This window comes from Engraulis encrasicolus, chromosome 20 (assembly GCF_034702125.1).
Source record: "Engraulis encrasicolus isolate BLACKSEA-1 chromosome 20, IST_EnEncr_1.0, whole genome shotgun sequence".
Lineage (NCBI taxonomy): Eukaryota > Metazoa > Chordata > Actinopteri > Clupeiformes > Engraulidae > Engraulis > Engraulis encrasicolus.
In genome coordinates, this window is record NC_085876.1 from 25,879,981 (window position 1) to 25,999,980 (window position 120,000).

Genomic DNA, 120,000 nt, shown 5'->3' on the forward strand with positions numbered 1-120,000 from the left:
CTTTGAAAAGCAACAAAGCCCAAAATTGTGCAGCTGAGCATTAGAGCAATGGATTAATTGGATAGTTTTCTGCATCAGCCAGCATCAGCAATAAGCGGGTTAGATTACGCCATTAGTGAAGTAAAACACCCTGGCAGCACCAGGGCTTGACATTGGAGCATGCACACCAGCCAAATAAAGCTGGACTGTAGCTAGTAGGCTATCTAACCCAAACATACACACACTGACACACACACACACACACACACACACACACACACACACACACACACACACACACATACACACACACACACACACAAACACACACACAAGACGCACACCGCACCTTCTACCTGCACTAAACACATACACACACATACATACACACACACACACACACACACACACACACACACACACACACACACACACACACACACACACACTGCTGCTGGTGTACTTGACAGACCTTTTTTAATATTTATTTATTTTCTTCAAAATGCTACTATTACCATGTCAGAACGCTATAAAGGAGTTTTTTTTTAGGAAAAGCACAAAAGCACAACAAATACCTCTTAATGTATGTCCTCTACAAGTCTTCTGTTGTCCAGTCTTGCACTTTAAATGTCTGTATGAGCACTGTCTATGTCCATACTGTCTTAAGTCCATGTATAAGTACTGTCTATGTCTATACTGTCTATGTCCTTACCTAGATTAGTCTATGTCTGTATGGGAAAGCAAGAAATGTAATTTCAAATTCTTTGTATGACCAGTGCATGTAAAGAAATTGACAATAAAACCTACTTGACTTGACTTGACTTGACTTGATCTATGTCAGTCTCACTTTGGCAGGTATAGCATAGTCTTGGGTATGACAAGTCACGGTAACCCATTCTGTTTGTTTGCCCCTTGTGCATCAATTGTTTGTAACATGTTGGCACATACATTTGTTCGTCGTTTTTTTTTTTGGAGCAGCAGATACTATTGAGCACATACTACGTCATCAGACAGGTAGGTACATTAGCAATGTCACAAATTAACAACAAGAAGTAGATGGCAGGGAGTACATGGTAGGTCATTTACATATGAATGGGTTAAACTTTTTAAACTTTTTGTCGATCCATTGTCTTTGCTTTGCCCTGATGAAGACCTAGATGGTCGAAACATGTTGGCATTTTAATTTCAATTATGAGTAGCCACAGATAATAAAGGCTTTCCTATTTACATATGAACTTTAAAGATGGGATTGACATCTATGGCATGAACCAGTGATGGGCAGCCTGGCCTTGTATCGTAGCTTCTTAGTGCAGATGGGGTTGTCGGCGGGCTAATTCAGTATTTGCTGAAAATACTCAATTACATCATAACTACATCATAACAACATTGCTACGGCATTACAGAGAGCCTTAAGTGACAGATTAAGACATAGCCATTAACAAATTTGGTGACCGTAAGGTTATAACATAGGCTCTGCGCTAAGGGGTTAAGGTCTAGTCCAGTAGCAGTCAATGTGTTCCAGCCATTTAGTTAAATAAGTCGATTTGAATCAGCACAATTCTTCAGGCAGTCCATTAATGAAATCACCTGTTGTTTGCATAGAGAGACGCAAGTCATTCAGGGTATTTGTTTAGAGTAGGTCATAGGTTTTGCAGTTCTTATGAGCAGGCTTCACAATTCTACATTCTTTTGGAGTACCAATCGTATACACAATAGAGATGACCATCTCTTCCTCTCTTCCGTTACTTACTCCAAACCATGAAATCAACTGGTGTACTCTTGGAAGTACGGCACAGCATTTTATCCTATCTGACAATGAAAAATATCTGAAAAATTATACCCATACGAAGAAGAATTTTACTTTCTGTTGAACAGTAGCCTACATTGACGCAAACAAAAAATGAGAACAAATAAATTGTGTTCCTCACAGGTAACAAAGAATGAAAACGTCACACACGGAGATCTGATTTTGCACACTGTTGTATGGTTCGCGTTGCCTCTTTATTTGTCACACAGGCGTGGAGACACACCAAAAAAAATGCACTCCATGAAGATAAAGGGCTTTGAAAGTACGTATAAGTATAGAGTCACTGATTGGTTTGATTGTTCTTCAGTCTGCATAATATTGCTTAGCATACATTTAGAAACAACACGACAGGCCTTCACATGGCGCACAGGAACAGGCATCACAAACTGATAAAGAAGAGAGAGGGAGAGAAGAAGAGAGGGAGAGATGGAGGGGGAGAGGCAGAGAGGGAGGGAGGGAGGGAGGGAGAGGAGCGATCAAGGAAAAGACAACATGAAACAGACATGGGAGAAAAGGTGATGACAGGCGCAGGTGAAAGGCGATGGTAAGAGAAGGAGGTGGAGAGGGAGAGGGAGAGAATGGGAGCAACACTAAAGAGAAGAAGGGAGACAAAAGAAACAGACATGGAAAGAGATGAAAAGGAAAGACAGACGGGAGAAGAATTGAGTAAAGAGAGAGGGGTCTGACTGAAAAACAGAAGGGTACAGACTGTCATGGTTTTTGTAAACACTGTTGAGAGCGATCGATCCCCACTAGACAGTGTGTGGTTTGGCCCTGGGAATGTCATGATCGCAAATACCTGCTTCACTGCATGCAATAACACTGATGACCACGGCTATTACACCCAAGAGCAGTCAACCCACACCCAACACCCCTGGCGACACGACACAACACACACACACACACACACACACACACACACACACAGTCACACACAAACACACGCACTCTCTCTCTCTCTCTCTCTCTCTCTCTCTCTCTCTCTCGTTCTCTCTCTCTCTCACACACACACACCACACACACACATTCAGACTCGCTCTCTCTCTCTCTGAGACACACTAGTCTCGCACACTCAGCCGTTCTCTTGCACACATATCCACCCAAATACAGACACATTAGATTTTGTCTGCGTACAACAAATAGACATCATCATGGGAATAGAGAGAGTTATAAGGAAGAGCCTCTCCACTGCTTCATGACCATCACGGACATCTTGACACATAAATCCAAATAATCCTCTCCTCAGAGCTAGTGGGAATAATAATCTGCTCTGTGGGGCTAGTAGTGGCATCCCTTTCTCTGCATGATCTGGTGAGAATACGTTCTTTCTTACAGTAATTACCCAGACCAATCTCCTCATTGTGAACTTCCTGTTATTAAAAATAATAATAAGAAAAAAAAACAATAAAATCTATCAGCACCTTTGGGCTTACTTGCATTTATTGTTTGTGTCGATTGCACAGTGACAAGTCATCCATTTTGTAATCCCTTTTTCCGTCAAATGTCATAGCATATTGTGAAACATGCGTGTTGCGCCGCGTCTCTGGGCACAGGACGTTCGGGAAATCGGCCTCTCTGTTTGGCAAGGAGTGAGGCCGTTCCGGCACTTTCCAGCACACTCGCATAGCGAACCAACAACAGTCTCCTCTCTCTTGTACACAAATCGGCAAATCGCTCCTCTCATCTTCCATCGCCTGGGCTCTGCATTCTCTCAAATTAATCCGACCTCGACACCAGCCCTGCTCTCTGTTTACATATCCCATGCCACTGAAAATCGCAGCCATGCCTTTCGGAAAATGTTACAAGCCTTTGGAATGGTCCTTCCATGGTATTTTGCATCCCTTAATAATAACTTAAGTCCATAACAATACCATCATTTTTTGGGGGGGGGAAGACTGCAAAGTTGTTTTTGTTCGTTTGCTAAACCTCTCCTTTGTTTGGAAGACGACAACCAATGGGGAGAGCCTGTAGAACTCCCGACACAATGCTGTTAGCCACATTTCCACTGTTTCCATGGATATATATCCACTTCCCACTGCAAAAAGGGGGAGATCCAACATGGCCGTCATGGAGAATTCAGGAAGTGATGTCATTTTTGCAGGAAGTAGTGTGCCAAACCTGGAAGTCACTGAAAGGGCCCGGAGCCGAAACTCTTGTCCCACTGCGTGCACTGCTGCTCCAGCTGATCCAGCAGTTTATCCACCGAGTCTTCCTTGTTCTCCAGCTTCAAGTACCGCCGTGCATAGCCCAGATCCAGACGTGGCCAGCTCCGATGCCTCTGCTCCTCGATCAGAGGAACCTCAATGGTCTCGTCCATGAGTCCCAAGTTAACATGCACCTCCGAAGAAGCTTGCTTTGGCTGGTCACGTTCAGCCGAATGTCCACCACCACCGCCGCCATCACCACCATCATAGTCATTATCATCAGGCAGCTCCGTTTCCATTCGCACCGCCACAGATTGGGGCGGCGCCCTGCTGCTGCTGCGGGGGTTAGTCCTACAGCTGAGGCTCTGGGATCGCCTGGTGGGAAGCGCCGACACCCGCCCCCTGTCCCTGTCCCAGTCGTCCCCCTCCAGCGTGGACAAGGAGGAGGCCGTCAGGCAGTCGCTAAGCTTGTGACCTACTACTATGCCTTCCAGCCTGGGGTGGTGTCTGTGGTGCTGCTGGTGCTGATGCTGCTCCACCCAAGAGGACACCTGGCTCTGCGACCCATCACCAGCAGCAGCAGCCAGCGAGTCCGTATCGCCTGTGTCCACCTCCACCACCTCTGTGTGGGGCTCCTTAAGGTCCTCCGCCTTGCTGGAGGAGGTGGAGGAGTTGGAGGACAGGGTGGGGATGGAGGGGGTGGAGGCTGACTCCTGGTGGTGCACCACCTCCGTCCTCAACACCGAGCCGCCCTGCTGCCCTCCTTTCACCTTCCCCTTCCCTGCTGAGGGCCTCCTCCTCCGACGCTGTCGCTCCTGGTTCTCCACGGCGTCCCCGTCCCCGTCGTCGTCGCTGTCGTCCACCAGCCCGGCGCTCTTGCGGTACAGCAGCGGCTCGGAGCTGGTGAGCTCCTGCATGCAGAGGATGTTGAGGTGGGCGGCGGGCAGGCTGCTGACCCACTGGTAGTGCCGGGCGGTCAGCGAGCTCACCGCCAGCTCCGCCAGGTCGGCCGAGGGCACGGCGGCCGACACCGAGCAGATGACGTTGCGCATCTGCGCCAGCAGCATCTGGGTCTCGCGGTCGCGGTTCTCGTACAGCACCGTGTTGGCGCAGATGAGGATGAACAGGCCCACCCCCATGATGACCGGGCCCAGGAGCTTCATCCGCTCGCTGTGGATCAGGCCCGCCGTCGACAGCAAGCCCTTGGCACTGAGGCCCCATCCAGACGACTGGGCCTCCAGCTGACTACCTGCAGCACCTCCTCCAGATGCAGCAGAGTGGCCTGGAGGGGGGCTGCTTACAGAGCGGCTGGTCCTGTAGGGCCAATACCCGGCCACAGCCAGAGCCGTGCCCACCACCACCACCACCACGCCCAGCATGAGGAAGGCTCCGGGCAGGGACTTGATGCGCAGCTTGCCCTGGATGACCCCTTCCTTCTTCTTCCGGGAGCGAAGGCGGAAGCGGGCCAGCCGCTGGCGGGTGGGCGTGGGGGTCGGTTGGCCGTCTGGGTCGGTGGCGGTGGTCGTCGTCTGGGTCTTCATGGCCGTGGGAGACAGTGGTCAGACCCGGGCAGGATGCTGAGAGGGGGAAATGAGGAAAGGTCAAGAATCACATTAGATTTAGGGGTGAGTGGTAGATTACTTGTACAATCACTTATTACATGTAATTGGTGCAGTGGTAAATTACAATGACTCATTACAGTACATGATGACATTATTAAATGACAAAGTAAATTCATGGTGTAAGTACAACACTAGCACATGTTATATTACATAGCTGTTACAACATCTATTCCATTGTTCCTAATGAGATAGATAGACTGTGTTGTTAATGAAAAAAAAACACAACACAAACTTGATCCAACCAGTGCAGTGTCAGCTGATCGGAAGACACTCAGATACGTAAGTTCCCAGTGATGGAAGGAAACTGTTTCTCTTTTTTTCACTTTTCCTTTTACTTTTGAAACCTCTGATTCTATTCTAGTAGCAGTTGGTGGCTTGTGCCACTAAGGAGCTGCTATGATGGAAACGCTTCAACCGAGACAGGCTTGTGTGAAGCAGGGGCAAAAGATCTTGATCGTTTAATCTAAGAACGCTCGCAAACCCTTTGACTCTGTAAATGGGTTTCCAGGATTTTCGGCTCCAAAGCCAGACAAAGTGTTTTTTTTTAGTTGACATCCACCACATGCTAGATGAGTAACTAAGAAGAATGAGAGAAAAAAATATTCTTCTCTTTTGTGACTCCAACAACAAAAAAACGGATTGGAATATATATCAAGGAGAGCACCTCTACTCAGAACCCCATAACCTCCAGGCAACAGAATCTCGGTTGTCTCTGAAAACAGCACAGAGAATATAGGAAGAATATAATCTAAAATATATTTGGTAAACAGCATATAAGGCTATATCTTTTCACAATACCTTCAGAAGAAGCCGTCTTTCTTTTTAAGAAAGCAAACATGCTAATTCTTAGCCGCAGGTTATTTTTGGGCGACTGAGCAAAAGCGACTGTCTGAGTAGCTGTCATAACAGCTTCTATATTGATACTTCATTTAATGAGAAAGGAGTCCGCATGGATCATACGGCAAAGCAGCCCCTGCCAGAGCCATTTCGACAAACACCTCATCGCTGTCGCGTTACTGGGGGGTGCCCAGACGTCTGGGGTGCATTTCTCAAAAGAGAAGCTGTTAGCCTGCTAGCAACTTCGGTAGTTGCCAATGGGAAAATGGATTGAAAACCACAAATTAGCTAATGTCGTAAGCAACTTTGGTTTTGAGAAATGCATCCCAGGTGTGTGCGGGGTAGATTTTGAGGGTTGGGGGTGTGTGGAAAGAAATGGAGGAACTACTCATAAATTACTCATTTATGTTTATGGCGGCTGTCATATTTAATGCCTTGTGTAAGCATTTGTCTCTGTGACATTGTTATATTTCATTGGTGAGATTAAAGACAGAAGTCATTCCCCATCCAAACTGGATGTCTGTGTCTGGGCAAAGCCTAAGAGTTGGACGGGAAAACCTCAGGACTCAGCATTCAATTTGTTTGTATTTAATACCTTGAGTGCACATTTGTGTATGACACATAACATATTTCACACATAAGAGAAAATGTCACCCTCTGCATTCAATTTGACACAATTCTAATGAATCATTAATGGACAACTGAACTCATTTACTGATTCATAATTTATTAATTTCTGTCAAATGTAATGTGTTGAGTGTACAAAATGCATTGGTGAGACAATCTTCAGGCTGGGAGTGGTACTAAAGTCAATTCAGTTGGAGTGCTCATGACAAGACTAAGTTTGGCGTATTTAATGAATACATGTGACTTTGATTAATCATTTTATTGGTGATATCAAACACAATTTTCATGGGGGCGATGCCAATAACGTGTCCTCAACACAAGTCATACTGCCTCTGCCTTAGTATAGCGATAACAATGAGTACAAGTTTGTCATTTAATTATTGAGACAGAATACTATCTTTGATCATTTTTACTCATTCATATTAACCATTCCTGTTTGTCTGTCATACCTAAATGAGCACTTCAGCCAATTTCAATATGCTGTTGTATTGCTCACGCTACCCTTGACTTGTCAGTGGTGGTGATGCTGCATTTTTTGGCACAGCCCTTTCCGAGATATGAGCTATTTTATTGGGGGCAGCATTTGTTTCCTTTTTTTTAAATTAACATAGGCCTACACCAAATATTTTCCCAAAAGGTAGCGCTGTTCGCTAGTTGTCTGCTGATGTTGCATAACCTTTTGGATGTTTTTGGGAATAAATACAAAGTTTTTTTCCAGAAATGTAAACAAACACCTGCCCCCATTACAACGACCAGGATCTTGGAAAAGGCTGAAGAAGAAAAAAACCTCAGGTACTGCTGTGGTGCACACTTGATGTGGGTGTGACGCATTTTATCGGTGAGAAGCCAAAGACAACCTTCATGGTGGCTGTGGTAATAACATGTACTACAAGTACTCAACCCAATTCTTGCAGTTGCATGACTCATGAAAAGACTCATTTACTCATTCGTGTCCACTGTTCCTGTTTGCTTTCTGTTGTACATACACTATCTAATGCCTTGAGTACACGTTTGTGTCTGTGACACGTTGCCATTTTTATGATCCAATCTCCCCGCTGAGCACGGCAATAAAGTCCATTCGATTCATTTCAGTCAGATTACTCATGGCAAAGGGCTGCTCCTGCAAAGCTGCTGTTCTAATGACTGGCTGCGAACACAGAGAGGCATGTTGAGAGATGAGACATGGCTGGAAAACAACAGCATCAAAAACACCCCCAAGTTTATGTCCTCTGCTAGTGCTACAGCAATTGCACAGAGGACCCCAGGACAAAACACTGACAGAGCCCCCCACCCACACAGCCTTCCAAGGTCTTGATTGGGTCCCCACCCAGGGCCGCTTTTGCTGGGCCCTGGACAAAGGTATCTGAAAGGGCCCCCCATCCAATATATACAATGTAATGAAAACTCAATGTTGGGCCCCCAGTCTCCCAGTCTCCCTGGGCCCAGGATAACTGACCCCTTTGTCCCCCTGGCTTCTCTGCCCCCACCACCAATACAAGGGGGCCCTGGGCCAAGGGGCAAATGCCCTGCTTGCTCCCACCCACCACCTATAGCTCTGCCCCATGCACTCTGCTGTTTGTGCAGCACACATTAAGTCTAACACACCTTGTAAAAACACAAAGGCCTCCACAAATTAAAAACACATCAAAAGGAGCCCAAACAACCTGTAAAAACCTCCCTTTCCCCTCCCCTTCCCTTCCCAGGGTGCATCATCTGACCATTAAGTGTTCCCTGTTCTGGCCCGTGACGTCATCCACGCAGACCACAGGTCTGAGAACAGCCGTAGCCAAGAGATAAATAGCGAAACAAACACCACCGCTGGGGTCTTTTGGGAGGAGAGGGTTTTTTGGCACTCCACAAGCAACCATCTCTTTCACAGTTTGGTAAATATTGATATGTGGACCGATGCCAATTCATCCCCCCCCCCCCAATCGCATGCGTGGTCTAATTTCAGCAATTGTGATTCTGATGGTCCGACTCCAAACCCCCCCCTCATCATGGTCTGTCGGTTTGTCTGTCTGCCACAACAGAGAGAGCTGTGAGCATTCCTCCGAGCCACAAATATTTCAACAGCTATTTTTAATAACTAACCAAGTGTGCGAGACTGCCAGGCCGCATTTAACAATTAAATGCAGTTTTAGGTTAGTGCAGCAGTTTTGGAGAAAAAAATCCTCTTGCGGATGCAGAACAGGCTTTCATTATTATAGACCTCAGCCTACTACACCACAATACGGTTACAAAAAAAAGCAATAACAACGTTGCTTCTTGTTCTTCAAAAACTGCTGATTGAGAAAAGACATGTTCTGCTAAATGGACAACTAGCATAACAACACAAAATCCAAAGTTGTGTGGTAACTGGCAGGCTTCTCTTGGTGAGCATTGATTTCAACAGTACACTTACATTTTCATCCAAAGCTATTTGCATTTGCTTTCAGTGCAGGGTATAGTCCCTGGACCAAGGTGGTAGATTGCTTTGCTCAAGGGCATTTCAGACATGGATAGATAGGGATGTGTACAATGGAGTAAAGATACTTAATTGATTCAGAAGGACTACACATGTACACTAGATTCTACACATGACCTCACTACTGGCAACTGAAACTGGTTTTGAACCTACCAGCCTCTATTCCTATGATCAACTCCATACAGGCCAGAGTAAAGGTGGGTTGCAGACACAGATGCCATAGGCTACTACGCACATTCCCTTTATAATCTTCTTTTTTAGTCACAAGTATGAGTTTCACTTGACAGGTATGTTGACTAATGTATAGCCATACAGACTAACTTCTTGCAATAAGCCGAGGCATATACCACTGAATCATACTGTATGGATGCTCCTGCTATTTAAATGTGGACCTCCTCTACAGTCTCTAGGCCACATTAAATGACCAGACTGAGGAAGATGTCACACAAACCACTTGGTTGGGGGAGGGGGTGTATTTTACAAAATGGGAATAACTTGGGACAAGGCTTTGCTTCCCCATCCTTACTAAAGACATCATATAGGCCTACATTCCATTCCACCCACGTGATGTACTTCTGTTTTTTATAAAGTCATTACAAGCTAATTCTCGAGGGGAGTCGTGCAAGCACTCCAGGCAACATTTTGCAGTTGCCCGTGTGCGCGAGCGCTGGATAGGCTTTTACGACGCATGGTGAACGTTCCGTCCGAGTTCTGGCAAGCTTCCTCGCAAGACAAAGCCAGACGACTCGGTTGCCGATAACCACCGCATTCCGGGTCTCACCCACAAGGCAACAGCGTCACTGATAGCGCAGATAACAAACTCTTTGTCTGCGCTAAATGAGAGACCATTGCCGAAATATTTCATTCATTTTCATTTTACGCATGGAAAGAACACGATCTTTCCCTAAATATTGCGCATACCCACCCCAACCTGTGCACTACCATGTGTTGAATGTAAGCCTAGAGGGGGTAGATATGGAATGTCCAAGCACAACCATAAACACAACGCAATCCATAACATATTTGGGAATTGCGCACAGATTGAAATGCACTGTGTAGGCTAACTTCCCAACCTTATATATAAGCACAAATGAGCATGGGTAAAATTGCCTTTCGTTTTTTTCCTTTAAGTATTAGGGTAGACAGCCTAAATGTCTTACTAAGTGAATTCCCTACTCCATTGTAGAGCTTATTGCATGTACATGGATAGACTGAGTAGGTTCAAGTTTGAACATTTAAAATCCAATCAGCGTCCTTGCAATCACCTCTCACCAGCTCAAATCAGGATCGCCCTTTTAGACAACCCATCACATGCAACTACTTTGTCAATCGCCCACTACCCGGCAACAGTAATATTTTAAGGTAACCACAGTAGTCTGAACTGAAGTTAGGGTATACTTGCCTTCCGAACGGTGCGTAATGCCTTGGTCTTCATCGTCTCGACGCACAGGTTCTGTGGAACCCTCTTCTCATGAGACCGCGTACACCCGTTCCCATGAACGTGTTGACAGTTTGACTTCCAGTTACGGAGTGTATCCAAAACCGAGCTTGTACCATGATCCGATAGCCATCACCCCGTGACAATCCCCAGATCATTAAAAGTGCACGGATATAACAATGGTGTGGAAAACGAAGCCTGACATACTTCAAAACCACGGCAACCAGCGATGCATCGCCAGGAGTCTCAGGACTTCCACATATCTGCTACTCCCGCCCAGCCCGATGTAGCGAGTTTTAGACCACCTCTCTCCCCTCGGTGCAACGAGAGGACTTATAGCGCCTCCCTCATGCTTGACACCACGCATTTCCAAGAGTGCCCCAAAACGATATTTTGTCGTATTGCAAGAAAAAAAGTACTCCAGTCATCACATTTTAATCATTTCTTCTGTTGGTCACAAGTCAATACCTGAGTGTACTATTTGAAGTATTTACTTAAATTCTAAGGTATATCCAAAGAACACTTAAAAGTGATTTCTTCTAAACCCCACATTATAGCACATCTTTCAGGAACTCAACCTGAGAGGAAAGGGGGAGGGGGGTTTTCTGGTCATCAACCCACCCATTTTTACATAAGCATAGGTTTCGCTTTTTTTAACGGTCATACTCTCTCAATGAACCATGCATCAACATTTGGGTGCCCGTTTGAGATCCAGACTTAAATCTGAATTTGGCGACGCCTTGTGGGCGTTGTGCTCCATGACTGCAAAGGCGTCCATGTGAGGGGAATCCTAAAATACCACCAGTCAATTAAAAATCACACAAGCTCAAATTGAAGAAAGAACACACACTCAAAATGTGAAACACATCAGGTAAATTTTAATAATTCTCTTGAATTGGTAAAATATTTTGTTCCACCATGGTGGACAGCAACATAAAAACAATCCCAAATTTCCTAAACACTGTATGCGCCAAATGAGCAGTACAGAGGTTAAGACTGCAATATACAACCTTTTCAGACGCGTCACCTTAATAATAATAAAAAAAATCCCTCCCAGCCATTATACCAAAAATCACTGAATAGTTTACAGACACTGATCAAGACATTACTACAGGGAAGACAGACATCAGATTAATGATACAAAAAAATAAAATAAAATTGAAATAAAATGTGAAGGTAGTAGCATGTAATGTACTGAATGTAATGCGTGTGAAAACAGACAAAATGCTGAGCAGACGACTCCACTCTTCCTACGGCTATTTATAAAAAATAAAAAAAAAGTTAAAACACGACTCCTGAGAGGGAGCCCAGGGTCAATGGGGTAGGTTGGGGCATGTATGTGTGAGTGGGGGGGGGGGAAGAGAGAGAGAGAGAGAGAGAGAGAGAGAGAGAGAGAGAGAGAGAGAGAGAGAGAGAGAGAGAGAGAGAGAGAGAGAGAGAATGTGTGTGAGAGAGAAAGTGTGTTTGTGTGGCATGTCAGATTCAGGATTGCGACCTTGATCGGGACCTGGAACGTGAGCGGGACTTTGAACGAGACTCGGATCTGGACCGGGAGCGGGCCTTGGCCGGGGCCGGAGATTTGGACTTGTCTCGGCCGTTCTTTGCCGACGCCGAGCGAGACCGCGACCTCGATCGGGATCGTGACCTTGACCTGGAGCGGGAGGCTCTGGCCGCCGGCGCTCCGTCCTCGCTCTTGGGACGCTCGTCGCCGCCCTTGGAGCCGGACTTCTTGGAGGAGCGCTCCTTGTTGTCGCCGGAGCGGGAACGGGAGCGCGAGGCGGAGCGCTGTCTGGAGCGGGAGCGCGATCGGGATGCCGAGCGGGAGCGGGAGCGCGACTTGTCCTTGTCCTTGCGGCTCTTCTTGCTCTCCTTCTTGCTGCTGTGCTTGCTGCTCTTGGGACTGCGGCTGCGGCTCTTGTGGGCCCCGTTGCTGCGATCCTCCTCCTCGTGGCGGCTCTTGCTCTTCGTCTTCTTGCTTGCCGAGCGACTGCGGGAGCGTGAGGCTTGTCTAGAGCGGGAAAGAAAAAAAAAGACATAATTACAATTCAATAACAATAAATTATTATTGCAGTAATAGCAATGCAAAATTGTAACATATGGTAATGTGCATTTCATTGCAAAGAAGCCCAAAAACAATTTGACAGGAATGTGGGGCTAATCTAGGTTAAAGCAACTTCTGGATGTTGGCTTACCGCTCTAACAATGGTTAAGTTCATAGTAGGGCTGGGCGATTCACCCTGAAAAAAAAATCTAGATTTTTTCATTACCAAACTCGATTCACGATTCGATTCAATACCCCCCCCCCCCCCCCCCAAAAAAAAAAACTTGTTGAGCTCTCTAGGCCCCAACGTGGTGTGTGTGTGTGAGTGTGAGAGAGAGAGAGAGATTGACAGAGAGATTGAGAAGTAGGCTCTGTTTGTGTGGCGGTGCCTCTGGTGTGTGTGAGTGAAGCCTACTCGGATTGGACCAATATGGACATGGGGTAGCCTATAGCAGGGGTTTTCAAAGTGGGGCCTGGGGACGCCTGGGGGGGCGTGAGAGGATGCCAGGGGGGCCGTGGCAGATTGGCAGGGAAAATATAGCAAAATTAATTGAATGACCTAAGTAGCCAAAATAAACCAAAAATAGGCTTAAATCCCAAAGGAATATTTTTTTTTCTTTACAATATTTATGTATTGTGCTCTCTGTAGTACCTGAATGGTCTTCGGAATACACAAACTTGATCATGGTGTGAGACTGGGTGCACAGAAAAAAATAGTGTGGCACGTCCCATGTCAGGGGGGGGGGCTTGGCTGTATCTACCTGTATGTGGAGGGCTCATAGTAAAGTTTGGGAACTCCAGGCCAAAATAGCCTGATGTAATTTATCTCAGAACATTGCTAATAGAAATTACCAATTGGGATTACATTGAAACATCTCAGAGAAAGAACAAAAAAGTTGAGGGGTAAACCCTCAGGCACTGTTGAGATTTGTCGTCACGTGCCATCCATCCCCACAATATATTAATGATGCATTATAGTACAGATGTATGGAGGCTCTTGTCCTAGATGAACAAATTTAGCAATTGCCTGCTGGTTTCCCATCAGAGCCCATAGTAATGCGTCTGAATACATGTCGATGCATCTGAACACTGCTGCGTTAACACAGCGAAAACATTTTGGAGCAACACCCTAAAACAATGCTTACTTCAAGACGGTAACGTTTGCAAGCCTGCGTAGATTAGATATCGCGTTTCATGCATTTAATCAGACATCATCGCATTCGCACAGGATTAGAACTAGTTTTACAGCCGGTAATTTCTCCAGACTGCAACAGGTGGTAATACTCTCGGCGAAGTTTACCGATATCGCCGCTATCTTTACTGACATGGCGCATTCAGACGCGGTTACTTTACCACAAGTCTCCTAACTAGTCCCGTCCGAGTAGGGCTTTAGAGAGAGGGGGAGAGAGAGCGCGCGAGAGACAGTGCTCCGGTTGCTTGCTTGTGTGTGTGTGTGTGTGTGTGTGTGTGTGTGTGTGTGTGTGTGTGTGTGTGTGTGTGTGTGAGCGAGAGAGGGAGGGAGAGAGATTCCTTTCAACTCACATATGTTGGTTAAGATCATACAGGCGAGGAAGTAGCGCATCCAAAACTTTAAGCATTATGTTGAAAACCTCTCTTCTCTGCCGAATAAATTGGAAGCATATCGTAGTAGGTAGTTCTAGGCTAATTGCATCCGTGATTGCTTTCCACCTTGCGCCACTCTTGTGGTAGGGGTAGAGTAGTTTGTTTAGCATTTTCTCCGCGAGATGTTTTCGTTTCAAATATTGAAACATGCCTGTAGTCCGGCTGCTACGACGTACAGCTTAGGCTACGTTACGACAACACTGTCATTCACAATTTAAAGTGGTAGGTTGTTTAATTCATCATTGGCAAAACGATAGGAGGTAGTGTCACCTTTTTTGAACAGGAGCCCGTATTCCTCACCCGTTTCACTATATTTCTGTCAAACCATTTCACTCACCACGTTTGTTTGTGCATGTAATGGGGGAGGAGACACAGAGAATGCACTAGGTAGGCTAGACCTACGTCTTCGCCAAGTGGCGAACGTAATGCAATGCGCTGTGCGCTTGGATACACAAACTGAAAAAAAAAATCGTATAACGCGATTTCTCAAAAAACAAATCGATTTGACGTTCAAACTCGATTTTAAAATCACATCGATTTTTTGCCCAGGCCTAGTTCATAGACTTTCAGATGTGTGGGTTCTGTACACACAATGGAGCAGTGAGCAGTCCTAAAATCAAGCGCATAGTACAGACAGCAAAGGACTGCTGTGCCTGGGCTTTTTTCGACTCTCCAACCAGAGACCAATAGACGGCTACACATTATTGACCAATAGACAACAGCCAGGTAAATTTGGGTTTGATTGCATCTGACAAGCCAATTCAAATCTTCATTGAACAATGTGCCTTGTTCTCACAAACAAGGCTGTTTAACATTCTGGCCAATATAGTAACAAATTGATGATCCATTATTAAAACTGAGAGTGCTTATAAATCTTGAGTGTTCCCTTTCCCAATCACTATGATTTACCACCGTCTCTCACAGCCAAGCAAGTAAGTCTTCCCCTTTACAAGACTGCCCATTTCAGTGACAAGGGAAGTGTAAAGCTGTGTGTACGCCAAAAGTGACCTACGGTCAAGCAACCTGGGCGACCAGAGCGAATTTCAGCGATTAATAGTCAGTGTGTCTACAGCTTACAATTATGAGGTCAATATTCTGAATCTCTGTCAACAGTTCAACCATGAACCAATGCCACAAGTCACTAAATGTCCACCTACATTCATCCTTTAGCCATTTGACTTTGAATCGAACGCCGATTCTTTTGTAAAACGACAACTCTATACTGTAGGCATCAAAGCAGCCAGCGACAGCAAACCAGCATTGCTCAGGTGACACACAGAGGATCTAGAAGGGAAAGGGTGTCGTGTGGTGACTGACTAGAGGATGTAGATAGACGCTCCCTCCTTTAGCACGCGTCTCAATTAGTGAACCATTAAGTCACGTTTCGACACGCTGCACAGATCCAACGCTACAGTCACCCTGGTCAGAGGGTGTATGTATGCTACACTCAGCCTGTGTTTGTTGTATGTATATTTAGTATGCGGCGGGAGCTTCTCTGCGGTGCTGCGGGCGTGGGTGGGATTGGCACGCTGTGCAGGACCACTGGGACACACGCACCAGTAAGAGGCTAATCAGTCAAGGCAGCCAGGGCTGCATATGGAGCAGACAGTGATGATGGGGACTGGACCAGACAAGCCACCTCAAATGGGCTGTGTGTGTGTGTGTGTGTGTGTGTGTGTGTGTGTGTGTGTGTGTGTGTGTGTGTGTGTGTGTATGTGTGTGTGTGTGTGCATGAGCTATGTTTTAGTCACCATGTCACGTAGTAGCCGGAGGCCTTGAGTACTCTTTCTTTACTACAAACGGCCTTTGAAGAAATCTTCTACACAAGATAACTAAATCCAATCTTCGTTGAAGAGGCAATCGTTCAATGACAAGTCTTGGCATGCTTAATAGATAATGCCACAGAGACCTCAGTGGTACGGTGGCATGAAAATAATAAAATGGCTTTTATATGCCTTGAAGCAATGCATCCAGGTAAGCTGTGTTCTGAATACTTAATTAGGCACTTTGCAATGACTAGATGGCTTTTCAACCATGTAAATGAAAAAAGTGCCATTCAAGACTTCTCCTGTTCAAACTTGGCAGAGATAAGGGGTTGTAGTAGTTGAAGAGGTCACATAAATACAGGGTTGGACAAGCTGTTATTTACATAATGAAATGAATAGAACACCTGGAACTCGTGGAGGTGGTAAATATTCATGAAAAAGTTTGTGACTAGGTAGCAAAATTTTCACTGATGTTCATGTTTCACCTCGGGACATTTAACACCACTCTAAACACTTAACTGGGTCAATGATGTTTTTAGAAGCAGATATCAGGGTGGCACAACCACAGCTGATGCAAACATTTTTAATTAACCGTACAACACATTTCATTTACATCCCTCCCAACAATAAAAATCATGCAATAGTAGCATTAACTGTGGATTGAACTCCGACTTCTGCTACTACATAAGTACCAATAAGCCAACTGTCACCATTAGAATCCTAGAATGCACAGCTTAAAGCCAGCAAGAGATTGCAGTACTGTACGAAGCATTTCAGTACAAAGGGGCCATGCGGCGTGTTACCTGGAGCGAGAGCGACTGCGGCTGCTGCTGCCACTGCGGCTACGGCTCTTGCGGGACCTCCTGCTTCGGGAGCGAGACCTGCACACAACAAAAACACATGCAAACGCTTTAGTTCAGCAGCAGGAGAGATCAACAGTTGCCATGAATAGCTTGCACAAAGCATGCTCAAATTAACCAGCACCAATATGAAGTATAGGCCAAAATTTGGACAAGCATTCTCGTTCAATGCATTCTGTGCTGCATGTGTGAGCATTAGGGATGGGCATAGGAACCAAACCTGATATACAGCCATCCATCCAAATAAATAGCCATCCCGTGTGTGTTCATGCAAGCACAGGTATTCAAAACTAAAAAAAATTTATGTCCCCTACTGTTCAATTTCAACTGGTGAAATGGGCTACAAAAATTGTGTGGGTGAGTATGAATAAATAAAATCCAATTTTCTATTTAGCCTTGGGTTAAGCCTATACAAGTCATCAGGAAAATCTGAGGAAAATTGAGATGGTGTGCGCAACAGACAAGTCACCAAAACAGGCGTGAAAAAGTGTAATGTGCTGACATCACTGTAAACATCCCTGATGAATGTAAGACAGAACTAAAAAAAGACAAAGAAAAGAAGAGACAAGAATGGAAAGCAAAGGCAGATCAACACTGCTTGCTTGGAGTGGCAATGGCTGCATGAATAGGGTAGAAAGTATAGGGAAGGGAAAACGTTGCGAAAGAAAGCAAGAAAGGAAAAAAAACAAGTAATCCAGTGCTGCATTTCCCAAAAGTCTAGTTGCTAACTAAGTTAGCTACTTAATTAGCTGCAATGCAATTTCCCATTGGCATCTACTTAAGTTGCTAAATAGCTTGCAACTACGCTTTCAAGAAACAGAATGGAGTGTATAATCCCACTGACCTGGAGCGGCTGTGACTGCGCGAGTAGGAGCGCCGGCTGCGGCGTGCACCGGGACGGTCCTCGATGAGGCGGATCTTGCGGCCGTTCACCATGGTGCCGTCCAGCTTCTCCAGGGCACGCTTCATGTCCGCGTACAGACGGAACTCGATCACGCCCTCGTTACGCCGCCCCCGGTTGGTGTCGGCATACGTCACCTCGCCCGCCTGGCGCATGTAATCCTGAAACAAGGGGGCACAAGAACATGTTAGTCGTTCAGCGTTCAAGACAAAAGCCCAACAATAATGCAAACTATCAAAAAACAATAAAAGTATCCTGCATGAATACTTAAGGAAATAATAAAAGTATCTTTCTGCCAATAATAATGGGGGGGGGGGGGGGCTGTTTATGGATCCCGGAAAAAACAGCTTACGAATTGTCTCTACCTTATCAATCTTTTCTGCACATACCTTGAGGTCTTGCCAGCTGCAGCGGCTGGAGAGGTTCTCCACAATAAGCCGGTAGTCGGTACGGACCGGCGGCCCGTACCTGTCTCTCCCTCCACGGCCGTAGAAGCTGCTTCCACCGCCGCCGCCGCCGCCACTACCACCACCACCACCGCCTTCAATACCATGAGGAGAGCAAAGACCAAAGTTAGAGACCAGCAGACAGCAGAAGTTACAGTAAAAAAAATGAACACATACACACACACACCCACACTGAACTGTATACTACTCAGACCTCAAAATATCTAAAACCAAACAAAACAAAAAAAACTGATATATTAAGGAAAAGTAAAATGACTTAGTTTCAATGATAAAAAAATGAGCAACAAAATATAATCAAACCTTGATATAATTAGTAATAATTCAGGTCTGATAGACATTTCTAGAAGACAACTGTACATATCTATGTTTGCATTACCCACCCGTATGTGATCTACTGTACTATGCAGCCTCAACAATATTTTTAAAAACTCAGTTACTTAAAGCCACAGCCTTTTGACTTAACTAAAGCCATACACTTAAGTACTAACAGTGCACTACCATTAAATGTAATAGCAAAAGAACACAAAACAGCCACAAATTAAAAAAAATCCAAAGCCAACCAAAAACAAACAAAAGAAATCATGTAACTATATTATTAAAAAAACAGGTAACATATATAATAATAATAATGTGTGTATAATATACATTTCAGGCACCTAAACAGAGCTCAACCCACATCTGTCTAAACCCATGGCACCATCCTCACCACCCGGCCTAATGGGGAAAAGCAGTCTTCACAATGGCTCCCATTAATGGAATGGTCAGCCCCCGGGCCGGGACCCACTTTGGTCAAAGAGCCACACTCTTGGAAAGGGGAATGGTGGACACCCATGGCCAGGCAATGGGGGGGGCTTGCAGTCAGACTCTTTCAATTAAAACATTGAGGTTCTTTGTTAAAACTTCTAGCTTTAATAATTTGCACAAGTCAAAAAAGTTTATATAATGTGTATATATGATAATATATATATATATATATAATCAAATTAAGATAGATTATAGAAACAGGAAATTAAAAAGTTAAAAAGAAGAATGCCTGCATATCGGTTAGATTTAAGATTAGATCAAAAGCTAATACACACAATTACTGCAAAACTGTTAACGATTGAAATGTTTCAGTATTTCATTAACACTTAAAAAAAATAATTTCCCTCATTGTTCCAATAAATTAGCACAAGGTTCACACAAGGTTTAAGAAAGCTCAATTCACAATGAGGGCTCTCGTCTGTTACTGGAGACTCAAATGTGCACTTCCCCTGTCGACAGGTGGTTTTGCCTGTTGAATATGAATATTTGGACACTTCATAAGCCAATACTACTAAGGACGCACTGATACGAGTACATTCATTTCTATTCTTGCCGATGCCGAGTACCGATACAGACACTTTTACCACCAATAAAAATAAATGCCAGTATGCATATTTAATTTGAGCATTGCATCAGATATACAGGTTACACAACCTTAAATACTATTTCTGTGCCGCTTCCAGTTTTATGGGATATGACGTAATGCATCGTTTCGTGAAATGGTAGTATCGACACCTGGTATCGGCAAGTGTTTCAAGTACGAGTGAAATTAACAAGTATCGGGTCGATATCTGAATACCAGTGTTGGTGCAGTGCATACCTCAACACTACCAAAGATTGATGGACATCACTAAAGCTTTAGCCAAGTATTACAAAAAACTTGTGTCTACAGCCCAAATTACTCACTCCTTTCTCTTTTCTGCACCCTGGAGAGATGGGCCAATAACAAATGCAATACCTCGCTTTCACTGCTGCAGTCACTTTGTCTACTAAGTGCACTAAACATAAGCTGTACTTTTGTCACTGTTCACAAAGCATCAGCCACTTTCTAACATGTAAACTTCTTGCCATTTCTTTCATACTACAGGAACCAAACTGTGATCCCAACTAGCCAACTCAATCTGCTCACACCTCTACAGCAACAAGAATCTGTCCTATCTTGTCCTGAGCGCAATGCATTGTTGTTGGCGTGAAGGAGTTATTATCTGAATGTAGTATTTTCATTCCCTGCTTCAGTGAACTGTACGCTGTTGAATTAATCGTCAATGCATTATCAGTAGCGCTGCATGATTATGATCAAAATGAAGTACTTGCGGAAAAAGTAACACATTGTTGCCACCAGTGACAAACGAGAGAGCTATAAACTCCTGCTGGAGAATACTTTGTATCTGAAACTGGGAATTTAAATCACTAATTCCGATATTGACATTGGTCTGGTGAAACTTACTTCGACCGGAACCGCCGTAACTGCCATCACGGCGGGGTCCTCTGGTATGTTCTACGATGACTCTCTCTCCACAGAGGTCTTTACCATTCAGGTCGTACACAGCATCATCAGCATCCCGCGGGTCATCAAATTCAACAAACCCATACCTTCATGTGGGAGAAAACACTTCATCAGAACCAATGTGACTTAAAAGGTGCACTGTGTAGGATTGTGGCCGGAGTAGGTATTGCAACTACTATGCTGCTCATTGAAACTGTACTGCCCATTGCCAAATTTGATATTTTCATGAAGATTTGCAAGGTAATAACCTCATGTTTATTACTATGACCAAAGTACATCAAGTTTTGTAGCTAAAATGACAATTTCTAAACGTTCAAAATGGCAGACCAAGGACGAAATCTCTCTTCATGTATGAAAAGTGCGATTGTTCCAAGTCATTATGAATACTAGGTTTTGATGGTGGTGGTGGTGATAGGTAGGTATTCGTGAAAAGGTTACAGTTCTGAATGTGCAGCAAGAATTCTGGAAATAAATTACTAAACAAATACACAGTGTACATTTAACACTGACCCAATGCTTGGAGAAACAAAGCGTGTATGATTACAGAATTGAACTGTTATAGTGTTGACAAACACCAGCTAATGCACTCTGATTCCCTGATTGACGCTCCCAACTCAGGACGCTCCCATTTCATCTCGCTCCCACTAGCCAGACTATCGGTACCACCGCCATATGACGGAGCCAGTTATCTTGTTGATGTTAGTTTTTTGTTTCTAACCCTAACCTTAACCCTAAACCTAACCCTAAACCTAACCCTAAACCTAACCCTAAATTGCTTGTATGTGGCAGTATATGATAATACGTGAAATATAATCGGGTGGGACCGCACGTCCGGGAGTGATAGAAACACCTGGGACCGCACGTCCGGGAGCGATCTCAGTTGGGAGTCTCCATCCCCTTACCTGTACTCTAACTTCCACGAATATCTCTGGTTTGACATGGAAACAATACAATTGGCTAGCAACATGAACATTGACTTAGTAAAAAAAACAATGGCAGTGCAAACGTGACAGTGACCTAAAACTATGTTTTTTCAATCATGCTGGAAATGCAGAAAGCAGGCCTCAAATCCATGATGACCGCATTTAGTGTTGGTTCTCGATATAAGATGTCAGAATCGAATTGTGCGGCACTCAGGTCAGCATAATGTTACTTGGACATGGTGCAACATCCAGACGCGTGTTTTCTCCAAAACAGCTTGTCTACCTGGAGCAATGGCCGTCGTAGCATTGGCGCTTCGTGGTGATTACAGATAACCATCTTGTTGTAAAGTCAGCTTGGTACATGCTAAAACAAACTAGCATGCTAGCGGCACGCGGCATTCACCCGCACATTGCAGGCCGCATTGTGGGCACCAGGCACTGCAATATCAAATTATTTGCCTAGTCCTACACTTAAAGATTTAGCAGCTGTTACTGTACGCAATGCAGCCACACCACAAGGCCAGACAGCTTATATATGATTATTATCGTTATATTGTGCTTCCATAACCTAGATAACTTAATTTAGCTAAGCTACGTGGCCAGGCTAGCAACCTCCAAACATTAGCTATCCGTTGTCCATTGACCAGGACAAAGGCCTTGGTTTGTATGAGTGCCTCAAATTAGCTGTATATCGTTAAACGTATTGTGGGAATAGTCGTCGTCGGCTGTGTGTAACTCGTGGACGGGTGATTTAAACTATGGATCAAACGAATTTTAATGTTTAAAACGGCCTCCTGCCTAGCCTGAATCACATTTGCACCGTTGACGTTAGCCAACACAAGTAACCGATTTTTGTAGCTTCCTTCGAACAACTTACCCATTTTTCAAATCTACTTCCAGTATTTTCCCATAACCTTTGAAAAACTTCTCCACGTCCTTTTCTCTCGCACGATAGCTCAATCTACCTATGTAAATCCTAGACATCTTTTCTGCTTTGTGTCCGTTGTTTTACGCGCTTGTTCTGAACACACTTACGGACGTGGAAGGTTTGCCCAGCAGCATCACTTAAAAATGGGCGTGTCTTTCATGCTGCGTGGAAGGCTGGCCCTTTTCCAAAGCACACAACAAAGTTAGCCATTGAAGTTTTGAACTACACTAAAGTAATCTGTTGGATTTAACGTAACTTTTGGATTTGGTATTTTCAGAACATTCAATGTAGCCGCACTTATGTTACCAACTGTGTTACCTTCAGCCAATTGTGTTACACACAGGTGTTCATCGAACAGAATAAAGATTTTTCTTCATTAAAAAAAGTGTGAGTTTATTCCCATCTGCGAGTTATACTGTAGTTCTATGTTGTATTAGATACTTTTCTGAGTGCACAGGCAGGCATGTCTTATCTCAAATTGTGTTCTTTTCAGGGGCCCAGAACCCCTGGGCCAATCACATGCATAGAGCTCTAGATGGGTGTGGTTAATTTATGCGCTCCACAAAAAGTTTCAGAGAAAACTACACACGGCTAAAAACAGAGGGTGGGAGGCGACGCATCGGTCGGTATATCACGTACAATGGGTTTGTTTGACATTTGAATAACAAAAGGTAGATTTGATACACCACTTAAACATTTCTTCCGCTACAGTCATTGATCTGTGCGACGAAGTGGGATATGTTTTGGGGAAGGATACGTGCAAATGCCTATGCAAAAGTGGAAGGCAAAGGTAGTTAGCTAGCTAACTAGCTGCCGCATAGTGTTCAAGCAATGAATCACTACACGCTTTGAGTAGCGGGAACCGTTATTCGACCATGGAAGGTTCACCTTTCTCGAGATATTCGTGGCTAGACTTCTTGTTTAGTGTTGTTGGTGTCTGCACCTACATGTTCGACGTGGGTTCTGATATGTGGGTGGCGAAAGAGTTCTACTGCCACGGAGACTTCGTGTGGTTTGGAGTTTTAGTTGGCCTCATGATCCTGTCCTCTGTTGTCATCCAGATGTTCAGCTGGTTTTGGTTCAAGTATGATAGAGACTTGGAAAACTTCGATGCCAAAACAGCCGATGACAACATTTTGTTTTGTGGCCAAAGACGTGTTAAAGTCTCATGCTTTTTGCATGTCTTCCAACTTGGATTCTTCTTCAGGTAAGCCGGTTTTTACGCTGACCCCTTTGAGTGGAACGTAGGTGCCACCCAATGTGTGTTTGACATGCCAATTTCTTCACATTTTAATTAGTAGGACATTGTAGTCACAGCATGAGATCTATGGCATGAAATCGCCTTTGGGCGGTAATAAGTTTTCTTATCCAAGTAAATAGGCTTATCACGGAAAGGTTGGCAATCCAGTCCGTCTGTGTCCCACTGCTATGTTCAGGCAGTGCTATTTTGCTTTGTTTGGTTCCCTGGTCTTGGGTCCAAAACACAGGCAGTAATTACTGCGGGACCTAGTGTTGTGTCTGTTTACAATCTTTTGCCATGAGTACTCATTTGAAAACAACTGCATCCTGCTGACTGGTTTAAACAAAATGATGCAGCTGCATAGCCAGATTTGTACCATCATATATTCAGATCATATAGACACACTCACACATAAGCAGAAAGTGGGTAGCCTATGCTTTTGGGTTGTTGGGTATGCCACAACAAAATCTTATCAACTATCAACGTGGCAAATAAACTCTTGAACTTGAACTTTTGAACTGGAACTTTAAACAAGTGCAGCACCAACAACCCTTGCTTGTTGGTGTCCAATAAAATCTCCCAGGAGGTAATTTTTCTGTCTGCAATAATCTGTTCTTAGGCACCTCACTGCCATATGGCAGGGCTTCCGTGTGTGGTGGCGAGGGCATCAGGGCTCTGAGTACGCCGTGTACCTGGTGCATGACCTGAGCATGCTGCGGCTCATCGAGACCTTCTGCGAGAGCGCCCCTCAGCTGACCCTGATGGGCTACATCATGCTCTACTCCAACCAGGCCAGAACCATCCAGTGTAAGTGAGCCTTGGAACTTTTCATAAACATTGTATTTAGATTGTATCACTTGAGACACATTTCAAGACTCAAGAGACTAGAGTTCAAAATTCAAGCGTTCTATTTGTTTGGCCTAACTCCTCAGGTACACTTCCACTACATTGCCGTAAAACAGGGCAACTGGTGAGCCTAAGATTCAGCCACGTCAGACAGAATTCTATGCTGCATCACACTGTTGTTGTGTTGGCCCTGCTTTGTCCAAAGAGTTGTCACAATTCAAGTGTTTTTCTGACCTTGAAATGAATGTCAAGTTCTAGAGTCCACAAAGAAGCTCAGTTAGTTGCCACAACTTGAATTCTTTTGATGGCCTTTTCTGAAGGAATGAGAACATTCACCGCCAGGGGCCTATACTACAAAGCTGGTTCAGGATAAATTGAGGTTAAGTTAAGAGGTAAATCATCTACAATACAAGAGCCTTTCTTAAGAAAATGAGGACTCCAGGCTCTTCTATTCTCTTAACTTAACCTTAACTTATCCTGAACCAGCTTTGTAATATAGGCCCCAGTTCTCCTTTGTACTAAACCAATGAGCTCCTTTTGGCCCCCACAGGTGTGAGTGCGGTTGCCTCGACTACCTCCATCGCGTGGATGGTGGTGGACTACCATCGCTCGCTGCGCTCCTTCCTGCCCGACAAGGCCAAGCAGGCCTGGGGCTCCTCGGTCGTCTACTTCCTGTGGAACCTGCTGCTGATCGCCCCCCGCGTGACCTGCGTGGCGCTCTTCGCCTCCGTCCTGTCCTACTTCGTCGCCTTCCACTTCCTGCTCCTCTGGCCCGTGCTGGTCCTGTGGGCCTGGCGCCAGAACACCGGCTTCATGGACAGCGCCGCCGGGGAGTGGCTCTACCGGGCCACCGTAGGGCTCATCTGGTACTTCAGCTGGTTCAACGTGGCCGAGGGCCACACCAGGAGCCGGAGCGTCATCTACCACGCCTTCATGGTGGTGGACAGCGCCGTCCTGCTGGTAACCTGGTGGTACTACAGGGACCCGACGGCCACACGGCCCTATGCTCTCATCATGGTGGCGGTTGTTCCCGCGTGCTACACCCTCGGGCTCCTGGTGAAGACTCTGTACTATTGCCGCTTTCACCCCAACCGGCGGAAAGTGGACAGCGGGAGGGGGGAGGAGGAGGGGATAGAGACGGACGGGTCTGTGACGGGCATGGCGGTGGTGGTAACCACGGACGCGCCGGCTGAGGTGCAGAACCGCAGAATGGCCGCCCTCGCCAAGATTTTCTACACTTCCAAAGCCCTGGAGACTGGGCAGCGTTGAAGCCACCGATTTTTGATGTGCACAAATTGACAGTAATTGTTTAGGAGTGAATGGAGGATCGACTCATGCTTGTTTTTTTGTGGTTTTAGACCCCCATGAAGCCACAAATTGACAGTATTGTTAGCAGTGATTATTGGATGATCGTGGTCTGACCCATGGCCTCACATGGCAAGATCTTCTACACTGCCAAACCCTTGCAGACGGTGCAGCATGATAACCTGACTCTCACCACATGGTGTTGTTCCACCTAGTTCCATATGGGGTGCATTCCAATTTGCGACCTTGCGTCCTAGCACTTGTGCTTGTGGCCTCACGTTTTGCTGATGCCCCGCTTCCGTGGAGTAAGCAATTAAGTTTCCCTGCTGTCAGCCTAGCCTCAACAATTTTTTGGGGACCATTCTTCATCTACTATCCTGTATGAAAATTAGAAAATGACTTTACAATTGAGCTTTTGCGAGATATTGAAATGTAATGCTGTTGTCAGTGATGTCATCACAACATATTTCTTCCTGGTACAAGACCACAAGCACAAGTGGAGGACGCAAGGTTGCATATTGGAACGCACCCATGGTGTTCCACTGTGCTCCTGCTACTCAATCTCACACCCAATACGTCCGTTTATGACACTCAGGGATTTATTGCTGCTTTGTGATTGGTTGCTATAGGCATGCATTAAAATCGTTTGGCACACATGGCTTGAAAGTAGTTATGTGGAAAGCATTTAAAACCTTAGCATTATTTCATATTGATACCCAATAGAATGTATCAATAGCAACCGTCAGCTATTTGACGAATGATTGACAGCTGTCGCTGTGGGCTGCGTAGCGCTCTGGTTAACGCTAAAAACATTAGAAGCAAAACGTAACCCTTTAGCAGTAACTGGAAATTGTTTTAAATACCTCCTATAAAATCTACAGTTATTGCCATGGTTTTAAGTGGTTTTAAGTGAACTTAGTGGAGCAAACTTTCCTCAGCTTCACTGTTGGGACATTTTTTTACCTCACCTCGTTGAATTCAAACCGTTTAATGCAGATCTTGTCGAATGTTACTCCTTAGATATGACACTTTGACCTCCATATAGGACTGCAAAGTTTCCTGTAACTGGTGTTGTGCATTATGATATGACACAAAAGGAGAGTCTTTGTCATCATAAACAGTATAAAGGCCCGATCATAAATATCTCATATTAATGCATTGGGTGTGAGACTGGGTTGGCCACAGACATTCATCTGGGATTGGGACCTGATGGGAAAGACTTTGGGAGAGAAAAATATATTTTAAAAAAATGGATAATTAGGATCGCCAGGCGGGATTTTCATAGATGTGATGTAGCAGAAAAGGGACTGACCACAAGGAATCATGTGTCGTCAACATGGCCATGTTTACTTGATGTTTTTAATGCCAAATTAAATAGTTCAGCGTTAAAATGATTCAATCAATGACTGCTCACCACGAGGAATCATGCGTTGACAATGATTCAGCTGTTTCAACTGTGTTTCCCTTTAAGTCCTTCTCATTAGGTGCAATGTCAGATGAATGTGTGGAAATTAATCTGGTAAGAGTCAGATTAAACAGCCTTAAAGCCACTGTTTTTAATGTGCACAAATGTACAGTATTGTTAGCAGTGTTTAGATAATCGTTGTCAGACTCATGCTGTTTTTTTGTGATATTTGACAGAAGAATCTAATTCTTTTGTGACTCTCTGAAAAGTAATGTATTTTTTAAAGTTTTAACTTAAAATGTTCTTGCCCTTGTTTGTAAATGAATTGTTTTTGATGAGAAGTTTAATTGATCTACGCTATTTTGGTACACATTCGACAAGCATGTTTTTATACTTGATTGTAATGAAATATTTAAGTACTTGCTCTGTTTCAGTGTTTTGTGTCCATGGAAATGTGAATGTTATGGATTATTTCATTGTGTTTCAAGACAAAAAATACCTCAATTATAGATTCCCCCCCAAGTAAATCAGAGAGATTAACTTGTTCTTGTGGCAAACCACCACTCCCCCAATGACTGCAGTTACATGCAGGCAATATCCCGATTTAAACGGAATGGTAGCAGTATTCGGTTTGCGCACAATTCATGTCAACTCTTTGTTCATCACGAATTTGTCAATGTTCTAAGAATATTTTGGTTGCATGTAATCGGAATATTATGGAACTTAATTTATGCCAAATACTGACTATCCTGTTTGAAACGGCAATACTCGGTGCATGTAACTGCGCTCACTGTGTCTGAGTATGAAGTTGATTGTTCAACATCTCCAACATGAAGTTTTAACAAATGCTCGCACCTTAGCAGTGACAGTAGGTCAGTACAAATGCTGTTCATATAGAGATATATCTTTAGGCTATAATTCTGGGTGGGAAAGTCTAGTTGATGTCAGGAGGGAACCTTCAAATCCAGTTTGTGTATTTTTCATTTAAAATAACACTAGATTAGTGTTCCTGTCAGTATATGATTTTAGAGGTATTTATCAGCATGTGTGTATATATATTGTCGACACAGTTTTACTTTTTTATTTTTAATGTTATATTTTAATTTGTTCAACCTTCTGAAAAAGTTTTAGACAAGAAGTTCCCACCTGACAGCGATGATATGTTGCGTTATTAAAGTAATGTTGTAAATTAGTTATTTTATTATTTTAGGTTCAGTTTTGCTGCAGAAAAATGGTATATTCTCTCATGAATATGCAGTTACCTGATTCTCGTTGAGATTCTAAATACTTGATGTGTGTACAAGGGACTGGATTTTTTTAAATTGATAAGAATGATAAGCAAATCCATTTTTTGTATCACTAATCTAATGCCATGGTGAGAAACTGTTTATAATGTAGTCTAGTGTATATTTCACATTGCACCAATAACAGTGAAAAGAAAAAAAGAATAAAAACACATTGCAAATTACACAATAAAAAATACATTGTAGAATTATTCATTTTGTATTGTCTCTGATGTTCACTCCATATTAGGGCAATGGTAAATGACGCAAGGTGTCATATATCCAGGGCAGCTGACAGCTTTGGCTGGGCCCAGGACAAAGTCATCTGAAAGGGCCCCCTAACCAATACATAACATGTAATGTACCCAATTCGGGGGCCCCTATCTCCCTGGGTCAATTGATGGTCAATTGGTTTGTGTCATGCTGTGGTGGTCAGTCATCTGGGTATGCAGCATATGACAGCTGTGGTCATGGGACTGCCATGCTTCTGTGGTGGTGGAATGGCCAGCTTAAGGGAAGGACACTTGAACACATGAAATAGAAACCACATGTGGAAGCACAAGGGTTCTTCCCCCCCTAGCATGTGCTGCGTCATAGGAGGAGGAGGCAGTCTTTAAAAACGAGTTATGTCAGGTATGTAACTTCAGAGCTTCACTGCATTTGCCTTCAGGTGATCACACCCTTGTCGCTGCAACACCTGGTTCTTCCTTCAAGCTGTGCACAGAAGTTGACTCGAAGTTGACTTTGAACTAAGTTGTTAGTTAGTTAGTTAGTTTGTTTGTTTGTTTGTTTGTTTTCTGAAGCAGGACACTAAATACTACCCGGTCATCTTGGGTGTATTCTTGTGTGAACACCTGAAGGGGGAAAAAAAAGAAGATGGCTGCTATCCTATGTCTACGTTCTCTGTTTTACCTCATATGGAAAATCTTCAGTTTTTGCTTTTTCTGCTTGGACGTGGTATTGGACGTTCTGGCAGTTCACAAGCTTTATCGGGAGCAAGACTATGTCACTATGTGGGTGCTGATCTTTTTGTTGGTGGCGTCGTCTGTTCTGGTGCAAGTGTTCAGCTGGCTCTGGTATGACTACAGCCCTGAGGAGCAAGCAGATACAGGTAGCCTCACCAACCATGTGTACCTGTACCTGTATGTGAAGAACAGACGCCTCCTTGGAGTATACCACGTGTTCCAAATGGGAGTCATTGTCAGGTGGGTTTGTGTGTGTGTGTGTGTGTGTGTGTGTGTGTGTGTGTGTGTGTGTGTGTGTGTGTGTGTATATATATATGTTTGTTTATTTATTTATCAATCATTTATTTATCCAGGATTGTCCCATTGAGACTATAGTCTCTTCTGCCAGGGAGTCCTAGTCAAAATGGCAGCTACGTAAAGTTTCAGACGCAGACAGACAGATAGACATATAATAAGGAAAATAAACTTACAAAAACACATTAAGAGAAATAAACTTAGCCCTTAAACATAGAACATAGTAGCCTATGTGATGCATGGTCAGAAACAATGACACTCCTCTGTGTATACAGTATTAATTTCCCTCTTACACTGGTACACTGTACTGTAGAAATACCATGTTAATATAACCAGAGAGAGTACAGGAAGAATAGAATATAATCTTACAGTCTCTGATAGAACTCTTTAAGAGTTGCAATTAACTCAATTTTACTCTTAGGTCAATGTAACATTTTCAGAGTTAACTCTACTCAATATTTTGTAAACATTAAGAGCTGTATTGAAATTGTGCTGGCCAGCTGCAGAATTTCATCCAGATTTGACTCGATGTTAGAGTAATTTGGCCCTCCACGGTGTTGAAAGAATACTCTATTTGGATGTATGTGAGTTTACTCCCAAACGTTGACATTCATGTTTTTAGTGTGTAAATAGAACTGCTGAACAGGTTATGTCTGTAGCCAACTGGAATGCTCACATTCATTATTACATAATGTATGTACAGAACAAAACAATGCAACTCACACCCTACACGTGAACTAGGCACGTCAGTCAGTGTGTGACCCACCTTTGGGAAATATGGACATATTGTAACCTCACCCACTCTTGTCTAGCCGTCACCAGGAACTGCATAAGCCACTTGTTTAATACAATTCAAAATATTTTGTCTAAGCTGTCGCCATGTGAAAACTGTCTTTGATTGAAGGCTTTCCTTTGTGCGTGAGGTGTTTGTGAAAGGAATTTCTCCTTCAATAACATCCAGAATCACACTTTATCTGAATAAAGCCCTATAGAGAGAGAGAGAAAACTGTAAAATGCTCAGTATAAGTTTCAGATTATCACAATTTTACCACAGTGTTACTCCACCTTAATACTTATGTTTGAACTTGATGACCCTTATGTTGTGAAGGGAAAAGTTTGTCTCTCCATTTATTGGAAATGGGATGACTTTCTATTCTCTCTCTCTCCACACACACACTGATACATGTGGCTGGAAGAATGTGAAAGCAACACACCCTTTTTTTCTTTCCATTTTACTGTGTAAGAAGAGCCTTTTATTATAGCCGGTTATTGTAATTCATTACTGAGTTTCTTGGTAATGCCCTTGTGTTGTTTTAGGTTATTTGTATCTTTGTCTGTTTGTCTATATCAACATTAACAGCACAACATCACTCAATGGGTAAGCGGTTAAGGCGTCAGACTTGTAGCCCAAAGGTTGCCGGCAAGACCCCTGACCCGCCAGGTTGGTGGGGGGGAGTAATTAACCAGTGCTCTCCCCTATCCTCCTCCATGACTGAGGTACCCTGAGCATGGTACCGTCCCATCGCACTGCTCCCTTGAGGCGCCATTGGGGGCAGCCCCCTTGCAGGGGTGAAGCATAAATGCAATTTTGTTGTGTACAGTGTGCAGTGAACACTTGTGTGCTGTGGAGTGCTGTGTCACAATGACAATGGGAGTTGGAGTTTCCCAGTTGGGCTTTCACTTCACTTTTGCTTTCACTTTCACCTATTGAGCATATTGATGCAAAATTTTCAGAAACAATCAGACCAACTGAAGATGACCCCAATAACTTTTGGGCAAGGTCAAGGCCAATTATTTTGGTTATAGCTCAAAAATGGTCACATTCACTCATTTCAAACCAATGTACATTGTAATATGTTATAAGCCAGGTGTAAGCCAATACATTGCAATAGCAAATAAAATGGTCCACTATTAATGGTATAATAGTGCTGCCTCTAGAAAATGAACATAAATAATGTATGTAATTGTCATCATTGCATACATCATTTAGTTATTTCATCTTCATCCAATCCCCAATACTCAAAACATCAATATAAAAAAAATCAATATAATTGTAGAAATTTAACAATTTATAACTTAATCTGTCATCAAGGGGTCCTGGGCCTTCTTATATTATTAACCCAGCCCTGCCCACGGTCCTGCATGCGTGTGTATTTACTATGTACAGCATGAAATGCATGTAATGTCCATTTTGCATTGCTGATGATATTGCATCTGTCTGCAGGTATGCCGGCGTGCTGGAGATTGCTGTGCGAAACCTGACCAGGCGCCCCCCTCTGAAAGGGGGCATCGCTGGCGACCTTAGACACGACCTCAGCTTGGTGCGTCTCTTCGAGTCCTTCACGGAGAACACCCCTCAGCTGCTTCTCACTCTCACCATCCTGGCACGCAGAGAAGTGGTGGATTGGATCATAGGTAATGTCTTTTGTGAATAGTTTTGAATGAAAACCGTCCGTTATAGTTGTAAGTGTAATAAAAATGTAATATGATGTCTGTCTATAGCCTATTTATTAGGTAGGTTAGTCATAGATTGGTGTTGTGTGAGCAACAGAGCTTCTCTGCATGTGTTATTGAGTTCGACTCCCACATCTGAAAGATACAAAACAGCTGACCAGAAGCAAACCCAGAAAGCCACTCTTTCTCGGCCAGAATGAGTAAATAAAACTCATAAGTGACTATATTTTTTCTTTTTAAAAAAATACTGTGTATTTTTAAGGGCTCTTATGTCTTTGTTTGAAAGGACAGTCTGAAACGATGACAGGAAGTAAGTGGGACAGAGAGACGGGGTGGGATGGGGAAATGACCCTGGCCGGACTCGAACCGGGGTCTCCATGGGCATGCAAGCTCAAATGTGGGGGGCTTAGCCTGCTGCGCCACAGCGTCCCCCAAGTGACTATATTTTTTCATGCCTAATTCATTTTGAGCTGAAGTATTGACGGAAAGGTGATTGAGACATGCACAGTGTAGGCTACACAACATTGCTCGGGGCTAAGGCAGTTACCATAACATACTGCACTTTCCACCAACCATGCAAATGGGATTAAGTAGACAACGCCATATCTGAGTTATGTGAAGTGGCAGGTAGGGATCTGTAGAAATGATTCCCATGACCTCTGATCATGTTGAAATACAGTCTTTTGGGCCCTGCCGTGGCCAAGTGGTGGGGCACTCATCTACCATGCGGCTGACCCGGGTTCGATTCCCGGCCCGGGTCCTTTGCTGGCCCTTCCCCGTCTCTCTCTCCCCGCGCTCGCTTCCTGTCACCGCCTTCACTATCCTGTCGTGAATAAAGACCAAAAAAAAGAAAAGAAATACAATCTTTTGAACATATCTCTGAGTAACCGTATCTCTTTCATTTCGTGAAGTATTCACGAAAAAAATAACTTTAATTTTCGTGGTGCATTCACGTTATTGCCCGTTTTTCGTGGTTGGGCAACGAAACGCTGCCTATTCATTTGAATTACCCGACTGCTGCCTAGCGACCCACTAGTTTGACGCCCTTTCGGTACCGTCACATGGTAATCAAACATTTCAAACAAGCAATTTAGGGTTAGGGTTAAGGTTAGGGTTAGGGTTAGGTTTAGGGTTAAGTAGGGTTAAGTAGGGTTAAGGTTAGGGTTAGGGTTAGGTTTAGGTTTAGGTTTAGGTTTAAGAGGGTTAGGTTTAGGTTTAGGTTCGTATGACATAAGGCGTAAGTACGGAAAGGGCGTCGAATTAGTGAGTCCCGAGTGTATCAGCAGTGTTCTGTCAGCACCCCCTCCCCGCCCCTGCAGACGCTTGGATAACCATAGCAGCAGTGGGGCAATTCAAATGAATAGGCAGCGTTTCGTTGCCCAACCACGAAAAATAATGTGAATGCACCACGAAAATTAAAGTTATTTTTTTCGTGAATCTGAGTGTGTGAACTTCCCAGTCATCCAGATCATGGTAGTTGACCAGTGTATTCAAATTGTTGACCAGCATATCGACCACCTGACTCCTGATAATGTTGATGTTTGTGTCTGCGAATATGCGAAAATTTCTCACTCATTGGCCTTTTCTCAATGTCTCGTGTGCGTCCTTCGAGGTTTATCAGCCTTCGTGATCATGCCCAGTGATTGGATACTCTTTGGTGACCAGTGGTCTTTGGTCTTTGGTGACCAGTGAGTAACCAATCACTTTACATGACTAATTAGGCTGACACACTTCCAAGGCTCATACACTTGACATTGGGAAATAAAGCAGTGGTTGTGTCACTCATGATAGTACAGCGAATTGACCAGCTGATTGTATTCACTTAATTTACCAGCCCATTGACCAGCTGTCAGGACAAATTTCCACATTGTGGACAATAGAGTATTCGTATTCATTTAATAAGACTTATATTGGGGCAGCCGTGGCCTAGTGGTTAGAGAGTTGGTCTTTCAATCTAAGGGTTGCCGGTTCGAATCCCCCCTGACTTCTCCATCCATGCCTGAAGTGCCCTTGAGTAAGGCACCTAATCCCACATTGCTCCAGGGACTGTACCAATACCCTGAAAAATAATAGTTGTAAGTCGCTTTGAATAAAATGAAAGCATCACCTAAGTGCAATGTAATGTAATGTAATAATATTCATGACTTAAACTCATTTTCTATTCATGTCTCCTGTAGGTCCTAAGGCTCTGCTGTCATTCATTTCCATTGCGTTCAATGTGCTTACGTACCACCGCAACATGCGCTCCGTGAACAAGAACAAGAGCCAGCTGGGGTGTTTCTCATCTTTGGTCTACTTCCTCTGGAACCTCTTCCTGCTCATCTCCCGAGTGGCTGCGCTGGCCCTGTGCGCCTATGTGCTGCCCTTTGGGATGCTCGCCATGGGCCTGCACTTTCTCTTCTTGTGGCCCATGCTCCTCTTCGGGGTCTGGCGTCTGAAAACCAACTTCATGGAACACCCTGGCAAGGAATGGCTCTACCGGGCCACCATAGCTCTCATCTGGTACTTCAACTGGTTCAGCCCATGCAACAGCCGCTCCACAAAGAGGCACGTGATCTATCACAGCTTCATAGCAGTGGACGTTGCGCTCCTCATGCTGCTTTGGTGGTATTTACGGGATTCGACCGAGTCTTTCCTTGGCGAGGTGCCGGCGTGGGTTGTGTGTGTTGCAGTGGCTGTACTCTACTCATTAGGAATCATGGTAAAAGTATTATACTACAGACTATTCCATCCTGAGCATTCAGACTCTGACAAGTCGGGATATGATGAAAGGGCTCCAGCGAATTTAAATGTTATTGAGATGGAAAGTTCGTCTGGTACTGATGAGAGTGACTCTACCCCACCACAGCCGACTGGTGCTCAACGAAGGAGGCAGAAGATGGCGGCCAACTTCTACTCATAGCAGAACAGGCCACACACAGAGGCGCATCTTGTCACCGGGCTAGGCAGGCAGCGACTTGGGGCCCCCAAGCCTCTGGGTGGTGAATAACAGCTCACACTTTTGCTACAGTAGTGGAACATTTCTTTCAAATGATCTCTCATTTTGCTTGGGGCCCCGGCTGGACCTAGAGTCTCCTCTGGCCACACAAACAAACATCCACCACAGTGTTCAATTACAACTTCCCTCTTATTTCTATTGTCAGCCTCTTATTTGTATTGAGCAGATTGTGTGGTGACACCCCCAATGTCAAGATTGCATCTCGAATTAAGGCAACTTTGGACATAGCTAATTATTTTAGCAAGGCACTATTTAAAATTTTATTTATTTTTAGTATGTTACATTTTGCTATGTATTTTTAATGCATTTTTGCACATGTTAAGATGATGGACATTATAACCATCATTTCTGTCTTGTTTTAAGTTGTAATTGAAATGTAGAGCCATCCTCACCACAACAATTCTCAGTAGACCTTACTCTGGCCAATCTCACATACTGAAGGACATCTCAGATGTGGGTTTAACCCAGTGGTTCTCAAACTTTTCCCATCATTCCCCCCCTCGGAAGGTCTGGATACTTCTGAGCCCCCCAACAAAGAGGGGCTGCAGTGAAATGCAGATGTGTGTTCATTTCCTATATGATATTTTACATTTAATTTCACATTTAAAACATATTTGCTTGTTGACGAGACAGGGAATAATTTCCTTGGGGGGGAAAAAACCCAAAATCAGATGTCACACACACCCCCTGTGATGCCTCCGCGCCCCCCCAGGGGGGCTTGCGCCCCACTTTGAGAAACCCTGGTTTAACCTATATCAATAAGGTCGTTCATGATGAAGTCGTGCTGCATAGGCAGCGAGCATGCCCACTGCGTGCCGCGTGATGCATCCTGATTAGAAGTTCAGTCCAGGGCGCGGCATAAGGGAGTGACCTCTGGTGCCAGGTGAGAGCGCCTGCTCTGGCATGGGACCTCGTCCATGCCGTCAGTAATCTACCCTGATTGGCATTCATCTATCTGACGTGAATTGCGGATGTAATCCACATGCTTGTGAGGCAGTTCACTCGCTGCTTCAAGTAGGAAGCAGTATTTTTTACGTCTTGGGACATTAGATATTTCTGCCCATCTTGTTTGCCAAGCATTCAACCCCACCTTTATTAGGCCTATACCAAGCAGATCTCATTGTGAACAAGCAAATTCCCGCTTAGTTGCGAACGAGCCTGTTGATCACTTTATTTAAACAACACCGTTAAGACACAGCTCAGTGTGCTTTAAGTAAGGGTTAACGTTCGGCGAGAAGGTCGCTACCGTGGAATAGCAGCACGACAGAGAGAATCTTGTGTAGACCAACTCGTCCTTATCTCAAATAGGCCTATCAGACGTGCGAACGTTGGGGAGCCCCATTGAAATGAATGGAGCATTCGACCGATGACGTCACACCATATAATAACAGCAGCCTAAATAAAAGTAAAAGAAAACACATGTTTGGCAGAGAATTACGGTATGATAGTTGGCTAGGTTAAAGGTTAAAAAAGAAAAATATATATGAAATGCCTCTGTATGCTATTGGATGACGCTCCTACCAATCACAGCACTCATTCTGATTACCGACATACTGAAACCCCACCCATTGGATCTTTCAGTTGTGTCATCAACTCACATGACACATGCCTTGTGTTAAATACACATGAACAGAAGGGCATACGCTCAACATGTCATCAGTGATTAAAATGTGTTCTGCATTTCATTTGGTTACACACTTTAAAAGGATCCATCCATCAGGCAATGAATGCTCATAAAGAGCATTTCAAATAATTTGTATATCATTTGTATATATTTTTTTAAATTATGTACAGTATTTTGTATGTGTATTTCCATTGGTCATTTCGGAGTAACTAGAGTAGAGTAAATTAGACTAGAGTAGAAAAACTTATTACGGAAATTAAGGTCATCACAAAGTGAAGTCCACTGTGCATGGTCCAGAGAAAAAGCCGTGCCCAAGTATCCATCGAAAGAGACAGGGTCACAAATTGCACATTATTTGGACACGCCCACAACACACACACACGCACACGCACACACACACACACACAAAGCACAAATTAATAAATAGGAAAAGTGATTGTCCTGTATTAAAGAGTCGCTCTGAGAATGTATGTGTCATGTCAACAATGAATGTGTCAACATTAAGGTATGAATGTGGATAAAGATGTTTCTACTTTTTTTCCCAAAGGTTTCTTTATTGATTTTTTAAGTGTAATAACAAAGGTTTAGGATATTGAATGTCCATAGTATAAAAGTATGGGAATATCATCACACATTGGCTATAACAAGGCATAAAGAACAAACCAGACCCCCCCAACCCCCCAACCATATACAGTACACAATTCAACACAAAATAAACAGAAACAAACAACCAAAAACAGAACAAAACAAAAAAAACACCACACAAGACATACACATACACCTGCAACCTTAACAAAATCTGTTACCACTGTAGTCTGAAAAGATGTGCACACAGTTCTAGTCTGTCACAGAGGGGAGATTCAGCTCGTCGATGTAATCTGACAAGTATCCCCATGTTTTTGTGAACTTGGGGGTAGAGCCCTTCATACTGCTTCTTATTTTTTCTATTTTCATGAAATAAAGGATATCTTTAATCAGGGAACTGAATAAAGGGGCATTAGGAGACTTCCACCTCAGCGAAATGAGACGCCTTGCTACTAGAGTGATAAATGCCATAAACTCAGCCTTATACAAAGATATGGACATTGTAAAGGGGAGAACACCAAACAACGCAGTAAGTGGAGCAATTGTTTGTTCTAATACATTGGACAGGATGTCAAAAACCTTGGACCAATATTCAAATAGTTTTGGACAAAACCAGAGTGTGTGTGCCAGTGTCGCGGGTGCTGAGTGGCTGTTACAAATCAAGTAACATAAGGGGACAGACACAAAACGAAAGCTCCAAAAGGGTTTTAATGACAAAAGTCTAGGGGACATGCAAATAACGCGACGGAGCATCAAAGCTCAAAATCCAAAAGAAAAGGCAAAAGGCTTCAAAGTTACAGGAAACAGGACAGCAAGAGCGTCAGCCAAAAGCGGGTCAGGAGTGAAGTGTGTTCTCCAGCAGGCTTGCGGCAGTCCTTTTGAATGGCTGCCGCAGGTGTACCCAATTAGTGAATCAGGTGTGGCCCATTCGGTTGATGGGGACGACCACCAATCACGTCTCTCTGCTATTTACAACAGACAAACATTAGAAGGAGCCAAAAGAAACACAGATGAAACACAGAAGAGACAGATGTAACAGTGGCACCTCTCACATGTGGGGTCAACATCAGGAAAAAAAGCGGCTTAATTTGACCCTAGTCCAGTAAGCCCGGAGGACAATTTTACACTGAATGACACCATGTTTAGCACAAATTGATGATGAATGCAACAGTTGTAAGATTGAGTCCCATTCAATATCTAAGATTTCACTTCCCAGGTCCTCCTCCCATTGATTCTTAATTGAATTGACATTTACAGGTCTTAAGGTATACATACGATTATAGATAGAGGATATCATTCCTTTAGTATTAGGAAGAGGCATTAAGAGTGAGTCAATGGGGTTAGCTGATGGCTTATTGGGAAAATTGGGAAATAAGGTTTTAACAAAGCTGCGTACCTGTAGGTATCTAAAAAAATGTGATGTGGGTAAGGAATATTTTCCACTCAGCTGTTGAAATGATGCAAATACCCCATCCATATACAGGTCTTTTAAGGACTTGATACCCAACCTAGACCAGACCGTCCATGCTCCGTCAATCAGTGAAGGCGGAAAAGCAACATTTGCAGTGAGAGGAGAAAGGATAGAAATATCACCCAGCTTGAAATGTTTCCTGAACTGGTTCCAAATTCTCATTCATGTTTTGACACATACATTTTTAGTGTATGAAGACAGAGAAATTTTAAGAGGAGAGTACAATAATGCCCTCAAAGAAGTGGGTTTACAAGGTTGGGCTTCCATCTGTAGCCAAGTAGGGTGTGGAGTAAGAGTGTCAAAATGCAGCCAGTAGTGGAGGGCTCTAATATTGGCAGCCCAATAATAGTACTGTAAGTTAGGCAATGCCATGCTTCCAAGACTCTTGGGCCTTTGGAGGAGCATTTTACGAATCCTGGGTGCCTTCCTGTTCCAGATAAACTCTGTAATTAGTGTGTCAAAAGATGTTTCTACTTTTAATAAATACATAAACTGACTATAACAGTTGATGCAGTTGGTGTATTTGTGTTTATGGTATAGACGTAGAGAGACCATTGCTGAAGGTGAGGTGTTCCAAACAATTACAAAATGTCATAATACATTTCAGTGCGTGCGTTCGTGTGTGTGTGCATCCGTGAGTGAGTGAGTGAGTGAGTGAGAGAGCGCATGTGATAGCAAGCGTGACCTCTGGACAGGCTGTCAGACTACCAGCTCACTATTGGCTGAGTCACACCTTTCATGGATTGTACTTTCAGTTTTGATTGTAACTTCACTCGTCTACAACTTGGAAATGCCATGAAGTAGTCCTTGAGCCGTACTTTGTTTCACTTTTCTTGTTAGCCGTGGGAAATAGTTACGGTGTAACAGGTTGTTGTATGTATCACTCATGCAGTGCAGACAGATTGTCAGCGGATGGTCCCTGAGGGTATTTCTCTTTGAGATTTAACCAGGACAGTTCCAGAAAAAAATAATGGAGGACACTGCGTTCATCTTTTCTGTCACCGACTTCACATTCAACATTGTAGGTGCTCTGCTGTTTGTAACTGATGTCACTCTTGACATTTGGGCAGTTGTGACTTTCTATGAGGAGCAGGCGTATGTCAGTATGGGAGTATTGGTCTTCCTGTTGCTGGGCTCGTCTACGCTGCTGCAAGTGTTCAGCTGGCTCTGGTACAGTTACAGCTCAGAGCAGGAGAGGGACAGCCTCAAGAAGCATGTGTACCTGGAGAAGTACTTGAATAACAGGTGTCTCCTGGCAGTACTCCACTGGTGCCACTTGGGAGTCCTATTCAGGTTAGTGACTCTGTTTCACTTTGAGTTTTAAAAATATTCTTTATTCTAACTCCTAACTATACAACACCAGTCCAGTACTTAGGTCATTGCACTGGCTATACCATGTGAGATTTAGAATTGAGTTTAAAACTCTTCTGATAGATTATGAGTCATTAAATTGCTTGGGCCCTAAAAATCGGCCTATTGTAAATATGCTTGGGCAATATCATCATGTATTAGGTCTTCAGAATCTTCTCTACTGGTTGCACCTAGGGTCAAGTCTAGATAGTATGAAATAGCATTTAGTCATTATGCTGCAAAATGCTGGAACTAACATCCTTTCCAATTAGACCTGCCCCAACAGTATCTTATTTTAAAAATAAATTTAAAAACAGCTTTTTTTTCTCATCTGCCTTTGATGATAGTTAATTACATATATAACACAATATAGTTTATTTTTCTTCTTTTTTCTTTTTTAATAGCCCATTGGATGACATATATGTATGATAATGTGCTAATTCTGATTGATTGATTGATTGATTGATTGATTGATTGATTGATTGATTGATTGATTTATTGATTGATTGATTGATTGATTAAGTGATTGAGCGATAACTTAATGCATCTGTTGGTGTTGCAAAGAATGGATGTATTATACTGTAGACTACTACTGTTCACCCCCCCCCCCTTTTTTAAAAATTAAAACTGCAAGTAGTTTGCATTGTCACACGGGAAAATATTAAGGCTTGAAAAAAAAAAGGAATGTTTTAATTGTTTGGTCAGGCAGTTGGAAACACTACTGGGAAGTGAAGCAGACAGTACTCAGTCGTCCAAGATTCTTGTTACAGTGCTGGCCCAGAACATAGACTCAATTGTAATAAAACAGAACAGGCCGCATCCCACATATTCACTTCTCTATTGCACAGACGCCCCCGACATGTGCCTTCTTCACTGTGCACAAACTACAAAAGGAACACACCAAAACACGCCTGTGCAATTAATCCTATTTTATTTTGCAGTAATTTTTAACCCAATAAAACACAGCTTTGTTAATTTGCTGTTACCAGAATGATCAAGTCATAGTGCATTACTTAAGGCCCTCTGTTATGTCATAGTAGAGTGGTAATTAACCTTTCTATGACTATTACAGCATTATGGGGCTACACACCAGCACCATTGATAATCCAAAAAGGTCACAAATGGCCTGGTGAATGCATTGCAGTTTGATGGTCATCTGTGCTTGACTAAACTGATTAACAGTCAGTTGTGTGTAAACATGCTGCCCATGATGCTTGCATCTCATCAAGACACGGAAGAAGGCTTAGGCCGAAATGTCTGTCTGTCATGCTAACCCCAGAAGAATCATACCCGAGAATTATACCCGAGAGTGTGGCTTTTCTTTTCTCTTTTTTTTTTTTTTTTACTAAATATGCATATCATTATTTAAATTGCATCATTTTCAATTGTTACACTGCATCTTCCTCAGATTTGCCGGTGTTATGGAGATCTCTCTACGCAGCCTGCTGGGCCAAAGGTCAAAACGATCAGAAGGAAAACCCTCAGAAGTGAGTGAATCTTTGGAAGAGGGCACACCCTTTGTGGAGCAAAAACCTTTAGATGCGGGCAAATCTTTAGAAGAGAACAAAGTCTTAGAAGAGGACATACATTCGGACATGACAGATAGCAAGCCTTTAGAAGTGGACAAACTGTTGATTGAGAGAAAACCTCTAGAAGTGAGCAAACCCACAGAAAAGAATGAATCTTTGGAAAACAACAAATTCTTCCAGACAGACGATCCATCAAAAGACAAACGAGCCTTGGAAGAGGACGCATGTGGAAAGCAGAGACAGCTGGAGAACAACGCTTTGCCTATTGGCACACCTAAAGAACAGAACAAACCATTGGAAGGGGCAAAACCTTCGGAAAAAGACAAGGAAGAGGAGGGGGGCATCGCTGTCTTCATGACCCATGACCTCAGGATGTTACGTCTCTTTGAGGCATTTACTGAGAACACACCACAACTAACACTCATGCTCACCGTCATTGCACAAAGGGAGAATGTGGAGTGGGTCACAGGTACGTCATTAACCCATTGTGTCCTCAGCGACATATATACGCTTTATTCAGTGGTGTAGTGTACTTTATTATGGTGGGTATACTGTATATTTGAACATTTTTTGAAGTGGGTATACTGTATATATTTGTGCTATTCTAAATAATGGATCAATCAATTTTAAGTGGGTATACTGAAATCCCTGAAATGTAGAAGTGGGTATACTCCGTATACCCACGTTCTACGTAGACTACACCACTGGCTGCATTCAGGTTTTTGAGATTTGAGCTATTTTATTACAAATGTTTTTTTTGTGCTTCAGAGGCTGAGATATTTAGGTTTTAATAGGGAGAGGGCACCTTTCCCCAAAAACGGCTTAGGCTAAAATGGGTTAATAGAGCAGAGGTTCCCAAACTTTACCATGACAAGCCCCCCCCACATACCGGTACATTTCAGCCAAGGACCCCTTTATATGGGATGACTCGTGCCACAGTATTTTTTCCCTGTGCACCCCCTTTCATAAGTTGATAAGTGCACCTCTAAATTCATGCAACTACAACAGGAAATGTAATACTTATAGTAGCGTTGACTATTTCAACCTGCCGCGGCCCCCCTAGCACCCCTCGCAGCCCCCTAGGGGGCCATGGCCCTCACTTTGAAAACTGCTGTAATAGAGTAAGTAAATGTATTTGCACAGTACTTTTTCACAGAGGAGATGGACAAAAAGTATTTTTCAATTTTGATGCATAGACACCCAGATCAATACATAATAAAAATACATCCCACTTTCCCTTCTTCCCTGCAGGTCTTAAAGCTCTGGGCTCATTTGCTGCTATTGCCTTCAGCCTTCTCACATACCACCGCTCCATGCGGGCCTTCACTAAAGGGAAGGAACAACTGACTAAGACATCATCCTTCATATTCTTCCTGTGGAATTTGCTTTTGCTCATCCCACGAGTGTTAGCGGTGGCGCTATCTGCCTCTACACTACCTCTTGGGATGATTGCAGTCCACTTTCTCTGTGTATGGTTCATACAGCTGCTGTCGCTCTGGTGTCAGAAGACTGACTTCATGGAACACAAAGTCTGGGAATGGCTCTACCGGGCCACCATAGCTCTCATTTTGTACTTCAGCTGGTTCAATGTGTCTGATGGAAGAGCACGAGAAAGGAGTATCACCTACCATTCCTTCATGGCATTGGACATCACACTACTACTGGTGCTTTGGTGGAGGTATATGGAATGCGATGCTGCCGTTTTTGGCACATCAGTGTTTGTAGTCTTTATTTTCCTGGGCACCTCCTACACACTGGGACTGCTAGTAAGGATATTATACCACAAACTATTCCATCCAAAGAAACCAGCCAGTAGATCGTCTGAAGCTCATGGATCAGATAATCAGATTGCACCGGCGTGCTTACCGGCATCTGACACAGAATCAGTTGTGTTAGGTATGGATGAGGTGGACTTCCTACCCAAACCTCCCTCACCCACACCCTTACCACCCCCTCCCAAAGCTTTGACAGCGACAGAGAGGAGGATGAGGAAAATGGCTCGTAATATAGGTATGGATGAGGTGGACTTCCTACCCAAACCTCCCTCACCCACACCCTTACCACCCCCTCCCAAAGCTTTGACAGCAACAGAGAGGAGGATGAGGAAAATGGCTCGTAATGTTTAAGTTCTCATATCCAGCACAGTTGGCTTAATTTCATGCACAGTGTCAGAAATTCAGAAAACACATCTAGAGAAGAGGTTTTTAGTTTTTCTTATTTGGCCATTTAAAAGCCACACAAGGAAGTTGTGCTGGTGCCTGCCAAGATGCCCCCGTCCCTTCCAACACATGACCCCCCCCCCCCCCCCCCCCACACACACACACAGACGGAACACGACAGGGGGGGGGGGGGGGGGGGTGGGGGGGTTAAAGGGGTCACTTGTCCTGGGCCCAGGGAGAGAGGGGGCCCAGAACTGCATCTTCATTACATTATATGTATTGGGTTTGGAGCCCTTTCAGATGTCTTTGTCCCGGACTCAGACAAAGCTGTCAGTGGCCCTGACACACACACACACACACACACACACACACACACACACACACACACACACACACACACACACACACACACACACACACACACACACACACACACACACACACACACACACACACACACACACACACACACACACACACACACACACACACACACACACACACACACACAGACACACACACATTCAATGTTTTTTTTTTTCAGAGTGCCAGCAGTTGACCATGTCTACTGCAAAAAGTCAGATTTTCTTATGACAAATTTGTTTCGGAATGTCATTCCAGATTTCACAAGTGGGGGTACAGTCTAGAAACTATTTGTTCGCCTATTAATGGAAGAATGTCTCAGGAAGTTGATTAAAGTTGATTAAGTTGAAAATGTTGCTTAGTCCTCCTTTAACAGCAATATGCAAACAGGTTGCTGACAGCTTTTGATCATTTCATTGGTTTGTGCTTCACTCAGTTATTTTTACAAAATAAATGCACTTGTTGCAATGTTCAATTTCAGGATGTGGTATCATTTCACAGTTGTCTCAGAATCAAAGGGTCACAAGGTCAAATCTGTAACAGTGTGAAGAAGTTGGCTGTACGGGAGCCCAGCATGCAACTTAATGTGTAACATAAAATATTCTGCATGTGAGTGTAAAGATTCCATGCTGGAGTCGGGCAATCAGGACACAGGCACAGGCTAGGTATGGCTGCAGCCTAGGGCCCCCCAACTGCCAGGGGGCCCCTGACTGGCCAAAGGTGGAAAATTGTGATAAGACGAGATATTGAAATCATCCGTTATGTTGAGTACACTTGGTAGACATGTTACGCTTACTAGCTTGTAAGTATGACACTGTCTATGTGAATGTGTCCTGAAATTTGCCTTCCAGGGGGCCCCACAGCAACCTGTAGCCTAGGGGACACGGGTCATCTTAATCTGGCCCTGCGGGCAATGTGTGCTTATCAACAAAAAGATGTTGTGTCCTCCAAAACCTTCAGTGTGTCTCTAAACTGGGACTCTATAGCCCCCTAGGGGGTGTTAAGGAAGCCTAGTGGGGTATTGAGAGGGATACATAAGAGAGGAGACAGTGCTGAGTTTCCATAGGGGGGCATCTGTCTATTTTATCTTTTCATACTAAGGTGGGCGTTGGCATTCTTATGATTAGGTCAAGGGGGCGATATGAGGCTTATGATGAGGTCAAGGGGGCAATATGAGGCTTATGATGAGGTCAAGGGAGCGTTTATTCAAAAAAGGTTGAGAACCACTGGGTTAAACCAAAGTTGGATGTACAAATTGTTCACAGCTGTGGTAAACAAACTGGAAGCAATTTGGGATCTGTTTTCTGTGGTATGACTTCTGTATCCTATGTGAATGGGAAAGGACCTTACTGCCTTTCTTAGCTCCGGTACAACACAAATTGCACTGGTTGTAATGTTAAACAGCCAGTTCCTCTCTCTCTCTCTCTCTCTCTCTCTGTGGGTGTGTGTGTGTGTGTGCATGAATGCGATAAATATAGGCTCTTTTGTTTGGCTCATGCTTCTGCTTTACACACAGCCAATGACGATGTGTCATGCCGCCACTTAAAAGAGCCGAAACATGAGCCCACAGGATATACAGTAGGCGGAGATATGCCAAGACATCTCAAACAGTCAAGTTTCCTCTGCTAGAAATGGTGAAGCACCTAGTTTCGTTTTCATTTGAGCTCAGCTGCCGAAACAATACAAACACTCTGGACAGAATGTGGCTCTCACAGGACCTAAGTCCATATGTAAACACGTCTAAACTTGGGACTGGGAGGTGATTTTCTTTTTTTATTCACCGGCGTCTACACTTCAGGAAGAGCAGCAGGAATTCCTTTGGGTGTGTGTGTGTGTGTGTGTGTGCTTGTGTTGGAGCGTAATCCACCGCAAAGTACCCACAGGAAGAACATGAAGGAAGAGATGCTGTTCCTCTATCCTCCTTTTGACTTTTTATTGAACATTTTAGGCTTCGTCTTCTTCCTCATAGATGTGGTGCTTGACATTTGCACAGTGGTGGATTTCTATCAGAAGCAGGAGTTTGTCAGTATGGGAGTACTGATCTTCCTGTTGCTGGGCTCGTCTACGCTGCTACAAGTGTTCAGCTGGCTCTGGTACAGTTACAGCACAGAGCAGGAGAGGAGCAACCTCAGTCAAGCCATCTATTTGGAGAAGTACTTCAAGAACAGACGCGTTCTGAAGGCACTCCATGTGTGTCAAGTAGGGGTCTTTCTAAGGTTGGTGGTGACTACCGGTAGTCTTTTTTTGTGTGAATGTTTTGTTTAGATAATCTGATTGTAACTGCTACTTGACTTTGTTGGCCCTGCCCAGAGGGGAATTTGTTCACCCCATTCAAAGAAAACTCAGTTTTGTTCCATGTTTTATTTTAGTGGCAGATTGTTATAGAAATTGTAGATGTTATTGTTGTTTTACTTGAATCTGTTAAGATGCAGTGTTATTAGTTTTCTGTTACCAGAAAAGCAATGATCAAGTCATAGTGCATTACTAAAGGCCTTGTGTTATATCACAGTAGTGTAGTACTTTTCAATTGAATGTGGAATGGCATGGGGATACGATTACTGTTGTTATAGCCTGTATGAATCATAAATGATTGAGTGCGATTGAGTTTTACTGTAGTTGAAAATGCTCATTTGTTATGACAGTCCTGCTGCTTTATGTATTAAACTAGATGAACCTTTAATGCTAGTATTGATTTGCATAAAAGACACAACGACAAAGACATTTTAAAATGCTGCATGAGCATGTTAAATATCATGTTTCATATGGATTACTATCTTTACTTACTACTATGGACAATGATCACATGTTACTCCAAAGTAATACACTGCTTCAACTTACCCAATGCATTGTTGCTTAACTTCCGTCTGTTCGGCCCGCTGCAGGTTTATTGGGGTGATGGAGATATCGCTGCGCAACCTGGCCAGCCACAGCGCTCTGAGGGAGGGCATCGCCGTCTACCTGACCCATGACCTCAGCCTGCTGCGGCTCATTGAGACGTTCACCGAGAGCGTCCCCCAGCTCGCCCTCATGATCGCCGTCATCGCAATCAAAGGGAACTTGGAATGGATGACAGGTACTCTCTCTGTCTCTGTCTCTTTCTCTCTCTCCCTCTCTCTCTCTTTCTTTCTCGCTCTCTTTCTCTTGTACACCCCTCTCTGAAAGTGCAGTCATTAGTTACTATCCGTTGCCACATATTCCAAATGACTTGGTTTTACCTGTGCAATTCAGCCAGGTGATTGGCTGGTTGAATGACCACTTTGTTGAGTTGTGCAGATAAAACAATGTAATTTGCTTGTAATGTGCCACTAGTTTGTAACAAATGAATTCCTTTTGCTGCCAACGAGGGGGTTTCTACTGTTGCTGTAGTTGGCGTGGCAAACTGAAAGTGGTGAGGCAAGTGTTCAAATGAATTGCTAAGCTATGTATTAATTGAGACCTGGCATTTGTTATGTGCCTGTGCATAGGCACACAATTTAACGCTACACCCTTGCGCCCAAAGCAATTTTGCCCTTTTCTCAACCATGTAAATATAGTAAACAGACTTTTGACTCATGTAGGCCTATGTGAGGTGACACCCAGGGAGTGTTGAGTATGTGTTGTTCCCACGGACAGGTAGAGCCCTCTCTTTAGAGAGATCATGTGTATTCATGTGCATGGAAACTCTGCAGCTTGTTCCTTGAACCGGTAAAGCAATGTGATGCTACCACTCAGTCATTTCCAGCAAACACAACACTGACAAAGCAATTATGTCAACTATTTTGGATGAACGCTTTTCACACCTGCTCATTACTTGAAAGACTCAACTTCATCATAATGCCATTGCTATGACATAACTGAGGGCCTTAAGTAACAGATTAAGAATTTACCTAAAATGTACATCCCATTCAGTGTTCAGTGTTCACTCACTGCCGTGGACCATTGGGGTATGTTGATGGGATATCCCCCAAACCAGCTGTCAATAAGGGAGTTCCCACTGATACTGTAGTTGATTTACCAAACTGTTGTAAGTGGTGAGGCAAGTGACTTTAAAGGCTACAGTGGAACATGTATTTGGTGGAATAGGAAAAAAACCCTATACAGAAAAGGTGCACACAGTTATGCAAGTTTTGCCACCCTTGCACCCACAGCAAATGTGGCTTTTTCTCAACCATTGAAAGAATAGTAGACCTTTGACATATGTCACCCAGTGTTGAGTGGCACACGTTCGCAGGGGTGCCGACAGGGGGGATAAAGGGGGCAGGTGTCCCGGGCCCAGGCCCCAGGGAGAGAGAGGGCCCAACATTGGGTGCTCATTACATGTATGTATTGGGCTGGGGAGCCCTTTCAGGCAACTTTGTCCTTGGCCCAGCCAAAGCTGTCAGCGGCCCTGCTCGTTCCCACGGACAGGTAGAGAGCCCTTAGATTAAGTGAGATTGTGTGCATTCATGTGCATATAAACTCTGCAGCTTGTTCCTTCTTCCTTATTGCTGGTATAAGGCAATGTGGTGCTACCACTCAGTCATTTCCAGGGAACATAGCAATGACAAAACAATTATGTCAACTATGTTGGGTTAACGCTGCTGGCTAGATGTATGCAAAAATGTCACACCTCCCGGAACAAAGTCAGAGCCACACTGCAGCAAATGAAGCGCTTGTCATACCAAGAACAAGCAAAGCCATGTGTGTATTCCACCACCACCCAATTCCTCTGTCTGAATGCATGCATGCAAAAAAATATGAATCCCCAAACACATGGTTATAATTGCAACCAGGGAAGCCGACGAGGGGGTACAAAGGGGTCAGTTGTCACGGGCCCAGGGAGAGAAGGGGCCCCATAATTGGGTCGTCAATACATTGAATGTATTGGTTGGGGGGCCCTTTCAGAGGACTTTGTCCTAGGCCCAGCCAAAGTTGTCAGTGCCCCTGATTGCAACGGTGTCTCTGGTAAACATCTCATCATGTGCTCATATTTTGCTTTTTTTCTTCTTCCCTGCAGGTCTGAAAACTCTTGGCTCATTTGTCACCATCGCCTTCAGCGTTGTCACCTACCACCGTTCCATGCGAAACTTCACCCAGCGCAAGTCCCAGCTCACGTGGCCCTCGTCTGTAGTCTACTTTCTGTGGAACCTGTTCCTGATCGCCCCGCGTGTGGCCGTCGTGGGCCTGGTTGGCTCTACACTACCTGAGGTGATGGCTGCCCATTTCATCGGCCTGTGGATTGCACTGTTTGTCTGGGCCTGGCTCCAGAAAACAGACTTCATGGAAGACAAAGTCTGGGAATGGCTCTACCGGGCCACCGTAGCTCTCATCTGGTACTTCAGCTGGTTCAACGTGTCCAAGGGCCGGTCAAAAGGAAGAAGCGTCCTGTATCACTCCATCATGGCAGTGGACATGGCGCTTCTCCTAGTGCTGTGGTGGTGGTGGGAAGGCAGTCAAGATGCGCAAATATTTGGTGTGCCAGTGATGGTAGGGTTTGCTTCCGTGGCTGCTCTCTACTGTTCAGGAATCCTAGGGAAACTGCTGTACTACAGACTATGTCATCCTAGGAAGCTATCTGATGATGAAGACGAGGAGAAGGCGCCAGCATGCTATGTTTATGATGAGGTTGACTTACCTATGCCTCCTGTACAAACCCATTTATTAGTAGTATTACCAAAACCACTTCCTTTGACGGCTGCTCAGAAGAGGATGCAGAAAATGGCTGGACATTTTTTCTCTTAACCCTGCTTGTGTGTGTGTCTTTTATAGAGACACATTACCCTTTGCTGATGCTCTTGCCACTGTACAGTAATTTATACTATAGTACTGTATATAGTTATAGTAATTCATACTAAATCAGAACATTTTTAGGGTATTTTACAACATCAGAGAACATGCACTGACGGGACTACCTAGTGTTCCAGTGCAATTTTAGCACTGGCATCTGGACCACACCCATTGTTAAGCTGCACTTAAAGGTGTTTGTGGTTAGTGCTGCTCTACTCCACACAGCTCAAGCCTTCACAAGCTGTAAATATTGTACATTTTGTACTGTAATGTTTTAAAGGAAGCTGTTAATATATAATAAAATATATATTTTATTTTGTAATAAAAATGTTATGCTAAAATGTTTCAAACACTGTCACAAGGCATTTTTTGAGGCCAATAAAAGGGCGGGGGCTAATAGCAAAGGGGCCAGTTGTCCCGGGCCAAGGATGAGAGGGGGCCCTGAATTGGGTCCTCATTTCTTAAAGTGGGTGGGTGGGGATGATTTTGTCCTGAGCCCAGCCAAAGCTGTCAGCGGCCCTGTCTGTGAGCATTTTGGTTGAGTTTGAATGCCCATAGACCGAAAAAATAAACTAAGTACATGAAAATGAATGTTGTAGAAGAATGGATCATTGTGGCCATTTGAATTCTGATTTCCATAGGCAAGAAAGGAAAATCTCATATCAGTCATGTGATTCTAATTGAAAATATTTTTCAGACAGTAGGTGAAACTAGTGCAGCACTCATTTTTGGAGGCAAGTTACTGCAGTTCCCCTGTCTGATCAGGTTGGAAGTAATGTTGTCTTGTTTGAAAAAGTCCTGTCCCCTTTTCTATGTTTATTTGCACCCTTATAGTCTATTCTCCACACATGCTTCTCCGTAGGTGCATGTCTGGTGAAGCAGTTTCGAAGGTACCAACAAACTTCATTGCAATGCACACTGAACTGGCTTGCATTATTTCAATCACATCATTGAATGTGCTATTCATAGAATACGGTTTTGATTAATTTCCAACATAGTTGTTGTTGACAATACCACCTCAAAGGCAGTGCAATACCAACTGTATTTTAATTTTCAGTATAATAATGTTTTTATTTTTATTTATTTTTTTATTTTTGAAGTTTAGGAAAATGCATCCATAGGATATGTGTGTACCCCATAGTGCGAACCTAACCAAGCACTTAGTTTCAAACTAAGGATGATAAATAGAAAGAAAAAAAAGAACTCTGCTACAATACACAAACATCACACATGATCATTTTAACCTTTTTTTTTAATTTACAAGTACACAAGAGACCCCTGTTGACCTTTGAACAGTATGTCGGTCCAATCAGACAGGGAGGGAAAAAAAACCACACACAAGTAAAGCCAAGAGAGGCTTCTGGAAAAGTGTTTCGAGTTTTTACGGTACACAATGATTGAGGAATTCTTCATTCCCACACAGCTGATGTGTATGTGCCTTCATAATGCCTCAGGTGGTGTTCTCATTGTAGAATAGGATTCACAAAATGAAAAAGGCACAGACCTTCCTAAAAGGCAAGCTGGGTACTTTTGTGTCACATTTCTTTTCCGGTGACACAAATATGACCTCCCAAAGCTGCTTCTGACCCTTCAGAGAGAGGGGTGACTCGACTCTGACGTTTTTGGTTTGAATGTGTGTTTCTAAGAGGTTGCAGGTTGTGTATCACATAGGTAGCCAGCCAGGTGTAGAGAATCTTCAATGCTCTGAACACCTACATATCCAGACAATACCATTCGTTTTATTTACCAAGGTTTTTCGCAGTAAGTCTTTTGCAGTAAACTTAACCTCAAACCTAAAACCGTCGATTCAGTTAAATAGGCCTATTATACGAATGTCAAAGTCCAAATATGGATTATTACTGACAAGAGTCAAGTTGTTCTGGCATTTCATTTGTCTTCATCATTATTTCGGGGTACATGATCAGTTCACCATGGTTGGGGGTTTGTGGGGTGTCTTGTCTTGAAGTCGCTACAAGAGAAGGTATTAAGCACCACATGAAGTGTTGCCGTTGACTGTAATCACGCTCTTGGTCAGCAGCAGCAGCAGCAGTATCCTCCAGTACCGTTAGTGATTGTCTGTGCAATGCAAGGATGGCTTGCTGCTTCTCACCAAAACACAACAAGATGCCGTCACCTCCTTCAAGCTAATGCAGAGCTGTCATGACGTCTTTGCTGCAAGTTATGATGAAAACATGACATGTGGGGCACAATATAACTTAATCAGCAGGATGGATTTTTGTGTGTGTGTGCGTGTGTGTGTGCGCGTGCGCGTGTGCGTGCGTGGTTTGGTTGACGTGTCTGTGTTTTTTGGTTGACGTGTCTGTGGGTGCGAGGTACAAGCAACCTCTTTGGGGGGGGGGGGGGAAAGATGACTGCTCAGGGTTGTTCAGGGATAAATAAAAAAAGTCATTACAGACTAGAAAGGAAATGTTTCAATACATAGAATATACATGGTATAAAAGGCATACAACAAAGAAAGCAAAAAAAAAAAAAACACTTCAAATCAAAATCATACACTACAAGTAAAACAGGTTAACATGGTTCTCAATATCCCTTTTAAGGTCTTGCACATCATACGTAAGATATGGGTTCGAAAAGGCACGGTATAAATATTTACAGACAAACACCCAGTAAACAACAAAAACAATAACAGTACACATTCTTAATTGTCAAGCTGCATGTTACTAACAATAAAAATGCAACGACTTCAGGCTCAGAAATTGTTCAGTCATAATCTCTCAGTGTTGAGGGCTCCCCACCTCCGTTTTCAATCGGCAGCTCTCTCACAACCACACACATACAAAAGAAGAAGATTAAAAAAAACATCACAAATAAAAGTCACTTTGAAATGGAAAACGACCTCTACAATTGACCAGAAAACATATTGCACTATCTGATTGATGTCTCTCCTGCTTGTCTTCTCCCAAACATGTAATGATAAGCCACAGAAAACACCACACTTCCCCTTTTCTTTTATGTGAGGGCGCTTCCCAAGTAAGTGGTTCGGTAAGCTGCCCATATCAGTTCAATCAATGGAAGTGGTAACCGTTCTAACAGAAAGCCACTTGAACAGAGCCAACACATCCAGGCAAGGGAACTCCTCCATCAACATTTCTCTCTTCAGATGCTCACCACAACCTTTAAAACCCCATCTCTTCCCCATGAGTAGCTGACAAGCAAAACGGGAAATGCTAAACAAAAGAAAACAAAAGAAGGTAGGACGTTCATTCACGGCTTCCTTCCTCAAACACAATTATGCAAAAATGGTTGCATTCCCGCACGGTGAAGCCTTTTTAAACGACAGTCAATTCCCCTCAGACAGGCCCTTTTCAAGGAATCCGTCGAGGCGTTGTCTTGTCTGCACTGTACATCTCACTTCACTTTCATTTTCGGAGCTCTTTTGATTGTTCTCTGCCTTGTCAATAGCAAGAGGGCGTACATGTGTTCTAAAGGTCAGGTAAGTTAAGGTAAGACAGAGCACCACAGCTAATTTGTGTCAAAACAATGGGGGATTTGTGTGTGTGTGTCCGTGTGTGTGCGTGTGTCCGTCTGGGGGGAATTTGGGCAATGAGGGAATATTGCTCTCCCCAAAGGAGAAATACAGCCCTTGAACACAACCCATATAAGTAACGGCTGTTGCAAAACTTTGAAAACTATTCAGATATTCGTATTTCGCTATTCCTATTTTTTTTCCGTTACTGGAATGATGTTTGATACAGAAAAACTGCCAGGATTTCTTAATTATTTCCCATGTGTGGTAGTGACTGACTACTACAGACAAAATAATAAGAATTATAACAGGAAAAAACAAAAACACACAAAAAAAACAATAAAAAAAGAGAATAATGAGAGCATCCCCATGCCAGTGCAGACCTTTGGTCAATCCTTTGGTAAAAACAAACAGCTGAAGCGACAACTCCACCGGCCCTTAGTGCGTGTGTGTGTGTGTGTGTGTGTGTGTGTGTGTGTGTGTGTGTGTGTGTGTGTGCGTGCGTGCGTGCGTGCGTGCGTGCGTGTGCTGTAGGGCAGAAGGGGTGGGTGGGGTGTGGATATGGGGGGTACACAGGATCTGGCCGAGAGTGTGAGAGGAGATGATGCAATGCCCTGCCCTGCCCTGCCCTACCATGTTCTCCAACCTTCATACTGGGGGGGGGGGGAGCCCAGAGGGGCAGTCGTCTAGCAGGAAGGGGGGGGAGAAAGAGAGATAGCTGCCAAAAAGAGGGATGATACAGAAAAAAGGAGTGAGGGAGGGGGCCGGCTTCCAACGCTATTCCATCCAGTCACCCAGTGCTCCAGTTTGGTTCCCAATGGCATCTAAACAAGCATTCAAACTTTCCATTCCAATCCAAAGTGGCAGCTGTCTATGTGTAGAGGGGTGCCTGTTCTGTGCGCGTGTCTGTCTCTACGTGTGTGTGTGTGTGTGTGTGTGTGTGTGTGTGTGAGTTTGTGTGAGTGTGTGAGTGTGTGAGTGTGAGAGAGAGAGAGAGAGAGAGAGAGCGAGCTAAGAGACAGGGCATATAGACGAATACAATATGAACACCTCCCCAACATCTGACAATACTAGGCTGCTGTGTGTGTGCATGGGTCTGTCCGTCCAGATGGGTCCATACGTGTGTGTGTGTGTGTGTGTGTCCGTGTGTGTGTGTGCGCGCATGTGTGCCGTTGCGTGGTCTACAGGAAGTCCAGCTCCAGGGCCTGATGTAGGGACACCAGGTCTCCGTGCGCAGACACGCGCCAGAAAGGCATGTTGTGCTGAGAACAGAAAACACAGAAACACACACCAGGTCATTACTGGTCAGCACTGGGCGCTCAGTGTATTAAATACACATCAAATATTAATACATGTCAGACCTTACTGAAATTCCCTAATTTTCCAGAAAGTAAAGAAACTGTAAAAGAAAATGCCATGATATTCCATGACTGTGCATGCAAAATGGTAAAATCCCATGACTGGAAAAACTTTTATGAAATTCCATGATATTCCAGAAATTCCATGACCCGTGGGGCCCCTGACCCATGTGCTTTGTGTGCTTGTGGTGGACCTCTCTCTCTCTGTGTGTGTGTGTGTGTGTGTGTGTGTGTGTGTGTGTGTGTGTGTGTGTGTGTGTGTGTGTGTGTGTGTGTGTGTGTGTGTGTGTGTGTGTGTGTGTGTGTGTGTGTGTGTGTGTGTGGTTTATCACTTCAGCACATGAGAAGCAGATGGGGGTCATCATGAGAAAGCACTGCCAGGGGAACCACCGCGCAGCACGAGGCGCCTGACTGACATGAAGACTGACGGGCTACATCCTGTAAGAGGCATCTACCGCTAGTAGCCGTGCATTCAGGCAGCCATCAGACAGCGCCAGGGGCCTCGCAGTAAGTGACATGCCGCATCCTGTGAGAGGCATACAGCAATGTGACCACAGGCCAACGCCTCATGGCATGGAGGGGCCCCAACGTGATAGAAATGAGTGCCCCCCCTCGTGACAGGGCGTCTAGTAGTAGTCGTGAAATCGCAGATAACAAAAATGTTATTCAAACACTGACGAACGGGGAAGTGGAAAATGGTGACTGCACATGTCTCTTATGTATTTCCTCAAGTTTGCCTATTACGTAACATCAAAGCTGTGATGTTAATGCATAGAGCCTGAACAATATAATTAAGTTGCATTGGAAGAATGCAGTAATAACAATACCAGTAATACAGGTTACGATATTGAGAAAATTAAAGACAGGAGAAGTTCATTTGCCGGTACATAGTGTACTTCTTGTTACGGCCGGTAATGCCAATGAGCTATTCATGATTATCATCCAGCCTTTGTGTATGTGTGGTCTTGCAAACGGCATTGAATTAATACACAACTCTGTGTCGGTTAACAGTTTTGCTGCAATTTTAGTTAGTTGTGTGAATTTGCTATATTTGCAACACAGACATTTGCATCCTTGCTGCGATGAAGGGGGACAGTCCCAACAGTGACAGTGCAGAACATAAGGCGCCACAGAAGAGGAACAGAAATCTGACAAATTGCAATAATAGTAGTAAAACGAGCAAGTGAGAGGAACTTACGAGCAATTTAGAATCCCCAATGTGCAAACTCAAGTGTTGTAAACGTAGACAACTGACTCAGTGACGCCTAAGGCCAGATTCAGACTAGAGCATGGCGGAACAGCAGCGAGATGACTGAGGTCTGTGTGAGCCTGTGTGTTCTTCTCTGCCTTTCACGGCAACAGCGTCGGCATGCGCAACCAGTCCTGTTCAAAATCCCCAAAATGAGTGTGCTGGGGTGGGCAGCAGAGCACCATTTCAAAGTCCTTCTCTACAAGTCCCTACACTTGGCGGCCATCTTGGCGATGACTCGGACAGCTATTTCAAATTAGAAAGACCAGGCCATATCAAAATGAATGGCAAAACACAGGTTACACTGTGGGACAACTTGGCGATACACAAATCACGTGGTTGGAATCGCGATGGAAACCAAATTAAAATGGCTATCTAGGATCCGATTGACCGTACGAGTGTATGAAAATGACGCTGTAAAACATAATTTTCTTCACAGCTAATTTTGAACTGCTGATGCACAGGACTTCACGACAATATGTTCTGCTTCGTGGCCTGTAGGATCAAGTGGCGCGGACTCCACCCACCAGCAGCATAGATTGGGAAGGCATACCGATTAGGTTTGAGCAGTCGTCAGAGCTTACGCGAGATGATTGGATCAATGACAGCGCAGCTCAGCGGCCAATAGGCTCTTGTAACCGTAAAGGTGGGAGATGTAGACACTACATTGCCTTTAAAGGGTAACGTTTAGGTTAAATTTATAACTAAATATATACTGGATGTTGTCAGGAGAGGTGTTTTGAAACATATATGTGAAATTCACAGTCTATAACAAAGCCAAACTGCAATATTTTTATGAAAATGTATCATTTTACAGCTACTTCTGAAGTATTGGGCTCCTCACTGGCAGAGCCTCTATGACGTAGATAGAGGGAGTCCAACTAAAGTTCTGGCTCAGCTCTCGCTTGTGGATGTAGGCTTACCAACCATTTTGGTTCTAGTAGAGAGGCTGGGAAAAGTGGACAGTTATATTGTATGTGGGCTATTGAAAATGGTCTATTACTGTGTTTGTGCATTGTGTATTAAAAAAGACAGATCAGCGGGTCTATCGGTTTATCTAGAATATGAAACTGTTCTGGGTATCCGCGCTGTCTGTGGCCATGCGTAATTTGCGAGTATAAACAGGGGGGCGATATCTAGGCCTATCTCTCCTTTGCTTTCACATGAGAGATGCATTTCATAGGCAAATCTAAAATAGTCTCAAAGTAGACCATTACATAGGCTACTTAGAAATAGCGACTACTTTAATATTTTTTTTTCCCAAAAACGGCATTTGCCGTGGAGTATAACGACATGCCTGCCGCCTAAATGGACTTGCGCCCTCTGTCCATGGTGCTGAAACCGCGGCACTACTCCTATGTGAAGCGCGTTACAGTTTCACGAGGGGGTTGGTTTACAGGCTACAAAAAGACCAAACTATATAATAGGCTATGGTTGAAGGCCCTACCCTTTGCCGACAATGATGAGAAATAATATGGTCACTCACTGTGAGTGGCATGGCGTCAAACGTTTCCTACTCGGTGCAAAACAATACTCATAGCACCCGAGAAAAATGCCATGTTGTAAAAATGGCATATAGCCTATATTCAATTTCAGTTCACTGCTCATTAGGCCTAGGCCTATTAGCCTACATGAAACTTCAATAAAGCTCATCCACATGCACGTCACAAAACAATAAACCAGGCGGCGGGACTTTCGATTATATTCCCTCCAAAAATGTCCGCATGTCACAAAAAACAGTTATTTGCATTGTCCGTAATTATACCAAACTAAAAAAGTATTCCCGTAGGCTAGAAGAAATCAAGTCTTCAGAGGCTATAATCCTCGTTACAAAACTGAAACAAAAATGCCAGCACAAATATTACCTATAGCCTACCTATTTTTGCATTGCGAGCTGTCCACGTGTGTGGTGCTAGGGGCGAAATGTGCACTGGCAGCACTCGTCGTTGAGTTTGGGAGATGTGGATGCATGTCTCCCGCTGCCCGTCAACGTCTAAGACAATGTCTCGAGATAGTGGTGGGAAATGCAATGTCATCTCATAATCATCTCATATGCGATGTAGGCTAAGCGTGCATACGATTTCATCTTGGCCAGTCAGAGATGGCACCAGTTTTTTAAAATGGCTGCACCCTGTGCGCCGGGAAGGCTGTTTTCTTAAAACTAATAAAGAAACCTGCTTCATCATTGGCGGGTATGCAGTGACTTAACTGTTTGCGCAAGAGCCTCCAGTATAAGCACCTGTTCGGCGTGATCTAGCACAGTCGCAACAGTTGCAACCTCGCGCATGCAACTCCATTAAAACGTGGACTTCGGTATGAGGTCTATTCTGAGCAATATGAACCAATCGAGTCGGCTTTGCTATTAAGCAAAATACTTCACTTATGTCTACTTTACTAAGAGGTATTTTGTGTAGGCCTAATATTTGGAGACATCACCTTTCCCTTTCTGCAAAGCGCTTTCGGGAAGCACGTCTCTCTCTCTCTCTCTCTCTCTCTCTCTCTCTCTCTCTCTCTCTCTCTCTCTCTCTCTCTCTCTCATACACATGCCAACTCGTCCAACTCTTCGCAAGACGACGGCTATGTTTAATGTCACATGGCTTGTCTTGTTGGATAGGCTACCAGGCAAACTTGCAAGCACCACAGTTTCGATTGTGCCGCTTGGAGAGGAGGCATTTAAATGTTAGGTTACAATTTAGGCTATTAAAGTAGGCATCGCCTAGCCTACACACGTTCCGATTTTTTTAAACTTTAACACGTTGTGCAAAATGAGTAATTTAAAGCGCACCGGTTACAAAACGAGGCCGGCTACAAATCGAGGAAATAGGCCTACGGTAGCCTAATAACGGTCTGGCACACCCTCATGGCGCTGCTGCAGCGCATTGACATGGAGGGAACCTACAAAAAATATTATTATTTTAAATAATAAAATGGTTCAGACGGTATCTGGTGGATACTGCCACTGTTTAAGGCCATTTAACTTGTTGGAATTGAGCCTATAGGTCTGGAAAGGTGTTACAATATTATAATCTGGCCTATTCTCTGCGGTGCTTAGTATGTCTGTAGAACGCGGCGACTCCCTCTATCTACGTCGGATTCTAAATGTTTGTTTAAAAGAAGCCGCAGTTATTTTTGACAAGGTTTTCGGAAAATGTTGTTTATGCAATAATTCGGTATTTTGACATATATCACATCTAAATTTATGTATTGAGGTTCTTAAAATGAGATTTAGTGGTGTTTAACCTGCAAGTTACACTTTAAGAATTGACCCCCGTTCATTTCTATGGACGCTTTCTTAAGCGTTTTTATTCTCATGTTAGAATGTCTCTGGCCATACCTGTTTGGCTGCAAACTCTTCGTCGCGGCCGTCTCCAATCACAACGTACGTAACCTTCTTCCCAAAACGGGACACGATGCGCTCGAAACAGCTCTCCTTCCCTGGAAAGTACAGAAAAGAGTATTATAAAAATGTGTCACATTATGTTATAGTTAACAGACACTTTTTATATCCAAAGAGACTCATAAAAGAGGTCCTAATCAATAATACAGAGCCCACATTGCTTTATTAATCCCGAAGGAAATAAATTGTATTTGAAAACCATGGAAGCCAGTGCTGACACCATTTTGGTGTGGCATTTTCCAAAAGCCCACGGCACAAATCAGTTCAATGTAGTGATGTTTTTAAAGTTATGTTTGTTTTATTCAAGGACTTAAAAGAACAAGGCTCTTATGTGCCTTTTTAATCTATCGAGTCCCTATTTTATCAAATTATCAGCTAACAGTAACACAATGCACTTATGTCGTACCTATTTTCGTAGCGCTGTAGATGTTTTCAATGGGAAAGACCTCCCCAAGGCCATAGAGTAGGACCTTCGCTAGTGCAGGAACTAGCTGTGTAGTGGTGACCAGCACATTCATGCACCTACCCCTGTGGACACAGGACACATATGCAACACAGACATTAAAGAGGCACTAGGTAGGATGACGTCATTGAAGCAGTGTCCGAGGCATGCCTGTCTCAAAATCTACACTGTAATGAAAAAAATGCTGTTCAAATGAACTCGGGGTGAGACTGTTTTTTCATCACGGAATGCCAGCAGTTGATGCAAATCTGAATACGGTATGTAAAGCGATGTTTCAAATGAAAAGTGTTTCTCATGACACTCGTTCGGTCCGAAGCTGTCAAAGTTGCATGTGGAGTTTTCTGACAGTGGACCGTGGAAGTGGTCGCGGTAAGCCATCGTTCACTTACTAATGACTTGCATAAGCATAGGCTGACTCGGGACCGTCATTAATTAAACTTTTCATCCTACCTGGAGCCCCTTTAATACACACTGCAACACAATGAAGGACTTACTGCCGTACCTATTGGAAACAGTCAGATTAGATTATGTGGTGACAACATTATAATCGGACATCATTAGGCTGTTGTCTCTAATCAGTTTCTATTTCGGAATAGTCTTGAGGGACTAGCGGTGTTTCCGATGTGTAGTTAAGTTAAATGTCATAGTGCAGCGTGCAATCAGAAAGAGTGTTGTGTGCTTGTAATTTTAGGCAATAATTTGACTATTAGATGATATTGTTATACATCTTTCAAATATTGTTATACTATAACAATAGTACAACAATAGTATAACTATCGCTTGTTTAAACCCAGACAAAAAAGAATGAGATGTTTTTTGAATGACTTAGTTTGGCTCTTTACAATACTCTGGCTGCACACAGTGGTGTCCATTCCAATGGGGAACTACAGAGGGGGAATGAAGGGGAAACCCCTTGGACTCCAGCAACTGATGACTCATCCCCCTCCGTGCCAAAAGTAGCAGCTCAGAATATACACAATATGACACATGGATCATAGGGAGGAATGGAGTGCATGGCTGTGTGTGTGTGTGTGTGTGTGTGTGTGTGTGTGTGTGTGTGTGTCTGTGTGTGTGTCTGTCTGTCTGTGTCTGTGTCTGTGTCTGTGTGTGTCTGTGTCTGTGTGTCTGTGTCTGTGTCTGTGTGTCTGTGTCTGTGTCTGTGTCTGTGTCTGTGTCTGTGTCTGTGTCTGTGTGTCTGTGTGTCTGTGTGTCTGTGTGTCTGTGTGTCTGTGTGTGTTGGGAGGCAGTCCAGCTGTTCAGTTTCCCAATGGAGTAAACACACGTCAATGTCTCACTCAAGGCCATTCATTTCTCAGCCCTGAGGTATGCTGGGTAAATAATAACACTAAACTACAGGGTTTCCCACCTGGACTGGATGAGGAGCAGGGACTTGAGGGCGATGCTGAGCCAGGAGTCTGTCACCGTCTCAATCTCTGTCCTCAGCCTCAGGAGCAGATCCCTCTTCATCGGGCTCAGCAGACCTGACAACACAGGAAAGATACAATATTGGTTGATTTATTGATTGATTACATTTATTGCAATTTCAGCAGCTATGGCTATATCATGGCCAATACAGATGGAAAAAAACATCATATCACATTTACAAAACTAACAACCATATAAATAAGAAGATTAAATGCATTCTAAAAAGTTCAAAAACTTTAAAGGTGGGACCTTATTAACACATTGAATACCGGCGGTGCTCACGGAATTATGTCGTAGAATACCAGCGTTCTAAGCCCTTTTTTACGTTTTTTTGTAGACTCACAGCTTATTATGTGATAGGGCCACTGAAATATGTTATGACTCGTTTGAAAGTGGAGACGCTGCCCTCTTAGCAGGTGAAAGCTGTGTGTCTCTACGAGCTTTTATTGCTGAGTAAACCCACGCTAAACCGAAGTGGGTATCCATGGAATTCAGCTACAATCGGAGATATTGAGGTTTTTGTGAAGGGTGCGCTTCTTCAGAATGTGACGAGTTTGAAAGGGGATGAGTTGGTTTTAATCACAATTTGGTGCAAGGTTAGCTCTGACACACATCTTCCTGCACGTCAAGACACGCCTCCTGCTCTAAACCACTACGACACCGGCAATCAATGCCCTTCGAAATCCACGTTTTTCACACAGACTGAACACAAGCTCTTTGCACACATGCAGAAGGTCGGACATTTGCTAAAATAGTTCCCGATGACTCCCGAAATAATAGCCCAACATTGACAACAAATCCCAATGATATGATGCTTAGATGTAGCCCATCCGATCCATATGTAGCCATCTATGCTAGCTTCTGGCTTTTCACATACAGGAAGACAGTTCAACATAGGGGTGAATAATCAAATAAACTTATCTGGTTGGCGATCAAACTTCTAAATCGGAGCGCATTACTCCAATTACAATTCGGGTGCCATTTTGATCCAAGGAGCTGGTAAAGGTCTAGGTAGCAAGCCCAGAAAGTTCAAGATACTCCTGGCACGATATACAATGGTCTCTGTGTTTACCTATTGCGTGAAGTCAGACACAATACACGCTACCGATCGTGGGCTACTAGGGAAACAACAACATAGCACGATTCACGAATACGGCAGCACACCTCCTGCTCTGTCACACTACGACACCAGCAATCGATGCCCTTTGAAATCCCCGTTTTTCACGTGGACTGAACACAAACTCTTTGCACACATGCAGAGGGTGAGACATTTGCTAAAATAGCTCCCGATGACTCCCGAAATAATAGCCCAACATTGACAACAAATCCAAATGATATGATGCTTAGATGTAGCCTAGCCCATCCGATCCGAATCATATGCGGTGGCAGATGGACACTCCCAACTGAGATCGCTCCCGGACGTGTAGTCCCAGGTGTTTCTATCACTCCTGGACGTGTAGTCCCACCCGGATCGATAGTCTGGCTAGTGGGAGCGAGCCGACAGGGGAGCGTCCTGCGTTGGGAGCGACAATCAGGGAATCATGATATGTAGCCATGCTAGCTTCTGGCTTCTCACATACAGGAAGACACAGAAACTTATCTTTTTGGCGATCAAACGTCCAAATCGGAGCGCATTACTGCAATCACATATCGGGTGCCATTTAGATCCAAGGATCTGGTAAAGGTCTAGCAAGTCCAGAAAGTTCAAGATACTCCTGGGATATACAATGGGTTTACCTATTGCGTGAAGTCAGAGACAACACATGCTACAGTGACCGTACTAGGGAAATCAATGCAGGCAGCGCCATAGGCGACATGGGTTGGCATCCAGACATCTTGGTAAGTTAAATTAAAATATCCAAATCATAACACTCAAACATCATAACAATCAAACAACTTTGGACTGCAAATGTTGTCATTTATGTCCATCACAGAGCTACCAAAATCACATATATTGTCCATTGAAGGGTGTAGATTCAAAATATGATATTTAAATGCAAAAACGTATTTTTACGTTTTGGTATACAACGCATGGGCGTGAAAAACGCATTATCACGTCGTCGGTACCCAATGTGTTAAGAATATCAAAAACGGTATCCTTCTTAAAAAAACAGATAGAATATTGAAAAAAATGTATCTAAGGTAAGTAGCAAAATATCACCGTTGACTCAAGGCGCTTTCAAATACACAAACACACAGTCACACACCAGCTCTGGAGGCTGCCAAGCACACACATGCAGACACACACACGCAATATAATAATACAATATGTAACACAACCACCCACACACACACACACAACCAGGCAAATAATAGTCAGGATTGAAAGCAACTTAATCCATGGCTAAGTGAACGAATGGGAATGAAGCTCACTAGGTACGGCACTGCAGTTCCTCAGCCACACAGAAGAGGGTGCTGTTGTAACACAAGTCCAGTGGTTTTCAACCCTTTTTAAGCCAACCCTATACTGCACGCATTATTATCCCATCATGGAAAAAAATCTTGCTGTGGTTTTTGTCACATAAAATGAACTTCTTAAGACATATTTGCAATTTTTTTCAAAAAAAAGTTTTTTGGGGGGGTACTTTTAGGTTTGTTGCCATATGGCAACATTGTGCAGTTACGGAAAGGATCCAGTGTACATTTTTGCTCCAAGACCAAACAAGGGTCATACAACATTATGGATTATTTTATAGAAATGTAATTGTTTTTATCTCAGAAAAACATTGAAAGTTTACCCACAAGTTCAAGGGAGTTATTTAACACATTTTTGTCATTGAGAGAACAAGTGAATACTGTTTATTATATCCCCGAAAAACAGTATTTCAGTGGTATTACGTTGACCAACCACCATTGAATATATTAGGTATTAACACAATATCTGTGCATAGATTTGCACAGAAATGTGTATGGTAACTGTCTATGATATGTATATGAACTGATTTAATTTCGGAAGCCAACACTTTCAAGATGGCCGACATTCAAGATGGCCGATTTGCGGGCCAGGCATCTTTCAACATAACCGACAGTTTATTTGTCATAACTTTTGAATGGATGCTTGGATTTACACTAAACCTTGTGTGATAACACTCTATAATGAGTAAATAAGCCATGTAAACTTGTGAGGCTAGTGTTTTCAAGATAGCTGACTTTCAAGATGGCTGACTTTGAAGTTGGCAATCTTTCGAGACGGCCTACCTTTTGTTTACGCCACAACTTTTCAATGGGTGCTTGGATTTGCAGTAAATCTTGTGTGTTAATAATATAATTGGTTTATGAGCTGTTTGAAATGTGGAGATTATGCTTTTAAAATGGCTGACTTTCAAAATGGTTGACTTTGTACAATAATTTTTGATCGGGTTGACAGATTTGCACAAACGTTGTGTGCTAATTAGCCTATTTATAACAGACAAATTAAGTCAAAACATTTTGGAGGCTTAAAATGGTCAAGATGACCGTAGCTTTATGCTCTAATCTGGGGTTTGGGGATTTTTGTGGTATACCTCTGGCAGTCTGGGGAGGCTGCATAGGCCTTGTTCGCTTTTCTGCATGTACTCAGAGTGAAAGCTCATAAAACAGTTCTGTACACCTATTATAACATTTTTAATTAAGCAATATGACCCGAGTGGGTGGGATGATGTGCACTGACATCCTCCCTGGTGTGGTTCGGCCATAGGCACGAAGCCGAAGGCTGAGTGCCGTCGCCAATCACACCAGGGAGGATGTCAGTGCACATCATCCCGACCACGAGGGTCATATTGCTTTTATACAATAGTTCATTTGCCAACAAAATACCAGAATAAATGTTCGAATTCGTGTTTATTAGTTACCTTAATCATACTTTGTTTACCTGCTCCGCTAAGCAAAGTAGTTCCGAATTGATTGTATGGTTGCTATGCAATGACGAGCTGACAAGCTGACAGCGCCAGCGCGCTTAGTTCCATGAAACGTTGTGAAGTGCATTTCTGTGAGGACTGCCACTGGGCTTCGCTTACTAAAATGATGCATGATAAATGAAAACACTGTGCAACTTCAACATTTTAGTTAGATGCCTATTTTATAAGCCTTTTTCAGCCGATATTGATTTTCACATTTTTGTGGACCGCAAACTTGCTGCTAGCTGCGTAAAGACACCCCCCTCGTCCTTTCCTCTCCAGTGCCGCATGAGATCCGAGCGCTGTTCTCACACGCACAACCGCACAAATCAATCCCTTGTAGGCCTATGATACCCCGATGTCTGCTTAAGTTTAGGCTACTGCAGGCTACAACTTTGTTGCTGAAACACTTTCTCATGCAAACGTCTGATGTGGGTGCGAACCCGAGAAAGGGGTTCGCGTTTTCCCTCCTAAACGAAAAGGCAACTCATTCCAGTTCCAAGCGGCCATGATTTTAAATCGCATGGCACACGGTATCTTGCTTCCAGATGCCCACTTTGTAGCCTACTAATTTGCACGTGGTGGACGGCAATTGCTGATAGCCTAGGCTATATTTTTAAGAGCATCTCTTCCTCGTCATTCCCTCTCCCGCAGCACAAATGAGATCCGATTATAGCGGTTCTCATACACTGCAGTAGACTGACATAGCCTTTCTGTCTCTGTCAAAAAAAGTGTCCGTTGTCTCGCATATCCCCCGTTTGAAACTATCTTAATATTTAAAGTAGGCTACATGTTAGATTGCCTTCAAAAGACTACGAAATAGCGGCCGCAGAGGTCTGCCAACTGCCCAGACAACTGCACTAGAATCAGATAACTTCTTTCCTCTCTGCCAGAATCCAGCTACCAACTGGGATAGCCTACGCTCTCTGTCATGCGGGCGTGCGTGCGCCCAACTTAGTCCAGCATAGAACAATGGAATAGAATGATGGTGAGTTCAAACTACGCGGCCCTGGTTACATTCACTTTCTCCGCAGTAGACTATGAGATAGAATGATGGCGAGTTCAAAATGCGCGGCCCTGGTTACATTCTATCCACGGCGGAGTGATTATTAGGTGTGATGAGTCTCCGAGGATGATGTCCACCTAGACATCATCCTCCTTACCGACGCGTAGAATGCCAGTAGAACGCGTCTCATCCAATCAGATATCGCAAAATAAATTGACCGGATCTAACTATTGTATAATGTGCATTACAGACTGCCATTTGCACTAATTATAAATATTATCAGTTATCAATCATTCAATCAATAAATAAATCAATTAATCAATCAATTAGAATTGGGTATTTGTATCAATACACTTTCCCTATTGACCGTCTTGTTCCATTACCGCACAATGTTGCCGTATGGCAACATACCTATTTTTCAACATAAAAAGGAAATAATTTTAGTTGAAAACAAAACAAATGGTGAAAACAGATCATGACTAACTATAGATCATCCCAATATTTTTTAAAATTTTGTAAATATTGCAAAAAGTGTGAAATATCTTGGCCAATGGCAGAGCAATCTGTCAAGGAGACAAACTCATGTACAGTGAGGGAAAGAGCGAGCCTGGGGCAGTGTGTGGTGTCATGTGATGCCAACAAATCACATAATTGGATAAAACAAGGCCACAGCTTCAATATGAAAACCAATCAGTGTCTATTATTTATATTTAAATACCAGGAAATGCCAAAAGAATGGTATGTTGCCATATGGCAACACCGTGCAGTATAGGGTTAAGCCAAGGCACACCTTTTTCGAGGACAAAAATGCCAAGGCACACCACCAATTGTAAATGTTAACTGAAAAAAAAACCCTATAGTTTATGTTAACAATGTACAGTCCTTCATAATTTTCCATGGTATACCAGATGATCTCTCACGTTACACTAGTGTTCCCCGGCACAGTGGTTAAAAAACACTGCACTAGGAGTAGTGTATTAAAAAAAGATGATGTAAAACTTAGGGCATCTATAATAATACATTTAAATTGTATTTGTTTAATTCCAATAAATTCAGAGACCTCCATAAATATTTGGAGCCCTAAACTTCGACAGCGTCGGGAGCTCGGGGAGAACAATTTAATCAGGTTGCACATCAAAACCTTGTTTTTTTCAGCATCTGAACTTAAATGATCTATTATCATTTTCCAACATGATTTGTGGACACACAACCATATATGGACCCCCACAGCCATATATCTACATACATCAGACTGTGTGTGTGGGCCCTGGTGACTCAGTCACACTTTACCCCCCTGTATGACTGCCCTGCACTCACCTCCAGCGTTGCCCTTGTAGGCGTTGTAGATCTCCTTGAGGCGGCGGTAGCGGAAGGCCAGCTTGCGCATCCACTCCACGCCGCCCTGCACGGCCGCCGTGGGGCCCGAGCCCCCTCCACCACTGGGCCCCGTGAAGCCGTCAGTGGAAAAGCTGTAGTTGCTGAGGGGACACAGGGAGTAAACAGTCAAACAGAGACAGGAGAGTTGGGTTGGGTACATGAGAGGTATACTAAGAAGCTGCTTCAGGAGCAAGCCAGGTTAAGCTAAGAGGTTAATTATTATGGCTGGGACATTAATGCACTCATTTCGATTAATTAATCACACGATTTGATTCATTAATTAATGCGATTGAAAAAAATTATTGGGAGTATAACATAGCTATATAGTTCTGGATTAGACCAGTGGAGGGCAGTATTACGCTTGATGGTGAACAGCCTGCTGAAATTGAGAAGAGTTCTCTCTTCTTTTAAAAATTAATAATATATTTAGATTAAGCTTATTTATTGTAATTATTCAAAATCCATGTGGAATTATTTTTTTTCCACTGTTCTCAAGTCAGATATTTAAATGTGATTGAAATGCGATTAATTCGATTAATTAATTTCAAAGCCTATAGATTAATTCGATTAAAAATGTAATCGAGTCCCAGCCCTAATAATTATATAGAAGAGCCTGAAAGAATTCTCATTTTCAGTATACAGTAGGCCCATGGCCATTGTGCTTTACACAAATTCTACTTCAAAGAGGTATCTGTTGAATTTGAGGGATATGGTAAGCAGGCTAAGACTTAATATGCAATGACGTAGCTGAGTAGTTATGTTCTAAAAACTATTTCTCAAGGCACAGGCCAAATTTGAGAGGAAAACTTGAAACAGTGCATTTGTTGCCTCTGCAAATGAGTGAAAAACAAAATGTATATATTGAAAGTGCTCTAATACTGTATTTTGAGAGAAAGGTCTGACTTCACGCTTGAGTCCAAAATAAGCACACATACTGTATATTAAAAAAATGCATTAGCTGCATATGGTGATAAACTTCATCAATGGGTCTTAGACAAGAAGACATGACCAACCAACGCGCATGTACAGTAAGCAGCATATTGGTGTTCAACCTCATCCTTCCTCCCAACCTCAGTGATCAGTTGCAGACATTTGTGTCCAAAGGGTCTTAACCCATTGACGCCTAAGGCACCTGCAAAAAAGGGTGCAGAATGCCTGAGCCCTTTTTAAGAAAAGCTGCCCTCAGCCTATAAAAACCTAAATATCTCAGCTTCTGAAGCACATACAAATATGCACCGAGTTGCATTTAAATACTAAGACCCTAATCTTTCATTAGAATGTGTTCATTCATCTCAAACAAACAGATTTTTAATAAAGTTGTCTCAAATCTCATGAGACTGAATGTTGTGTAATGAAGCTCCAGGTGCCAGGGCCAATGTTGTGCAACGCAACATCAGGCATCAATGACTTAAAGATATCCAATGCAACTTTGACATAAACACACCGATGTAAACAACTTTATGGCGGCCTCTAGTGGTTCTGCCGAAAATGTGCATTGAACTAAATTAGACAGACATTGGCTTCGAGATTATGTGCGAATTAAATTTCTTCGTCTTCTGTAATTAGCCATATTCCCTTCCTTGCATTCAGCTCTCTCCACTTCTAAGGGGCTTTGTCAGCGATTCTCCCCCTTGCTTATGAGTTCGCTGCTTCGTCTATTCACTTCACACAACTGCAATCACGTTTGCACTTCCTTCAGATGGATACTATTATTTGATCCACTTGTTCCCGGCAGATATCCCTGTCTTTATTTCACATTTCCAGTAACTATATAGTACCTGTACATTAGGAGAACGAGGAGACAAAAGGCTATTGCTTATTTTGTTGTAATAATAAAGATTTGATTTCCAAGTCGAGGTGACAAGACGCGTTTTTATCATGTGGTGTTGAAAGTGAAAGTGGACACCCATAAGCCGGCTAGAGATCACGTTTTGTTTCCTCTTGATCGGCAACACCATTTTTAGCCTCGCTCGACTGATTGTGTACTTTGACATCAAGTAAAATGTGCGCCATCAGATTTCAACTCGTATACATTTGTGTAGCTTTGTAAACTAAAACGAGGTGGCGTGGACTTTGAGAATACTAATGCATATATCCCAGTGCAGTGAATGAGTGATACAATCCACATATTTGCTCTTTTGGCGTTCGGTTCTCTCCGTTTGAAGCCCTTTTCCAATGTTCACATAAGCGATTTATTTGCCTGTCCAAACCTTTCATCTCAATTAGCTTGTGATTTATTTGCAGTCCCATTCGTTGTTTTCGCTGCATGCCAGCTTGATATTTTACAATCAGCTAGCAAGTAGCCAGCTTTCAGCGAGCTGCTGCTGCTTAGTTAGCAAACGAAGGGGATGAATGGGTCTCTCATTCGTTCCACTCATACACCATAGACATCTAGACGCCCCTAGTGGCCACAAATTCCACAACAACAAAGGGCGCGGCGCCTCCAGGCAAAACTGCAAGTGCTGTTTCGGAGCAGAACCACCAGATGGTGTTGGAAATATTCCCATTTTCGCCATATCGGGTCAGTCAAGCAAAACCCTGAGTTCCAAGCCATTTCATGACTATGAAAAAGTTGCATAGTGTTTCTTTAAATCAGAGGACATTACCAACGTACGCACATGTGTATGTTTGGATCAGCGTTAAAACTGTGAATGCATGGGGGATTAAGTGTCCATTTAGGAATTAGACAGCCTGCGTGAAATGTACCTGAGGTCTTGGCCATTGTCGTCAGAAGCCACATCCTCCACATGAACCTGGTCGCACTCCTATCCATAGGAGAAGAACACCAGATTAAGGTCTTAAGACTCTTATTAGAAACACCAGCCTTGCTGCGTTGCTGGGCATTGCAGAGTACCAACGCCAAAGGCAATAGTGTATAAAGCGTACTAGAGCTGGGCGATATGGGGAAAAAAAAATCTCACGATATGGATTACTTTATATCACGATAACGATATATATCACGATATATAATTACATATGTTTTCAGTTATTCTCTTTATTTTCTCTTTATTTTTGGTGTCACAAAGCCACATTTCTTTAAAATGAATCTTTTTATTCTTATTTTCACAGTTACATGAACTTCGAGCAAACATGAACTTGATGAAATGTAATTAAATGATATAACATTGTATAAAATTGATCAAATTAGTTTATCACGATATAAACGATAGAGGAGAAAGGGCACGATATACACTTTTATATCACGATAACGATATACAGTATATCGTCATATTGCCCAGCTCTAAAGTGTACGGTGCATCAGTACATGAATGAGTGGATTACCTCGAGGTCATTGAAGAACAGATGGGTGTCTGCCAGCTCGAAGATCAGCTCCTCCATTTGAAGGCCCAGGTTGAGCACAGTGGTGGGATCCTGCTCAGGTGGAGGAGGAGGTAGAGGTGGAGGTGGAGGTGGAAGAGGTGGAGGAAGAGGAAGAGGAGGAGGAGGAGAAGGGAAGGACGAGGAGGAGGTGGAGGTGGAAGAGGTGGAGGAGGAGAATGGAAGGACGAGGAGGAGGTGGACGTGAGGAAGAGGTAGAGGTGAGGAGGTGGAGGAGGAGGAAGAGGAGGAGGGGGAGATGGAGGAGGAGGAGGTGAAGGGAAGGATGAGGAGGAGGTGGAGTTGAGGAGGTGCATGAGGTGGAAGAAGAGGTGAGGATATGAGGTGGAGGAGGAGGACCAGGAAGAACACAACCAAGAAAGGACGTCAGGGAATCACCAAAGCAAAGCAGCCAGCAACAGTTTTATCACTTATGATATTCCATAGAGCATAAAAAATCAAACCGATGGTATTTATCTTTCCCCTGGTATACAACACTGTGAAAATGCCTTCCAAGCCGAGAGATTCATCCTTTTCCAGTGTATGACTTGTATGAATAGATCACTATTCTTGTACAAATTCATTTTCACACACAGAATTAATGCACATCCATTCTCAAAGGAAAGTATTAAGCCAGTGCAATAATAAGCATACTACACTACATTTTCTGGCTGCACAAAACGTGTTCCCATGTTAGGGAATAATACAGGCATATTTCTTGTGGATGTTGTGTGGGTTGCGGCAGACCTTGCCGAACTTCTGTGCAAAGGTGCCGGTGAGCAAAGAGTGGAAGATGATGATGGTCTCGTCCAGATCCCACAGAAAGACCCGCTGAGGGAGGAAGAAAGACAACACATTGGTCAGCCCTTAGTCAAAGTCAAAGCCAACTCTCTATAGCCCCTTTTCGACTAGCCCTGTTAGAACGGGGCTGCGCACTGCTGGGGCGTGGTTTCGTTTTCTTTTTGCATTAACTCCACCCATACACACCCATCATCAGCTCAAACAGGGCTCAAACAGGGGCGATTACAGAATCGCGAAAGACGTGGTTTGAGGCGTGCAGAGCTGAGTTCCACTAGGCTACATGTTGCCTGTGTTAGGATTTACCGGCATGTGCAAACACCTATCCCCACCCACGCACTTTAAAAATCAACATCGCTTTTCTGTCGGCAGTTTTTACAGTAGACTAGGAAATTGGTCAAGCAATTATCATGTTCTCTAAGTAACTTCAGTCTGGCCAAGGAGTTGTCAAGGAATTATTTTTGTGCTGCTGGCATTTATCGACCGATTGAAAAACAAACAAAAATTTTTGCTTTTTTCATGAAGCTCCACGCCTCCTCGCGCTTTCACGGGAGAAATACAGTAGGCTATGAACACGCACCATGCTAAAAAAGTATTCACAATGCACACTAATCTGTTGGCTAGCATTAAATTCATTCCTTTTCATTGCACATCTTTTCATACGCGAGGTCTCCGTAGGACAGGTTGCTTTTGTTCTGTGTTAATAAACTTTAGGTATTTTTTTTCTGGCCGTGTGGTTTACGGATTGCTTCCTCATTCGCGAGCCTCTACAAATCACGACTGTCTTTATGCTTTTAATAAGTATGGCAACAGAGCATGAAAACTGCAATGGATTGGAAGTAGTTTGATAACTCAATTGGATGCGCTGCAACAGAAGGGAAACGGGGCGACCAATATGCAACTGAATATGCCGACAAGAGGACAGAGCGCATTATAAGTGTGCACGCTGTGAAAGTATGGTAAACATCAACAAGAGGACAGAGCGCATTAGAAGTGTTCACGCTGTGAAAGTAGGCTATGGTAAACATCTCACCGAAAGTAGTTTTGGATGACGGAATGTCTGCTATCCAAGTAGCCTATTTGCTTCTGAATTGCAAATGCACTTTGGCAATATGCAACGGAGGGAATTATAGTAGGCTATACAGTTACCACGGCTAAAATACAGTCCAACCTCAATATCCAATTGCCTACAATCACAAGACTAATGGGTAATGAGTAACTGGTATCATTTGGAGGAGGAGGACTCATTTTCCTGTGTTATTTACCATGGTGTGAAAGCCTGGTCATTACTCACGTGCCCACTCAGGGCGACTGCGACTGCTCAACTGTACCTAGGCTACTGTACCGAACTCTGCTAGATGGAAACGCGGGCCAAACCAGTACCGTTAGCCCCCCGCCGACTCTCATGAATATTTATAAAGCCCGCACCAGAGCGGAACCCTATGGAAAAGAGACTTATGTACACCAGGGCTTGACATTGGCACCTGCCACCCAGCCAAATGCTAGTAAAACTTGGCTGTGGCTAGTAATAATTTCAGTGTCACTAGCCTATTTGGCTAGTTAAAAAAAAAAAAAACAATTTTGTGGCCAGTAGAATAGCTGAATAGCTAGTGACTGGGGGATAAAACCGGTGAGTGAAAAAGTTAAAGTCAATCACTGATGTACATATGTGTAGTTTCTATTTCATATTCGTGAACATTTGAATGGGGTAGGATTAGGAAAAGGGCAGACAAGTTACAAAAAAAGGAGGGTCTGTTGGTTTGGTTAGTCCATTAGCCAAACACCAATCCTCCCTTGTGCTTGTGACCTTATGATGATGTCGCAAGACGCCATTGACAATAGAAGTTTAATTCAAAGACTTGCAAAAGGGCAATTCAAAGGTCACATTCTCATTTGCAATTGGGATGCTGAGTGGACAAAAAGTCCTCCAAAAGTTGTTGCGCCTTGGCGGACTGTGGGGAAACTTAATTGTTTAACCCATGGAGGCAGTGCATCAACAAAATGCGAGGCCACAAGCAGAAGTCGAGGATGGGAATTTTGATAGTGAAATTGACACTATAGAAATTGAGGGTTTTTTTTCTGAACGACTGTGGTGGAATAGGGTAGGGACTGTTGGTTTGGGGCTCACCTCGAGGTCGTTGTCCGTGGACTGGGCGTTGTCGGCCTTCTTGGCCTTCCCTTTGGATTTGCCAGGAGGGGCATTCCTTCGGGACGCATCATCCTGCTCACGAGCACCAGTGGGGAGCGCCACAGCAGGGGAGGGATCTGTGTGTGTGTGTGTGTGTGTGTGTGTGTGTGTGTGTGTGTGTGTGTGTGTGTGTGTGTGTGTGTGTGTGTGTGTGTGTGTGTGTGTGTGTGTGTGTGTGTGTCCAAGAGGGGAGCAATACATTACAGTCAGAAAAGGGGGAAAACATATTTACATGATTGATTAAGTAGGGCAGAGTGGGGTAAGTGTGTCAGTTTTTACTTAGGGTGACTGTAAGGAGAGGCCATGATAGTTATGATTCCATTTAATACATGAACATATATTTCAGGACGTTGTGCATCTCTGGCAGCATTGACTACTGATGTGAGATATAATATTTAAGAAATATAGCTCTCTGAAAAAAATTGAACTTTGGCACAACTTGTGCAATTGACCAGAATACTTTCAGGTGAATTGTGCCACTGATTAATAATGATGCAAAAACTATATTTCGTTGTCAGAAACGACAAAATGATTACAAAAATCACTCATAAATTGTCTATTTGTATCACAATCACTGACAATGATAAGTATAATGGCCACTGCAACCTACCAGTGGTACTGGGCAGGACTGCGGGCACGGCGTCTTCCCCCTTGGCACCCGGATAGGCAGCTGCCACCACGCCCGACGAGTCCCCGTCAGCACTGGGCAGCCCAGCGGGCAGGTAGTTGGACGGAGGGACGTAGTACTGAGAGAACTGATTCTGGTTCAGCGAGTTATAGGTAGTGAACTCCTACAAGAGATCACAATAAAGAGGCTCAATTTACAGTTAGGTAATATTCATCAATATGCCAAGGAATTCATAGAAATTTACAGAAAAACAAATATTAACATTGACATTTTTAGGGTCCCTGGTTAATGCTGTTGAATGCTTTAAAAAGGTGCGCTGTTTAATATTTAGCTGTTTCTTTCCAGAATGTATGCTCCCCATTCACATATACTCGTTTTTTTTACGAATTCTTACATAGGGTTATTATTATGGCAGGGAAAATTGCATTTTTCATACATGAAAAGATGGATCTTCTCCATGTCTTCTTGTCAAATTTGGTAGTAGGCAGCACAGCTTCAGTGAGCAGCATGGTTGCAATAACTACTCTGGCCACCATCCTACACGGTGCACCTTTAATTTGCGAATATCCCAATCAACCGAAAGAAGAAAAAATACAATGTCTTCCTTTTCAGTAAAATGAAAATAACATCACTGCCCTATGTAAGTGATGGACACAGTGACGGATTCAACTGTGGTGCAGTGCTTAAAGGAGCACTCCTGCCAATTTCAATATGCTGTTGTATTGCTCACGCTACCCTTGACTTGTCAGTACCTGGTGATGCTGCATTTTCAGCCCTTTCCAAGATATGAGCTATTCTAATGGGGCCAGATTTGGTTTACATTTCAAAAAATCTGTACATAGTCCTACTCCAAATATTTTCCGAAAAGGTATCGCTATTTGCTAGTTGTCTGCTGATGTTGCATAACCTTTTGGATGCTTTTGGGATTTTTTTTTTTTTTAATGTAAACAAACACCTGCCCCCGTTACAATGACCAGGATCTCGGAAAAGGCTGAAGAAAAAAACAAATCTCAGGTACTGACAAGTTCAGGGTAGTGTGAGCATTACAACTGCTCGACGAAATTGACTGAAGTTATCCTTTAACTTTCGTGACTTTACAGCTCCAGGCCACTTTATTAGAATAGCATGAAAAAGTTGATTTATTTCCATAATTTTATCAATAATGTTAATCTGTCATGGATTATATATTCATTGCCCAATTTTTTAACTATTCCCATCATTCATTTGATTATTTTTACATATTTTGGCTTTCCAGCTAAAAAAAAAAAACATGAATTGGGGATCCTCTTTTTCATGCTATTGTAATTAAGTGGCCTCGAGCTGTATATTCTAGCGTGGTACAGTGCTCAATGCATGGACCCGGTGACCCCCCGGCCCCTCTTCCTCCCCCTCAGCTGCCCATGCCCATGACCATCTGCTCACCTGGGTGGCGTTGCCAGGTGCTGCTGCTGTGGTGGTGGCGGTGACGTTAGCGGTGGGGATGTTGGTGTACACGCTGGAGGTGGTGAAACAGGAGCCTGCGTGGGGGAGACCTGCCCATTAAATCCGTAGCCTGATTACCATCAACTTTCAAATCTCTTCGAAACTTGGTCTGACCAAGAGCATAACAATTAACATTTCCCAAACGGTATGGTTGACCCCACCTCCCTTAGTGTGGTAATGGTTGTTTGCTTCCTGACAAAGTGGGAGGAGTTCCCGTTTTTTTTCGGGAGCTCAGAATTGTGTTTGTATGGTTCTTGGCCTGACTAGAGGCAACGCTGAAGGTGTTGCGTCACTAGGAGGGCACAGCCTGGCTATTAAATCGCACCCCCTAATGCCCAAGAGCCCCAGTGCATTGTCTTCTCTAAAGTCTTCAGCAACAGATGTTCCCTGCCATTTTCAGAAAGTAAAAACCCTGCCACTGATCCAACCCGAGCAAAATCAATTGATGTTAACTGATATGGTCAAAGTAGGCCCAATAGTGAAGTCACTGGTGGTACATAGTCAAAAGGAGTAGGCAGTGTAGGATGGCTACTTTCTGAAGGCAAGAAGAATGTTTCTGGCTTAAATGAAAGATCTGGGACCTCATGTACAAGGCTTGATTACACACACACACACAAAAAAACTATGAATGTTGCTCATGTAAACATTTGGATGTAATAATACGACGGGCCTAAAGTGAATTTCACATTGAATGGAATGTATTGAGAGAATCTACGTGACAACCTGTTCATGCACTGATCTGTTTTTTTGTTTTGTTGCCTACATATCTTCACAGATTTTCACACATGAAAAGATTGCATAGAAAATCCATTCAAGTCTTAGTACACAAGGTGCTGATGTTGGATTGATGTTCTGGAGAGCAAGGCATTTAAATGTAACTCTACACAACTCCTGGAGTTCTGTGCCCTGCACCTCAACAACAATACGTTGCTATGAAGAAGAGTATCAGCTGATGTTAAGGCATGTTATGATCAAGTGGCAGAGAGAAGCAGAGCTTGTGTCAGTAAGGGGCAAGGTAGAGCATAGGCAGACATCCCTGGTTCAGAAAGTAAAAGATCTGCTATGTATTTGATCCAACAAATAGACTCATTCATTCAGATGATGATCCCAAGGCAGATGAACCAATTATGCTTTCAGGCTGACAGAGAACTGTGCTAGAGTTGGTTCCCTCATCTAAACTCAAACCTACCACACTGAAATTCTGAATGCCCAGGAACAGAAATGCAAAAAAAGTTCTTCTAAGGCAGGGGCGGGGAACCTATGTCTCGATGGCCGGTTGAGGCCGTCTTATCTGGCTCCTGATAAAATTTATTTTATATTATATGCATTATTTTATTTTATAATATTATGCAATTTCAGATGAAATAATAATGTTTTGCAAAGAAATCTTAGAAATTACACTTGCAATACAATGCAGTCAATTTTTCATGGGACATAGTGAAGGTGGAGTCTGATGAAAAGGTAGCCACCTCCAATGTATGCTAAAAGTGCCGGGAGAAATCCTGGTTGGCGTTCATAGTACGGCCCTTGGAGGACTTTATAAACATTTAAAGTTTGGCCACCCCTGTTCTAAGGAAACCATGAGGACAAACTAGACGTCAGCAGGTTCATCCGGCTCACGTGGTCAAATAACCAAAATGGTACGAGCCCAAGTTTGGTCTCTGATATGCACTTTGGTTCCCAGTGTGAAAGCTTTGCGAACCAGCACCAACACCATTCTGGCAGGCCTGAAATCAACTACCATGAAATGATCTGCGTGAAAAGCACGGGCAGTACTGTTACAATACATGACAAAATCTCTACTTTCTCAACCCTGTTTGTCCGCCTCTTGTGGATTTTTTTTTTTATTGGACAGAGGAGAAGGGTGGGGTGGGGGGTGGTGGGGGCTGTTCTGCAGCAGCAGCAGGGGGGTGGGCTTGCCTTGGCTGGGGTAGGAGTAGTGCGCTTGGCTGGGCGGCGTGGAGGTGTATGCAGTGCTGAAGCTGAGAAAGCCTGGCTGCCCCCCTACAGAGGCCACCTCAGGCAGCTCTGTCTCTGTTTTAATGCCAGGCCACATGGCACCTAGAGATGGCAAACAAAGAACAGACACAGAGAGAGAGAGAGAGAGAGAGAGAGAGAGAGAGAGAGAGAGAGAGAGAGAGAAAGAACGAGAGAGAGAGAGAGAGAGAGAGAGAGAGAGAGAGAGAGAAAGAACGAGAGAGAGAGAGAGACAGAGGGAAGAGAGGGACAGAGAGAGGAGGAAAAGAGGGGAGGCAGAAGAAGGAGAGCGAAAGTACAATAAACAAGTGAGGAAGAGAGGCGCGTGGAGGTCAATCATGTTAGTTAGCAGACAGGAGGCAGGAAAAGATATGCATTAGGCTGCATTAGACCTGGACCCGATCAAGCTAGAAATTGGTGCTTAGGGATACGCTTCCCAAAATTGCTGCTAAGTACAGAACAGGAAAATTGTAGCTTGAGGAGAAATGATTAGCAAATAGATTGTGTGCAGTGTTCTGTGTTGACAAAGGTGTGTGTGTGTGTGTAGCTTTGATTGGCACATGGGGTGCTGACGAACCGAAGGGTGGCAGGCCGTAGGTAGTCTGTGCAGGTTGGTGGAAGGTACTGTACACAGAGGACTGTGAGAGGGAGAAGGCCCCTTGGTTAGCGTACGCCGTGACTGCATGGCTGTGGAGAGAGGAGGAGGAGGAGGAGGAGGAGGAGGAGGGAGATGAGGAGGAGGAGGCAAAGGGAGATGAGGAGGAGGAGGAGGAGGAGCAGGGAGATGAGGAGACGGCAGTGATGACTTCATCTATATGCTGCTGTTGCTGGACACGTTAATTTCCTTCCGGCTTGATATCATCTCAATTCTGGTACTGAACTCCAGTAAAGCATTGAATTGCATTTTGTTCTTCTTTCCATCTTAACTTAAATAGGTGACAAACGACAAACAAATGTATTACTTCTGCCAAGGGGCGTTTTGATTTTTGCCTATAATTTTTGCTCTTTGAATGATCAGTAAGATTTTTTTAACACATTCACTCCGAAGTCACATAAAAATACGTCTTTGCCTCCCATGCGGCAAGGTTGTAATGGAAGGTTGTAATGAAAAACAGCATGCAACACAGCAGGAAGTAACCTGATTTTGGGTGAGTACTTTGGCACGTCTACTTTTATCTACTTTTTTGGCACTTCTACTTTTATCTTTATCCTGTCAAGTGACATTAGCTAGCTAGCATTTCAGATGATGTGGCTCTGAACAATAGCCTGACCAGGTGATTTTTGCTTCGAAATAGTTTACTTGGAAGCTACTGGAGTTGTTCTTTGGGCGTGAAAATGCATTTAGACCCACAATTTAAACTCGGAGAGTCAAAGGGCGCACCCGTGACAAAAAAGGCTTTATCTCAGTTCGAATGGTGAAAAACGCTATTTCTACTTAAACCAGTGCTCGCTTAAAGTGGAATAACTTCGGAATGGAATAAGCTAGAAACAAGAGCTGGGTTTTTGGGCTTTCGAACAAGCCCTGGCATGTATCTGTGAGTTGAAGACAAAATACTCCGTGGCTGTTCAAAAAAATGACACAAAATGATGAAATTGGCTGGCAGTCTACAGCTAAAAACCAAAAAAAACAGCTGGTATTGAATGTGTTAATTGTGTACATTCAAACAACATTATTAGCTTCCAAAAAACATTCTGTCCATGATCTCTGGCACAATACTACTGAAATAAAAGGAAAGGAGGCTATTGGTCCTTATGGAGGATCTCTTACTTGTTCCCTTGGTAGATCTGTGAGGTATATTCGGTGTCGGTAGTTGAAGTAAGGTCCTTGCAGGTCACAGCTGATACAAGAACACAAACAACAAAAAATAACATCAGAGACATTCGTCTGACTTGAATATCTTATAGCAATCCTATTGAAAATGACAAGTCTCCATGAGAGCAGAAGTGTGTGAGGTATACCATTGGTGGTATAGGTGTTGTCAGTATCACATGTTTGGTTTCCAGTTTCGGTGTCTTGATGAGACTGCTCGCTACTCCCAGAAACTACAGATGTGAACAGAGGGGATTACATTAGAAACCCAAACGCACCCACTCACGAATGCGAGACAGACAGGCAGACAGACACACACGCTCGCTACAATACTGATGCATTCTTTGGATCAGTACTACCATATTGATGGCTATTAAGTGCCAAAAGCTCATAATATGCATCTTGGGTCTGACCTTCCAGAAATATTGACATTTGGCTTTGGTCAAAAAAATGTGAAACAACATTAACGCTGCTAATCGATCACACAGAGTTTTTCTGAAAGTGAATTCCTAATGTATTCTGTCTGGCTTTGGAGTCTAGACTAAGAGGGCATAGAGATGGTGGTACAGACAGTTGGTATAAACTGCTAATTGCAAAGGAGCATTCATATCGACAAGGCCAAGGACAAAGACTGGGACAACTAAACAGGTAATGCTGACGTTTGAACAAGGTTCAGTGATAGCTCATTGCAATCCACCTCCCTGTACTAAGTGTATGGGTCACCGGTGAAAAGGAAGAGGGGAGTCCCACACAAGAGCTGAATGCAAAATCAAAAACTGTATTAAACAAAGCCGTATAAAGTAAATAACACCGACAGACAAGGGACAAACGTTTCAGGTCTAGCCCATCATCAGTGTTCCCAGTTTGACGTTTGTCCCTTGTCTGTCGTTTTTTTTTTTTACTTGATTCGGCTTTGTTTAATACAGTTTTTGATTTTGCCTTCAGCTCTTGTGTGCGACTCCCCTCTTCCTTTTCCCCATACTGTTCTTGGAATTACGCACCGAGCAAAACGCTCAGAAAAAGACATTGTCGCGGTTGCCACCCCACCATTGAACTCACCGGTGTCCAGATGAGGCAGAGAGGAGGCAGGGTAGGAGACGGCCTCAGCTCCCAGTGCAGCGGCGTCACTCCTCTCTGCGGAGCTCGCATCCTCGTTGGCCACTATGGCTCTGAGTTAAACAGCAGCAATACACAAATAATTAGGAACTGCAATGGGAATCATAAGATAAGAAAAGATAAGATAAACTTTTTTGTCTGTTTGCACAGAAATTTGTCTTGCACGACACTTCTCCACAATCCACATGTAAACGCATATTTAAGACACACAAAACACAATATGGCCTATAGAGTCTAGTCATCTAGATCCATAACCTGTTAGGGCAGCACAGCCTAATCAAAACATTAAAAAGTTACTAATTAAGTTACTAAGTTAAGTAACGCTAAAACATCATCATCACCAGCTACCCTCTAACAACAGACCATCCACTTTCTCCATTGTTCTTAATCGTATAATGCAGATGTGATGAGCACAGAGCAACACGCAGAAAGACTTCCTCTGACTAGGAGTTCATTCAGAACATAGAAGGACATGTTCACCATTTGGCTGGCATACTGTAATAGGTTATTCTAATTAATTACAAATTATTGTAGTTTTTAGGACTGCATAACAGAAATGTGTCACAAGAAAGCAAAATAAAAGCAAAATAAAAGCATAACTAAACAGACACAGCTGTTCAATTACTTTGGCCACCCAGGCAAGACACAACATACTCTGTGGAGTTCTTCTTTTGACATGCTTTCACAACTTTTTCATTTTTGGATTCTGCAGCCAAATTACATTACATTACATAACATAACACTGGGCTAACACTTTCATATCCAAAGCAACATTTTAAGTACATGGTACTGGTTACAGTCCCTGGAGCATTGTGTGGTGGGACAAAAATAGTAAAACAAGTGATGATGCAATTGCTCATGGATAGCAGATAGAAAGAAAAAGCTTTCGTACTATCCCATGAGCACCTAATGCTTTTCACCAGTGAACATGAGTGTAATTTCTTATACATACTGGTGCGCCTCCTGTCCAATGTCTGGATCATGGCGAGCTTTCTTTTTCTGTCAGATGAAAACGATTAATTAGTTACACAGAAATATTTAATAATAGAATCACACAGTATACAAAACACATTTTAAGAGACGTCAGGTGGCACAACCACAGCTAATGTCCATCAATTAACTAGTAATTGATAATGAATGTACTGTAATGCTTCTAAAATAATCCACTAAAACCAAAAAACTAATTTAATCCAGACAATAGTGGCATTAGCTGTGCTTGCACCACCCTGATGTGTGCTACTACTAAAACGTCCTTGACCCTAATATCACCGTTATTATTACCAATTTACAGACTGTAGTACCGGTACTCACTGGAAGTTCAGCCAGGTCCTGTGACTCGTCCATGGCTGAGGTGAGGAGCTGGAGTGGGGAGAGGACCGGGTCCTTCGGCCAGACTCGACAAACACTCGGCGCACTCGCTCACTCTCTATGCCTCTCAGTGTCCTGCGATCACCACCACCGCCAACACCACACAAGGGGAAAACAACACAAACAAACATTCACACTCCCGGCACACAAAAACGGCATTTATATACAAAATCTGGCCACAAGTCCACTCTTTACTCCTCCCACTTTGCACCTCGTCATCCAGCCCTCCACTCCTCCCACCTCAACATCTATCCATCCATCCATCCATCCATCCATCCATCCATCCATCCATCCATCCATCCATCCAGCTTTCTGTTATCGCCCAGGTGATCAGACGGCACGGAGTGGGGAGGGGAGTCAGGGGCAGGGCTGGACTGGCCATCTGGCACACCGGGCATTTCCCGGTGGGCCCTGCACCCTCATGGGCGCCAATTTTCAGACATGTTAAAAAAAAAAAAAAACTTTTTTCTAACATGTCTGAAAGTAGGGGGCCACGAGGGTGCAGGCCCCACCGGTGAGTCCGTTCTGCACCGCTAATTTTGAGGAACCCCTTTAAGGCAAAAGTGCCCGGGCCCTATTTATCCCCCAGTCCAGCCTTGGTCAGGGGGAGATGCTGGTTAATCCTGGATGGCCACCTCCTCGGCACGAGATGAGAGAGCCAGGCAGGTGCTACGCGGCACGTGCGGACGGCTCAGTCTCCCGGACTGAAACCAGATGCCCAGGTTACGTAGTGGGCCTACAGGCCAACGCATCCACATCTGACCTAACCTACATTCAGCAGGAAAAACTATCCACCATGCCTCCTTCCCAGATTTTATCAGACATGAGGTGTTTTTTAGGCACACATCATCATGCTGTACACTACAGCAGAGCTGGGGAGGATAAGATCTTATCTGATTTCATTCAGCCTTTTAGTGCAAGTGTGTGATGTTTGCGTGTGTGTGTGTGGGCGTATGAGTGAGTGAGTGAGTGAGTGAGTAAGTAAGTGCAAAGACGGGTAAGTGTCCGTATTTGACAGTGACTGCTTGCGTGTGCCTGTGCAATCTTGTGTGTCATTTGTCAGTTGTATAAATCAGTGTTTCCCAACCAGGTACGTGTCCCACCAGAGGTACGCGAGCACACTGCAGGGGGTACTTGGAAAATTCTAATTTTAACAAAAACATGGAGCTTAGTTACATTAGGATAGAGCAAGCGATATAAAACTTGACTTAGGGGGTACTCATGGCACAACGAAAAGGCTTAGGGGTACATAAGACAAAAAAGGTTGAGAAACACTGGTATAAATGATCTATGGTTTACAAGCACGTGCCATAGATCATTTATATAACTGACATATAAATAAGAAAAGGAAAAAACAGGTCAGAGTGGCTGGCACTCAGATGACAAAACATAACGCCCACGTGTTAAGACACAGCTACACAGACCAGGCACGTGAAGGGCTTAAGAATGCTTTCGGAAGTTCTGCTTCCATTACCCTCAAAATGGTCAGTTTGAAATGTACCATTCTCAAAGATGTTACTCAAATCATGTTCACTGAATAAGGTGAGTAAAATGTTGAGGAAGTGAAAATGTTAAGGAAGTCAAGGCAAGCAAATCAGAATCGTTCTGCTTATAACTGATCGCACTGGCAATCCAAGGGTACATAGGAGCAAAGAGCAGAATATAGAACACTACAAGTTAGGCCTACTTCTTCATGTGTTGGCGACATTGTGATAGCAAAATGTGTGAAACTGTCCGACAAAGCTCTTTCTTCTACACCTAGTAACCTACTGCATAACCTTTAGTTCTCAAAATCTATGTAGTAAGCTTATGATATAGGCCTGATTTAGGGACACAGATCAATTCAGTCTTTTTTGTCCTTGTTGTAAACTAATTGAAGAAGAAAACACCTCATCTACAGTAATAATAATAATAATAATAGATCAATTTTATATAGCGCTTTTCTCTGTACTCAAAGCCGCTTTTACATTGATCATTTTCATAAATTATACATTGGAGGGATATTCTGCTTCTTTTTGGACCAGAAACTAACTGCCACTTTAACAAATCAAAGCAGTCAAAAGATAATGGTGGTCAGTGGGATAAGCTTAGGTCGTGATACCTCTTGGGTCAAGATGTTCCACCTCCCAAAAGGATAACGTTCACGTGAGCGAGGTGTGTGACCTACATAGGTGCCGGAAAAGGGGATGCAGTTGGTGCACTTGCATCCCCACTTTTGGCCTTCCTAAATGAGGCTTTCTCAACTTTTACTGCAGACAAATGAGTGGCGTGCAGCAGTAATAACATTGTTAAGAAATAAAGAAAAAAAATAATGCACCACCACTTTTAAACTTGTTCCGTCGCCCTTGGTGACCTACATCAATGACAGCCACCAGTGAGCTACAGCAGATGGGTAAGGCTTCTGAGAAGCGGCCTCGTTACTGGGTTACCCCCCAATCAAATGTGAGTACTCAGTCTAATTCTACATGATTTTAAAAAATCATTTTTAATCTTTTTCATACTTACAATGTGCGGGTCGTTATCTAAGTAGGTCATATCAAAATCCAACTAATGCTCACCTAAGAGACAAATTAGATACATTTGGGTGTTAAGTTTCAATTTGCTTATCACCACTTTTCTCGGATTCCATTCAAAACCAAACCAATGTAATTCATCACATAATTGCTATCAAATTAGCCTGTAAATACAGTTGTCAGTGTAAGACCACAACAAAGGCTTTTTTCATACAGGTAGTTACCATACCTTTAGCAACATCATATTTATTTCCACAGAGTGCATCAATGATTGTAGGCCTACACAGTAAATAAATGTGTGATGCATGGCATGACTTAAACTAGTTTTCACTTCGGGGTCATTTCACGTGAAATCAGACACTTTGGGACCCGACCGACCCGGATTTCAATCATACTTGGTGTGCCTTTTTAGTAGCAAGGTAGCACCCCAGAACTGCATTGGTTTGAATCTGACACTAATATTAAGGGAGAAACAGACTAGGAAAGGTTCACATGTGAGGGTAGGACACTATACATTCAGCCTTGAATATATCAGTCAGTGTTAGTCACAAAAAGATGCCTGTGGTGTTGTTTGAAAGCTCTTTTCTGGCTCTATATATTACACAATCAGCTTGGAATACAACAACTCTCAGAATATGAATTATGATAAATTGAAAAATTAAAAATTGAATATCTAAAAAAACTATATTTTAAAATGGCCAGTTCCTTGTCCAAACGTAGCCGGCAATGTCATTAGCAATACCTCAAATGCTGGTGTTCGGTTCTTTATTCATTTCAGAGAGAATTTGACTCACAAATATGGCATCATACAGACCACTTACTAATAATATGGTAATACCATAGTAGCATCACATGACAAAACAAAAACAAAACAAAAATGGTCAGTTTCCATGGTCCCAGGTTTCAGAAACTAAGGCAGATGTCCATTTACACACACCAAATGATGATATGTGAATGTTTGAACATTCCTTCTCTGTGTACCTGTGTCATCTTCCCTTTATCGTACTTTAAAGAGATAATCAATGGCTACACTCTCATTTTGTACTCTACCAGTGCATTTGAAGCAGCAGCTGTGTCTTTTGTAGATAATGTATAAGTACGTCCCGTTGCAGTTAGGTTCCACTACCAGAAGCACATCCTGATGATCCATGACAAGTATATCTGGTCTGAAGGGAAAAGTGAAGGATGGAGATGGTCCATGAGGATGCAGGAAGTTCAGTTTCACCTCTCCAGTGCTCAGCATACATTCCTCAACACATGCTAGCCACCAGTTGCCATCATATACAGCTACAACATACCCTTTGATGCTTGAAAATGTAACACATTTCTTTACTGAGCTCACTCTTTCAACTCCTTCTCTGAATGCGGAAAATGGCCTAATGTCCATTGACAATGGGCAGAAGCTGTGTAGTTTTTGAGTACCTGGAATAGTTCTTGCAGATTCAAACCTCTTCAACAGGTTCTCAGCTTCATGATGGTGCATCTCTCTCAAGAACATCCATTGCCAGTTTGCCACAACAGAGATGTACCATCATGAAGCTGTAGGGCTGGGTATCGAATTTCGGTCTGGTCCTGGCACCGACCGAAAAGCCACATTGTATCGAATATCAAAACAAAACAAAAAAATCGGTGCCATATTTCGATACCTGTTGTGCGTTTCAACAGTCCCTGTGTCAATAGTAAATCTGTGAACCAATAGCCATGTAGTCAGGTGAAGTTGTCATTTGTGATTGGCTTCGAAGGGCCTGGGTGGGTGGGACGAGCACGAGACATTTCATTCATTCAANAAGTACTAGCGTTTGTTTACTCGAACAGCTGACAGTTGGTGAGGGCACCTTGTAGGCTAACTTAGCTAGTTGCAGTTGTAGATGTAGTTGCAGTTGTAGCTAGTTGCAGCCCTGATATACATGCTGAGATCTAAAGTGTGGCTAAACTTTGCTCGTGTGGACGCAAATAGAGCCAGAGCTCTATTTGTGACAAAGTTGTCCGTGCGAAAGACGGCAACACGACTTGGCGAAAATTAATTAATGCACCAAATCAATGTAGGCTAAGAGCCGAAAGCTGCGCTGAAATTTACAAGCCATGGGCGAATGGACATTAAAAATATTATTGTTTGAAATGAATTTGTATTTGTTAATAAGTGTTTCTTGAACTTAATAGAAGATTAGGCCTATGCGCTGCTGCCCTGTTTGTCTCTTCAGACAGCGCCTGGCGCGGGCGCGGCTCAATCAGTAGAGTCCTGTTCAGTTGACGCTGAGGCTGTGTTGTGCTGAGGTGTTAATTTTGAAACATGTTCAACAACCCTTTTGTCCAACGAAGACGTGTGTGTTTGTGCAGTCATGATAATAGTGGTACCGTCGCGCCAATCTTCCTCTGATGATGTCGTTTTAAACCTCCTTGAGTGTGCACTCTCCTCTCCACTTACGCACGGCTACTGTAGTTTTGATAAGAATCAATGTGTGGCCAATCGCTAAGGGGTTTAAAGTGCGGAGATTTGAAGCTTGTTCCCGCGGAGGGCAACGCTAAAAGACCGAAGTCGACTCGACATCCCTTCCATGCGATGCGTTAAGACAGCGTTAAGATAGCGTCTCCCAGACATCCCCAGTTCCAAAAACGTAATACAGGGAGCTGCTCATCAACCCCGGACACCCCGACCAACACATTTGCAAATTAGTGTTACATTGTTTGTCGATGCCCTTTCTGTCGTCCAGTTTGTATATAACTGCCTGCTTTTTACCCAGGACTTTTGCAGGGCGCCCTACGAAGTGCACGTAATCTATTTGAAGTATCCCACGCATGACGCACGAGTCATTATCTTCCTCTTTCCCGCATCGGCAATTGAAAAAACGCGAACTTGCATAGTCTAAAATCAGGAATGCTTTATCTGACTTGCGGGCATCGGAGAGCCACTATCAAATATCAGGTAGACTTATTGGACTTTCATTGGGATGTCTGGTCTTCCCACTACCTGCTGGTCTTCCCAATCTGCAGGTTATGTATGAGTCAAGCGGTCAGGTGAAGGAGAGCGTGTAGCTACGCGAATGCAAATAATACGCAGCAGCTTCTAGAGAGAGAGAGAGAGAGAGAGAGAGAGAGAGAGAGAGAGAGAGAGAGAGAGAGAGAGAGAGCAACAGCAACCTGCACCTGGAAGTGTGTGTGTGTCTAATGCTCTTTTGCTCTATGATGTTGAAATTACTAAATAATTTACATGGCTGATTTGGGTTTTGGTGGAAAATTAGTAACAACGTGAATATTTGCTGCAATAGGCTATCTAGTAATAATTTGTGAAATAACAATAGCCCTAGTAGCCTAGGTTTGCCTAGTGATTATGACAATAGTGGCTACATAGCAATTGAAGTAGGCTACTCATTCATTGCTGAGCTAACTGTCATCCAACTTTACCCCTGCCTACTTACTCAACACCTAGGCTTCTTAGAAATCATATCCTATATTTAATTTGAACATATATATTGAGTAATCTGTAATAACATTGATGACTGAAATGCCCTCACCGTATGCACAATACTACTTGTGAAAATTTAGAATTTGGTGATTTTATGGGTTCCTCATAATGGAGATTAACTTCAAAACAACAGGTATCGAAAAACGGTATCGAAAAGCACCGGTATCGAAAACAAAGTATCAAAATTGGCACCGTATCGAAAAAAACTAAACGATACCCAGCCCTATGAAGCTGAGAACCTGTTGAAAAGGTTGGAATCTGCAAGAACTATTCCAGGTACTCAAAAACTACACAGCTTCTGCCCATTGTCAATGGACACAGTGGAAGTTAGGCCATTTTCAGCATTCAGAGAAGGCAGAGTTGAAAGAGTGAGCTCAGTAAAGGAATGTGTTACATTTTCAAGCATCAAAGTGTATGTTGTAGCAGTATATGATGGCAACTGGTGGCTAGCATGTGTTGAGGAATGTATGCCGAGCACTGGAGAGGTGAAACTGAACTTCCTGCATCCTCATGGACCATCTCCATCCTTCCCTTCAGACCAGATATACTTGTCATGGATCATCAGGATGTGCTTCTGGTAGTGGAACCTGTGACTGCAACGGGACATACTTATACATTATCTACAAAAGACACAGCTGCTGCTTCAAATGCACTGGTAGAGTACAAAATGAGAGTGTAGCCATTGATTATCTCTTTAAAGTACGGTAAAGGGAAGATGACACCGGTACACAGAGAAGGAATGTTCAAACATTCACATATCATCATTTGGTGTGTATAAATGGACATCTGCCTTAGTTTCTGAAACCTGGGACCATGGAAACTGACCATTTTTGTTTTGTTTTTGTTTTGTCATGTGATGCTACTATGGTATTACCATATTATTAGTAAGTGGTCTGTATGATGCCATATATGTGAGTCAAATTCTCTCTGAAATGAATAAAGAACCGAACACCAGCATTTGAGGTGTTGCTAATGACATTGCCGGCTACGTTTGGACAAGGAACTGGCCATTTTAAAATATAGTTTTTTTAGATATTCAATTTTTGATTTTTCAATTTATCATAATTCATATTCTGAGAGTTGTTGTATTCCAAACTGATTGTGTAATATGTAGAGCCAGAAAAGAGCTTTCAAACAATACCACAGGCATCTTTTTGTGACTAACACTGACTGATATATTCATGGCTGAATGTATAGTGTCCTACCCTAAAATGTGAACCTTTCCTAGTCTGTTTCTCCCTTAATATTAGTGTCAGATTCAAACCAATGCAGTTCTGGGGTGCTACCTTACTAAAAAGGCACACCAAGTATGATTGAAATCCGGATCGGTCGGGTCCCAAAGCGTCTGATTTCACGTGAAATGACCCTTCGGCACTTAATCATCATCACAGAGCTGTTAACATTGCCCATGACAAGTTATGTGAAAGCACAACAACTCGTGTAAAACCTGAAATCTGAACTCTCGCGTTTCATTTCAAAACTTTGGAGACAAAGAAGGGTTTAGACCGCGTTTTCCGAGTTCACACAGACCGAGAGGAGTCAACAGTGCAGTGCACTCATGGGGAGATGCCAGTGCGTATTATTCTGAGGTTTGAACGTGTCGTATTATCTAGTTCTCTAGCAAAGTTAGAGCTAGTAGATCGATATTGACAGGCAATCCGTGTCTGGGGGGAGACGACAACGTTGTTCTAATTTAGATGAATTGACTCAATCTGATACAACTGTCACTGTGCTGGGAACAAGCCATTCTCGTCATATTTCACCATCTACTCCTCTACAACTGTCTCTAGGAGTGAAGTATGGCCATGTGTTGGCCACAAAAGAGCAATAACGGCAGACAGTTAAGTCAAGGACGGAGACTGAAGGTGAAGCCTGTTTGGGAATGGTCATTCGCTAGTCGATTAGCCAGACAGAGAGCAACATAAACCTAGATCGAGCCTGTATTACACATTCTGATACGTGTCAAGAGTCTAAATCAAACATGTATCGCACACCAACGTGGAGGAAGTATATGTTGCTGTGATAACGTTGTTAAAGGCCAGTGTGGTCCTTTGTGTGCTACTGTGAAAGAATTTGAAGGCCAGCTTCCCCGGCTAACTGAGTGGACAAGTAGCTCTACACTAGCCACTCGGGATGCAATGGTGAATGGAGGCTGCATAGCGGCTAATGGACTTGTAATCCGCATTTCAGTCATTCAGATGCAGATAATCACAGTACAGGACAATCCACACGGAACATCTCAACAGATAGAAATGCACTCCAACCACAACGCAATGAAATCAATAGCTAGCTCTAGATAGCAGTGACTAATTTATAACCACCAAAATACAACTCGCCGTTAGCAAGTCAGCTAGGTAAGTAGCCATCGCAGCTAAACTATGCCACACTATCGAGCTTTTCAATGTGTGACTGTTATGAAATACACTACTGTAAGATGTTCAAATTAAACAAACACTCACCATATCAATTAAGTCTGTTATTTCTATATGCACTAGTTCCTTCCAAATTCGAGTAGCTCCTGTGTTTGGAGCACTATCTGGCAGGAAGTTTGTGCTGATTATACAGCGCATGCGCACAAATTCACCCAGAGAAAATGTGGGATATTTGGATCAGATATTTACAAGCTGCCAAGTGCATTTACCGGTATGCAGACCACTGTTGGGAAAGTTACTCAAAAACTGTAATGTACTAGTTACTACTTATTACATGTTACTGTCATTTTAAAGTAATGCCTTACATTACAACATTTTAAAAAAATAAAATAAAGTAAGACATTAGGCCTACACTACTTTTGCATTACTTTTAGTCTAGCCAAAATTACTGGAAATAAGGATTAGGCAATAGGCCCCTACAGTGCAAATCTATGAGGTGGCATAGGCCTACTTTTACCTGCCATCCACACGTCGTTTTGGAAGCCTGCAGACTGAAAACCAACATTTTCAGGAATTGTGTCTTACCCACATACAATATTGATTCACCAATACAAATACAATGATTAATCCTTTCTCTTCTTACCACCTTACCAAGCACACCAGCGGCTGTTTATTATCTAGTACGCACGCATGCAGCACAGGCTGTTTGCACTTGGCTGAAATAGATTTTAAAGCCACCTCACTGCACTCCGAGTTTGAAATGTAGGCCTATTATTGATAAAAGAGCAGATGCATTGCTACAGTGGGCCTATGTAGGCTATTTTGAATATTAATGATATAGGCCTACAGCACACCGGGAAAAATGTCTTATTTCCAATGAACGAAATTAGGCTATAGGAGGAAAAAATGATTGTGAGTATACCAGCCCGTCAGTTTGCAAGTTCGAGGCTCGCCTGAATCATGTGACTTCGTGCAGGGATCAGTTTGTCACTCACTCCCAGCTACAATTAGGCTATTCTTTACGCGCGCTCAGCACCGCGGCCAGCATATTCTGCGTCTTGCGCTAACAGCCTTGCCTGGTTAACACCAGACCTAATCACAAGTGAGACGATTGTGTAGAACTAAAGGCAGTATGGGAGTTCCCACTACTAACAGCCTAGTTCTATTCATGAAACTATTGCACTGGAATTTACAGTGATAGGCCTACAGAGTGATGCAACGACAGCCAGTCGTTCAATTGCCCTACTTTGACAGGCGAACGTAGGCCTAATATTTTATTTCAAATGGATTCATTTCAATTTTAGTGATGTTTAGTTGAACAAAAGTAGGGGATGGAATGGCCTTCCAGTAAAAGTGAGGGGGATGCAACGTAGGCTCATGACATTGATATTGATATATATTCATTGAAAATATTGATAAATACAATATTAAGGGACAAAAATGGAAGAAATTTCTGAATTAGACATATTAACATGAATAAAAGTACTGTCCCACTCAACCTGAAACGCTGTGCCACTCAACCTAACACTGTCAGGTTGAGTGGGACAGTTTTAAGTGCAATTTTCATTAAAAAAATAAATAATGTTTCATTTTAAATGATGGTGATTTATAATAACACTCACATTATGATCCATTAAAAGATAAAATATATATTCTTTCTTACCCCATAATTACAGAGTTATCACCCTTAGGGTGTAGAAATACCAAATCACTTGCACGGTGTGAATTCTGTGAGGTTCAAGAGGTGACACAACTTGAAATATAAAAAAAGGATCATCTTTGTGATGTCAGACCAATCAAATCATTGTTTCTTGTCCACTAGACATTCATAAATAATCCACTCACTAATTCTTGAGAAAGTGGCTAAAACAGGTTGTAATCTTGAAAGAAAAAAACGAAGTGAATTACAAAATAATATGGTTATCCTTGTAGACAAAGGTCTTGGCTTTTCAGAAATGCACAAGGCCAATCTCCTCATTTTGAATTTTTTTCAGAAATCAGGTTTTTCTCTGATCATACCTTGTTTTTTGTCAACACCGTCAGACACAATTAAAAGCAATATAAAGTGTATTGATTTGGTTGCATATGTATCTGGAGTTTTTAAGTGATTGTGTGTGTTTTTTGGTTCACACATATGCCTTTAAATGTTGAAAATTCACTTTCATTCTATTTTGATACTGCTTCATGAGTTCTAATTTAAAAATATGTGCTGTCAGACAATGCTTACCTAATGCCTTAATAGATCAAACAATTTTTTGTAATTTCACAAATATTCGTGTAGGCTTAAATTTGCTATTACTTTGATAATTCAACAACTCCAAAAGAAAATTTTGTAAGGACATTCATTTAAAATGTCCAAAACTCCTTCTTACGGTGGTGACTTAAGAACTGACGGTGGTGACAGTAATCTGAAGGTGGTGAAAGTGAACTAATTATTACCTACATTTAGCAAAATAAATAGCCCTCTCAAGTCAATGACATCTAGCATAAACACTTTATTTTTGTGTGTGCACAGTATGTTTGTGCATGTGTTTTTTCTTCATTTGTTAGATACTCTAGGAAGTAGGCCTAGATTATTGAAAATGTGGCATAAACAGGTTTTAAGTTGTTCAAATCCAAAATATAGAGGTGTATTATCATAGATGAAGGTCTTGGCTGTCAAGTGAATGTATTGGCCAAGCTCCCGATGTTTTAAATTTTTCATAAAATTGGCTCTTTCTTGGTTTTGCCACCAGCGTCAGACAGAATTAGAAGTAAAAAAATGTGTTTACTGTATTTAAGTGAATTACTTTTACAATTCAACGTAATTGTAGATACTTATTGGAAGCATATTCTTAAAACTTGTCAAAAACATGTAAAACACATGCTTTTTTGTGAACTACATCAGATGTCACCACCGTCAGGTTTTGTGACAAAAAACCCTCCAAATGCACCTCAGAGGCTGGAGTATAAGTTTGGGTCACAATTATTACTAACATGTCTGGTAATATTTCATTAACCAGCACAATTTAGTAAATTATGGAACAAGATGATGAGTGGAACAAAATCTGACGGTGGTGACATCTGACGGTGTGAGACAAAAAAACACTCTTTTACATATTATGCATTTTTTGCTCACATTAGCCACTTCGTTTTCGCTCTGTTTCTTAGGGGCTTCATGCCTCTTCTGAAAAAGTATATATAATTAACATTAATGTAACATAATACTATTAAAACCCCCGACGGTGTTGACAGTTTATGGTTGGGACAGTACCAGTGTCCAAGCAAATTAACAAATTGAGGAGAAATGAGTAAACTCACAGGAGCTTCATTGATGGTGGTCCTAAGTAATGACAATGACCTTGTGCATACCTGATTTTATTGTCTTTTAAAAAAAAATCTGACGGTGGTGACTAATATGCTGGACACACTTTGAGCAATAAGAAAATAGTAGTAAATATTGCTTTACACGCACTATGTGCATATCTGCAGAACCACTTCAATATGGACTTTCACATCATGGTGATATTATTCAATAATATCAGTGATTTTTACATTTTAAGTCAATTGAAAATATAGCTGCAAGCAGCAATGCGGGGCCAAGCAGTAAACTTGCCAGAGCCGCCATGGCAACAGAAGGAACTGCAGCGCCCCCTTTGGTCCAAATCTCGCCAATGTTGGTGTGCATTCCTTGGACGAGAGTGTGATCACGTAAACCAAGTTTAGTTTGAATCCGTTGAAGAGATGCCGAGATATGAGCTCACTTCCTGTTACCTGTTGGTGGCGCTAGAGAGCTTGGGGTCTGGTTTTTTTTGTGGGAGGTCATGGGATGGACTAGAATGTGTGCAAAAAATCCTAACAGAAATTGACTAACGGTTGCTGAGATATGACCTCACTTCCTGTTTTGCCACCTTTATGACAATTTTGATTGGCTGTCACCGGCAAACGACAAGAGGTGTTCAAAATTCTTTCCTCTCCCCCCTCCCTCTCCCTCCCTCCCTCCCTTCTTCCCTCTCTGTCCCTCTCCCTCTCCCTCTCCCCCCTCCCTCTCCCTCTCCCTCTCCCTCTCCCTCTCCCTCTGTCTGTCTGTGTGTGTGTGAGGAGGGGGTGGGGGGTGGGGTGCAGGGGCTGGGGCAGTGGGGCTTGACCCCCTGCCGAGAATGGTGTCAGTGAACGTGCGCAAGGGGAGCAGAGGAGACAGAGAGATGAGAAAAAATCCCTCCATTCTTTCCACAATTTTGAATGGCTGCTGTGAGCTGATAGTTTTTTCAATCGTTACGAAAATCCATACCTGGGTGCAACATGGTGTGAAGATGACCTGTGTACCAATATTTTGAAAATTGGGAGTACGGTTCAAAAGCTACAGGCAAAAATGTAGCTAAAATTTTGACCTGCTGGTGGCGCTACAGAGTTTGAGCTGGGGATCTGATTTTGTTTGTGGTAGGTCATGGGATGGACTACTATGTGTGTACAAAATCCCAGCCTAATTCGACAAACGGTTGCTGAGATATGACCTCACTTCCTGTTTCGCCACGTTTACGACAATTTTGATTGGCTCTCACGGCTAAACGATAAAAGATATCCAATATTCCTGAAGACCCCATGTGTAGCTCAGTCCAGAGATACTATATACCGAGTTTTGGGCGAATTGGTCAAAAATTGCGGGAAAATTAACATTTTTATTGAATTTTACAAAATTCAAAATGGCGGGAAAACTATCCTGGCGGAAAATGACGTCATATAGTGCGTTGGATTCGTCTTGACTCAAGGATTCCAGGGATACCAAGTTTATGAAAATTGGCCCAGCGGTTCAAAAGTTACAAGCAGAAATGTACCTGCAACTTTGACCTGCTGGTGGCGCTAAAGCGTTGGGGCTGGGGTCCTATAAATTGCTGTGGGTAATGCTGAGACTGCCCCGAATGTGTGTGCCAATTTACAGCATTTTCCTGCCTACGGTTCTATGGGCTGCCATAGACTTGCAGAGGGATAGGAATGGTGACTAGAGAATAATAATAATAATAATAATAATAATGAAGAAAACCTACTAACTCTATAGGGGCCTTCGCCAGCTTCGCTGCTTGGCCCCTAATGATGATGTCTGTCCTTGGGACAGCTGTTTTTACAGGGTGTGGGCAGGTTTATAGCCATGAAAAGTAATAAAATTACACTTAAATATTTCAAACGACTGTACATTTGTGTAACAGACCCCTGGGTCTTTACCTGGATTCATTTTGTTCATGAAAATGTAGTTTATTTTCAACAGAATTGGCAGTTTATTGCTGAGACATGTTTTAGCCGCTTTCTCAAGAATCAGTGCACTAACAATAGGCTATCTGTGATTGGCCAAAAAAAATAACCCTTTATTTGACCAATAACCTTAAGTGTCCCACTCAACCTGATGTCCCACTGAACCTGCATTTACCCCTACTGTTTCGGGTTTCAAACACAGTGTGCATTTAACCGAAATGTTCTTGGCGTCTTTTTTTTTCAATTAAGTCAAAGTAGTGGGCATATAGCCTACCCATCTTGAAAACGAGCAATCTGGATTTTTTGGTTCGGTCATCCTTTTCCAGCCTGCCATTTCGAAACGTGAAAGAGTTAGTTCAATGTTCTCCGTGAAACTTTAGAAATTGAATCTCTGCGCGGACTTATCAGATGCAATAGTTGATCTCGCAGTGATCCGTGAACATTGTAGGCTATAAAGAAAACAAAATACCCACACAAAATTTAGGCGAAAACATGCGCTGTAATGTGCACGTTACTTGCATTGTAACGAGGACATAGGCCTATTAGGCCTACCGATTTTTTCCCCTGTAATCCCTTACATTAGCCTACTGCGTTACTCAAAAAATGTAATGCATTACAGTAATTAGTTACTTTTGTAACGCGTCACTCCCAACACTGATGCAGACTGCAGCGATGGTTTCTAACAAGGAGATAGCAACCATCTCTGATTTATGTGCTGATATCCGTTCACGGGAAGCCCACGTGAACTTGTATGTCTTTGATCCCATAAAAATGCATGGAAATGACATACAGCTGATTGAGTGTGAAGTTTTACAGAGTTGAAGGTGAGATGGATGGTCGCTCAGGCCTATATTGTTTGATGTTTTCAAATCATTGACTTGTTCCAAAGCCTTAGAGGAACAGAGTAAGTGATCATGTTACTTTTATTAATAAAATGACTTTTATTCATTAAAAAAGACATGCCACATCACATGTTTACTTTCAGTGATGACATTTTAAGGATCATTCATAATAGGCCTATAATACTTGTAATGTTGAGAGAGCCTTTTGTCATGCTCATTAACACTATGAACCCTCTCATACTGAAATGTCATTTAATTGTCTGTCAGTTTGCCCTATATTACTTCCTTTGGCTGTCTTACATCGGTAACCAAGTGATTTCTTGTGTGTTATGAATTGCATGTGAATATGTCACAAATACACTTGTTTCAGGAGGAGAAAGATGCTTATGGACAACATCATGAAGTGGAGCCCTGCGATGAACTCAGTGAGCAAGGTCCGCCTGCTGCTTATCGGCCCAGGGCCTTGCGTCCTCCACTTGTGCTTGTGGCCTCATACCAGGAAGTAATACGTCCTGATGACATCACTGACAACAGCATTATATTTCAATATCTCGCAAAAGCTCAATTGTTAAGTCATTTTCTTATTTGCAGAGTGGATGGTGAATGAAGAATAGTGAATTATTGTGGCTAGGCTGACAGTGGGGAAACATAATTGTTTTCTCCACGGATGCGGGGCATCAGCAAAATGTGAGGCCACAAGCACAAGTGGAAGACACAAGGTTGCATATTGGAATGCACACAGGGTGTTCAGTCTTCAAAGGTCACGTGGAAATTCAGGCAAACACGGGCACAGCAAGGACCAGTCTGACCACACAAGTAGGCTACATATTCTTTATTTGTAACAGACACAATGGTCCATAGAAATACAAATGACAAAGGTTAAATAAAAGACAGACAAGGATAAAAGACATTTAAAGACAGGTAGACCTACAACCATCAAACAGGCTATAGGCACCTTCTCCAGTGTCGCCTGAGCTTAGAAGAGAACCTCACAGAACTCCTGGCTGGGTTTACCAGAGATTCAATTATACTATTTTGGGAGCAATCCAGTCGGCCCATGAATTTAAACATTTCTTTTCTAAGGACTGCATCACACCCAGGGACATTGGAGTAGACAAAAAGACAGCTGGCACTGGACCATTTAGGTATCTTCATCAGCAGTCTCATGGGGTCATTATATGCAACGTTTAGCTTCTGATAGCTGCTACTCTTATATTTACACCATAAGTGGGCAGTGTACATGGGTGTGAAGAAGGCTCTAAACAGGGAGCACTTGACATTAAAAGAACACATGCTAAATTTGCGAAGTAGCATATTAGCCTGAGCATAGCCTACAGTTTACGTCGTTGGCGGTATATATCACGATCATCACAGAGATCATCTGATATTATATGACCAAGATACTTAACTTCCTTGCACACTATAAGTGGGCTATCACCCAGATTAAAAAACATAGACATCCAAGTCACATTAATAGACTCAATACGTTTTTTTCCTATTATGGTCATTTAAAACTACCCGGTAATCTCACACGATGGTTGACATTGTCAATCGGTTAGCTCTGGAAAGGTGTGGGTGTTTTCAAAACAGCTCGAACCTGATTGGAGTATTCATGTGGCTTTTTTTTAATCACGTACTACTTCAACCACTGACTTGTATATAACCCGCCCCGCGATCCTGCCCCGCAATTCTGATTGGACAGGCTGTGAAATATTTGATTCCTTTGGGCTCGTCTAAGATTTCCAGACCCAAGTGCGAGCTCACAAAGTTTAACGAAGATGCACGAAGGGTCTGTGTTGTTCGTTATTTATTGTCGGGATCGTCGGAAGATGTCCATCTGATGTAGGCCTATGTCTATGTTTTGTCATATTCAGTGACCTTTGAAGTTCTGTTGACCTAATCCGATAGATCACATGTGGTGGACAGTTCAGGCAGGGATGTCAATCTCAGGCCCATTTTATTCGGCCTGCAAGATCATTTATAATATGTATGACATCATTAACCTAGCAAAAATGACTAGAAGGAAACATTTTGTGAATCACAAGAATTATAAGTGGGATTGGCTTGCAAATTCAACCCAGATTTTGATTTTGGCCCGCTGTGAATTTGAGTTTGACACTCCTGCCTTAGTATCAAGCACTTAATTATGATGTAAAAGGGTTTGTGCAATATGCAAAGGTATTGGGAGTAATTGTATATATGTATATGGGTAGATGACGGATAGGCAGCAAAAAACATTCTTTTCACAAAACATTGTTTATGAGGGGAAAAAGTATATGTCTACGCAGTGCAGCAATTAATCTTTCAAAAAATCCAAGTGGTCACAATGTTGGTCTATTCATTGATTATTTATTTACGTTGATAAAGCAATTTGCTGAAAATATGTTCTTTGGTGTGACGTTAAGAAATAAATATATTAAGTAATGTAGAAATGGCTTGATGGAGTTTCATGAACATTGTTACACTCTTCATATTTATTGCAATTTTTTAAAGTCTTAATTTAATGAGAAATTACCATTTTAAGTATTTTTTCCCATTAGATGTGAGATTATTAGAAACCTTCGAGGAAAAACAGGGATATCTTTCTTTTAAATGTTCAAAATTGTCCGAATTTATACTAACTTTTCAGGGACGATAATTTGTTCTTCCCTAATGCAATATTCAGTGTTTATCAAACATATTGTTTAGCTCAAACAAACATTTGAGCGTTTAAAACATGTCACACCGTAGGACATTCATGTCAAGCTAAAGGACAGAAATGCAAAACTGAGCCAGAAACAAATATATCAACATGATTATTTTGTCTTTTGATCATAATATAATGTTGCAGTCAATATGGACCTACACTTTACACTTATAAGTCTTTGAATCGTCGATTATCAGCCTATCGTAACTCTTAATGACAGCCATTCGGTCATTGAATGTAACCTGCAGAGCTCATAAGACTCAGACAGACCTTGGCATGACCATCACTTTGTAGGTATGCTATGACTGTCACACCATTGAACCTGTAGTGTGTAGTGGCCAGTGCCTGTTTGGTATCTCAAGCTGGACAGCACATTTATGCTGTATATTGAGCTCTCCACAGCATACTTTATTCATCTATACTCCTCTATATACTCTCTCCCTGATCTTTCCTTCACTGTTACCGTTATATTTTATGGTTTCAAAGCACCATTAATGACATTTTATATAATTTGACAGTATCTAAAATCAACAGCAAATATTCATCAACAATGCATCAAAGTATAAATTCCAAAGGCCAATAAAGGAATAAGTAATTTGAATACACAATATTTATCTAGTCAAACAACAAAACAAAAAAAGATGTACTACCAGTTGTTTTAAAAGCTATTTCTCAAATATCTAGTCCATTGGTGTGACCTGTTTGTCCTTTGGTGTGATACTCCAAAGTGTCACACCATAGGACTTTTACCATCACACCATAGGACTTTTCCCATCACACCATAGGACTTTTGAGCTTTTGAGTTAATTTAAAGCCATGGCGTTGCCAACTAAAATACAATTTCACCTTTAGTAAGATGCATTTTCACACATCTACATAAGAAAAAAATATGAAAAATATACACTATTGTCAAAAAGTATTTTATGGCTGTCACACCAAAGGACTACAAACCTAATACATCTTGTGGTAGCAAAACATAATTGATTGACTGAAGAACTCTGAGAGAAAAATCTAAAATCCACCCTTGCCATTGGCTTCTTAAGGGTCTAAAGTCACAATTTATGTACCGCTGGAGCTTCAACAATAGATAATTATCCACAGAATTAACAAAAAATATGATGTCACACCACAGGACATTGTTTTCTGCGACAAAGTTTCATAAGTCCATACGGTCTCAGAAAAACAGGAAAAAAATTAAGCATTGCCACTTGCTGAAATAGACACCTTGAAAAACATGCCAGGGTTGTTTAGACAAATGACTGAGCTTTGATTATTTATTTAAAAATGTTTTAATATGGAGAACCAGGCTTGCCTCAGTCACACCATAGGACAAATGTGACATTTGACTCAAAATTAAGTATACTTATTTAAGCTCTGGATTTATTACACATTACTTTTTCACAACAACGACATTAGTTTAATCATTTAAAGCATTGACAATTTTGAAAGCATGAATTTACTTAATTTTAAGAGTCTGCGACAGCAAAATTTACACGTCACGTCATCTACCCACATGTATATTTGGGGGGGGGGGGGGGGCTTTTACGCCTTTATTTGACTGGACAGTTGAAGATGGTGACAGGAAGCGAATGGGATAGAGATTCAGGGGAGGATCGGGAAATTAGCCAGACTCGAAACGGGGTCCCCGAGGGTGGGCCTGCGTCACAGCGCCCCCAGGTATTGGGATTAATTTGTTGGGTTTTTTGTTTTTCCTTTTTTTTTAGGGCTCTGCTATACTGTATGTCATGATATTTAGAGTTCAGATGCAAAACCCCCTAAGTGCCGTTTCAGAAAATAATCTTAATTCATTTTTTATTTAATACAAAGCTATCAAAATTGCATATTTTTTATTTTATTTATGTAAAATAACTATTTATATGTATTATCAAGTACATGAATGTAAACCAAACCAATAACGGGGTTCTCTAAAAATATAGAAGTGTAGGTCTTCAGAAATGGAGTTAGGGGGTTTTGCATCTGAACTCTTGATATGAAGATCCAATTAGCAGATCAATGATGTTCTTGGTTGAAGCCTTTTGATTTCTGCTTACACATCTGTCAATGTCAAATATTGTCTTATTTTCTTGAAGGATGTGTAGGCCTACATATCCTGCATCTGAATGTGTTAGTTAGAAATACACAAACATGAAGATATTTATAAAATTGAATAAAGCACAAACAATAGGAAGCTCAAGAGACGATGATCTTCTTGTTCCTAAAAATTTATTTTGCTTTCGTAGATCTCATTTCAAATGTATGACTTTCATTTCATAGGAATTATTTACAGTGATCTTTAAAATGTACAATAGATGGCATGTAAATAAATATACATGAAGAAATAATATAAAACAAAGTTTGAACAACTTCCAAATATGGAAGAAAATAAACTAGAACAGTATTACCATTGTTTTTTGTCATTTCCAATGAAGAGAATAGAGAGAGTATCAAGTTGATGAACATTGGCCAATTGAATCATAAAACAAAGAGAAATGTATAATCATTATTTCAGGTCATCTTTACTCATTCAATATAGTGATATTGTTGTTAATACCACTCTATTATGTAGCGTGTCTGTTCTTTCTTCTAGTACCTTATGCTGCATAGCATTACGGTTTCTCTCATCAGCCAGCAGATGAACTAAAAGAATAGATATATACATATGTACTGTAGGATTAAGTCCTAGAGCCTATGATTAGGCACACATTGCAGCAGACACAGACGTTTCAAAAGTTCTCTCAAAACCACCTGCATTTTTTTGTCATTCTACAGCGATGTATAGTGGTTTCAGTACAATCAGTGGTTTGTTTCCATTGCAGAAAGCTACTGAAAAGTTTGATGAAAACACAGAGCCTATTTGGTTAGTCTACTACTATTGCTGGTAGAAAATATAGTGTACTTCCCAATTTCTAATAGATGATAATGTTTCTTTTTTTTTGTTCCTGTTTCACAAGCAATTCACACGCTAAGGTAACACGTAGACAGTAGTAGTGTGAAAGTGCTGGTGAAAGGAAGAAACATGGGACAGTACAAGTGCAATGACGTGGTAGTCGAGTCAGAATTTAAAATATATAATTATCATGATATAGTTTAACAGAACTAAAACTACAATATTCCACGGTCTATAATATTCAGCTGTTGAAAACAGACAAAACCCTATGAGTATGCATGAACAATTATGACCTGACAAACAAGACTTTGGTGGACAATGTTTTAGGAGAACAACTACAACGGGAGTACCATTCACTGCGCAACTCTTTGAATCCTCAAAGCTAAAACAGCTGGGAAGAGCAGGATTTTTTATGTACCACATAGTCAATACAAAACATTAAAATCAATCATTGATCAATAAATTGACTAAATGAACATTGCAGGTCAGATAATTATTGAATTATAGTAGAGATTCCATTCCTTGCGGATATGATATGAGCGTTTTAGGATGTCAATGGTCTGGTTCACGTAAGACCTTTCTGCTCATTGCATAAGACCAAAATGCAGCACTTGTCCTAACCCTCGTCTCCCAGAGTGCAATAAAGCATCAACATAAAAATAATAAAGCATATGTAACAACATAACAACTTGTGCCACGTGAAAAAATATATTTGAAGAAGAACATGTACAAATCTTGATCATTTGCAAAGCCTAAAATGACAACAAATAAACACATCGCAAACAGCTGACACCAGTGTCAACTATTGATCACAAAATAAAACCTGGGCAGTCAGAGTTGAATGAATGCAGTTAATTCCTGTTTCCTTTCAAAGCCACTCCTGCCTAGTTACACTCAGGCACTTTTAGCAGTCCGCTTTCGGGAAAAGCTGAATGTAAACAGCCGCCCCCCACCCCCACATGTCCACACGTGATATCACACTTGGCACTCCTCCACTCAGTTCAACTGCATGTCTCCGCGATGTAATATTTAGACTTTTCTCTCTTCTTTTTGTTTGTTGGTTTTCAAAAAGACGTAAGGTAGTCCTCATGCTTTTTTTTTTTTTTTACAAAGTATTATTACCACTTGTCTTTGTGCAAGATTCGGTGTGCCTGTTTGTTTACGGCACAGGATGGTCCCGTTGGGTTATGTTTTTAAAACTATTGCCTTTAGGAGAGTAAGGCATCAGTGGGAAGGTCATGGAAAGACGCCATTGGAAACTCCTGCCCCTGTCATGGCCCCATGTGTGCCCCATGTGTGCCCTTTTTCTTGCTACTGCTGCTGTCACTGCAGCCAACATCCGTCCTCTTGCCAAAGAGAGAGTGCAGGTGGGAATGGAGAGATGGAGAGCCGAAGGTCTGATCTCTACTGGAGGAGGAGGACTTCAGGAGGCGTGCAAATCTGATCACTTGGGCAGGGACTCGGGGAGTCTGTATGCACCGAGCAAGGGGGCCTCTGACCACTTTTGCTCAGGGATTGGGTCAGGAGACTTATTGCAGCTCCATGATCACTTAGAGGAGGGATCTCCAGTCCATGCACCCTTACACATAAGAGTTCTCTTGAGGACAGAGGGGGTGATGTGATGACAGAGAGGTTGGGTCAGAGTTCACAGGGTCAAGGTTCAAGAGGTCACCCTGGGTTTTGCAGCTGGGTGTTCTGGGCCTACATGAAGGTGTTGGTGGGCCCATAGGAGAAGCCTGGGAAAGCTCCCGCGGCCTCCTTCATGCTGCCGGTGATGTGCAAGCTGTCAGTGTTGGCCAGGGATGAGGACACGGGCATGTGGGTGAACTCGGGGTCGAAGTGGCGCAGGTCCGTTGGGCCACTCTGTGACAGAGGTGAAAAAATAACACACATTACATTAACATCATGTGCTATATACTATATAGAATAGTATGAGAAAAATATGCATGAATATAGATACTGTGATATCTGGTCAAAGCAGGCTTTTTTATTACGTATACACAGCTAATGTACTTTCCATGAAGTAACGCAAATATACTTTCTCTGATTTAGTTTTGTTCATTTTGACATAAATAGTCATACAGTATTCCTTACTAAATGAACATACTGTACGTTGCAGACTAAATTTAGTGTCTCTGATTAGGTGCGTGGAAGCCTTGTAACTGTGCAACTGAAATTCTGTGAGCATAGAATAATGCTGAAGTACTACAACTCTGACTTACCACTGAGGGCACAAAAGGAGGCGTTATCTTCCGTGCCATGAGGTCGTCCCAGTTGATTGGTGAGAAGAAGGAGTGGACCTTCAGCTCCATCTGAAAAGGAAAATGAAGCACAATCACTTATGTGTTTGTATTGTGTGTGTGTGTATGTGTGTGTGTGTGTGTCTGTGTCTGTGTGTGAGTGTGTGTGAGAGAGAGAGAGAGAGAGAGAGAGAGAGAGAGAGAGAGAGAGAGAGAGAGAGAGAGAGAGAGAGAGAGAGAGAGAGAGAGAGAGAGAGAGCTTGTTTAGTCAGTGGGTTGTGTTCACTTACAAAGTCGTCCGTAACTCCCAGCCTCTTGGTGCGGTCCTTCTGCAGCAGTCCCTCCAAGAGCTCTCGCCCAGCGTTGGACACATTGGGCTTCAGCACCAAGGGCTTGTTCAGGATATTGTTGTACATCTCGGCAGTATTACGACTGTAAAATGGAGGCTGAGGAAGAAAGAGGGATAAATAAATATGATGTTTCACCACTAGTAAGTAACAAGTCTAATTCATAGCATGAATGGGAATTACTGTTTCAATTAGCTTTTATGATGATATGCACCTTGCTGTGAGTATATAAGTGATATTAGCCTTACTGTAACTAAATGATCTTATATATAAACAAATATAATGTGGGCTTCATTGTAAACAACTTGTTGTTTCAGCCAATAAGGGATCTCCACTCACCAGCCCATACAGCATCTCGTAGAGGACGGAGCCAAGGCACCACCAGTCCACTGTGCGGTCATATGCTTGTTTCTGAAGAACCTCTGGAGCAAGGTACTGTTTTTGAAAAGACAGAGTAAAGTCAATTTACGCACTTGTTGTATCACAATTGTGATTCTTAAGATATGAACAATTCCACCTTCCTAGAACGAGAGGACTAGAATTGAAGGTCAAACTGAATGTTTACCTCAGGAGTTCCGCAAAAAGTGCTGGTCGTTGCGTCTGCCTCCAGCCCTTCCTTGCAAAGGCCAAAGTCAGTCAGGACGATGTGGCCCTGGGAGTCCAAAAGGATGTTCTCAGGCTTGAGATCTCTGAAATTACACACACACACACACAAAGCCAGTCAGTCATCATGCTATGACCCACATGTTTCCGCCGGTTGAAAAGAACATCCCTTGTTAAGACTCTGAAGTCATCGGTATTAACTTCTAGACTGTAGAGACCACGGTCATCCACTGGGGGCAGTGGTGGTATGCATACCCATTGACATCCTCAGGGCCGCTGACAGCTTCGGCTGGGCCTAGGGCAAAGCCGTCTGAAAGAGCCCCCCAGCCCAATACATACAATTTACTGAGAACCCAATTCTGGGCCCCCTCTCTCTCTGGGCCCGGGACAACTGTTCCCTTTGTCCTCCAACACCCACACCCCCCTGTCGGTGACCCTGTACATGCTGATACTGTATACTTGAATTTATTTACGTATCTATGTACACACCTGTAAACAATGTGTAGGGAATGGAGGTAGCCGAGGGCGCTGGCGATCTCGGCGGCGTAGAAGCGAGCACGGGGCTCCAGGAACACTCTCTCACGCTGGAGGTGGTAGAACAACTGAGAGGAAAGAAAATAAAACAATAAGTCCACGTTTTAAACAATAGCTCACGTTTGAAACAATGTTCTCCTTATATTCTCTGTATTTTTCATCAATTATTATTCAAACAAGCTATTTTAAACAGCATATATGCATCTCTTTTCCTCTTTTGTCACTTTGAATAAATGCAATGCGATGTCCATTGTGATTTCTTTTTAGGGTAAACAATATCCTTCTCTGCAGATATGCTCTCTACTGCTCACTGGCAAGCCAAGCCACTCACCTCGCCTCCATTTACATAGTCCAGGACAAAGTAGAGCTTGTCTGTGGTCTGGAAAGAGTAGTGTAGTCCTACGAGGAAGGGATGCTTGACGTTCTTCATCAGGACACTCCTCTCCGCCATGATATGCTTTTGCTGAGGGGGGGGGGAAGAGAAGATAAGGTTATTTTTCTGCAATCACATACTGTAATCCATTACCCCAACTTCCCGAAATCTGAGAATGAGAACCATTCATTCATTGAAGAATGGTAACCAACGGGTCACAGTGGTTATGCAGAGTTTCTCGTACAGTATGTTTTGGTGGTGGCTCTCCAATACTTTGAATGGTGATACAATGTTAATGTAATTTCAACATCATAATGCTAATGTTACAGGCACGGCCCTGGTAAGATCTTATGCTCTCTGACATGCCACCAAGGAATTGAGACTTCCTGGTATTTTAATGTCCTCTTCTGGAACTTGCTTTCAGGGCCGGTTCTGGTCAATTTAGTTTGGTGACCTGGCTGAGCTTTTGGTGCATTTAGAAATTAGCATTTGATCAGCATAGCCAATCTAGTACCTATGTATCTACTGAGTGGCCTTGAATAATCATTGTCGATGTTAAGTTCAATGTTTTATTTAGTTTGATATTCTAATTCTGTGGGACTTTTGGCCTTATGGTGCCCCTAAGATATTTGGTGCCCTACAGTAGGCGACCACCTTTGACTGGCTATGCCCAGTGGCGGGCCTGCTTGCTTTACATAGGCTAAGTGTAGAGAAGTGTAAGGCAGTGTAGTATAATGAGGGCATGTCGTGTCATGCCATTAGGGCTTGACATTAACTTTTTTATCCCACCGGCCACTGTGGCTAGTGGTTTTGTCATGTCACTAGCCATTCAGGTATTCCACTAGTCACAGATTCTATATTGTTTTTTCCTTATCATGATGGTCTGCGTCTGACCTCAGAATATGAGGTACTAAAGCAAAATGAGTGTCTAGCTTTCTACATGGAAGAAATACTGCAAATCAAATAGAATCTGAGTTACTGAGCTTTTTCTTGAACTTAAATAAACAATTGATACACAAGGGGCAAAAAACAGAAAATACGCTATGATGTGTCATACCAAGGAATAAGCTGCTAGCCAAAGCGGCTAGTGACACCGAAAGTATTATTAGCCACAGCCAAGTTTTACCAGCATTTGGCCGGTTGGCAGGTGCCAGTGTCAAGCCCTGCATGCCATGTTACGTATTTGAGGCTCACCTCTTTCTTCTTCAAGATGATCTTCTTCTGAAGCACCTTGACGGCATAGTACTGGGCCGTCTCCTTGTGGCGAGCCAGGAGCACCTTCCCAAAGCTCCCTTTGCCGATGATCTTCAGGTAGTCAAAGTCACACGGCTTGACCCTGGGGATAACGGGGAGGGAACAGAGCGTTACGACTTATAATTGGTGATGTGAAGGACAGATGAGATTCAAGTGACAGGCATGTGCTACTACATCAGAACTGGAATGGCTCTTTGGGTTCGCTTCATGTGTATTAACATTGCACAATCTCAGACTCATTCTTGAGAAGAGAGAGATAGAGTAATAATAGGCCTACAAGTAGATACCATTAAGAGAGCAAGTGTTTTCTTTTTTTTCAGAGTAAAAAGAGCCAAAACATAAACTTCCTAAGTGACCTTGGCTAATAGTGAAAAGTGGACTTACTGATTCTCCTCTGCAAGAGAGCTCCTGGGTCCATAGAATAGCTAAAATGGGAATACAAATGACAACACTTTAGTCAATGCGTCTATGCAATAAATGCTATGGTAAAAAAACAAACAAAAAAAACACTTGAAAAAAACACTTGCATGTGTTAGCTGTGGTTCTATAGAAAGACAGTTACTTACTGTATGGGAACCTCGCCTTGCTTCATTCTGATTTTCATCCATCTTCAGGAATGTTTCTACAACAGCACTGAGGATGAGAGAGAGGGAGAGAGATTATTATTATTATTATTATTATTGCTGTTATCAATTAGCCTAAAAATAGGCTACTTGTAAATTATACATGCCCTGCATTTTATTTCTTTTCATTTCTTTGTTTATGAATACCAAGCACTCTTTCAAGCCATGCTGTGGTACACGTGGTGTACCGTTCTCAAAACATTATCATTACTCTAGCAGTGCAGTTGCATTTTTCGCCTCAGGGCGGCAATGTCGCTCCACATTGATCTCGTCGTGACTGAATCGGCTTCGCATTCGGCAGGTATGACCGATCTCTAGCCATTGGTTGTTATTTCACAAGATACAGGACTATGACTAATTTGTACAGGTGTGTGCAATGTAAGAGATAGGCGTTTTAATGCTGAGCCAAATCATGAGAAAGGAATTTGGTTAAATGCGGGTTGTATAAAACGCGCCTGGCTTGCCACTGCCAGTAACATCTGAGGAGGTCTGAGTCAGACTTCGGCGGCGCTGCTTGCGTGAGTGGGGACATAAATCTGCGACAGTTGGGGGTGACAGATGATGAGGTGGTGGGAAATTTCCACGGCGCTCCCACCAACTGCGCTTAAAAAGTCCCTCAAACAACACAGCGGCCAAATCAGACAGGAAAGCCAAACATTGCAATGTATGGTGGCGCGCTTTAATTGCATTACGGCGTTATCCCCGTCTAGGGTACATGCCGGATTTGCTGCCTCACAAATGTGCTTATTGGGCCAGCTCCAGCTCCAGCGACGGTCAAGACTTGACTGACATGAAAGGAGCTGTTGGCTGAGCATCACTGGACGCAGATTTGGTCTATTAATGGAGCTGGACATGGCCATTTTAAGAGACGCGCGCGTGGTTTGGATTAGTGAGCTTGTACATTGCGCCCTACTGACCTGTTGTTTAACATGCTAATAAGTGTGTTTGAATTACATATGTGACATGTACTGTATTTTATGTAGACAATGTTTTGGCTTGCCAATCAGATGTTGTGTCCTGCTATAGCCGTCGCATGTGATCACTGGTTGTACATGTTTGCCTAAATGCCCCTGAAGTTTCAGTTATATAAGATCAAAGAGAATAGGCTCCTTACTGTTGGCAAATATGTGGACTAGCCACCAGCTTCTGGATGAAGTCGTTCAAGCCCATCTTCCTCTCCTTGATAAAGGCTGCAGGTGGAAAAGAAAAGAAAGGCATGTGCGTCAAAGGGGAGTCCAGTACGTCACTCATATGATACTACAACCATTCTTGAATAACAATGCGGCTGGAGCTTGAGGGGAATATGGATCACATACAGCCGCCTGATGTGCGCGCGCGTGGATTCCCCAGCTCAATTCATAGTTTGCAGAATGAATGTCAAATCAACGTTTGACAACAACACTGAGCGAAAACATCAACACCCTCCAGCATTGATCAATGTGGATTTTAGTGACTTGTGCAATTTGTGCTTTTCTAGAATTAGGGCACCTCAAGAGCGCACCGGTTGGTTAGTGCACTACCATTAGGCTGGCGGCATGAGACAATTACACAAGAACGTCCTTTAATTTAGGCTAAAGACAGAAGGGTTTGCAAACGATTCAACAATATTGCACTGCCCTAGTTTTGCGCTGCGCAAAATGCATATTATGCGCCATCAGCCCCGATTTAAGAAATAAGGCAACTACCATTCCGCATGTCGTTATAAATTGTCATACATACCAGTTAGAATTGCCATAACTCCACGCATTTTGCAGTAAGTCAAGTCACACCTAGCCTCTGTCACAGCCATGGTTAAGGGTCAGTATAATCCGAGTCTGGAATGTTTGTCTTGAGTAGCGCGCTCCGTATATTCCAATTGCAAAAGAGCGTCAATCACCGCACACGGGTCTCTCTTGCGAACCGATGTAACGTTAAGCGCCACTGCCTGACACTGCCTGAGCGGGCAAGTTATTTTATACGGACCACGTGGTGTCGGAGGCGAGGCACTGACATCACTCACAGTAACCGGGGCAACTGGCCTGGCCTGACGTCACGGGATTCCGCAACTCCCAGCCTTGCCTGCAGGAGGCGGGAATGTCACCAGCGCTATAGCCAACCAGGGCGCAGGAGATTTAACCCCCCTTCTCCTCCCCAACCTCCTTTTTCTCTCAATGGAAAGATACCAGGGAACTCAGGCTGTGCTCCTATAATCTCTCTTCTGTGAACAGATTAACTCCACTGCGAGATCACCCTTAATCAAGATAGATGACCCTGACACATCACTTTAAATTGTCCCATAGGCTTGCATGGACATAGAGGAAAGGATAGGCTACCAAATTAAACAAAGGGATTATCAAGGCCCACGTTATTTGATTGAGAGAGATGGCACATTACAATGTAAGCCTATACAGGTATAAGTATGTAGACTACTGCGTCAGAGTTGCCAACTGCCAGGGTCACCAATGACTTGCATTATATAAGGAAGACAAGATCAGTCCAGAGAATCAAGACAGAATAGAATAGGACAGAATAGTGTACAGTAGGCCTAAATGTCAACCGACAACGCTCCTGCACCATTATTTATGACCAGGCTCTGGTGTATTGCTGAAGCAATACATTCTGATTTATAATGCAATTTAATTTCACTGGTCGTTGATTGCACAGCAGCCTACCCCAATCGGTGGGCTACACTCATGAATCCATGCTGCACACTTATCATTGATTAAATTGGGGCTGGACAGCTCAAGGTTGTGGTGGGACAGCAGCTAAACCAAGGAGCCCGTTATGTAAACTGTGCCATGAAGGCATATCATATCATGCCTCCCTGGGCACGACATACATTCACTCATACAGCAATTGAAGCCAACAGGGGTTGATGACAAAGGGGTCAGTTGTCTGGGGCCCAGGCAAAGAGGGGGCCTCGAATTGGGTCCGTATTGCATTGTATGTATTTGGATTTAGATTACTTTGTCTCGGGCCTGGCCAAAGCTGCCAACGGCCTTGCATACAGCATCCATGCCACATGCATGTGGTCCACTAACCCTTTTGGGTTATATAAGTGTGTCGTAATCTCTCTCTCTCTCTCTCTCTCTTTCTCTCTCTCTCTCTCTCTCTCTCTCTCTCTCTCTCTCTCTCTCTCTCTCTCTCTCTCTCTCTCTCTCACAATGGTCTTTCGTGTGAAGACCATTGGTGCTCATCCCAAGCTAGGGCAAGGGGATACGGTGTGCCATGTGGGACAAACTTCACGCTCTCATGCAAATTGCTCGGATGGATGGACGGGGAGGAAACAGAGCTGAAAATCTGTGTGACTGGTGGTAATGATGCATGGCGGTGTTACACCATCGGTTATGCAAATTACTGATGAATGTGTTCCTGGAAGAAGAGGCTAGTGAACCTGCAGAGTTGGTGATGCGGGCAGTGTTGCCAGATTGGGCGATTACCCGCCCAATTGGGCTACTTGGGATGGCCGTCTGCGGGTAAAAACGGCCATTTGGTGGGTTTTTTTCTGCCGTTTTGGGCCCATACCCATACTGTAGAAATCAATGCAATTTGTTGAAATTGGGCGAAATGTAGCACATTTTGACGGTTTTTGAGAACCTTTTGGGCGGGATTTGATCAGACACATCTGGCAACACTGGATGCGGGTTCACCAGTAGGCCCTGCGTGGACATCTGGGCCGGGGGCTTAACCCCAGTACCCTTGATCTGTCCGATGATGTCAGACTTTTTCACAGAAAATAAAGGAATCTAAAAATAGCAATTGGGGAATTTCCATGCCCATCCCGGATGGATGCATTGCAACTGCACTCGAGTCAATTGCTATTGGTTTGTCATGAGGGCTGCACTGCATCAGATGCTGTCATAACAGCCCACAATCAATGAAGGGATATGATACTACAGCAGTGGTTCTCAAACCTTTTCCATCATTTCCCCCCTCAGAGGGTCTGGATGACTACAAAGAGCAAACCAGTTTCTGATCGACAGGCCAACCGACCGACTGACCGATATTACAGCAGCATACAGAGTTGTAGGTGAATAAAAAAACGACACTCACGCTCAGCTTCCCGTGCAAGGTTCCCACAGAAATGAAACATTGCGTACCATAAAGCATTTCAATTTCCATTGACAATGATTTTTCATGGGCACTCAGTTATGTACAGTAGGTACTTGATCAGCTGTTTTCAATCAGATGTATCAGATTGATATGGCTTTTGTCGTCCCCACCCATATCTGCTTACTTAGGAGGCCAGGAAGTGTAAGGAGACAAGCGTGTCTGTCAGTCAATCAATTTCAGTCTTATCCTCTGCTCAGTACGTTTGTACCTGATGGTTTAGAGGAATCTGCTCTGGCCCATTGGTTCACCTTTAATTTCAGACAAAAGTCTTATATGACAATGCACTAAGTTTGCCATATCTTCTACACTATACAGATAGCCTACTATATGTTTGCCTGGCAAGACAGACTAAAACATGAAAATTGTCTGGAATTGCTCGGTTCACCTGAGGGCTAAAAACGCTGTTGTTATGGTTCAAATTGCCTGTGGACTGCCTTGGCAAATGCTATGACCAATCCTAACACCCGTTTTTTGTCATTCTCCAGCCTCCACCACCCCAGGAAAGCCCGTCCCAAAAATTCAAACACAGAGAGAAAAAACCTTTTGTTGTGATTAGCTTACTCTGTATTTGTGACTTCTTAACCCCTGAATGTTAGTCTGCGATTTGCAGATTTGGAGTTTTCTGGATTTTTTGACAGTCATCTGTCACCTTCATCAGAGAGACATAGAGTATGAACACACACACACACACACACACACACACACACACACACACACACACACACACACACACACACACACACACACACACACACACACACACACACACACACACACACACACACGCGCGCAGGCCCGCGCGAGAGGAAAGATTCTCTCAAAAAGACCACGGGACTTTCCATTGTATAGGGTGTTCCTGTTTGGTTTCATTCTGAATTTGCATGCTGCTCATGTGATTTTGTAGTGTGTGTCTGTGTGCGCGCGCGTGCGTGTGCGTGTGCGTGTGTGTGTGTGTGTGTAGGGGACGAGTGGGTGTGCTGCAGCAGTTTGGTTATCATGTATCATCAGAAGTGTGATAAAATGATTCATTGCCACTATGTGCATGTGTGTGTGTGTGTGTCTGTGTGAGTGTTTGTGCGAGTGCGTGCGTGTGGCGTGCGTGTGTTGAGTGGGTTTGCAATGGTATCACATATCACCAGAAGTGTGACAAATGATTGAGAGCCGGTGCATACATTTGTGGTGTGTGTGTGTGTTTGTGGGGTCGTGTGTGTGTGTGTGCGTGCATGCATTCGTGTGTGCAGAGGGGTTCTCACATCAGAAGTGTGACAATGATTCAGAGCCGCCGAGTGTGTGTGTGTGTGTGTGTGTGTGTGTGTGTGTGTGTGTGTGTGTGTGTGTGTGTGTGTGTGTGTGTGTGTGTGTGTGTGTGTGTGTGTGTGTGTGTGGTGCAGTTACAATATCTTATCTTTTTCTCAAACCCACCAGTCATACGGCACAAAATGTCAACTCCCTGTTGTAGTGGACACTTTGACACTTTGATACTATAATCATTTGTAGGCCTACCTAGGTCCACATGTCTCTTGTGGTTAAAGGAGGAGTGTACAGAAGTAGCTCCTTCTGGCATTCTAAGAAGTACTGTGTCAGAAATGAAGCAAATAGTATTGAATTTCAACACGTGCTGTGTGTGCTCAGGAACAACACATTTTTGTGTCAATTGTTAGATGTGTCATTTATACTGTATGTGTCATGTGTGTAAGCAAGGGGTAATAATTGTGTAACCATAAGAAATCAATGAAATAAAAAAAATGTTTTTGAGTCATATTCAGCCACATTTCCTGTTTGTGGTGATTTATAAATAAAATTACTTACTTGCTTACATGCCTTTTAGCAGTAAGACTAATTTATATCTCACCAATTACCCCAGCTCAACACACCCAGGCTATACTATCACCGTGTAGTCTATCTGTGCATGGCATTGCATGCAGCCTGCCAGCATGTACACATAAGAGAGTTAATGGATATTTATAGCAGGGAGTTAGTAGTGAGAACGTGGGCTTGGCCACCACCACACAGTATTGCCGGTGTGCCCACGTACATGTAGATGCCAAACGGAACAGGTGGCAGTGACTACAGTACACACGACTTCCGATTCAGGGGTGCATTTCTGGAAAGCGTATTTGTTAGCAGTTAGCAACTTCGGTAGTTGCCAATGGGAAATTGCATTGCAACCAACAAAGTAGCTAACATAGTTAGCAACTACGCTTTCCAGAAATGCACCCCTGCACAGCTTTCCTCAGAGGCACAGGCGGACAGGACCCAACTCTGTCTCATCATCACTGGGGCCTTGGCTACAGTTGCTGTGGGGTTTGTTACTATGGTGTGTTGCCATTAGCCATTAGGCGGCACAATATATCGAAAATGTATCGAAATCGCGATATCAAGAGTGGCGATATGTGTATCGCGAAATGACTTATTTATTAAAACATTTCTGTGCAGTCCATCACTTGCTGAATGTCAACAAATGCGCAAGAAGCCCGCCATGACCAAAGCCATGGCCCCCACACAAGCCGACAAATTACTGACAAGAAAAACACTTGGTTACATTTCTAAATATCCTTTAAATATCGTTATCGAGGTATTGCATGCTTTTATCGAGTATCGATTTTATTTTTTCTGATATCGTGCAGCCCTAGTTGCCATGGGGACTGGTGGGGCTAATTTGGGTGTGTGGATATGAGGGAGCTGCTGAGGTTGGGGTTTTTTTGCATACAGGTGTAGTGCTGCTCAGGTTCCAGTTTTGCTTCTGGTGGATGGATGGATTGATGGAGTGAGGGCTTAGAGTGGCTGAGACACTTAACACTTAACTCACACACACAGACACACACACACACACACACACACACACACACACACACACACACACACACACACACACACACACACACACACACACACACACACACACACACACACACACACACACACACCTTTATCCCCCATGTATTTGGTCCTTCCCGTCCCATAGAGAGAGAGAGAGAGAGAGAGAGAGAGAGAGAGAGAGAGAGAGAGAGAGAGAGAGAGAGAGAGAGAGAGAGAGAGAGCACTCCTAGCTGCTACAGCTGAATGGCTGCTTGGCTTTTTTCAGCTCATGATGCCCACATAACACGCCCATATTCACAAACTGACACACATTCGCACACATTCCCACATGCGCTCTCTCTCTCACACACACACATACACACACCTACGCGTGTTCACAGATTGACAGATACACCCACATTCACACATATCCACTGGCACTCATTCATTTTCACACACAACCTCCTGGTGTTTCATAATAGACATTCTATGTATCTCATCAAAAACACACACTCTCTCTCTCTCTCTCTCTCTCTCTCTCTCTCTCTCTCTCTCCCCCTTCCCCTTCCCCCCACACACAGTCACTGCATATGCTCTCACTTGTTCCTCAAATGCCCCCCCCCCAACCTGCACCTGCCTACTGTCTCTCTTGGCTTTCACTGGGTTCACCTGGATGAGAGCTATCAGGCCACTCAGCATCGGGATAGCAAACACTACACTGTATATGTTGCTGGGTTAATCCAACACCCAAGAGAGTTGACTTTTACACCAATAGTGTTGATCCTAGTCAGACATTTCTTCTCCACAGATAATTTACTGTAACAATGCAGTGCAGACCATATCCCCACACCACAGATATAACAAATTACTGAGAGAAAATGGAGCTTGCTGACTAAGCCCTTCATATATTTAGTGAGCATCAGTAAAGCCGACACGAGCACACACACTCTCTCTCTCTCTCTCTCTCTCTCTCTCTCTCTCTCTCTCTCTCTTCAGAAGCCATTTTGGTACATTCTGCACTCTGTTTCAGACAGATTTAACATTACATAACTTCAGACAGAAGAAATTGCTGTCGGCTCAACTCTTAATACACAAATAAACTCTTCAAAGTGTCCCCTCCAGACAGCAAACCAAATTCTCTTGTTTTTGTTTTCCACCGAACACATTTGGGTTTGTATGGATCAAAAGTTCAAAATGTCAGCTTGTATTTTCTGGTATTAAAATCTAGATATGTTGAATAATTTGGGATTTATGCCTCAAAGCCTTCCGTTTTCGTTGGACAACAAAAACAACAGAATTTGCCTTGCTCTGTATCTTTGCACATTGCATTCCCTTGCATGATCCTTTTTATACAGCCATTGCACAACATAAACCACATAACACAACACAAACCACCTAAAAAAAAACATACATTACAAAACAAGCATTGCTGCTGAAACTTCAGGTAGTTTAATACGACCTCCCCCGAATAGCAGGTACCTGCTAGTAACAATTAAGCATTAAGAATTAATTTCCGCTTCAGTTCATTGGAGGGCTCAGTGCCCCTCACAGGGCTTATTAGAGGAAACCAAGCAGAGGAGATCACCAGTGCTTTATGATCCATACCATGCAAATAACATCTCCGACCAGTTTCACTTTCACCATCCCCCTTATCAAATGAAGAGGTGGCTCGCACTCAGGTTCTTCTTTTCTTGTTTTTTATTTTTTTATTTTTTACATTGCAGCAGAAAAACAGACAAGTGTTTCGGCTGTTGCCTTCATCAGTGTCTTCGTCAGTGAAGGCAACAGCCGAAACGTTTGTATGCTTTTCTGCTGCAATGTAAAAACTAAGAAAATAAAAAAGAAGAAAGGAAGAACCTGAGTGCGATTCACCTGTTCATTTGCTGAGTTTATTCAACTTGGAGACGCACCGCACGGAAGAGCGCAGTATATCAACTAGCCTACCATTCCCCTTAGCACCGTGCTACTGCTGTCACCATAGTGATACGAATTAGTCCTAGGCCTGCCTGCCCCTACTGTCACTTACAACCAATTCTAATAATCACATTTTATTCTGAAGAGGACTCAGTGTACCAGGACGCACTGCATTAGAACAGTGGTTCTTAACTGGAATATTCTTGGGACCCACAATTTTCCATGGTCATTAGTTGACCCAATATTTTGTTGTGCCCTCGGAATCTTCACAAAATTATCAAAAAATATGTATTTAATAACATGCACCTGCATTTTCGTTGTATGCTGACATGTCTACCGGTATGAACTTGTGGAAAATGTTTCACTCTCTCTTCTCATTTATGCAATATCGCATCTTGCTTAAATTTTGTGGCTGACAATGAAATGGTGAATTATTATTTTTTTTACACCACAATTCCCAGCCAGGACCCCTCCGCAACCCACTTTTGGGTCCCGCAGCCCCACCAGTAAGAAACAGTGTATTACGCTAGCAGAAGAGGTCATTGCTTCATCATATAATGTTAACAAAGCTGATCCTCTCTACCAGTTGCCCTCCACTTCAACTTCCTTTATGAAAGTGGTACTGCTGTCTGTCACTATATTATAGTTGTGACGAGAATCAATCCAGCTAGGCCTACTATCACAGCTAATGCTAATATCCATTTTCAGACTTCTGACTTCTGCATCAATATTATATATATATGTTATTTTTTTATCGCTTGTGTTTCTGGTAAGGCTGTGTGTGCACTTTTGTGTATGGGTTCATGTGTATAACGTGTTAGTTAAAAACTGGAGATGGTGGGACACAGAGTTGCCAGATGGAAAATGCTGAATTATCGTACCAAAACCTCAAAATTATCGTTTTTGGGGGCTTTTTGGGAAGAAATTATCATACAAGACCCACATTGTTGTTTCAATGCATCTAAATGAACTGAATGACAACTCTAAAATGATCATACATCATGTTTTTTTGACTGTACAAAGGACAAAATGGACAAAATGATGGTACAAATACGATAATTATCGTACATCTGGCAGCACATCTCAATGTCCAGCCAGGTGAAAGACAGATCAGAGAGCAAGATCAAAGCTGGCCATGTTGGATAAGACATAAGACATTCTCTATTAGATTACATCTGGTCTGATGGATAGCAGAGAAACTGGACGTCCTGGCTAATCTTGTCTTGCTGGAGATGATGGCGGATAAGTACCGAATCACACAGGGTATGGGGGACATCAAATGATGGGGAGGGGTGTGTGTGTGTGTGTGTGTGTGTGTGTGTGTGTGTGTGTGTGTGTGTGTGTGTGTGTGTGTGTGTGTGTGTGTGTGTGTGTGTGTGTGTGTGTGTGTGTGTGTGTGTGTGTGTGTGTGTGTGTGTGTGTGTGTGTGTGTGTGTGTGTGTGTGTGTGTGTGTGTGTGTGTGTGTAGTGGCTATGCCCTGAATCACACAGATGAACGATACTGAGCTAACACAGAGGCAGGCAGAGGGGGGTCAAAGAAAGGCAAGCATCTTATCAAACTGTGTGTGTGTGTGTGTGTGTGTGTGTGTGTGTGTGTGTGTGTGTGTGTGTGTGTGTGTGTGTGTGTGTGTGTGTGTGTGTGTGTGTGTGTGTGTGTGTGTGTGTGTGTGTGTGTGTGTGTGTGTGTGTGTGTGTGTATGGAGGATGGAGAGAGATATATGATGGGAGAGATAAAGGAAAGTGTGACGGGGAGTCATGCAGTTCAGCCAAGCAGAAGTACAACTTCATCAAAATAAATAATAAATAACACACAGTCAGAGTCATCTTCCTTAAATAATCACCTTAGTCATTATCAGGGGAAGTCGGAAAAAAAACAGTCTAGGAAAAACATGACTTATGATTATTTTAGGAAGTTGGTGATAGCTGAAAAGACCGCATTATATAATAGGCTACATTTAAAAAAGCTTCCGCACATTACACATTTTGGCAAGGCTCTCATTATAACACTCAGAATTCCAAACATAGTCGATCAAATTGTTTCCTTACCTAAGAAAGACTTCTTGCCGGTCTTCATGTTCCGTAACTTGGGTCAGTTTGAAATAATCTCTTCTGTCTGCGACAAAAATAGTCTGGTTGTAAAAGTGCCTGTGCTTGCGTCTTTTAGTAGAGGGCCATATATTATCCCGTGCCTTCACATTTAAATCCTCTCTCTCAACGCTGGAGCATCCACTGTGATTCAAATGCCTGACAAATCATTTCCTATATGCATTGGTCTCTCTCTCTCTCTTTTCTCTGTTTCTGTCTGTCTACCTCTTTGTTATGTCTCCCTCTTTATCTCTTTCTGTCTCCCACTCTTTTCCTTTAGCTCTCTCTCTCTCTCTCTCTCTCTCTCTCTCTCTCTCTCTCTCTCTCTCTCTCTCTCTCTCTCTCTCTTCTCTCTCTCTCTCGCAATCCTTAGTGTGAAACGATAGACTAGGTGACAGAAGATACCCTGTATTGTGATCTGTGTTGCCAGATTGAGCGGTTACCCGACCAATTGGGCTACTTGGGATG

The 120,000-nt window shown here is 43.0% G+C and overlaps 8 protein-coding genes across 10 annotated transcripts; 4 read left to right on the top strand and 4 right to left on the bottom strand.

Annotated features, from left to right (window-relative positions):
• Window positions 1–1,943: 1,943 nt before the first annotated feature.
• On the bottom strand, window positions 1,944–11,189 carry tmem200b (transmembrane protein 200B). The gene is made up of 2 exons (XM_063185674.1): window positions 10,883–11,189; window positions 1,944–5,507 (listed from the first exon to the last, which is right to left on the bottom strand). Exon 2 carries the CDS (start codon window positions 5,469–5,471, stop codon window positions 3,912–3,914), a length of 1,560 nt encoding a protein of 519 aa, XP_063041744.1. The 5' UTR covers window positions 5,472–5,507; window positions 10,883–11,189; the 3' UTR covers window positions 1,944–3,911.
• Window positions 11,190–11,776: 587 nt separating this feature from the next.
• Window positions 11,777–22,857, bottom strand: srsf4 (serine and arginine rich splicing factor 4). Its single transcript, XM_063185675.1, has 6 exons — window positions 22,688–22,857; window positions 20,828–20,973; window positions 18,499–18,650; window positions 18,053–18,270; window positions 17,152–17,229; window positions 11,777–12,926 (listed from the first exon to the last, which is right to left on the bottom strand). Exons 1-6 carry the CDS (start codon window positions 22,792–22,794, stop codon window positions 12,401–12,403), a joined length of 1,227 nt encoding a protein of 408 aa, XP_063041745.1. The 5' UTR covers window positions 22,795–22,857; the 3' UTR covers window positions 11,777–12,400.
• A 478-nt stretch (window positions 22,858–23,335) lies between these two features.
• xkr8.3 (XK related 8, tandem duplicate 3) lies at window positions 23,336–29,029 on the top strand. The gene is made up of 3 exons (XM_063185676.1): window positions 23,336–23,945; window positions 24,598–24,785; window positions 25,375–29,029. Exons 1-3 carry the CDS (start codon window positions 23,614–23,616, stop codon window positions 26,091–26,093), a joined length of 1,239 nt encoding a protein of 412 aa, XP_063041746.1. The 5' UTR covers window positions 23,336–23,613; the 3' UTR covers window positions 26,094–29,029.
• Window positions 29,030–29,481: 452 nt separating this feature from the next.
• LOC134435825 (XK-related protein 8-like) lies at window positions 29,482–37,634 on the top strand. The gene is made up of 3 exons (XM_063184868.1): window positions 29,482–30,022; window positions 32,301–32,491; window positions 34,708–37,634. Exons 1-3 carry the CDS (start codon window positions 29,694–29,696, stop codon window positions 35,430–35,432), a joined length of 1,245 nt encoding a protein of 414 aa, XP_063040938.1. The 5' UTR covers window positions 29,482–29,693; the 3' UTR covers window positions 35,433–37,634.
• Window positions 37,635–40,178: 2,544 nt separating this feature from the next.
• LOC134435991 (XK-related protein 8-like) lies at window positions 40,179–44,213 on the top strand. The gene is made up of 3 exons (XM_063185019.1): window positions 40,179–40,501; window positions 41,967–42,556; window positions 43,339–44,213. Exons 1-3 carry the CDS (start codon window positions 40,179–40,181, stop codon window positions 44,211–44,213), a joined length of 1,788 nt encoding a protein of 595 aa, XP_063041089.1.
• Window positions 44,214–46,297: 2,084 nt separating this feature from the next.
• Window positions 46,298–50,618, top strand: LOC134435826 (XK-related protein 8-like). The gene is made up of 3 exons (XM_063184869.1): window positions 46,298–46,825; window positions 47,492–47,682; window positions 49,585–50,618. Exons 1-3 carry the CDS (start codon window positions 46,500–46,502, stop codon window positions 50,307–50,309), a joined length of 1,242 nt encoding a protein of 413 aa, XP_063040939.1. The 5' UTR covers window positions 46,298–46,499; the 3' UTR covers window positions 50,310–50,618.
• Window positions 50,619–54,400: 3,782 nt separating this feature from the next.
• Window positions 54,401–91,202, bottom strand: eya3 (EYA transcriptional coactivator and phosphatase 3). Of its 3 annotated transcripts, none has more exons than XM_063185677.1 (19): window positions 91,115–91,202; window positions 82,623–82,754; window positions 82,264–82,310; window positions 81,255–81,364; window positions 80,345–80,428; window positions 80,154–80,223; window positions 78,963–79,072; window positions 78,329–78,469; window positions 76,349–76,443; window positions 74,909–75,089; window positions 74,239–74,375; window positions 72,060–72,143; window positions 71,277–71,366; window positions 70,701–70,759; window positions 67,935–68,095; window positions 61,678–61,792; window positions 60,255–60,376; window positions 59,786–59,886; window positions 54,401–55,106 (listed from the first exon to the last, which is right to left on the bottom strand). In XM_063185677.1, exons 2-19 carry the CDS (start codon window positions 82,653–82,655, stop codon window positions 55,026–55,028), a joined length of 1,821 nt encoding a protein of 606 aa, XP_063041747.1. In that variant the 5' UTR covers window positions 82,656–82,754; window positions 91,115–91,202; the 3' UTR covers window positions 54,401–55,025. The 3 variants fall into 3 exon arrangements, with proteins under 3 accessions (XP_063041747.1, XP_063041748.1, XP_063041749.1); XM_063185678.1 differs by lacking the exon at window positions 91,115–91,202 and adding an exon at window positions 85,185–85,386; XM_063185679.1 differs by lacking the exon at window positions 78,329–78,469.
• A 10,785-nt stretch (window positions 91,203–101,987) lies between these two features.
• si:ch211-195b13.1 (STKc_SGK domain-containing protein) lies at window positions 101,988–110,564 on the bottom strand. Its single transcript, XM_063185680.1, has 12 exons — window positions 110,362–110,564; window positions 109,757–109,832; window positions 108,586–108,652; window positions 108,404–108,444; window positions 107,960–108,101; window positions 106,724–106,855; window positions 106,348–106,460; window positions 105,821–105,944; window positions 105,595–105,690; window positions 105,199–105,354; window positions 104,891–104,980; window positions 101,988–104,531 (listed from the first exon to the last, which is right to left on the bottom strand). Exons 1-12 carry the CDS (start codon window positions 110,429–110,431, stop codon window positions 104,370–104,372), a joined length of 1,269 nt encoding a protein of 422 aa, XP_063041750.1. The 5' UTR covers window positions 110,432–110,564; the 3' UTR covers window positions 101,988–104,369.
• Window positions 110,565–120,000: the final 9,436 nt, after the last annotated feature.

Excerpts from the sequence above, each read along its gene's own strand:
- LOC134435991 (XM_063185019.1), top strand. The coding sequence starts at position 40,179 with ATGGAGGACACTGCGTTCATCTTTTCTGTCACCGACTTCACATTCAAC. Across the intron at positions 40,502-41,966 it reads CACTTGGGAGTCCTATTCAG|ATTTGCCGGTGTTATGGAGA; the intron begins GTTAGTGACTCT and ends CATCTTCCTCAG. Across the intron at positions 42,557-43,338 it reads GAATGTGGAGTGGGTCACAG|GTCTTAAAGCTCTGGGCTCA; the intron begins GTACGTCATTAA and ends TCTTCCCTGCAG.
- tmem200b (XM_063185674.1), bottom strand. The coding sequence starts at position 5,471 with ATGAAGACCCAGACGACGACCACCGCCACCGACCCAGACGGCCAACCG.
- eya3 (XM_063185677.1), bottom strand. The coding sequence starts at position 82,655 with ATGGACGAGTCACAGGACCTGGCTGAACTTCCA. Across the intron at positions 80,224-80,344 it reads CAACACCTATACCACCAATG|CTGTGACCTGCAAGGACCTT; the intron begins GTATACCTCACA and ends TTCTTGTATCAG. Across the intron at positions 70,760-71,276 it reads TGTTCTTCAATGACCTCGAG|GAGTGCGACCAGGTTCATGT; the intron begins GTAATCCACTCA and ends TCCTATGGATAG.
- si:ch211-195b13.1 (XM_063185680.1), bottom strand. The coding sequence starts at position 110,431 with ATGGCTGTGACAGAGGCTAGGTGTGACTTGACTTACTGCAAAATGCGT. Across the intron at positions 105,355-105,594 it reads ACGAGATGCTGTATGGGCTG|CCTCCATTTTACAGTCGTAA; the intron begins GTGAGTGGAGAT and ends TTTCTTCCTCAG. Across the intron at positions 104,981-105,198 it reads TGGGAGTTACGGACGACTTT|ATGGAGCTGAAGGTCCACTC; the intron begins GTAAGTGAACAC and ends TTTCCTTTTCAG.
- xkr8.3 (XM_063185676.1), top strand. The coding sequence starts at position 23,614 with ATGGAAGGTTCACCTTTCTCGAGATATTCGTGGCTAGACTTCTTGTTT. Across the intron at positions 23,946-24,597 it reads CAACTTGGATTCTTCTTCAG|GCACCTCACTGCCATATGGC; the intron begins GTAAGCCGGTTT and ends ATCTGTTCTTAG. Across the intron at positions 24,786-25,374 it reads CCAGGCCAGAACCATCCAGT|GTGTGAGTGCGGTTGCCTCG; the intron begins GTAAGTGAGCCT and ends TGGCCCCCACAG.
- LOC134435826 (XM_063184869.1), top strand. The coding sequence starts at position 46,500 with ATGAAGGAAGAGATGCTGTTCCTCTATCCTCCTTTTGACTTTTTATTG. Across the intron at positions 46,826-47,491 it reads CAAGTAGGGGTCTTTCTAAG|GTTTATTGGGGTGATGGAGA; the intron begins GTTGGTGGTGAC and ends GGCCCGCTGCAG. Across the intron at positions 47,683-49,584 it reads GAACTTGGAATGGATGACAG|GTCTGAAAACTCTTGGCTCA; the intron begins GTACTCTCTCTG and ends TCTTCCCTGCAG.
- srsf4 (XM_063185675.1), bottom strand. The coding sequence starts at position 22,794 with ATGTCTAGGATTTACATAGGTAGATTGAGCTATCGTGCGAGAGAAAAG. Across the intron at positions 18,651-20,827 it reads TTACGGCGGTTCCGGTCGAA|GCGGTGGTGGTGGTGGTAGT; the intron begins GTAAGTTTCACC and ends ATGGTATTGAAG. Across the intron at positions 12,927-17,151 it reads CGCAGTCGCTCTCGCTCCAG|ACAAGCCTCACGCTCCCGCA; the intron begins GTAACACGCCGC and ends TTCCCGCTCTAG.
- LOC134435825 (XM_063184868.1), top strand. The coding sequence starts at position 29,694 with ATGGCTGCTATCCTATGTCTACGTTCTCTGTTTTACCTCATATGGAAA. Across the intron at positions 30,023-32,300 it reads CAAATGGGAGTCATTGTCAG|GTATGCCGGCGTGCTGGAGA; the intron begins GTGGGTTTGTGT and ends ATCTGTCTGCAG. Across the intron at positions 32,492-34,707 it reads AGTGGTGGATTGGATCATAG|GTCCTAAGGCTCTGCTGTCA; the intron begins GTAATGTCTTTT and ends TGTCTCCTGTAG.